This window comes from Cololabis saira, chromosome 7 (assembly GCF_033807715.1).
Source record: "Cololabis saira isolate AMF1-May2022 chromosome 7, fColSai1.1, whole genome shotgun sequence".
NCBI classification, from domain to species: domain Eukaryota; kingdom Metazoa; phylum Chordata; class Actinopteri; order Beloniformes; family Belonidae; genus Cololabis; species Cololabis saira.
This window is the reverse complement of record NC_084593.1, coordinates 31,016,514-31,160,692: the sequence shown is the minus strand read 5'-3', so window position 1 is coordinate 31,160,692 and position 144,179 is coordinate 31,016,514. Positions and strand designations below refer to the sequence as shown.

At 39.8% G+C, this 144,179-nt stretch overlaps 5 protein-coding genes across 9 annotated transcripts; 3 read left to right on the top strand and 2 right to left on the bottom strand.

The window, feature by feature from the left end:
• Nucleotides 1–22,604: 22,604 nt before the first annotated feature.
• Nucleotides 22,605–33,608, bottom strand: scyl1 (SCY1-like, kinase-like 1). Its single transcript, XM_061725588.1, has 18 exons — nt 33,431–33,608; nt 31,880–32,020; nt 29,181–29,303; nt 28,849–29,075; nt 28,679–28,769; nt 28,199–28,354; nt 27,794–27,952; nt 27,540–27,647; nt 27,048–27,161; nt 26,803–26,958; nt 26,471–26,659; nt 26,262–26,337; nt 25,446–25,643; nt 25,145–25,293; nt 24,932–25,015; nt 24,471–24,776; nt 23,939–24,017; nt 22,605–23,699 (listed from the first exon to the last, which is right to left on the bottom strand). Exons 1-18 carry the CDS (start codon nt 33,536–33,538, stop codon nt 23,575–23,577), a joined length of 2,589 nt encoding a protein of 862 aa, XP_061581572.1. The 5' UTR covers nt 33,539–33,608; the 3' UTR covers nt 22,605–23,574.
• A 12,246-nt stretch (nt 33,609–45,854) lies between these two features.
• On the bottom strand, nt 45,855–49,203 carry si:ch211-276i12.9 (uncharacterized protein LOC103908774 homolog). Its single transcript, XM_061725587.1, has one exon. It carries the CDS (start codon nt 48,719–48,721, stop codon nt 48,287–48,289), a length of 435 nt encoding a protein of 144 aa, XP_061581571.1. The 5' UTR covers nt 48,722–49,203; the 3' UTR covers nt 45,855–48,286.
• Nucleotides 49,204–51,689: 2,486 nt separating this feature from the next.
• si:ch211-276i12.4 (filaggrin) lies at nt 51,690–65,946 on the top strand. Of its 4 annotated transcripts, none has more exons than XM_061725585.1 (8): nt 51,690–52,187; nt 52,350–52,852; nt 53,444–53,883; nt 55,500–55,528; nt 56,597–56,725; nt 58,088–58,154; nt 58,244–58,351; nt 63,288–65,946. In XM_061725585.1, exons 1-8 carry the CDS (start codon nt 52,075–52,077, stop codon nt 63,915–63,917), a joined length of 2,019 nt encoding a protein of 672 aa, XP_061581569.1. In that variant the 5' UTR covers nt 51,690–52,074; the 3' UTR covers nt 63,918–65,946. The 4 variants fall into 4 exon arrangements, with proteins under 4 accessions (XP_061581569.1, XP_061581568.1, XP_061581567.1 ...); XM_061725584.1 differs by having other exon boundaries at nt 52,350–53,883; nt 63,288–63,396; nt 64,734–65,946; XM_061725583.1 differs by having other exon boundaries at nt 52,350–53,883; nt 63,288–63,459; nt 64,734–65,946.
• Nucleotides 65,947–67,844: 1,898 nt separating this feature from the next.
• On the top strand, nt 67,845–73,897 carry rom1b (retinal outer segment membrane protein 1b). 2 transcript variants are annotated; one of them, XM_061725580.1, is made up of 7 exons: nt 67,845–68,126; nt 68,217–68,354; nt 68,485–68,640; nt 69,850–70,092; nt 70,711–70,898; nt 71,434–71,680; nt 72,996–73,897. In XM_061725580.1, the coding sequence occupies exons 3-7, from the start codon at nt 68,491–68,493 to the stop codon at nt 73,236–73,238; spliced, it is 1,071 nt and encodes a 356-aa protein (XP_061581564.1). In that variant the 5' UTR covers nt 67,845–68,126; nt 68,217–68,354; nt 68,485–68,490; the 3' UTR covers nt 73,239–73,897. The 2 variants fall into 2 exon arrangements, with proteins under 2 accessions (XP_061581564.1, XP_061581563.1); XM_061725579.1 differs by having other exon boundaries at nt 67,845–68,354.
• Nucleotides 73,898–76,619: 2,722 nt separating this feature from the next.
• On the top strand, nt 76,620–135,489 carry ccdc88b (coiled-coil domain containing 88B). Its single transcript, XM_061725578.1, has 28 exons — nt 76,620–76,837; nt 78,417–78,565; nt 81,242–81,350; nt 91,085–91,154; nt 91,340–91,398; nt 92,474–92,557; nt 93,318–93,458; nt 95,502–95,644; nt 96,609–96,690; nt 98,409–98,567; nt 100,839–100,985; nt 101,233–101,410; nt 102,110–102,225; nt 102,472–102,540; nt 104,952–105,650; nt 108,075–108,254; nt 111,316–111,656; nt 111,833–111,992; nt 112,818–113,192; nt 117,587–117,748; nt 117,912–118,189; nt 118,441–118,584; nt 120,965–121,151; nt 126,414–126,559; nt 129,634–129,741; nt 132,188–132,339; nt 134,641–134,988; nt 135,288–135,489. The coding sequence occupies exons 1-28, from the start codon at nt 76,778–76,780 to the stop codon at nt 135,356–135,358; spliced, it is 4,917 nt and encodes a 1,638-aa protein (XP_061581562.1). The 5' UTR covers nt 76,620–76,777; the 3' UTR covers nt 135,359–135,489.
• Nucleotides 135,490–144,179: the final 8,690 nt, after the last annotated feature.

Here is a 144,179-nt window from a genome sequence, read left to right as displayed (position 1 = left end):
CCTCTGAACAACTAATGTAAAGAAAAAGACAGAGTATTAGTGGCTTTATTTTACCACAGTCCTTATTTTTTCTCTACTGCATTAAAGCTAGTACGTCAACTGTGCTAATGAAAGCCCAAAGAAGGTACACTGCTGAGGATTACTGCCTTACTGACTGCTGGTCAATGAAAGTAAAAGACAATTAGTGAAACTTACCACCATTCCGAACCAGGCAAAACAATAGAAGAAGATACAATGAAGAATAAACAGGTCTCTGGCGACTTTGATTGAAAAGGTCAGAGTCAGCTTCAGCTTTGAGTACCTGTTAACCATCCTGGAACACAAACAAGCATACGTTACGACCACAGAGTGCAAGCTGACTCATAAGGTGACATATTTTAGAAAATCATTTATTCTGAAAAAATGAATAAAAAACGAAAATGTGAATCGGCTGATCGTCAGTGGCTTTTACTGGTCCCAGTGTTAACTGCCAACTGAACTTATTTGGACCAAATGACAATATAACAGTAACAATATAATATCAAAATCACAGTATTATATAAAAATCTCAATATTTCAAAATACGCTAATAACAATACATTCAGTAAATATTTCAATGTAAAATCAATAGGCTAATATCACAATCAGAATCACAATTAACATAAAATAGGTGGTTATAAATAAACGTAGGCTATTAAAAATGATAAATTCTATATTTATATTATCTACAACTCTTATTATTATCTATATAAAACAATTATATTATTCCCTTATGATTTTAGTCACAACAATTACATCAATAATATGATCTCTCCCATTTATCCTCTTTGTTTACATGTGACGTATTACAGCGTGCGCGCTGCCTGGTTGCCTTGGCAACGGTAAATTATAGCGCTGCTGATCAGCTGGCGGAAAATTAATAACCGTTAGGAGAAAATCAATAAAATAACAAAACACTCTTAAATTATATCGTACTCATATGTATCAGTTGAGTCAGGCAAACGTTACATCCGACTCCGATTGACATTGTAACATTAATTTGACCAGCAGGCTGGTGCCAACCCGTCCCGGTTTAAACCAAACTAGCGCAAATACCGGTAACAAAATACACGTTATAATGCGACAGTACACTAAATAAAAAGCTAACAATATTGACAAACTGTAGTAATGCTTATGTAATATTCACCCACCTGAAAGAATAAATAAAAACGTTGATCGTCAGAGCTTTTACTGGTCCCAGTGTTAACTGCCAACTGAAGAATTCAGCGCAGCCACAGCTTTTATACCCCCAGGTGGTCTCCTGCCTTTTATACTCAAAAACAAATAAGAAAGGGGCACCGTTATTCTTGGTTGTGACAGCCAATCACGTTCCTGCATCTATCCAAGAATTAACCAAGAGGTAACAGCTCCGACCAATCAGGGCTCGGTCAATTTCTGGCTGTCCCGGCGACATCCAGAAATTGACCAATCAGGAACGAGTACAGGCTCTGAAGGCCTGAAGATTGTTCAGAAAAACCAGCCTGAAGATTGTTCAGAAAAACCAGCCTGAAGATTGTTCAGAAAAACACGCCTGAAGATTATTCAGAAAAACCAGCCTGAAGATTGTTCAGAAAAACCAGCCTGAAGATTGTTCCGACTACAGCAAATCCTCCCCCTACACATTTTCCGGACGTTTCAGAAGTAAATGCAAATACATTTTTATAGGAAGACCTGTGCCATAGCTCTGTAAAGTACATGCCATTAACGGTGATGTTACTCGTAAAGGTGGTTTTGGGACGGATGCTAAATCCTGTGAATGTAAAGTTATGTACGGATAAACAATACAATGCAGTGCAAAAAGAGAACAAAGCATCATCAACTTTTTATGAACAAACCTTGGCGAATTATAATGATTGAAAATCGGATATAGGTGTAAATCGGATGAGCATCATTTGGCTTTGTAGATCAATCTAACAAAACATAAAGGAGTTTTCCTCCAAATTGGCAATAAATCTGTACAATCCATTGTTATAAACCATAGATATTTTCAATCCCTGTTTTTAATATTAAAAACAATAGCATTAATTAGTAAATACAGTGTATATGGTAGAATGTGAATAAACTACAACTCTCCATCCCCTGGAGGAATCATGATGGTACTTGCAGGCATTCATTCACTGTTTAGCATGAGATAATCCACACTACAGTCTTACATTTGTATTTGCTAATAAACAGGAGTAAATCGGATGAGCATCATTTGGCTTTGTAGATCAATCTAACAAAACATAAAGGAGTTTTCCTCCAAATTGGCAATAAATCTGTACAATCCATTGTTATAAACCATAGATATTTTCAATCCCTGTTTTTAATATTACACATTTTACACATTACACAGTTACACATCTATGTGTCTGTGTGACTGATGTTCCAAGTATTGCATTTCATTGATACACTTTTTTTTTTATTTTTGAATCTAGTGGAGCCGCGTTTTAGGAGACGGGCAGATGGAAGCCTGAACTTAACTGACACCATAGAAGCATCAGAGCACCAACAGGTAGATAAACTAAGCAAGAACAAGGTCTTGACTGTTTAAAAAATATATTAAAAATTCAAAATATCTAATTACAAAATAATAACACTGAAAAAAGTTGTGTTTTAATAGTATGTATGGGATTGTATTTTTCAGATCTTTCAGTGTAAACCTGCAGTCCAGCTCAGTGGCCTGACTGTAACAGGGTGGTGGAGGCGTCTTCCTGAAGCTCAGTGACTGTAACAGGGTGGTGGAGGCGTCTTCTTTAAGCTCAGTGACTGTAACAGGGTGGTGGAGGCGTCTTCCTGAAGCTCAGTGACTGTAACAGGGTGGTGGAGGCGTCTTCCTGAAGCTCAGTGACTGTAACAGGGTGGTGGAGGCGTCTTCCTGAAGTTCAGTGACTGTAACAGGGTGGTGGAGGCGTCTTCCTGAAGCTCAGTGACTGTAACAGGGTGGTGGAGGCGTCTTCATGAAGCTCAGTGACTGTAACAGGGTGGTGGAGGCGTCTTCCTGACACTCTCTACCCAAATGCTGTGCACCGTGATGGGAAAAAGGTGTCCCAGTTCACAGTGGTGGCTCGTTTGTACAAGCACATCCGAGAGTGTCTGATAACAAACGGTAGAGTGATGAGTGAGACCACCATCCAGCTCCCCGAAGTAAACGCTGCCACACTCACACAATGGTGAGGACCTCAGCATACTATACAGTTTAGTACAGAACGATTTGAACAATGACAGAATCTGTACAATTTTGCACCAAAACAATGGATTTACAATGAAAACAAAGGTGTTATCTTTCACCTTTATTGCTGCTGACAGCTTTACAGAGATTTCACTTTACCTCACATTTACCTGAATTTCTGAGGTAATTACAGCCTTGAAAGTAGTGAAGTACTAATCTTCTTATATGTTTATTTTACACCGGTACAACAGGCACAGCAGGGGACAGGAAAAAAGAATTCTGCTCCGGGTAATCCCAGCTCCAGATCCACTCATGGCTGGACCAGAAAAACTACCTTCAGCGTTACAGAAAGGCCCCTCCCTGTTTTCAGCCAGTTTACTTCCGCCTCATCAATTCATATTGCCACCTAATACTGCTGGGGAAGCACAACTGAAAGGGAGGCCACAACCCCAAGCCATCTTCCCAACTCCACAGCCCCATCCACAGCTGCACTTCCTGTCACAACTGCCACCTGGCTACGTTGTCCCGTCAGGGGCTGCATCCTCACAGGTGACGGCTGCACCTGGATGCTCACAATACATACTTTTATACCTTTATCATCACCGTCCACCCAGACACAAGCACACAATGAAAGCAGACGAAGGAAACAGGTAGAAGAGCACACAGCCCAAGGAAAAAGGAAATACACAAAAAAGACAGATGTGGTTATTTGCAGCAAGTGCAAAAAAAGCCGAAAAACGCCATCACACAGGCAGTATTTCGGCAACTGGTCCTGTGGAGAAACAGAGACACAATCGTATGATGAATGGAGGGCTGTATTGGAGAAAAAGTACTAAAGAAAAAGCAAAAAAAAATAAGGACCCTCCTGCTTCTTAAAAGTTCATCCGTATTGGCCCGAATATAAGACGACCCTGATTATAAGACGACCCCCTCTTTTTCAAGACTCTAGTTTGAAAAGAGACTTTTTGAACACCAAATTCAATTTTTATACAGAAAATAATTACAGTACATCTGAAACAAATGATTATAACAATATATTGGAGAGAAAAAGCATGTTACTTTGCCCCATTCATCATCATCTTGAAGTTTGCATCATAACTTCTCCTCTGCTGCCGGTTAACCTGGCCGATCTTCGACCCACTTTTTTCCAGATTGTCGCTACGTTTCTCAATTTTCTATTATGTCTTATCTTATTTTCTTCTCTTTTCTTTCTTACTGCTATTTTTTATTTTTCTTCTTCGTGACAGGGGTTCCCTTTGGCCTGGGGAGTTAAGTTCAGCATTCGCTTTAAAGATATCTGGCTCCATCTAGCGTTGTGAATGGGTATAATGTCTAGACCAAGAATGTAAGACGACCCCCATTTTTTCAGTCTTATTTCAATGCAAAAAACGCTGTCTTATATTCAGGCCAATACGGTAGTTGTGTTTAGTTTAGTAGGTGGTAACATTTTTGCTGTTTTATGTTTTTGCGTTTGGGTTTAGAAGCTTTTTTTTTTTTTAAACCTTCATCCTTTTGGGAATATTGTTATTGTTATGGGTGTTTTTCTTTTTTTTAATTTCTAAATATTAGTCATTACATGCCTTTTTACATCTTATTGTAAAAGTGTATGTAAGTGTATTAGTATTGTAAATATAAATGAGTAATTACGTGCCTTTCTACAAGAGCCTTCTGCTCCGCTGCCCCCCACATCTGGAACTCCCTCCCTGAACCTCCACATCTGGAACTCCCTCCCTGAACCTCCACATCTGGAACTCCCTCCCTGAACCTCCACATCTGGAACTCCCTCCCTGAACCTCCACATCTGGAACTCCCTCCCTGAACCTCCACATCCGGAACTCCCTCCCTGAACCTCCACATCTGGAACTCCCCGAACACCTACGTCCACCCCAGTCTGTGGACACTATCCGAATGACCTTAGCAGATATTTGCATAGAGCACCAAGTTTGCATTGCTGCTTTGGAGAGTCAAAGACTCCAGTTGTATTGAGGTAATTTTGAAACCCAGAATGAAAGAGAACAAGTGGATTAAAAGCATGATTGTGTGTTCTTTTAAATGTGATATATGCCATAGGCATGAAATTACTGTTGGGTATGTATGTGTATCTGTGCATATGTGTGAAAAAGCTGAAAGTGCAAGCTCATTCACACAAGGGAACCACATTGTTCAGTCACAAGTGGCAACCCTGACCAAAAGGAAAACAAACAAACAAAATGATATCTCAGAGCACTTCACTTAGACACATTTCCCCAAAAGTTAACCATAAGATTTTCTTAATTTTAAGATACATGTGCGTATAAAACTGCTCTTTGGTTTGACTAACATGTTTCAAAGATCAATTCTTTAACTCTTTTGAGCTTAAAGTTACATAATCTTGTTCATGGTCTGAGTAAGGAACATTCAAAGTTGAAACTTTAGAAGGACCATCCTCTGAGTTTTCAATATCAGTATTAAAAGTTAGATGGAGTACCACCGGACATCAAACCAAAAACAATGTCTTTTAACACTACATTAATTTTGATAAGTCATCTCCCTAACACTAAAAACTAATAATCTTATACTGTAGCAGGTTTCACCACCATAGGTATGTTAAGCAACTTCATTTTCACTCCAAAAAAATTGACAAGCTCAAATAATTGTAGATGCATTCATCTGAATGTTTTCAGTCTGAATGTGTTCATCAGCAGACTTCCGCCGGCGCAAAGTCCCCCCCTCTCCGGTGAACATTCAGAGAACGGACATAGAGATAGTGGACTCGTACAAGTACCTGGGTGTCACTGTTCACCTGAACAAAATACTGGCCTGGACCATAAACACATAGGCACTCTACAAGAAAGGCCAATGCAGACTCCACCTGCTGCGCAGACTGAGGACCTTTGGAGTGAGGGACGTCCTCCTGAGGACCTTTGGAGTGAGGGACGTCCTCCTGAGGACATTAAGAGTGAGGGACGTCCTGCTGAGGACCTTTGGAGTGAGTGACGGACTCCTGAGGACCTTTGGAGTGAGTGACGGACTCCTGAGGACCTTTGGAGTGAGGGACGTCCTCCTGAGGACATTAAGAGTGAGGGACGGCCTCCTGAGGACATTAAGAGTGAAGGACGTCCTGCTGAGGACCTTCTATGACTGTGTGGTGGCGTCGGCCATCTTTTACGGTGTGGTCTGCTGGAGCAGCAGCATCACAGCAGCAGAGAGGAAGAGAATGGACAAAGTCTGTCCTGGGCTGCAGTCTCCATCCTGTGGAGGTGGTGGGGGAAACTGTCCTCCATCATGGACAATGTCTCCCACCCCCTTCATGAGACTGTCAGAGCCCTGGAGAGCTCCATCAGTGACCTGCTTCGTCACCTGAGATGCATCACTGAGAGGCATCGCAGGTCCTTCCTCCCCGCTGCCATCAGACTCCACAACCAGGCCTGCTGGACAATACTAACATGTGCAATATCTGTCTACCTCATAAACATCCTACCTTTTTTTTTTTAACTGTTTTTCTTTATTTCCTGTACTGCACTACTTTTATTTTTCATTCCAATGTAGATACTGTTTATATTTCGTAATTATATATTTTTTTACTTTTTTACCCCTCCCTGCGTGTGTGTGTGTGTTAAGTGTACTGCTGCTGCACAAAGTGAATTTCCCCATTGAGGGAGAAATAAAAGATAATCTTATCTTATCTGAATACAGATAGATATCAATTGTTCTCTGGATTTATTTCTTTTTATGATTATGAGAAAAGATATTTGCATATTGTAAATGACACATGAAACCATAAAGTGCAGTAAAAAAACAAACAAAAAAAGCCAATAAAATGGTACAAAAATAATAATTTAATGATTACATAACACAGACGTTATCAGCCCTGTCCCTGAGAAGTAGACAGCTTTATTTACTGTAGGACTCTATCCCTCTCTTGTGGCTAACTGAAATAGTACATCTATTTATTTGCTTTTTTTCTGTAGAGTGACGGGGTCTCTAGGCTATTTCAGCTGATATTGGGTGACATAAAAGGTGAAAAGTTCAACACATCATGGGCAAGTTACCCGATGTCACATGGCTGACACAGGGAGACCATTAATGCACACTCAAACTGACCTTTAATTCTAAATAGTCATGAATAAATACAACAATACATGTACATACAATATATGTACGCATCAAATATAAGAATAATAGTAATAACAAAAGATAAAATACTACTAATAGATAAACACACATACTTATGATGTAACAAATGAAATATTACAATATATGATCAAATATCCAACAATAACAATAAGTAACAATAATAACAAAGAATCCAAAATATAAGAATAATAAATAAATCAATATAAAATAACAATTTATAATAAAACATACAATTTTCAAATTGATACAGACACCAGCATAACAGGTTTGAAAAAATAAATACATTTGCACAACTTTAAAAGAAAAATTATGATTTTCATTTGGCAAATAATTGGTGTTAACGGGCAAGAAGGATAAGTTTGAGAACGGAAACTGAACGTGCATTAAACAGCTCTCATCCAAAGAGGTCTTTGTAACTAAAGCGATTTCCTTGTGCATTTGTGTAGGAGCATGTATGTACCTTCCTCAAGTCTGGGTATTCTGATGACTCCCAGGAGGGCAGGATTAAAAGGAATGAGGTGTGCCATTTTTAACAAGCGAAGAATAATAGTGACGGAGAAGACCAAGAGGAGAACAACACCCGTTGGTTCCATCTAAACACACAAGAAACTGTAAAACACTTGACAAAGTAACGTAAACGAGGATCAGAAGAACTCCCTCTTATTGCAGGGTGTCACTTGTCTTCCAGGAATCCCATTATTCCAAACGCCACAATCTTCAGCAGGGCCTGACTGACCAAGGTGACCATGAGTATGTCGAAGGCATACTTTATAACCCTCTCCACAGACTGAAAACACACACACGCACAGGGTTATTACAACGCCCCACAGAGCTGAAGCTACTTCAATACTGACACAGTTCAAATCTTGAAGTGCCAACAATAACTTTGTGTGTTTATGTATGTGCACTATTTTATTCAAATGTGACCGAGACCTTTATCTACCTAAACTACAGAGGGTAACATGACCTTCTTTTTCTCTTTCACAATCATCATTCATTGTATTTTAATAAGAAATCTTGCACCCGTTAGCATTGTTGAAGTTACTGCTTGACACTGTTAATACAAACGTAACACAATCTGCATCTGCATCCTTTCAGTGGGCATATGCCATTCATTTCTCAAAAAATGCTTTTATCGTGAAATATATGCAGGAAACCGTTGGGGGCAACGCTCACTAACTTGCAAAGTTCAAGTTAGCTCTTCAAATTGCAATAATGTAGCAGAAAGTAGCAGACTCTGAGCCATCGGAAAAGAAAAAGATAACAGACTTTGCGGGCGGTCCAGGACCCCAAAAATGTTGAGATCCACTGCTCCAGGATACTTACCATCCTCTCAGGCTGACTGGTCTCCTGAATCTTCTTCTTCTATTTCTCTTGGCACTTCAGCTCCTTGGTTCATGATTAGCCGACATTCTTGGAAAGTATGTATTATCATGACAATGTAAAAAGCATAGAATACTTTGCACATTATGCAGAAGGAGAAGAAATACAAGATCGTCCATGATCTGTTGTCTCTCCTGGGCTGAAAAGAGAGCACACAGATGAATAAAGACTATTTTAATACACTGTGTCCTCTTGCACAGTTAACGTTTATGCATTTTATGCACTCATTGCATCTCAACAAGCAATTTCAACCTTAGCACTGGTTTAAGTAAATGTTTCTATTTTCCTTCAGCAATAACAGGAAAACATTGAGAGAGGGAGTCACTTTTGAGCTAAAGCAAGTGAAAGAGGGGAGGCTACAACCGTAAATTTACATTTTATATTCCACTTGCTTCTACAGATCACCAAATTCTGCTTAAAATGAGCAAACCTCAAGAAAACGACCTGATTTCTGCAATGCCCATTATGTCAGTTTGTGATTCAGCTTGTTTGTGGTTCTTGAGCAGTGATGTAATTATAAATCAGGCCTATTTCAAGTAAACATACCTGCTGGTCCACCCCAACAGAAGTGACGGCATCGTCCACAATGTTATCCCAGCCATTCCCGCTGTAGTATGTAAACAGGGATAGCATTGCCTGAATGAAACAGAAAAATATACCGTAACTGTTCAGTCAACATCATTTTTCTTAAACTTTTCCTTCTGGAATTATTCTGTGTTCTGATTTCAAAGATGAGGTCACAATATAGGGAAGCGTATTGCATTCACTTGGAAAATAAAAGCATTGTTTTTTTCGCTCTAATTTTTTCTGTTTTTCGCGGTATTTAATATTTTTTTGCCCTGTTATTCAGGATATTTTTTTCTGCCCTGCTTTTAGGAATAATTTTTCTGTTTTTCAAGGTCATTTTTTTGCCCGTACACTGCCAAAGGCGATCCCGTCTCCTCAGCTGTATACTGTGCAGACCCAATATTTTCAGCAGTCTCCTGATCATCTCTTGGCCACCACAAAACCAGCCTGAATGCATTTCAGATGCATCATCTTGAATCCATGGAGCATGCCATATCTGTTCAACTGCTCCTGGAGAAACATTGCTATGTAGAGGAGATCTGAATGGGCTTTTCATACTCCTCAGGTGTCTGCATAATGTCGACAAACTAATGGTAATACCCTCTATAATATATTCTTAACCATAGGGCCGCGGCCCACACTTGGGCCGCGAGCGCCATCTAGTGGGCCGCCAAAAAATTTTCAGTTTTGTACGTGTGGGCCGCGAGGGCCGCGGGACTGCATAGCAACTCCCAACCAAATGAGGAGAAGAAGACACTCAGCTAGCTGTACGTGTAATAGTAAGAGAAATGGTGTGTATTTACAGAGAAAATCCTTCATTTTGCACAGAGTACGTTTAGATCCACCAGGATTAGGGATCGATTAATTGGGTCTGCGCCCAGAGCAAGCGAGCGCGGCGTGATCATTTATCCCGGCGCGTCCCCGCGGCCGGGGAGGTCGGCTGAGGCTGCCGCTCGGGCGGCGGCTCCGTCGTTACTGCTGAAGGATGGTAGATGTAGATGCGTGGGCTGTCGTGTCTGCTGGACTGGACTGTTCGGGCTTTCGAAAAAGCATCGGAAAGTAACTGCTGCAGCGCGACCAGAGAGCTGCGGTGCGGGCTGTTCCCCGTCGCAGCTGATCAGGCTCGGATGAAACCCGACACACTGGGTCCTGACAACTTATTAATGTAAATAACTTAAAGTAAAATCAAACTAAGTTTTGTCCTCGCTCTATTTTTAAATATGCAACCCGGAATGGACAAATTCATCCTGTTCAGTCTTCCCACTGGGACAAAACCAGTGTCTCATACGTTCAGAGACTGCAGCGTTCAAAGTGCGAAAGTGAAACGCCACTGAAACAAAACACAAAGTTTTTCATCAAACATATTCACTCAAGTCTGAACTGAAGTCACAGAAAAATAAACTGACCATCTTAAAACATCCTGCCCATGTTTGGGTCCAGATACAGCTGTGAAGCAGCTTTCTCCACAGTGAACATAATTAAAACTAAATATCGTTCCAGGCTCATCAATGAGCACCTTCACATGCATATGAGAACCTCCAGCCCAGATTTAAAGTCCTGACAGAAGAAATTAGAGCTCAGTTCTCTCACTGAACGACAGAAAGTGGGGGCATAAGATTATAAGAGGGGAAGAAAGAAAAACTGCAAAACTGTTAAATTGTTAAGATGTGTTTATATTCATTTAGTATAAAAATGTGTTGAGACAATTAACAAAGAAAAGGAGAAATTCAAACTGCTGGTAGAGAAATAAAATAAGATAGCATTTGAAAAATAAAATAAAATCTACTTTATTTTAAGAGAAAAAAATATGTTTAATTCAAGTTAAAAATGTTAATTGGCAAATATGTACTTTTTTTAATATAACAGTCAGATGCAGATGTTGATACAACTATGAGGCTACTTGAATATACACACACACACACACACACACACACACACACACACACATATATATATATATATATTATGATGTTCTGGACCTTCGCTTGAGTAAATTTTCTCTAAATGGACCTCTTAAAGTTTTAGTTGAATACCCCTGCTATACAGTGTTTATATTTAATGGGCCCCGGGCCACTCTGTACTGAAAAAATTGGGCCCCAAGGTCAGAAAGGTTAAGAACCCCTGCTCTATATGGCTTAAAGACAGAACTATCTCCCAGTGTCTTAAACCCAGATAAAAGTACAACTTGATTAAACTAAACAAGTTGTACATGTTTGCTTCCATTAAATCAAGCTCTCAATAAAGGAATAAATGTGATTGTTTCAGATACTTTCAAAACTGGGGCGGGGTTACACCGAAAAACAGGATGGAAAAAATTACCACAAAAAATAGAAAAAAATTCAAGCGAAAAACAGAGCTTTTTTATTTTTTCCAAGTGAATGTAATACGCCTCCATACCAATATGACCGTGTCTAGCAACGATATGGATCCGACTTAGTTTTTTTCTCCTTCTCACACATCTTGACTAGTGTAGTAAAGTAGTTTGAGTGTTTCGGTCTCTACCTGTAGTATGTTGTCAAAGTTGTGCACCTTGTTCTCCCAGCGATAGTTTGCTGATAGGCAGTCTGACTTGTTGACAATGTTTGTTAAGTCCTTCCCAACACAATGATAGAACGTCCCACTGAACAACTAATGTTAAAGAAAAAGACAGAGTATTAGTGGCTTTATTTTACCACAGTCCTTATTTTTTCTCTACTGCATTAAAACTAGCACGTCTACTGTGCTAATGAAAGCCCAAAGAAGGTACACTGCTGAGGATTACTGCCTTACTGACTGGTCAATGAAGGTAAAAGACAATTAGTGAAACTTACCTGCATTCCGAACAAGGCATGAATATAGAAGAAGTAAAAATGAATAATAAAGATGCCTCTGGCGTATTTGATTGATTCGGTCAGAGTCAGCTTCAGCTTCGAGTACCTGTTAACCATCCTGGAACACAAACAAGCATAAGTTACGACCACAGAGTGCAAGCTGACTCATAAGGTGACATATTTTAGAAAATCATTTATTCTGAAAGAATAAATAAAAAACGGAAATGTGAGTTGGCTGATCGTCAGTGGCTTTTACTGGTCCCAGTGTTAACTACCAACTGAACTTATTTGGACCAATACAAATGACAATATAACAGTAACAATATAATATCAAAATCACAGTATTATATAAAAATCTCAATATTTCAAAATACGCTAATAACAATACATTCAGTAAATATTTCAATGTAAAATCAATAAGCTAATAGAATCACAATAAACATAAAATAGGTGGTTATAAATAAACGTAGGCTATTAAAAATGATCAATTCTATATTTATATTATCTACAATTCTTATTATCTATATAAAAAAATATATGATTCCCTTATGCCTTTAGTCACACAACAATTACATCAATAATATGATCTCTCCCATTTATCCTCTTTGTTTACATGTCTAAGAGAACCAAGATCACATGTGGGGTTCCTCAAGGGTCTATTCTTGGACCGCTTCTATTCAACATCTATATGCTACCCCTAGCTCAGATTATGGAACATCACAACATTTCCTACCATACTTATGCGGATGACACACAGCTCTATATTTCAGTGTCACCACATGACTACAGGCCCCTGATCTCATTGTGTAACTGTATTCACCAAATCAATGAGTGGATGTGCCTGAATTTTCTCCAGCTAAATGCAGAAAAGACAGAGGTGATCATTTTTGGCCCTAAAAATGAAAGGGAAAAGATCAGCGCTCACCTTGGCTCCATGTCATTGACAGCTACGAATCAAGCCAGAAATCTGGGTGTAATTATTGACTCAGACCTGAACTTCAACAGCCATCTAAAGTTTATCACTAAATCTGCCTATTACCACCTAAAAACATTGCTAGAATTAAGGGGATTCTGTCTAAACAAGACATGGAAAAACTTATTCATGCATTCATTTTCAGTAGGTTGGATTATTGCAATGGCATCTTTACAGGCCTTAACAAGAAATCAACCAGGCAGCTGCAGCTGATCCAGAACGCTGCCGCCAGAGTCCTTACAAACACCAGGAAACTGGACCACATTACACCGGTCATGAAATCACTACACTGGCTTCCAGTGAGTCAAAGGATAGAGTTTAAAATCTTACTGCTGGTCTACAAAGACCTGAATGGTCTTGGACCAAAATACATGCTTGATCTGTTAGTTCCTATGAAGCTCCCAGACCCCTGAGGTTCATCTGGATCTGGTTTGTTGTGTGTCCCAAGAACCAGAACCAAGCAAGGTGAGGCAGCGTTCAGTTATTCTGCTCCTCACCGGTGGAACAAACTTCCTGTAGACCTGAGGTCTGCTCACACTGTAGATCCTTTAAATCAGGCCTAAAAACATTACTGTTTACTGAAGCCACTCTTAAATTAAACTAAATACTTCTTTTCTTATTCTCATTTCTTTGTTATTTACTGTCTAATTATGTCTTGCCGCTTTTAATGTCAATGTAAAGCACTTTGAATTACCTTGTGTTGAATTGCGCTAAATAAACTTGCCTTACATGTGACGTATTACAGCGTGCGTGCTGCCTGGTTGCCTTGGCAACGGTAAACTACAGCGCTGCTGATCAGCTGCGCTGGTTAATAACCGGAGAAAATCGGAGAAAATCAATAAAACACAGAAAATGTAAACAACAAAACACTCTTATAAATTATATCGTACTCATATGTATCAGTTGAGTCAGGCAAACGTTACATCCGACTCCGATTGACATTGTAACATTAATTTGACCAGCAGGCTGGTACCAACCCGTCCCGGTTTAAACCAAACTAGCGCAAATACCGCTAACAAAATACACGTTATAATGCGACAGTACACTCAATAAAAAGATAACAATATTGACAAACGGTAGTAATGCTTATGTAATATTCACCCACCTGAAAGAATAAATAAAAACGTTGATCGTCAGAGCTTTTACTGGTCCCAGTGTTAACTGCCAACTGAAGAATTCAGCGCAGCCACAGCTTTTATACCCCCAGGTCTCGTGCCTTTTATACTCAAAAAATAATAAGAAAGGGGCACGGTTATTCTTGGTTGTGACAGCCAATCACGTTCCTGCATCTATCCAAGAATTAGAAACAGAGTGGCGACAACTTTTGTTCTTGCCGCCAGAGCGGTCACGTGGTTCATGGAGGCCCCGCCAGTTCAAAACAAAGCTGCTGTCATTAGTCTATGGTCTAAAGCAGGGATCAGCAACCCGCGGCTCTAGAGCCGCATGCGGCTCTTTAGCGCCGCCCTAGTGGCTCCTGGAGCTTTTTCAAAAATGTTTGAGCCTTTTTTTTACTTTTTTTCTTCTTTTTTTTCTCTTTTTTTCCTTTTGTTCTCTTTTTTTCCTTTTTTTCTCTTTTTTTCTTCTTTTTTCCTTCCCTTTTTAATCTCGATATTTCGACTTTTTTCTTGACATTTCGACTTTTTTCTCGAAATTGTATTTCATCATTAATCTCGATATTTTGACTTTTTTCTCAACATTTCGACTTTTTTCTCGACATTTCGACTTTTTTCTCAACATTTCGACTTTTTTCTCGACATTTCCACTTTATTCTGGAAATTTTGACTTTTTTCTCGTCATTTCGATTTTTTTCTCGAGATGGTGCTTCAACATTAATCTCAACATTTCGATTTTTTTTCGACATTTCGCCTTTTGCCATTTGCCTTCATTCGACGGCTTATACAAGACTTTTCATTTTTTGCGGCTCCAGACATATTTGTTTTTTGTGTTTTTGGTCCATATGGTTCTTTCAACATGTTGGGTTGCCGACCCCTGGTCTAAAGTGTATAGTTTCCCAACCCTGGTCCTCGAGCCCCCCCCTGTCCTGCATGTTTTAGATGTTTCCCTGCTTCAGCCCACCGTGATAAAAGTACCTGTGTCATCAACAGAGTTGTGCAGACCTTGGTGACAAGCTAATTAGGACCATTAATTAGAATCAGGTGTGTTGGTGCAGGGAAACATCTAAAACATGCAGGACAGGGGGGGCTCGAGGACCAGGGTTGGGAAACACTGGTCTATGGGACAGACAGCAGTGAGCTTGTTTTTGAACGGTAAATATTAAAATAATCCGTACACAGGTACATTTACAGCTGATAATGAATCACTGTGAATACATCAATGTCAGTTACGTGAATTGAATGGCTGGATGAACTAAAAGCGTAATTAGACAGGCTTTTCTGTGTTATTTTGGGGGAGAGGGAAAACTTCGCTTCATTGCAGATAAATTAGCAATTGGACTGTAATCTGGTGCAATGCATCTCTTGTGTAGCTACATGAGATTAATGTAAGCGATTTATTAATACTCCCTTACATTGGACAATGATAAATGAGATGTATTTAAATGATGAATGTGACAATAAGAGCAAGTGTCTGTCTGTGAGAACAAGTAAAATAATTAAAAGACAATGTATGAAGGCTCTTAAATCACAGAAAAATATGTTTGGCATTATGGAAGAACAATTTTATTTAACAGAGACTGTATTCCAGCATTAGGACAGCAGAACAAAGCTGGGGCTACGAAATGTCTTACATTTTTTTAAAGTGGAACACAAGCTCCTTTTACACACTTACAGAGAATATGAGCATATATTTTATTAGAATACTCTGAAAAGTGCCTGATGCCATTTCCTGCTAAGGGGCAGGACGGACCCTAAAACCTTTAATATTTAATCAGTGTAGTGTTTGACCCACTCTGACTTCTCCAAACGGGGAACAATTTGAAAAAAAGAGGCGTATCTGGTGTAAAAGTTGGCTTTATTACAATATCCTAGCAATATCATCTGTGCACATCAACCAAACCTGTGGGAAACAGAAAGAAGAGTGAGGAAAAAGTAATCTAGCATCCGAGCATTCACTATCTTAATGTCTATATATTCATCAATAGCAACAAAATAAAAGTGTCAATTAAATATACACACCACTACAAAGTATTCATCTACACTGTGTGCACAATTTATTAGGCAAGTTGTATTTTTGAGGTTTCATTTTATTATTTAACAACTGCAGTGCTCTCAGTCAATCCGAAATGTTAATAATAATCAAGGTGAGGTTTTACTCGCTTTTTTCTTTTATTACATTTATTGTTTGTAGAACAGTGCTCATACCATGGTATGATGATGACTAGTTGTGTTAGTAGAGCAGTAAAATAAATTATATTTCTATTTGCAGATCAAGGATGAGATGGAGCAGGATCCTCGTCTTCCCAAGGAGTATCTGTGGAAACTGACTTTAATAATCTGTTGATTTTTGTCTGTTAAAATACATTGAATTGAATTGAAATGACTAGAAATATTGGGCTGGAGAACCTGGGACCTGTGAGGGAGAAACACACATTCAAATACATCCACTGTACTCTGATAAAAGAAAAGCAAGACAAGCAGATGATGACATGTGCTTTTAAATCAAAAAGTGACTCAGCAAAGGGCAGTCACTTTGTTCCCATTCCTGGAGGTGGAGAAGGCATCGCTTTAGGAACAGCAAACCCTGCAAGAAGAAAACATGACTCACATGCACAACTAAGAAAAGGAACAGCCACAAAATTATTTTGCTGCTTATGTATACCCCACTTGTGGAGTCTATTGACAGCAGAAACTTCACAAGGCTCTTTCAGGATTACCTTTAAAATAATTAAACTCAACTGACGTGCAGTGGCCGCACGTCAGTGGCCGCTCGACGTGCGGCCAGTGAAATCAATGGGATCCAACGGGATCAACGCCACTTATGCAACTCCAGAGGGCTCCATAACCCGGAAGTGCGGGCTGGGAAGACTGAATCTGCAATAGGTAGCAGCTTGGTTTGAAGAAATCAACTGTGGGAGCAATTATTGGAAAATGGAAGACATACAAGACCACTGATAATCTCCCTGGATCTGGGGCTCCACGCAAGATCTCCCCCGTGGGGTAAAAATGATCACAAGAACGGTGAGTGAAAATCCCAGAACCAGATGGGGGACCTAGTGAATGACCTGCAGAGAGCTGGGACCAAAGTAACAAAGGTACCATCAGTAACTCACTACGCCGCCAGGGACTCAGATCCTGCAGTGCCAGACGTGTCCAGGCCCGTCAGAAGTTTACTAGAGAGCATTTGGATGATGCAGAAGAGGATTGGGAGAATGTTATATGGTCAGATGAAACCAAAATAGAACTTTTTGGTAGAAACACAACTTGTCGTATTTGGAGGAGAAAGAAATCAATAACAGAAAAAAGGAGACTGTTTTTTTTTTAAACAATTCTTGTAAATATTTGAACAAATCAACTTGGTACTGCAGAGAAGTCTCAATGGCTTGAGTGCCTGACAGACTTGACGATGAACGCCAAAACCTGCAACGATGACATCTACCATCCTAATAAGTTGCAGACAGAAATAAGATAACCACGTTAACTTTGTGGTCTTGTGATTTCTCTGATTTGAGCTGAATCATTTTCATTTTGTGCTGAGTTTGAATGGAGGAAAATACAAAGTACCGGTAAGTGTGACAGAAAGAAGGATCCTTACTCTAGAAAGCACAGGAACATGTCAGATCTGTTCCAGTTGTCACTAAGTAACTCTTCGAATGACCAAAGACACCATGGGCCACAGTCTTCATGACCATGTCCAGGATGAAATAGACCAAGATGCAAGAATCCACTACCTGGTCAGGTTGATAGTTACACATTTCTACATTTACACACATGGCAAAAGAAGAATATGTATTTTATATATAAAAGTTTATAATAATAATAATAATAATGCTGGTCACAACTGTGGATTTGCATATTCCAGTGATGATGCAGACTTTACTAACCTCCAGGATGAGGTGGTTCTTCACACAAGGGTTGTAGCAGAGTTCGAACAAAGTTCTCACCAAAAGAACCACCACTGACATCCACCCCAGGCATGTGGAAGATGTATGTTGAGGTCAAAACACATTCAGGCTGCAGAAATCATTATTACAGACTAGAGCCTTACATACGAGATGTACTTAAAGCACATTTGATTTTCTTCTTAAAATCACAAATGATTTCCCTAAAGACTAATGGATAGAAAATTGTATCCAAAACCCCGTTAATACGAATCATTGGGCTAACCAGTTGTCAGCCAAATATATAACAGTGGGAAAGGATATTGGCTACAGACCATCTTTAGGCACCACAAACAAAGCCAGTTGGTCTGTTTTAACCCAAAAAAAGCTCGAGCAGGCAGGTCCAGGTAGGGCAGCCCCCCTTCTCTGGGGGGCCCCGGGGGGGACACGTCCGGCTCCATCAGGAGTCCACTCCATCCTTTGCATCTCAAAATCAGTCATGTTTAACCAAAAACTGTGTGGAGTTGGACAGAAAATAAGGGGAAAGTTAGTAAGGTCCATAGATAGATGGACATAGCATCGCCACTATAGGGGAAGAAAGAAAACCTTTCATTTTATTTCAGGACAGTAAAAGCCTTGCAGTGCATGAAAATGTGTGTAGGGTACAGAAATAATTTTAAATATTTGGAATAAAGCAGTAATTCAAACTTTTTATGATTCCACAATTACAAGGCTCCTATGGGCTGTCCTCAAAGAGGGTCATGCTGAAAATCACATTTTGTCACAATTAGCTCTCAATAATGCTTAAAAAAGTTGTATTCATTTTTTGAAAGTAATTTTTTAGCACATTTTAAACAATATTTGTTAACCTAGAAATAAACTAAATAGTTAAATGTAAATAGTAGTCTAAATGTTGCAACTTAATGTTAAATGTAAATATAAATCTTAACTTTAAATATAAATGTTTCAGGTGGAACTTAATATTTAGCCTAAAGCAGTGATTCTTAACCATAGGGCCGCGGCCATGGATGTATTATAGAGGCCGCGGCCCACACTTGGGCCGCGAGCGCCATCTAGTGGGCCGCCAAAAAAAATTCAGTTTTGCACATGTGGGCCGCGAGGGCCGCGGGACTGCATAGCAACTCCCGACCAAATGAGGAGAAGACACTCAGCTAGCTGTACGTGTAATAGTAAGAGAAATGGAGTGTAGTTACAGAGTAAATTCTTCATTTTGCACAGAGTAGGTTTAGATCCGCCAGGATCAGGGATCGACTACTTGGGTCTGCGCCCAGAGCGAGCGAGCGCGGCGTGATCATTTATCCTGACGCGTACCCGCGGCCGGGGAGGTCGGTGCCTCTCGGGCTTGCGGGCTCCGTCGTTACTGCTGAAGGATTGTACATGTAGATGCGTGGGCTGACGTGTCTGCTGGGCTGGACTGTTGTTCGGGCTTTCTCAAAAGCATCGGAAAGACTCGACTGCTCCGCAGCCAGAGAGCTGCGGGCCCCTGCCCGTCTGAGCTGATCAGGCTCGGATGAAACCTGACGCGCTGAGTCCTCTGACAACTGATTAATGTAATATCTTAAATAAAGTACAATCAAACTAAGTTTTGTTCCCGCTCTATTTTTAAATATGCACACTTGTATGCTGGTGTGTGTGTTGTTGTAAGGCGGCGCTCCGTGTGTGTTGATGGGGCCTTTCCACACGGCGCGCTGTGTGTGTTTACAGAAATGACACACAAAACTGAGGGTGCGTCTTTCCACAGGCGCCCGTATGGTAAAAATATGGTAATTAGCTTGAGTGTATACAGAGATGAGAAGCGTAACAGGTGGAAAGGAAAACTCAACCCGGAATGGACAGATTCATCCTAGTTCTGGGACAAAACCAGTGTCTCATACGTTCAGAGACCGTGGCGTTCAAAGTGCGAAAGTGAAACGCCACTGAAACAAAACACAAAGTTTTTCATCAAACATATCCACTCAAGTCTGAACTGAAGTCACAGAAAATAAACTGATAATCTTAAAACATCCTGCCCATATTTTGGTCCACATACAGCTGTGAAGCAGCTTTCTCCACAATGAACATAATTAAAACTAAATATCGTTCCAGGCTCACCAATGTTTATATTCATTTATTATAAAAAATGTGTTGAGACAATTAACAAAGAAAAGGGGAAATTCAAACTGCTGGTAGAGAAATAAAATAAGATAGCATTTGAAAAATAAAATAAAATGTATTTTATTTTTAAGAGAAAAAAATTCAAGTAATTCAAGTTAAATGGCAAATATGTACTTTTTTTATATAACAGTCAGATGCAGATGTTGAAACAACTATGAGGCTACTTGAATATATATATATTCCGGTATATATATATATATATATATATATATATATATATATATATATATATATATATATATATATATATATATATATATATATATATAATGATGTTCTGGACCTTCGCTTGAGTACATTTTCTCTAAATGGACCTCTTAAAGTTTTAGTTGAAGACCCCTGCTATACAGTGTTAATATTTAATGGGCCCCGGGCCACTCTGTACTGAAAAAATTGGGCCCCAAGGTCAGAAAGGTTAAGAACCCCTGGCCTAAAGTATATGCAAATTCACACGGAATTTAGTAACCGGATCAAAAAACAAATTGAAACCAACTTACAGGGAAAATTAACATATGAACCTATAGGCCTAGAGTATATAGGCCTACTTGTAACTACTTGTAACTAGGCAAAAATCTGTTTAGTTTCGACCCAAACATTTAGATTTAGGACTAAGATTTAAAATTTTGCGTTTATGTGTAACATTTAGTAATAAAATTCAACTATTTAATATATTTCTAAGTAAACAAATATTGTTGTGAATCTACAAAAAAAATGACTTTCAAAAATTCCCGTTTTTATAAACGTCTTTTGAAGTTAAACGTGATAAAAATCTTGTCAGCGCTTTACAAACTGAGCCCCATAGGTTCCAACAGTTCAATGTGGTGTTGTTTTTTCAAATTAAAAACCCAAAAGAATGACTATTTCTCAACAAATGTAGAAACTTTTTAAGCAAGCCACAAACTTAAAACATTTCTGTTTAGTAAAGCCTATAGTTAGTGTTTAGTAAACCTCTAGCTGGTGTTGGTAAATCTCTAGGTAGTGTAAACTTTAGTGTGTCAGAGTCGCTCCTGTGGTTTCTTGTGCTGGCCCCCCCTTCTCCTCCCTTTTCTCTCTTTTGTCCATGTTGCAGCATCCTTTGCCGGACACCGGAACCTGCAGGTGGTCGTGGGTGGCTTGTAGCTTGCATTACGGAGCACAAGTCTTTCCCCGACCCTGCACCCCAACCTGGGACTTGCTGATTGGGCCGGAGCTTCGGGAGCTGCGTGCTGGCCTGCGGTCCCCACCCCTGGTCATCCCGTTGCTGCTTCCACCTGCCTGCTGTGCTGTTGCCGTCCCTGACCCACCAGTCTGGCCCTCGGCAGGAGGGTCCCCCCTGATGAGCCTGGTCCTGCTCAAGGTTTCTTCCCTCCTAAAGGGGAGTTTTTCCTTGCCACTGTTTGGCTTAAGGTTTTTCTCCCACTAGGGGAGTTTTTACCTGCCATTGTTTATGTAATAACTGCTCGGGGGTCATGTTCTGGGTATGGGTCTCTGTAAAGCGTCTAGAGACAACTCTGTTGTATTAGACGCTATATAAATAAAATTGAATTGAAAAAAAATTGAATTTAAAGCGTTTAACTGTTCCGTATTTGAGGACACTGCATTAATTCTTGTAACAAAAGCTCCACATCCACATGCTGACAGGTAAATTGATTGTTACAGCCTCATGAAAAAAACCCATTTATATTAACAGGTATTAAAATAAACTTACATCCGACACAAAGTCATAGCTACGTCAAAAACTGTTGATGGTAATAAACGTTGCTTCACAAGATATATATATTATTGAAACACTTACCAGAGAAAAACACTTCTGTTCTGTTCGGGCATGAAGGTTTATTTCCATTTGATTTGTTTAAGGACTGTTTATTTGTATTCTTTTCTGATGTTTTGTGTAATTGTTTTTCTTTTTTATTTAATATGCTCAAAATAAAGATTTCAATCAATCAATCAAATCAATCTTCTGTTTAACTGAAACGCAGTAGGCTACTATATTCACACTTAAAATAAATGAAAGCAAAAAACCAATCGGAAATATAACTAAGTATGAAGTATTTCGCCTCTGTCCAAACTGTAGAACAGAAAAGCTGAATCTGAACGTTGCATCTCTAGTTTGAAAATAAACTGTAGCAGTAGTATCTAATGGCCCGTCACGTGCCCTACGTGATACAGGAGTAGAACATTTTAGGTCTATAATTGTATTTTTTGTGGTTGTGAGGCAGTCTTTATTGCACGAGGCTAATCTGAACACATTCTTCAAAGAAATTGGTCGTATACATACTGCTTTGTAAATGTTTGAGAAATGTATTTATCAAACCGCCACTTTGCCACGTTTTTTCTTGTTCCTACTCTAATTAGAATAATGATTCTGTGTGATATCAGGAACGTTGCGCTTATATATAAAGCTGCTTAACAGCAAAAACAAAAACAAAAAAAAACATGATTTAATTAATTTAATTATTTAAAAAAAACAAATCAACTAGTTAGTTGATTTGTTTTTTTTAGGAATACTCACCCATACAACACTCACCATTGACTTAAATGATTATGGGTAAACCTCAACCTCTTGCGATTACCCTTTTCAGTAACCCCAGTTAGATTACACAATGAAAAAATAATCATAAAAAAAACAAGCCCTGCCAGACAAGATAAAACTCAAAACAGCACTACACCTTCTCAGAGACAGAAAAATGATGAAAAAACAACATGTGATTCTGCCTTGAAACCAGGCTCCCATCTCAAATTTAACAGCTTTCCGTGAATAAGCTGCTCCTGTTTCCCAAGTCCACTGTCTTCCATGTAAAGCTCCATAGCCAGTGAAGCCAGAGAACCTCTCAAGCAGTCATTTCAGTGAAGTACAGTGTTATATGTGCAAAATCAAGACAACACATTTATAACTTTTGCCATAAAGCCTTTTGCTTTGCCACAAGTACACAAGTGCATGCATGGGCATACTGAAAGTCTGAAATCTGAGACAAGGTGAACCGAAAGTCATATCCACATTGTTTACATACTTTATGTACTGAAAAAACATTCAGCATAGTAAATGATTCAGAGATTCTATTAGATATATTTATCCTCTTAAAAAAAAAAAAACTAAGTTCTTTTAAGACTAGATGCATTATGTATATACATTTACTGTACAACTTCAACTTGGAGCAATTCATTTAAAAAAAATGGGAACATTTAATTTAAATTTTCTCTGCTGTGCGGTGCTTCAAGTCTGTGGAGTTCCTGTCACTTTTCTGTGTATGCCTTCATCGTTACCAGTTCTTTAATGAAGACAGACCGACAACCACTTTTCTTCGCTGCTGTCACTTCTTTCTGAATGTCTGCTTGTGGAATGTGGAAGCTCCATCCACTGCTGTGCTCCGGTCCGTGTGGTCCTTTCCTCCCTGTTCCACCTGAATCAGTCCAGCTTGCGTGCACCCAGTTTCAGAGGTCCTTTAGCAGCTTTACGTTCTGCTCGTTTTGCCTCCAACTCTTTCCTCCTCTCTTCGCGTTTCTTTTTGGATAGCTCTGCCTTGCTGAGACCTGCACAACAACATTTGGAAATGCATTTCAATGTTTTTAGGAGCATGAAAATCAATGATCACTTTTGAAGGAAATACAGAAGCGATCATAATTAAATTTGGGTCCATCAAACTTTTGAGGCACCTGAAGACTTACAGGAGGCTCAAAATGGTGATGTGATGAATGGACAACACGCTGAAATCACATAATAAATGATAGGACTTTTGGGTTTTCTGTGGAGCATATTTTGCAGGACTTACTCTGGCTTCCCTCTACAGACTCCCAGCTCTCCTCAGTCCCCCAGTCTCCCGTTGCCTCTGCACCCCAACCCTCTCCAACCTGTCATGGACGGAACAATAAAAAACCAGAACTAAGCAGGCTTTCATTCCTCAACTTGATCTTGGCTAATTCAAGCCAGTGTTCTGGTTTTAATGAGCTAAACTGAGATGTATTAACAAGACTGGAAAACCTATCAGTGTATGAACTAATTTTATGAAACAGATCAAAAATATTTCTCCATGACCTTCATGTTCTACACCTGATCAAAAAAATGTCCCCTTAAGAAAATGTTATACGCCTTTATCCTGTATTTATAAAAAATAATATTGAACACAATTTTAGGATTCAAGATTTTTTTATCTTAATGAATAATTTGGTTGTATTTTTTATTTTCTTCAGCTTTAAAAAAATATGTGCTATATTTGAATCACTTTCCAAATTCACTGCTCTTGATATTAATATTACACGCGACCAAAGCTAGTTTCTCTGTTATTTTCCTACCGTTGTACTCACCGTTGTGGCAGCAGTGTTTCTCTGGGACACACTTGCGAACAGATCATTCTGACTCTTCCCCATGTTGCTGCTTTCCCAGTTGTAATCGCTGGCTAATCGCACCCCTTCGGGCAGGGGCAGCGTTGCATTTGCCGTGGATGTATCCGTCTCCTCCTCCCCCCACTCATTGCCCCAGCCTTCCTCGCCCGCAGAGCTCTGACCTTGACCGTCCTTCTCATTGGACCAGCTGTCGTCAGCATCCCAGCCCGAGCTGCTCCAGTCAGAGCTCTGTTTCTTCACTGCTGTGGATGTGGACGACCGGCCCATCTGCAGATTGAAGAGTAAAAACTGCCATGAAGACTAAGTGGACTGTGGCATTATCCACACATAATAGAAGGAGTTATAGTATTGTTTTATCATTATTTCCCAAATTAGTGTGAAAGATAGAATGATATCATGAATTCCAAACAAAGTGCTTATACCCCTCTGTCACTGGTCTTCTTTTTGGAGGGCGCATTTCCAGACCAGTCAGTGTTCCAGTCATCGGTCTGAGCTTTTTCCGGCTCCTTCAGAAAATAAGTAAGCAATATATAAGCTCTGAAATTAATATTATGTTGGATCAAACTCTCACAAATATTTATATATCTAAAAGCAAACATGTTTTATTGAACAATCTAAACAAATAAGAATTCTACCTCCAAACTTCCCCAATCCTCCTCCTCATCCCAGCGGTCTCCATTTGGCTCCTCATCATTGTCTGTGACTTCCAGGGTGTGAGATTGTTTGCTACGACTAGAGGCAGCATGGTGCGTGAGAGAGGGCTGTTCAGTTCTGTCTTCTGAACCTGAATATAAAAGGAAATACATAATATTTATGGCAGAAAACCATAGTCTGGTGCAATACTACTTGACACCTGAATTATAATTTCCAACAGAAGTAGTCCAAATGGGCACTTTTTGTCCAAATCTTCTTGTGAATAAAATGTTATAACATTACCAGGAGTAGGTGTGTCTTCAGGGGCACTAGTTGCTTCTGTGCTGTTTGCAGGTTCACTGTTCTCCGTCACAGCACCCCCTTCTGTCCCCGGGGCATTGCGGATCAGTTTGGAAGTTAGAGAGGACATACCAGTTACAGCCCAGCCAGCCCAGCTGGAGGAGGCACCTGCAGGCTGAGCACTCGACCCAACATCCTTCTCTGCAGAACAGATGGGACAGAGGCTTTTTAACATCAGGGTTCACGTACTATATAAACTGGAGATATGTGTATGTATCATGACATACAGTGTCATAATAAAGCATACAGTGTTAAAGTAATGCCAATCTGTCTTTATGTAAGCATATAATTGTCCACGTCTCAACTGTTATACGGCCCTGTACTGGTGATTGGAGCTGCAACCTTCAGGAGGGAGTTGGCACCAGTGTATAAGGACTTAAAATAAACAAATGGAGAATATAAAGAAAATAAAATAAAAAAATAATATGCAGCTTAAATCTCACACATACACCGCCTTTGCACAAGTGGGGCTTCTACATAACATTTGCAATGCAGCAGCTTCACACACGCCTTAACATGTCTGTGCTTCAGAAGTCTTGAAACTACTGTAAAATAAATTACACTTTATTTTAATAATCTTGAAAGAATACCGATATTGTTTCCAGTATCATTCAACTTCCAACTAGTGGAAACTAGGGGAAAATAAATAAATAAATAACTCTGTCAAGAAGGAGAATTAACACATTACATAAAGTGGAAATAAAAAATTACAGAAATAGTTTTATTAACCACATTCTTTCTTGGGTTAAGTGAACATACCAATCTCAGACAACTTGTTTGGATCTTCTGAAACAGCCTCCAATTTGGAGAGGAAACTTTTGATGGCCTTGAATGCCTGAAGGAGAGAAAAAAAAAAAAAAGGAAGTCCTAGTCAGAAGGAAATAAATTACTTAAAGTAACCGGATAATGTAATGAGTTTACTTCCTTTTCATGTAAAAGATTAGTTTTTTGTTCCAGCAGTTGTATACCTGATCTCTGACATTCTTATCAGGGTCAACGGTCACGGCACAAAGGGTGGGTAGGATCCGGGCTGCAATCTCGACTACGCTGTAATAGTTGTGTGTAGCGGCGAAGCCCAGCACGCCAGCAGAGCGCGATGCAGGGAACGGATCTTTAGTGGCTCGAGAGAAGGCAGAAATAAGAACACGCTGTCGAGTCTGAAAAGAGGGATGATCAAATTATGTATTTAGCATTCATTTGGTTTTAGTGGGGGTTTTTTTATTACTATTGTTAATATTATTATTGTTAATGTTCTTATTGTTATCATTCACAGTAAAATATAATTCTGAGTGCATTTTACCCCAGGGTTAAGATATGAGGCAATCTTCCCCAGACAGACGGTGGTGTTGCACCGTATGGGGCCCTGCTCATCCCTGGCCTGCAGACGGGCGAAGTGACGCATCAGATCTTGGTTCAAGTTCGACTCATTCAGTTTGGGAGCCAACAGCAGCATAGACTGTAGGGAGGAGAATCAACAACATATACATTATGAGTGGAGTAACAACACTTTCTGGTTTGTGGTTTTAATCAAAGTCTGCAAACTACCTTCACAGTCTGTTCTCTGATGGCAGGATTGGTGTCTGTGAATCCATGAACAACATGAGGGAAAATCTGGGAATTAACTGCTGCCTCATTGAGATACTGTATGAACTGCTCCATCTGGGAAAAACAGACCATGACTAAATTACTTCACAATACACACAAGTTCATCCTGTAGAATCAATTTAATATTGTTATGATAGTTACATAACTATTTAATCATACGTTTAACTAACATTTATCTTTCTTGGTTATAAATCAGACTGCATATATTTAGACAGAAAAATTATAAACTCAATAACAAATAATCAGTATGTGTTTGGGGCACATAGTATAAAAGACATTCTTTATAAAGATATAAAAACACTTAACACACAAATTCAGACATGTTTTTATATATTTTTTGGAATTAACACTTTTGCCTTTGAATGTTTACGAGATCTAATTTGAGTCCTACATGTGGATTAAAAGCAACCTCAGCAAGAACAGATGAAATACCTGCTGCAGAAGTCGTATCCTCATAGCTCGGTCTGTGGAGGAAAACATCTTCACAATGACTGGGATAATCTTTTGTTGGTACTCCTCTGCAGACAGATATTTTCCCACCTGGTAGACAAAGAGATGAAGATGGTATTAAAATGTTATTGATGTGGATTTACTCTGGAAATGATCTCATTGGTCCAAAGATTCTCTGGACTTCCATCTAAAGTTTAATATGGTACAAAGTTACTGAAAGACGTATAATATATAACCTTAAAAAGCGGTGTGAGGACAACAGCCCCTGCATTGCCAAACTCGAAGGCAGTGAGCAGCTGAGGGAGGACTTTATGTTTACAGAAATCTTCAGGGAAAGAGTCCAGATTGTCACTCAGATCCTGGAAAAACTGCTGCTTCTCAGCGGGCTCCTTGATCTGCAGGGGTAACATTTTTACAACATTGAATTGTATTGTTTCCATATTATCTTTTGTGCATTAGGTCCACAATACGTTTAGATTTTCAGATACAAACAAGAAAAAGCAACAAGGTTTAACTATAACATAGTTTTAGCTGCAAATGTTAGCTTTTGCTTAAGCAAACATAGCCATGAACACCCAACATTGTAATATAACCGCTTTTCTTTCTGTATAGGCAGAGCTAAAAAACGAAGGTTTGCAAACCTGGATCTCTTCCAAGAAAAGGTTGCTCTCCACAAAGCTGTTGCTGAGAAATCCACCAGGTGCTCTACAGTTTTGGAGGAACCGGGCTGGATTTGGCCGAGCCCGAGGATTGGCCCCTACCAGCTCGCAGTAGTGGGGGACCAGTGTCTTGGGGATCTGTGGACACAAAAAGGAAACAAACAGGTGAAATTATAAGTTATCAGTAAATGGAATGACTTGCTTATAAGCAACCTAAACAAGAATATAAGGGCTTTGTTAATGCTCTGAGCCAACAGATTTTTCTGTGCATGAGATAAATTACATTTTCATTATAATTCTTCTTCTTCCCTCTCTTTCTTTCTTTGTGCTAATGTTGAAAGAATAATTTCATCTGACAACAGAGAAAGACATCATTCATTTCACACAAGCACCATCTCGGAAGTACATCACTGTAGCACTGATAACTGATAAATAAACAAGAGAACTGCTAGGAACATGTACCTTTCCCAAAGAACGGAGGGAGGAAGTGCGGGGCAGTGGCCCATTAAACACCTCCCAAATCAGGCAGCCTAATCGCCACACCTCCCCCGCCCTGCAACATAAATAAAAACACCTCAATACAAATGCTTTCCAGGGACACTGCACATTTCTTAAAAACACTCTTCTCTCACCATTTCTCTCCACCGCTGTTGGGCATCTCTGGTGGGTCATATTTCTCCATGTCTGGATAAACAGCCTTTGGGGAAGGGACGGCGATCCCGCTGGGGTCACCCTGCTCAGGAGCCACATGGTCGAGGGCCCCTAGCTTCCACTCTCCAGCACGATCCACAAACACAGCCCATATACCCAAATTGTTGTGAAGCAGGTGGCAGTCATTGACAAGGAAACTCAGAGCTTTCTGTGAATGCAAGTCAAAGAGTAAGGATGATGAAATACTGCTTGGAGAGGACAACCAACAGAAAACAGCTGTGAAGCACAGTTTCAGAAGCTGTCCCCTTCTTACCACTATTTGGTGCAGTCCCCAGGAGCCCTCCAGTTCCCCTGCTCCACCCCGCTCTGCTTGGGCCTTCAGGTGGACTGCCAGTGGCGTCACTTGCTCAGTAACCAGATACAGGCTCTTGTCTGTCTGTAACAACCCCAAGTAATAACAACTATTTACATTTTGCCAAATTTGTAGGATGAATCCTGAGATGTATCAGGCTCTGCTCACATTTGGCCCAATTTTATATATATATATATATATATATATATATATATATATATATATATATATATATATATATATATAGAGAGAGAGAGAGAGATAATATATGCACTTATATTATAGTGACTGATTTCCTCAATTTTAAATGACACATTTTTGTGAAACTTCTCAAATTAAAGCTGAATTTGATTACATGCTGATTCTTTTATTTCAAATCCACAATTATAGGGAGTCAAACCAAAAATCTTTTTTTTTTTTAAAAAGACCAACAAACTCCTTCAACTGAAATTAATACACAGCAAAAGAGCCGTCTTGGGATGCCCATGGTTGTTTTGTTTTTTTTCTCCCCAAATCAAAGTAATCTATACAGAATACATTAATATTGCACACTGCAGCAGTATTTCAACTGTCAGAAAATGTAATTTAAAAAAATAAAAACTTCTGTGAAAAATCAACAGCCATTGCTTTAATATATGAAACCAATTAGTAATATGTGAAAGCACTTCAGAGTAAGCATGAGTTTAGGAGATACAACTGTGATAGTCATTGGCAGAGTCAAATAAAATAATAAAACCAACACACACAGATGAGGTTAATGCACAATGATCTATTGGAAATCGACTCGCATTTCTGTAGTACAAGGCAAGGCAAGTTTATTTATATAGCACAATTCAACAACAGGGTGATTCACAGTGCTTTACAAAGACAACAAAAAGCATGTTTTAAAGTTTAAAACAAAAAACAATAATAATAATAATAATAATAAGACAAATAAATATAATTTACAGGATTTAAATTAATCACATAAAAATAATTAACAAATGAGGAGCAAGAAATAAAGGTTTCAGTGCATTGTGGGAGATTACTGAAATGCAACAGTAAATAAAAAAGTTTTCAACCTTGATTTAAAGCAATTGAGTTTCAGTAGCCGTCATGCATTCTGGGAGTTTTTTCCCCACAGATGAGAATAATAAAAGCCTCGCTGTGTTGGGTTCCAACTCTGGATACAGAAAGTAGGCGTGACCTCGACGACCTGAGGGTTCTGGTTGGTTCATAATAGACCAGGAGATCAGAGATGTGTTTTGTCATTTGTGCTAACTCTAAAAAGGAAGTAAAACAGAAGACTGCTTTGCTGAACAAATGCTCCATAAGTGAAAGTTTTACTTATATTTAACCATGAACAGTATGAAACAACAACTTTGGTCTCATCAACTTTTTGTCATTTGTTCATATTATGCATCAATCCAAGTGTGTTGGTTATGCAACACAACCCAAGACGGAGGAAAAATAATATTAATTCAGGCAATATCAGCAAGTAATCATAATCAGGAATAGATAAAAAGCAATATTGATGAAAAGCCCATGGCAACAGTGATAGACAGAGGATCTTCTCTTATTTAACAAATGCATTGGAAAAATAAATGTTTAAAAACAAAGAAGGACAGAAAAGTATCTGACTGTTCCTCCCTCTGAAATGCAAAGTAACAGCATGTAAATGGCGAGTGCTCAAACCTAAGATGGAAACCTGTCCTCAAACCTTCATATGAAATTACTTTAAGAAAAATCACTCATCATTAGATGTTACAGCAACACGAGCAAGAGATTACTTTGTGACACCCGACAATACAGAGTTTCATGCATGGATGCTATCAATATTTAACATGGCAAAAAAGATATCTAATGTTGATCTTATCTAGAGCTGGTACCAACTTTTTCAGCCTGAGGCAGCTAGGTGATGTGAGGATGTAACAAGCACCCTCGTCAAAAGTAATATACACCTCTTTGGAAGTGCTAATTCTAAACCGATTTTAAAGCACTATACGCTGCCTTCAAGATGACAACTTTTCCTGGGAATATCTTACACGTTTAACCATAACAAAGCTAAATCACGTGCAGCAAACATAAATAAAAAAGGCTGCAGAAGAAGAAGGTTATGATACTTCACTTTCATCGCTTGCAGTCCTGGACTGGTCCAAATCAAAACATTTCAGGAAAAATGAATGAAAAATGAAAATTGTGCCACCAACAGCAGTTGCACAACTTAAGACATGTTTGCAATGAAGAATAGCAATGTCACTATATGATGCAAGTTTTTGGGGGAGTGTACTGCACATTCAGGAATTACTGCATACTTACAACGGAAACAACGTTAATGAGACACCTTATGTTCATACCATCTGCAATTCCTATTATCCATACTGTAAATCTGGCATGACATTGAAATAAAAAAATAAATACACTAAACAAGTAAGTAAAACATTTTTAAAAATCTACAGGCACTTCACTAGCTCTAATAGAAAAAAATAGTAAACCCTTTTCACACTCACCTCTCTCTGACATGAGCATGCATAAGAAAGGCAGATGATACACAAATGAAGATATGATATGTTTCGGCTAGAGAATGGCTTGCTAGCTTTCAAACATTAACATAATTGTATTGTTTGAGTGTTCAATACGTGCAAATTTACCCAGATGAAAAAAAAAAAGGAAAAGCTTACCTCCAGTCCATCGACATAAGCCAGAATGTTAGGGTGACGCAGGGTCTTCATTCGTTTGAATGCAGCTTTGGCCAGCTGGGTCTGCTGGTCTGTTCCCTGAGCCATCTCGTACACGAACACAGACACCGGCTCTCCGGTGGTCTAAATAAAACAACCAGAGGTGCAATTAATCACATCTAATCAGTACTGGAGTTGAGGGATGGCATCCCCCCTGAAATAAAAATAAAACTGCCATCCCCCCTTTCCATCCCTTATGTCATTTCATCAATGAATGTGGTTTTACTGCTATTTCAACATTTAGAGTCATCACCAGAAAAATAACTTGCTATTTGACAATTTCCACCTGTTTCAAGTAAATTTTCACTTGAAATAAGTAGGAAAATCTGCCAGTGGGATTTATCTTCTTATTACAAGCAAAAAAATCTTGTTCCACTGGCAGATTTTTCTACTTAATTTAAGTGAAAATCTACTTGAAACAGGTGAAAATTATTGTTTTTTCCAGTGATGAGTCTTGTTTTAAGTGTAATGAGATTTTCTTTAGTAAAATGAGACATTTTAACTAGAAATAAGACAAATATTCTTGTTAAGATTTTTTGTAAAGAGTTTTTGCAGTGATCCATTTTACTTATCCTGTGAAGGACATATGCATATTGATAAGTTCAGAAAATGAGCCTGGTCCTGCTCAAGGTTTCTTCCCTCCTAAAGGGGAGTTTTTCCTTGCCACTGTTTGGCTTAAGGCTTTTCTCCCACTAGGGGAGTTTTTACCTGCCATTGTTTATATAATAATTGCTCGGGGTTTATGTTTATGTTTATGTTCATGTTCTGGATCTCTGGAAAGCGTCTAGAGACAACATCTGTTGTATTAGACGCTATATAAATAAAATTGAATTGAAAAATTGAATTGAATTGAGAAAACTGTTTTTTATTGTTGTGTTTTGATGTATTTGATGTAAGCCCAGTGGATATTTAAAGCTTACAGAAGGCTGCATTTAACTGCTGCTATGTCATTCCTGCAGTATTTCTGCAGCTGTTTTGGTCACTGCTATTATTTGTAATATATTATATTATTTGTAATCAGCACAAATTATCTGTCCCCATATGATAAAATCCACCATCCCCCCTGATTTTCTTTGAGATGTTGATCATCATAACCGATGAGAGCTCCACCGTGGAGAGGACGGTGACGGACATCGGGCAGCTTCTTCTTCTGATTCCCAGAGATAATCATCATGACAGCAGCTTATTATTGATGTTGTCAGCCATGCGAAAAACCAAAGTTAATTGTCTTTCAACCAAGTCAAATAAGAGTTGATAGCTCGGCTAAAACGGGGTGACGTGGCGAGAAATACGTGTCTGTGAGTCAACACTGAGCCCGGCTCAGCCTGCCAGCAAACACTAACCTGACGAGCACAGCTCAGAGAACTAAAGGCTGGTACTGACACATATTGGGGGGAAAAGAGCAGCAAGAATATGTGTTTGTAAGACCAGAGGCCAAACCATCCTAGTCTGGAAACAGGCCCCCGTAAACAAGCAGCTATTGTCGCTTTTTACCTTTCGTTTCCCTCGATGCAAAGTCCATATTCCAGACTTTTCCTGGCTCTCGGGGAGAATTTCATAAGCAAAGTCTTTTACGGGATCCCTGGCGAAAAAGGACCACATTTCCCCTGAACAGCACTCCTCATCAAATGCACACACACAACAGGAGGCTAGCTGCGCTAGTCACTAGCAAACAGCACGGCGGACTAATGGCTCCGCGGGAACTTGGCTTTTGCACAATGGTTCCCAGAGCCGGACGCGTTAAGCCTGAATTATGGTTCTGCGTTAAATCGACGCAGTGCCTACGCCGTAAGGTACGCGGCGACGCGCTACGTACGCTGCGCGTTGCCGCGTACTCTACGCCGTAACTCTGCGTTGGTGTAACGCGGAACCATAAATCAGCCTCATGTCTTGAAATATGGGAATAAAACAAACTTGAAAAAATACAATCGGGTTAGATTCATTCCAGTCTCTCATGGTCTGAACAGAGGTGTCAAAAGTATTCACATTCATTACTCAGGTAGAAGTATAGATACTAGAGTTTAGAAATACTCCTGTAGAAGTTGAAGTATCAACTCAAGTTTTTTACTCAAGTAAAAGTATAAAAGTACTGGTTTCAAAACTACTTAAAGTATAAAAGTAAAAGTAATGTAAGGGGGGGGAAAGCCATTAAGGACAAAAGCCATTGAAAATGAATGCATCTTAGTATAATACAAATATATTAAAGAACCATACATGTGTACTATTGAGCATTAACATGTGTTTCAGAGAGCAGGAGATATGATGACTAGTTGCCTATAAGTATTGTAATGGTGCAAAAAGTCAAACTTCAGAGGCATGTTATCATTTATCCTAACCTTTATTGGAATGTACATCCAAGTTTAGTTGCAGGAATCTGAGGGAACTGATGTAAGAACAAAACTGGACAAGAACATCTGAAACAACCACAACCAAATTCACTCTATCTGGATGGAGCAATTTAACTTCTTCTGCGTCTTTGAGTGCCCAGAAAAGCACTATATAAATAAAATGTATTATTATTATTATTATTATTAACTGGATAGTTTTTTTTAAAGGCCAAAATGAAATAGAGTAACGAGGCTGTTTTTAAAATGTAAGGAGTAAAAAGTACAGATAATTGCGTGAAAATGTAAGGAGTAAAAGTAAAAAGTCGTCTGAAAAATAATTATTCCAGTGAAGTATAGATAACCAAAATTTCTCCTTAAAGCGACACTACGTAACTTTTCCACCTTAATATCATATTTCCAGAGTCATTGTGATGGTACATCAACTTCCAACAGGTTTAATGACACCTCTGTCATGGTCTGAGGGGGTCTGTATCACCTTCACTGGCACTATGTAACTTTGAGGAGCATGGTAGGAACCCTGCCACACTAAAAGACTACAAATCGTTACGACTTTGACTGCTTTACGGCATACGTCACTTCCCCCTCCTTCCCGATTCGCAGTCGAGACGAAAATGGGCGGGGCGTGGAGCGCAGAGCTCCGCAGAAGCTGTTGCTGTTGCGGCTGCAGCAGCTCCACACAACAGACGTGGGGAAAAGATCCTAATGGTTTAACTTTTCAACGGTTTCCTGCTCGGAGGCAGAACCACGCAGGCCAAGTATCTGAGATAACAAAGTAAAAGAGTAAAAGAGTCGTCGGCTCGCTTTGGATCGCGGCTGTAACGACCAAACGGCTTCCACACAGTAAAGCCTGAATTATGGTTCTGCGTTAAATCGACGCAGACCTACGGCGTAGGGTACGTGGCGACGCGCAACGTACGGTGGGTGTCGCCGCGTACCCTACGCGTCAAATTTAACGCAGAACCATAAACAGCCTTCAACCACAAACACTCACACAGACCGGGGCGGATCAAAACATGGGTTTTATTCCCCACTTCGCCAGCTAAACGCAGTTGCTGGCCAGCTCTCTGCGGTGCAATTAACCCCAATCTTCAGATAAAACTAGTTTGTTGAGGAAAAAAATATTAACTCTTATTTGTAGCTGCAGAGGAAAAAAATAATCTCACGAGGAAAACAAAAATATTGTTCACGCCTCGGACCTCTTCAGCATAATATAGCAGTCAAAAAAAAAGAAAAGAGAAGTAAGAGGAATACAAAACATGTACTGTATGTTGTACTATTATACAAATTTATTGAAACACATGGCTCTTCAGTAGAGATTTCATATGAACCCAAACGTTAATAATCATTATTTTCTCCATATCCCGCTCCCTGGCTTCCTTGTTTAAGGTATCCCGGTAAATTCCAGTTCCTTTCCAGCAGTTTAACATCTTTTTTTTTGCGTTCAATCTGTTCACTTGTTGAAACAGAAAAGCGTCCCGTGTTCTATCATCAAAACAAATGCAGCGACGGGACAGGAGTTTTATGGCAGTACGCGCTGGTGCTCATGGGAAACGTAGTGTTCTTTCTGGTAAAACACTACCGCTTTTGTCCAAAAGATGCCGCCAAACTCAGAAAAGCTGAAAGTTACGTTGTGCTGCTTTAAGTAAGGTAACAAAGTATTTGTACTTCGTTACTTGACACCTCTGGGTCTGAACTACATAAGTCACAACATTAGCCTTTCATCAATTCAATTCTTTAATAATTCACCCCACAGGATATTATATCTTGCAGCAGGAGAATTAATCCTGCCTCCCACAACATGTCAATTCCTCTTTGGAACAAAACATCACTCTGCGAAAAACATGCTCTCGCTCTGTTCTTAGGCGCATCATAATCATTCTCATGTTATTTATCTCAGGGAATATACACCCCAACCCGGGCCCAGTTAGTACTATGCATGCTGTCCCTATCCTGACCTTTAATGATTTCTGTGACCGCACATGTATGGGCTTCATGCATATTAACATTCGCAGCCTGCTACCCAAACTCGATCTGTTGAAATCCTGGGTTCACACGGTTACACCTGATGTTCTTGCTATCTCTGAGTCTTGGCTTAAGAAAAACATCGCTAATTCTGACATTTTAATACCAGGTTATATTATTTTTCGCCAGGACCGAGCTACTAAAGGAGGTGGGGTCGCTCTCTATGTTAAAGAGCATCTGCAATGCACTGTTTCTCTGTCAAAATCTGTTCCTAAGCTACTTGAACTGTTAGTATTGAAGATCAAATTGTGCAATAACTTCTCTCTCTCAGTTGCTGTCTGCTACAGACCACCCTCTGCCCCACTTTGTTCTCTAACTGTTCTTAGTGAACTTTTGGCCCCTCACATCTCTTCTGAGTTCATTTTACTAGGGGACCTGAACTGGGACATGACAAACCCCCCAGATCTGGTCGTTCAGCAGTTTGACGCCCTAAACCTCTACCAAATTATTTCTGAGCCCACCAGATTCAATCTAAAATCTCCCTCTTCTGCTACGCTGATTGATGTTATCCTCACGAACACCCCCTCTAATTATAAATCTGGTGTCTTCAGTCAAGACCTGAGTGACCACTGTGCTATTGCCTGCACACGCTCCAGTTCCTCAGTCAAGCGCCCACCTGTGATCGTATCCAAACGTTCCCTGAAGAACTTCGACCCAGAAGCCTTTCTCCATGACTCTGCTGCAGTGAGCTGGGATAAAATGAATTCTCTCCCTACTGTTGAGATGGCCTGGTCCTCTTTCAAATCAACATTCAGTCAGATTGTTAATAAACACGCCCCTCTTATAAAATTACGGATTAAGAATCGTTTCAGCCCCTGGTTTTCCCGTGATCTTGCTGCCTTAATCCGCCAGAAGAACACTTTATGGCGAAATGCCCGCTCTTCCCAGTCTCCAGCCGATTGGCTCGCCTTTCGGCAATGCAGAAATAAATGCACTCAGGCCGTCAGAAAAGCCAAAGTCACTCATTTTATAGATAAATTTGCATCCTGTGGCTCTGATGCCAAGAAGTTTTGGAAAACGGTTAAATCCATGGAAAATAAGCTCACTTCTCCCCACCTTCCTAATGCTTTGACCTTTGACAACACTGTTGTTACTGACAAGTCTCTTATGGCTTCCCTCTTCAATCAGCACTTTGTTAATTCAGCTCATGTTTTATCTACTAAACCCTCCACTGCTGCTCACTCTCCTCCTCCTCCACCCTCACCCACATCCACCAGCTCTGGCACTTTCTCCTTCAGACCCATCTTGACTTCTGAAGTCTTAGAGAATCTCTCCAAGCTAGACTCCAATAAGTCAGCTGGTTCTGATGGGCTCGACCCCAGATTCTTAAAAGCAGCTGCTCCTGCCATTACGGTTCCCATCACACGGCTCTTCAACATGTCTCTGGATCAGTCCACCTTTCCCATAGACTGGAAATCTGCTCTCGTTTTCCCCCTCTTCAAAGGGGGCTCCAGCTCTGACCCCAACTGCTATAGGCCTATCTCCATCCTGCCGTGCCTGGCCAAGGTCTTCGAGAAACTGGTTCACAAACAACTCAGCGACTTCCTAACCTCCAACAACATCTTGTCCTCCTCACAGTCTGGATTTAGGCCAGGTCATGGATGCACCACTGCTACACTGAAGGTCCTGGATGACATTGTCTCCTCTCTGGACTCCAAGCAGACCTGCATCGCTGCCTTCATTGATCTCTCCAAGGCCTTTGACTCCGTCACCCACCCCATACTTCTGCAGAGGCTCTCCAACATTGGTCTTTCACCCCACTCCTGCAACTGGTTCTCCAGCTATCTACACCACAGAGTCCAGCAAGTCAAATCCGAAAATTTCATATCAGCCCCTCTCACCATCACCAAAGGGGTTCCTCAGGGTTCCATTTTAGGCCCAACACTATTCTCCATCTACATCAATGACATAACCAGGTTTGCCGGCAACTCAAGAATCCATCTATATGCCGATGACACCATCCTTTACTCTGAGGGCCCGTCCCTCCAGTCCGCTGCAGCCACACTACAACACAGCCTCACTTCCGTTGAACAGCACTTCCACAGTCTCCAGCTCCGCCTCAACACCAAAAAAACAAAATGCATTGTCTTTGTCCGGAAACACACTCCCACCACTGTTCCTAAATTGTTCTGCGCTGACGGCTCTGAACTAGAGTTCGTATCCACCTACAAATACCTTGGCCTCTGGTTGGACTCGTCCCTCTCTTTCTCCACCCACATCAAACACCTACAGTCCAAAGTCAAAGCTCGTCTGAGCTTTCTTTACCGGAACAAGACCTCCTTCACCCGTGCAGCCAAACACTCACTTGTCAAAATGACCATTCTGCCCATTTTCGATTACGGTGACACCATTTACAGAATCGCACCTCACTCTACTCTGAGTAAACTGGACCCACTCCATCATTCCGCCATCCGTTTTGCAACTGGGGCTCCTTTCACCACTCACCACTGCGACCTCTATAACCTGGTAGACTGGACCTCCCTTCACACCAGACGGCTCCATCACTGGTTTCTGCTCATCTTTAAATCTATCCTCGGCATTACTCCTCCCTACCTCTCCTCTCTTCTGCACCTCTCACAACCTGCCCGCACTCTAAGGTCCAGTGCCTTCATCAATCTCTCCATTCCCAAAGTCCGCACCACCTTTGGGCGCAATGCCTTCCGGTTCGCTGCAGCCTATGACTGGAACACCCTACAAAAAACCCTTAAACTTTCTGTTCTCACTTCCATCTCCACCTTCAAACTACATCTTCTATTAAGTACAACCGACTCCTGCACTTGTCTTTAGTCCTCCTTCAGGCATACTGACTGTTTTACTTGATTATTTGTTTTATCTTTTGTATTATGTTTTAATGTCTTTTTGTGTATTTATATAACCTTGTTTTTTCATCTTAGCTCCCTCCCCTTACCCCCATAGGCTGCATTTGTAAATAAGAAATTTGTTCTTAATCTGCTTGCCTGGTTAAATAAAGGTTAAATAAATAAAAAATTATTTGGGCATGAAAGATGTAATTTCGGAGCATTAACAATAAACTAAGAAGCTGGGAAGCCAAGAGACTCAGGGGATAAGTTAGTCTGATTATTTTAGAATTGACACAGGTTGAATGGATTTATTCAAAAGCTTCAAGAGAAAACAGAAATATTATTTATTCTTATTTAACCTTTATTTACCCAGGCAAGCAATTTAAGAACAAATTCTTATTTACAAATGCAGCCTGAACAAGGAGCATAAGCACTTTGAGGGGAGAGGGAAAGGGGAGTGCTAGAAATAAAAAAAACAACGTTATGTAAAATTGCATAATAACAGTACAATAAATATGTACAATAAATATAAATAGCCTACAATGACATTGAAAAACATTAAGACAATGGGATGTGGCAAGTCGGCCTTAAACTAGAATCAGATTTTGATATTTATTGGTATGCAAGTATTTAAACCGAGTGAGACAAGTTGGGAGGAGTGTGTAATCTGTGTTAAGCAAGTAATGCAATAAAGATTTTTAGGAAAAGTATATTTAGAATATGTAGTTATTGAAATTTGGTCATAAGGAAATGCCCAGATTGTTTACATTTGTAATCCATGTAAGAGTCTCACATTAGTAGAGTTACTGGATAAAATCAACTTCACATTTGCAAGGAAAATACAAAAAATAACCCTTTACAGCGCACGGTTATTACAAAAAAAGGTAAAAAGTTAATAGAGGTCCTTAAATATTCTCCAATAGCCCTCTAGAGTTGAAATTTTAAAATTTTAAGTATTTTATTACCTTATAAAGGGTTAAAAAAATATTGGTGAAAATCACTAGGACCTATACTTATTTTATTTGATACTTATTCTGAAAGTAATAACTATCAAATGAAATGGAGGTTATTTATAAGGCGATACATCCATTATCTCTGGGATGATCTTACTCTGGAAGAAGAGTACCATGGATGAAAGATCAGCACATTCCACAAACAGTCTCAAATGCAAGAAGGTGTGGGCATAAATGACCTGTAAATCAGTATCAGAAGTCAGAAACAATGGTGGTGTACTGACAGCATTGGCTTGGGATACGAATTGCAGAAATTGCACTGGCACTGCACTGGAGCCTGCAGGAGCTGCTGGCTAGCAGCTGCCATTCTTAGGCAACTTCTGTGAGAAAGTAGCAACACAATTGTTTGCCACAGGTTGAGTAGCTGTTCAAGTTTACTCGCACTGTCCTGGGTGTAGTCAGTCACAGTCACGGCATGGATGTCAAAAGGATCAGAGTGCATCGCAGTTGGTGTCCTCAAAACATCCCTTTGGAGTTTCATCTTCCTGTGAGCAACTCCTCACACTTAGTCTGGTCACAGGTTGCCTCTGAACAATATTGTGAAATCAGATTACAGACAACACATCATTACAGTTGGCCAAGTTTAAAAAAAAAAAAAAAAAAAAACACGCAAAAAAAAGTTTATGTGAAATGGTATCTACATGCTTTATTCATGCAAGACCAGTCAAACGTGGCATCCAAAACTTAAAATTTAATTTTGACAGCATGACTTCTATAAAGGGTCATTTAATGTGGGATTTTATAAGAACTACGTTTGAATAGATAGTGAATTAGCTCATCTCTCAGGGTACAAGTTACCCAAGAAAAACATTTTACTTTATGATTTATAGCATAGTAAGTATTGAGTTACATGTGCAGCATAATGCCAACAACCCTATTGTGGTTTGAAGTTGAGGAAATTAATTCTGAGGTCGTTTTTCCTCATCTAATCCAGTGTGCAATTTACCTCAGTTGCCCATCTGTGTTCCAGTGTCACCTCAACATCCCTTGAACTATGCTGTTATGGGATGCACTTCCAGCAACATGATTAATTACAATTTTTCTTTTTCATCAACAAATACACCTTTGCCCCTCCAAACATGAATCTGTTAATATAAAGAACTGAAAATAATTCTGATCTTAAAGAACCAAATTTGTGGTCACAACTCATCCATCCTCTCTGGACCTTGAGACTTAGGAAGACATGGAAATTGAATCATCTGAACTCCTTGGATTTACCCATGTTGGTCAATTCTGTTAACGCAGAAGAGCCAGCACCCATTTTATCACTAACAGGAAGTTGCAGGTAAAATTATTTTCAGAAGTTTCAGCAAGACTGAATTCACATTGATAGTGTATCCCCAACCATGTCACTTTGTCAGTAAACACCATGAAAAGCCTATACAATATTTCCCCACATGTTGCAGTCTGATCAGCAAATAAAATAATTTTCATGATCAATATGTAAACTGTTAAGTGAAACTTTCACACTCAAGTACAAATTAATGAACCTTGTTGGTCTGGGGGGGGGGGGGGGGGGGGGGTAATGTTCCTATACTCCTGAAAGTCTGGTGAGCCTGGACAGGTGCTCAAATAAATGTAAGCATTTTATGCAATGCAATTACAAAACTGACAGCAACTCAGCATTGACTCACAAAGACCCTTTTATTTGCATTTAGTTCAACATTGATACTACATGCACAAAAACACTCACAGCAATGAAACATGGCTCATCTGTAACACTTCAAACTGAAATGTTCAATACAATTGTAAACAAGTAAACTCCAGACAACTGGTTGTTTGCATTTTATTAAACACATTACAGAAGTCTTTAAACACTTAGATCAAATCCCCAACACTTTTCCTAGGTAATTAATAGTTTTAAGCATGTATTTGCTCTCACTGGTCAGTTTTTAGACTGTACCATTTTAGATTTTTGACCTTCAAAGCCTAAGCACTTCCTGAATGTTAACATATTTGTAGGATGCAAAACTGTAAAAATGAAAACTTAGAAGTTTTTGGCCCAACTATATTTTTTTCAGCTAACTAAACAAAAAAGGTTGAGGTGTTTGTCTCATTTCAAATCTCAAAATCGTGCATTTCAGCTCAGGACAAGTTCTACAAAACTAGAGAAGGGGTTTCCAATGCATATCTGCAGGGGTTCCATCACAACCACATTGCATCAATGTGCTGTCAACATCTGGTCGAGATTTTCTCCCCTCAAGCCGAGTGTTTTGCTCAATGTAGTACAGTATAGTTTTTTTATTATACATTTATTGGGCTTTTAACACTGTGATCCAGAGTATCTTCCTCACAGCTAAAGAGGGGTCTTTCAATTAATATATCTGTATAAATTAAATGGGAGGGCTTGTTTAAATATAACAACCATTGTTAAATAAAACAAATGGGTACACGGCCTAGTATGAGCGGGCACTGGGGAGCACACAGACAGTGTGCTCTACTGAAAATTTGTTACCAAGTTAAAATTAAACAAACATAACACTGGACTGACTGGAGTCGTTCCTCCCATACTGCTGAACATGTCCGTCTGTTTACCAGTGAGCTCTGTTAGTGCAGTTAGTCAAACTGTATTTATTAAACAAAAACAGCTACGAATAACCAGTATACTGCGTACATGTGTCTGTCGTTTAAGTTTAGTGTTACTTTAGACTCATTTTTACAATTAGGAGTCATGTACACGACATATCCTGAACCCCTTGTACTTGTCAATACGATTTTCATTCTTTATGATTGAAATCTTTATTGTCCCCTTTGGGGAAAATCAGTAAATCACTTAAGTACTCATTTGTCAATATGATTTTCATTCTTTATTACATAAGTACTAATTTTTCATTCATTTTATTTTTATGTTCATTTATTCATTTTCTTCCTTTCCCTTTATACAATCACGGTTTGATGTACTGGTGTTTACATCAGAGTTTGTCATTGTTCTTGTTAAATAAATTACACAACATATTGCTCGTCTTGGAAACATGACTGTTTAAATTATGATAAATTGGTGTACTGGCAAGTTTGTGTCTTATATATACACACACACAGTATTTGAGTATATATTTTGTTATTTATTTTATCAAGTAAGTAGACTTTCTTGTTGCAATTGTCTTATGGAAGTTCAAAATTGTGATTTTGCCTGCACAAACCAAGGTCTCTTCAAGCGCCATCATCTGAGGCACAGAATCATGCATTTAATGTTTAAAATAAACACATTTTACTGAACTAGCATTTATCATATATAGGCATATTGGAGAATACAACTCACTGTTGAGTTTTGATCTATTTGAAAGGTAACTTATCTAGCAAAAAAAAAATTTGTTCAGACTGCTGAATTTTAAATGTATATAAAAATCCACATTTGAAGTTCTCAAAGTGAATTTTTAAGTTAATTGTCTAAGTTATGTAGTTTGTCAAAACTCAAAAATCTATTGTAGCCAGTTACCTTGAATTTGAGTTTTCATAGCCCTTTACTTCTTATGGTGCAGTCATTAGATTAATATTCCCCCAATAGGACACAAAAGCAAGACACCGCAGGGAGTTGAACCCCATCCTGACCGAAATCAGGAGTGCCACCACCAGAGTCTTTTGCTTTTTGTAATCACTATACACGGGTAAAAGCAAAACCTGGAGGAACAAGAGTTTTTGTTCCTCCAGGAAAAGAAAACCCTCAACACCTGGCTGCTACATTGTCACCCTCATGGAATCTCTCCAACACGATGCTGAAACTAGAAGACAGAGCGGTTTCCCCAGCCCCCAGCATTTCCCACAATGACGTTCACTTGTACGAGACCACGATATTCAGGTTTATCCATAGAGGCACAATACCAGCATCTCTGGTGAAACTTGGGTTTCTTTGCAATGCAGCGGGAATTGGAGGTCAAATAAACCATGAACGTTCTCGGCAAGTTCACAGCTGTAATGAAAGAAGACAAGATAATTTAACCCAACCCCCACCCTCCCCACCAATGAACCCTCCACGATACCAGGGTGTCGATATGGTCATCTTTTACCGCGGTTGATGTCGAAGCATTTACCGCCGCTATTCTTCCTCAGTGACGCTCAACTCGGCTGGGTATTAAAGATTGATCCCTAGAGACTGTTGTACTCAAGTCATCCCATGATTAAGATGTTTAAGTTGTCGGGGTCAGTAGAAAGTTAAGCTCAATGAGAAATCTGAAAGGGAGAGAGACAAAGAATTGTTGCACCCCCTCCCCACCCCAGCTATACACCACAACGTTGACTTAATGAACATATTGTGTAATGCAAATTAAATGTTATGCAGAGCTGAAGTGCATGCAACATGTTGAATTACATTAAAGCCATAATGTTTAGGACAACCAAGGGAACTGAAATTACTTAACTTGACACCCACGAGACTGAAGTGATGCAGTATTAGAAACAAGCTTGCTGCTCTTGATCTTAAATGGATTCTCAGTGTCCCACCACATTCCAGAAGACTAATTTTTGGCCATTTGACCTGAGAAACCAAGGGGAAAGAAGAGGCACACACAAACAGCAGGGCTTCTGCGAAGGACGCCAGGCGTTCAGAATTAAGCACAAGCGCGGGGATTGGTACTTCATTCAGGATGTCACACATTCACTGATGGCTTCCACATATGGCTTTGCATTCAGAGGCAGGCGAGACCGAAGAGGACAGACGAGAATGATCTGAAACAAAGAATGGTCTATACAACACACCCACCACACAATACTCAAAACGTTTTGAATTCTACTCATCTTATGGTCTTAAGATGCAAAGCAGTGGGGCCCTAAGGCCAAAGAGAAATGTGCTAGTAAAGCATTGTTACTGATGATTTTAGGTTAACATAAAGCCAGTTCCAAGATGTTGTCTACATAATTGCACAAGTTTTAATGACAAGCCAACTTCTTACTACATGCTCCGGGTTAAGAGGGCTTCAGTTGTGCTTGAACCAGGCTTGTACTGTGACTTCTGTGAAGAGAAGTGTAGGGACAAACCCAACCAAAAAACACCACAAATACTCAAGCAACACAGTTGCGCTGCATTTAAGGCCAAATATAAGCTGTACCACGCACAGCTTTCCTCAGCTACATCAATTTGGAAGTTATGCACAGTTGCGCATACGAGTGAAAGTTACAAACCTGCTACTTGCACAGTTGCGCAAGAGCCAGCAGCTGAGGGCTAATTATATGCTAGAATGCTTCAAAAACAACCTGACCCTTCTCTGTTCAATCTGCATGATCGTTGAGCTCAAAGCACAAGTTTCCTGTTGTCCAAGGTACTCTGCATTCTTCCTTTGGACTTTTCTGTGAAATCAAAGAGGTAGGAAAGAAAAAACACCCCTGTGCCCCTCCCCACAGTATCATAGAACTGACTTGTTATCCTTACCGAAATGCTTTACTGCAGATCAAGTCAAAAATCAATGAAGCTCCATCAAATCTCATCACAGAATTTAAGAAACCACTATAGTGCCATTATCAGCTTTCAAATACAAGCAAGTGGCTTTCATTGCAAAAAATGATCAGGACACCAAGTCCATTTGAGATGAGTGGCCCACTTGGGCAGATATCATTTGGCTTATCAACATCAATATTTGATGGAATCAACTTATCTGCCTTCAATTTCCACTTTGAAAAGGATGTCATTCAAGCCCAGGTCACATCCGTGCTCTACAAAGCTCCAAGCTTTAGTCACACCTGAAAAAGCACAAGAAAAGCTCCCCACAAAAGCCCCAAGGAAAGAACAAATGCATACCAAAACTAATCACAACAAGCTATGCATTTATTGTGCAAAAATTAAAATCCTTTACAGATAGTTCACTCATTGTATTATCAATACAAGGCACAGTAACTAATTGCAAAGGAATTGCAGTGGAGGCATCTAGCCAAACAATGAATGTTTAGGTAATGTAAACACATTTAGTGACCTTACGTGATGCTTGATGTGCAAGGAAACTTGTACACACAATGAGTTAGGAGAGCTCTTGATGATCTTGTGTATTGAAAGCACACAGGACACAGCACACTGAAAAAATGCAAAGGAAAAAAGCCTCTCCCACAATATAAAGCAATAAATGGCTATACAAAACATTTGTAAATTGTAAGGAATACCGAGGGACTATGAATACAATTTATGAAAGCCATTTTAAAGGAGTAACGATTAAATACCACAGGCCTGAGCATGGAGGGATTCCTTCCTGAACAGTAGAAGTGGACTTGAATGTAGATGGTGGGCCTTATACAAACATCTGCAAGAGTCAGAAGTACACAACCACCTTCCACAAAGCAACTTTAAGACAGTTACATCTAGTAAAGAAACTTGTTACCACACTCCCTCGGTAAAATGAGCTTCTCTACACCAGCAGACTATTTTTGTGGTTGCTACGCTGCATGGCAAAGTGTCCACTTGAATCTTGTTGGGGTGCGCCTGGATGTTTCCTATTCAACCCTTTGGGCAATGTGGAGCTGTGAAGTCTAGGAAGACACTGATTAAAGCCCCACAACCCGCCCTCCCACCAGGCCCCACAAAGGTTTACATGTTGAAAAATGGCATATCATTCTCTTAAATACAAAATACCTTCCTATAGTTTGTTAAACCACGGTAGGTGCACACGATCCCAATCCATAGCACTATTGTACGCAAGATGGATTCAACTTGTATTGAGGGGCTAGCTCTGGGGGGTCTTTCCATGTTCAGCTTTAGGGGTGGGCCTGTGGAAAGAAAAACTCCAGACATATTTTTAAATACCCCCCCTCCCCCTTAACCCAGAAAAATAGAACCAATACTACTTGAATGAATTTCATTTTGATGCAAAAACAAAAGGCAATGACTTTCATGTACAGGATAGTTACACCCACATGTACATATCATGCGTTAACTCACTGCATGGGTTAAGAGGTAGATGTAGCTGATCTGTACTTATCAGGCGCAGCTGAAGTACCGAAGGGTTGGAGAATACACATCAATTGGGGCCACAGACGACCATCCACTTTCACACTCCAATGCAGTAAACGACCTCTGGGGAAGACCTATCAAACAGAGAATCGCCTCTCCTTCCAGTTGGGGGGGCTACTTCTTATCGCAGGGGCAGCAGTCCAACTCAAAGGTTCCTCTCGCCAGCACACAACCAAGGCATTCACCACAGCAGACCAACAAAATCATGTAGCGCATGTCGAGATGCGATCGCGGTACAAAACGTTCTACACAGCTTGCCTGAAAAGAGGAAGAGAAAAATGTGGGAGTAATTGCAATTGATTAAAAAAAGAAAAAAAAGTTTAAATACCAAATTCCTGAAGTGTGTCACAGAGATACCTCAACCTGATATACAAACCAGAGCCCCGCTTTACAATGTGAAGCTAGACGACTGCACACCCAGTCCCACCCTCAGCATCGGCTGGCTTGCTCTGGAACCTGGTGAGCGAAGGCCTCTCTGCTACACTGCCCTGTGCCTCTGGCTCCCTCTGGTGTACCCTCGCCGACAGATGCTGCTCTCTGCTCCCTGGGACCCTCTGCTCCTGCTCCTGCCACCGCCACACCACGCCCTGTGGTCCTCTCCTGCCTGGCTCCACCCTGGTCCTGTCCGCTTGTCCCACAAGGCCTTGCTCCAGCGGTCCTGCGATCTTCAGCTAATAACTAAGTCCATTCTTCCTCACAACAGCAGAGTCCATTCCTCCCTCGATAACTCAGTCCATATCACCCCTCCCCAAAGGATGCAAAAAAAGGAGAAAAAAAAAAACCCTCCAAAGACTTATTCTATAACTTAAGCCTTTCAAAAAAAAAAAAAAAAAAAACCTTCACTGGAAACTACGCCCAGATATAATTAACGATCTGATCATTTGAGATTTGCTTCCCTCAAATTGCTTCAAGATGAAAGACTAATTTCTTTGTTTAAAAAAAAGAAAAAGAAAAAAAATTATAATTTTGGCACTCAATTAAAATGCTAAGGGGGGTAAAGACGATAGGGGCAACTAATCAGAACGGCTCACTCAGTTGCAAATGATTGCATAAGGACAAAAGATACGAGGTCACTGACCACTAAAAAAAAAAATATATATTATATATATATATAAATATTTTACACCCACACACATACTGTAGCAAACTCACCAGCCACTTTACATTTTACCCCTCGCTAGAGCCAAGATGGATCCCATTCTGCTTTCAGAACTGCGTCCATTCCTCGTGGCATTGAGTCAGGATGTGGAAACATTGCTCAGGTTTTGTTCCTTGTGTCTAGTTTTGGCCTGATTGTCCTGCTCCTGAGCCCTGTGCGGGCTCCTGCAGCTGTAGCCCATCTGCTTCAGGGTGCGCCGGGTCGTGCGCTCAGATATGGTATTCTGCGTACCTTGGTTGTAACGAACTGTGATCTGCGTGACTGTCGCTTTCCTATCCTCCTGGACCAGCCTGTCCATTCTCTTCTGACCCCTGACACCGACTAGGCACTTGCGTCCACACAACTGGCGCTCGCTAGATATCTTTCCCTTCTCAGACCACTCCCTGTAGACCCTAGAAATAGTTGTGCGTGAAAAGCCGAGTAGTTTCGCAGTTTCCGAGACACTCAGACCAATCCGCCTGGCGCCAACAATCATGCCCCTTTCTAAGTCACTTAAGTCCCCCTTCTTTCCCATTCTGATGAGTAGTTTTTAACTGTAAGTCGTCATGACAGAGACTGGTTAGTCATTTGTATGAAGCAGGTCTGCACCCACTAGTGGCCGGTGAGCGTAATTTAACTTATCGACTACAGCATTCAGGCCTACAATGAAGAGAAAAAAATAAATAAATTCAATGGTTTGAATCCATAATAACTTGCACTGACATCTGTTCGCTTAATCGTAACAAATTATCAAATATTTTTCAACGAAGGGAAAAAGCTACACCTCGCACTTCGAGGTTGACGGTCAAATGCCTCCCACACAAAGGCTGACTTCTTCAAACACGTACAATAAAACTAAAAAGAACTTCAGACCTTAAAAAAAAAATAAGCTCAACATTATATATGATTGCTACGAGTCTAAGCTTAACAGCTCAAAAATCAAGAAAACAAGATCAACTCAACCATCATCGCCACAAATCAATCGGCTTCGTAGCAGCATAGCTTGAACTGCAATGGCGTCGCTACTTTTTATACCATGTCAGTGATTCGACCCTCGGAAGCAAATATTCATCCGACAAAAAAATAGTCCCGTGCACTAAACAAAGGCAATTACAATAAAGCCTAGACATGTGTATTTGGGATCGAAACAAAAACATAATGATAGAAAACCTCCATAGATCCTTAAACAAAGTATGACACATGATTCACACCAGATCCCATTCAAAACCCCAAACAAAGAGTTATAATGGTTATCATAACTGTTAAGAAGTCATAATTTGGTATAACATCCAAACACGAAAGCAATTGAGACATGTTATATCAAAATTTAAATGTACAAGTTGTTTTAAACTGTAGATGGCATCTATAATAGGGTAGATTTGAACAGAAATTCAAATCAAAACAGCTGACGTCAGAGTAACAGCTCCGCGGAATAATCTTTGCTCGAGTGTAACAAGGTCCAGCAAACCGGATCGAACCGGAATTTGCCCTGGTTGAGGAGTCGGATCTACTTCCCTATTACTGCAATGATATGCAGTTTGTCATTAAAGAATTGTTGAAAACAGCCAACTCATCCTCTTTAACTAAAATGTCCTGTATATTAATGCGGGGTTTCTGCTGTAGTGGATGATACACTAGATACTGTAAAATCTGATATTGCTCCACACGTTTGGTGTCCCTGTTTTGTGGCCTAGGATCAAAGTCTCAGCCTCACTTACAATATAACATTACTGTTGATGTTAAGCGATACGATAGCAATGTATTAGTAAATACTGAGGGATATAACAATGAAAACTAGAAATATCCAGAAACATCCACTGCCAGAAAGAGTGTGGCTATGACATGGTGGAAAATTACCAGGCCAAAACTGAAACTAGTTTTATTTTCCAGCAGGGGGCGTAGTGAGAATACGTGCTGTGTGTCACGTAAATGTATTTTCCCCTGCTCTCTCTTTCCATCATTTTGCAGATCTTTTAGCTATTGATCATTATAAACCATAACAAGTCTGGGCAACTTCCCTTATGCAACTATGTTTATTATGGTAGCTTACAATTGATTAGAAACAGTGGGGAGGTTGGGAGTTGTCCTCTGGCTCATCCTGCCCCATTTCAACAACGATACTTCAACAAAGGAATAAAATTGATCTCTGTTATCTGATAAGCAGGGCGTAGTCTCAGCCATCCATACTGAAAAAACCAGTCCTTATGATAATCAAACCTGATGAAGTCTTTAAGTTGGCTTAAGGCCCTGCTGTGATTCACTCGGAAATCACAGACATTTTGTTGATTGATCCACATTTTGTTGGATTTGAAGGCTGTAGTAGGATAACTTTAACTGTAAAATGCAGCCATTCTGTATGTGATAATGTAATTTTATATGGCAGTTCCGATCATTTTAACTATAGCCTATGCTGTTATTGATATAACAATGCAATAGATTGATTTGATTTGATTGAATTGTTTATTTCGAACACATAAAAAAATATAAGATTTTAAAACAAATTCAAAACATACAGAAAAAAAAAGCAACAACAACAAAAACGTAATACAAACAGGGGGAAAAAAAAAACAGTGTCCGAAAAGGAGCAGGTTGAAGTAAAACTTATTTAACCCTGCCCCTTTGTTACCTTTATTATAAATTAAACATAAATATTAATAATAAATAGCTGCAATTACCTAATAGGCTACCAATTTTCCCATTAGTTGTGCCTTTGCACCTAACCAGCTAACAAACACCATATTGCCCATAAATCCTCCTCAACCAAATAACTTCCCAGAACTTCCTTTTTGTACCGTTTTTTAAATTGATTTATATTTGTACATTGCTTCAACCCATCACCCAACCCATTCCATAAATCCACTCCAACAACTGAGATACACATGCTTTTCCTTTTAGAATGAAAACATTGTTTTTTTAAATTAAATTATTAGATAATAAAATAAGTAAAATAAGTAAAGTTATAAGTAAAATATGTGATAACTCAAAGTACTCCCTTGTTCATTCACAAAAATAAAAATGGTATGACATCATTCTTCATGACTGAAACATTTACAGATCTGCATGTGGTTATGTTGCCTGTGAATGCAACTAAGCAGACATCAGCTTCACGGTCATAGGAAACCTTTTATAATCAATAGGCTACATTAGAACAGGTCCATTGATTTGAACAGTTGACATGTGGGTTTTTGAATATTTATAACAATAAATAAAAGCAAAATAACCTAAAACATCACATGAGATGACGTGATAGGAGTAAGGAATGGAAACACAAAGCATTAAGGGCAAACCTTATTCTTCAGGGTTGATTACGCCCAGTATAGATCCTCTTCCCTGGGGGTTGGGGCAGTTGCCCCCTCTTTCAGAACGATCTCTCTCTCTTTCAGCTGGTTCAATAAGCTCCCAGCTGTTTAATCAGGCATGAATCAAAGTCAAACCATCATCCAGGAATTCATACATTTCTGTTCATGAGCTGCGATGTTCATTATTCTGCAGTTGGACGCTGAGGAGACATACTTATAGATGGATGCACAATCAAACAACAGTCAACGAGGCAACAATCTGTATACTTTGAGAAATACTTGGAGAATTACATATTTTTGAGGAGACTACTGCCAGCAAACATTTTGAGGACTGAAATCCTAATGAGCTTGATTAGGATTCACATTTTTTTCCTATAATATCTCACCATTTTTGAGAGGCCAGAATGGAAGGAAACAGCAGTGTCATGGTCTTTCCACCAGATATAACAACGTAAGTTGTAGTTTAGTGAAAAAAAGAAGTTAGAAAAGATTGATTCAAAGGTCTTAGAACAGCACACTATTGATACCATTGATACCTCTTCCAACAACAACGACATTGGCAGTCTGGGAACGAGGGAAGAAACAGTTAATGGAACAGTTTTTTAAACCTGTTCATGGTGCTTTTCCACTGGATGAGATGAAGCCACAGAAAAAACACCACCATCATCACTTTGACCACCAACAAAGCACTCATTCAAACAGGTAGGACGGTTTCTCCTACTAAAAAGGATTGTGTATAGATTGGAAAGTAAGCCATGTGCATATTCTGAATGATAAATGTAGATGAAATGAGACAAGATTATGCTTGATCTAATGTATTAAGGTTACACGTGTGAATGTTTACATTTGTTTCATTTAATGTAGGTACACAAAACTCGACGACACTGACAGAAATACAGATGATAGCCAAGGGCACCGTCGCCTCCATCAACAGAATCAGTACCTCAGTGACGGTTCTCACCACGGTGCCCATTATCCTCATCAGTTTCACCAAGGTGAAGATGATGGAAAACTTTACAACAACCACACTCCTATAACTCTCTCCAGGGCGTCTTCCTCCTCCCTCTCCTCCACGTCTTCATCTTCCTCCTCCTGGTTCACGGAGGAGAGTGCAAGTGATGCCTTCTCTCTTCGTCATGCTGAGCGACCGCCACATTCCTTGTCCTGCTCCAATATCCCAGATGTGCGCAGGGTTTTCAGGGAGGATGACGGCAGTGGACCCGTTGTCTTTGCTTCTGTCAAGCACAACAAAAAAGGAAATGTTGACAGGATACATGATGGTTCACAACTTAGCCGAAAGTCTGAGTTTTCTGCCCTTAAAAGGGGTCACAGCCGGAGTGATGAAGCCCTTCTTCAGTGCATTGAAGGTGAAAGTCAATCTGAAGAATCACACAATAACTTGTACAAAACAACTAGTTTGAACAGAAGCCTGGCTTTTAGTGAGGAGAACATCCTTTTAGGGGTGCCCAGGGGTCCCAAAAGAGCAGTTTCTTCTACCCAGCTACCCAGCAAAGGGATACTCAAAAATAAGGAGAATCACAGTGACGTCCGTAAGGCTAAGTCAATGGAGGTGCTCTCTCCAAGAGTGGCCAAGGGAGAAGGTCAGAGCGGGCAGAAAGGCAAAGGGTCCGCTCTAGCTGAGCTAGAGCAGGCTCGGACAAATTTTGTGGAGGGAAAGTTACAATTCTCAGCTTTTTTAGATGAGATTACAAAACAGGTCATGAGTCCATCCGCTCTCACCATCTTGGGTGTGAACGATACATCTCCAGAGAAGACCTCTTCCTTGGGGTCGATAGCTGATCCAGTCAAGCCACAGCTTCCACCCAAAAAGCACAGAGGGGGCAGAGGTGGTGAGATGAAGCAGGCTCCGACGCAGCCCAGCAAACACATGAAAGCCTGCATCAGCTCTGGAAAACACTCGGACTGCTCCGATACTGAAAAACTGATCTCATACGCAGCTAGGAACCACCAGGGAAGCCCGCCGCCTGGTCAGTACTCCCACTCCACCGGCCACAGTCGTAAAGAAAGGAGGCCTTCACCCATCGGAGGCACCATGTTAGGGGACAGATACGGCAGATACGGCTCCCACCTTACAGATGGAACCAGCACCAGCCCCGAGCCCAGCCAACCCAAACAAAGGCACCACCGCAAACACAACCAACACCCGCACAGCCAGCACTTCCCTCAACAGATGCATCTAGAACCTGAGATCCAAGGGCCAAGCAACTCCCCTCCAGCCTCAGTCCAGGGTGCAGGAACAGGCTTTGGATCTGAGTCCTCATCCACAAAATCGGACTCATCCAGGACCAGAGAAACGCCCTCCACATCTGCCAGTCACAGCTCTGAGCAGAGCGGCAGACAGCATTCCCAGTATATGGGGGTCTCTAAACAGCACAGGGTAAGTTTACATTTCTACACCTTCCTAATAAAAAATTATCATATCAAACAGAAAAGACAGAAGCAGTGTCGTGAAATACAACAAAAATACCTCAAATTGGGCTATTTTAGTATGGAAGCACTTATTAAAACACAATTTATTTTGAAAATATATAATAATAATCCAAGTTTTCATTTATAGGAGTTTATTTTAAATAATAAGCTTGTTCTCGTCACAGGCTCATGGGAAAGGACTCATTGTAAGTGGCAGATATTAACAGAATGTAATGTATGGTAGCCAACTATCATATTTACATCCTCACTTTACAAACAATATATAACAAATTGATGGTGAAACAAGGCTCCAGCTGAAATGATCTGAGTAATGACACTAATGGATTGCTAACTAAAACAAACTGTGTTAAAATACGCAGTTAGGTAATTCAAAATCAGGTATTACTTTCATCAATTTTATAAATGTAACATGTAGTAAAACATAATACAATCAAATAGGTGATTTATTTTGTTAAACATAGGGTAAAAGTAGTCACTGATTAATCTCTGGAGTATGTAGCACTGCAGTGAGGTAATGACATTCCTGCATAGAAAGAAGGGAATGGACACAGGGTTGCTCCTCTTTTGCAGAGGCAGGGTAGCTGAGTCACAGGCTGTGTGGGATGTTTCATACACTCCGCAGTGAGAGCTGAGTCATTGTTTGGCAATGCAGCAGATCCTGTGATTTTAGGGGAAATTGCTTTCAAAACCACCTGATGAACCCCTTTTTCTTTTGTTTTGTTTGTCCTTAAGGCTTTGGCCTTCTTGTTCTCCAAACTATGTGCACTGTATTAGAAAAAGAATCAATCCAGTGAGACAAATGTGAAATAGTAGCTCACACTAAAAATGTCAGCTTGTGCTGTCTGGATAAGAGCTGGCATCAGGTTGCTCTTATATAAGAATCTGCTCACACTCGCCCTCATATGTATTAATGAACCCCATTATGTTACATAAGGTTACCTTTTTCCATTCACGCTGGCTTCAGCGGGTTATTTTGGTTTCGTAAAGTCGCATACATGCTCACATGGAAAGGGGGGAAATCATGGTAATGTTTAGCACCACAGAACAAATTGATTTCAGTAGACTGGTCTGGCATAAATCAATAGCTAATGGATTTGCAGCTTGTCCTGGATACACAATGTGCTGGGTCAGGCACACCATGTATCGTGTGCCTTTATTTCTCCTGGTATCTTCATTATTTTTCTATCCTTTAAATAAAGCTTTGTTCTGTGCCTCATCTCCATACAGATTAACAGACTACATCCTTTGATTTGTTTTGTTTTCTAAATGGCTATAAAACATCAGTTTTATTGGCAGATTCTTATTAGGACAATATTTAGACATTAATGTGTTCGTCTCTGCTTGGAATCTTCTCAAATCCTCTGGAATTCAAATGACGCATTACTGATTGTTGGATTGAGGTGCTGATGATAGTCCATTACTGCATTAGAGAGTCACTGTGCTTAGTCATCATGTAATGTTAGTGTCATTAGAGTACAAAATTAAATGGTATGTGCACAGTTCAGTTAACCACAGTATATTTCCTGCTACTACCTTGACAATGTTGTCTTGTTCTTATTCTAGGACATTTTGTATGATGCTGGACACCTTCAGTAAGTATCTTTTGACCCCTGTCTCTCTTTTTAGTAGTTTTTCCTGCTCAAACAAGCCTCCTGTCTCCTTACACACTTGTTCAAATAGGATGAGATGTTGTCATGGAAATTATTTATGTAACTAGTTCCATGTTGTCAGTACTGTGAACACGTGAGTGGGAAAGAGCCGTGATGGAGCGAAAACCAATATTTAAGAACTGTTTCATAATATTTCCATAACTATGAACATGCATTTTTCACATTAACATGTTGGCCCAAAATCATTGTATAGGCATAAATCACTTTTTTTTTTAAATAGTGTTGCATGTGGATTGATGCAAATGCTTGCAGCCAACAGTATGTATATTGATGGATAGATTATAATAAAAAAACTGATGTTTAACTTTGATAAAACATCTGTTTTATATTTTCTCTTGTTTTGAGTCTTTTCTAAGGTTAACCTCCTTTGAAGAAGAACTATTACCATTTAATGAAGCAGAGAGTGCCATGGGCTTAAGCAGAAATGTTCCTGATGTTCTGTTATATTGCCTTGCTCCATCTTAATTCTTTTATTTAGGGTTCAGTTGCTCATATCAAATTTTATTTTACTTTATAAAAACCTTTGCGTTAAGTCAAATAGTCAAATACAGTAATATCTAATGTACAAGATTATGGAAGAGGTCCATTTTATCGATTACCAATCTCCGTAGAGAAAGCTGTAATCCTTAGATTAATGAAACAAAAACTGCCACTGGCATTCTGAATTAAAAAAGCCCTTGTACATGAACACTGCTATACAAATAAACTTGTTTAGCCTTGCCTATATAGTCAGTGTTCATGCAAATGGAAAAGTTTATTTTCATGATAGAGGCATTCAATTTAGGCAATGGGTTTAAAACACGATGACCTATAAAACAAATGGAGTGCAGTGTTCTATTTTTAAAAAAAAATCTAATTGTAACATTATTTTTCTGTGTTTGTTTGTTTTTTGCCGACAAGTACCAAAACAATAAATATCTCTGGTGATGAGTTAGGCTATGACCCCATCATCCAGTGGTGATCATTCATCGTCCCTAACTCTGTGTTCAGGGCGCTGCAGGAGGAGAATGCTGATCTTCACCAGAACTTGCTCCAGACGGTAGTTTGCATTGAGAGCTTGGAGGCAGAACTGCACAGGACCAGGGAGGAGCTCAGCCATGTCAAGGAGAAGTACAAAAGGTTTGTTGCCTTTAACAGCACAGATGGCTCTTGTTTCTACACTATTCCTTGTGTGCAGAATGTGGATAAAAACTTGAGTCTTCAATATAAATCACTTCAATATGTAACATAATTTGACATTAGTTTTTGGATAGCAAGTCCTGATATGAGAGAGAGTTGCTGCAATCTGTGCACATATTCATCAGGTCAACCTATGGCTCCCTACAGGTCAGCTTGTATGGATCATTTCATTAATGGGCCATTCAGGATCAGTACACTGATACAAATATTGTGCTTGATCTACTTAAAAACAATAAGTCAACTTTTTGCATGAGGTTATTATGTAGATCAAGAAAGACTAGTCCTTGTATAAACTACTTAATTTTATGTATGTAAATAATACATTTTGCAAGTACAGTCAACTTAATTGGTAATAAGTTTACTTTATTTATCAAAATTAAGTTGACTGTAAAAAGAAAAAAAAGAAAAAAGGGGGAAAAAAGAAAAAAGAAGAAAAAAGAGAAAAAAAGGAAAAAAATAAAAAAAGGAAAAAAGAGAAAAAAAGGAAAAAAGAAAAAAAATTTAAAAAAAGAAAAAAAAATTAAGCTGACTTTACTTGTATATTAATTTTGTATATACTAAAAATTGAGTAGTTTATACAAAGACTAGTCGCCTTAATTTTTTTTAAAGTAGATCAAGCAAGATATTTTTTACAGTGGTGTTCTACTTAATAAAGCATGTTTCATCTAAACGTTGGTCAATCTGCCCAGTAGATTTAAAATTGTTAAAGGAAAAGTAAATACAACAAGATCATTGCTTGTTTGTGTGTAAATGAAAAGATTGCCTGGGATTACATAAATACTGCTTGTTAAGGAAAAAATGCACTATGTCGGTATTTTTTTGAACAAATGCAGATTAAGTTCAAAACTATATGTATTCATGTAAAGCAACAAACTTCATTTTTAATTGTTAATATCACAGATTTAAGTAGCCTGTTATATTTACACGCGCTTAGATGTATTTTTTTCAGTGCATGAGCGATACCTTTGTTCATGTGACTCATTTTGCCCAACCAGCTAACTGAGACATGTTGAGGCAAGCTTCCTAGCCTTATCTGGCCTGGCCTAAAACTCTTATAGAGCAACTGCTCTTGCTCATCAGGCGCATACCTAACATTCCTCAACAGGCCCAGCAGATGGAGAGAATGGTCGCCTGTCTCTGGGCTCCAGCAGGGTGTCAGCTGACGCAGATTCACTGGGAGAGCTTTGTTAAACACTTGTGTCCACAAAACAGCTGTCATTAATGATCCTTAAAGATAACACGATGCATTAAGAGTGGTTTAAGAATGCCTTTCTTTTTTTCTTCTTCATGTATTTAATTTAGTCTTCTGCAGACACACAGTGGAACCAAACAAGCCAATAACCTACTGGGGGAGCACCTGCACATAGCGGTGAGAAAATGGAAACGAGGATGGGGGATGTGATGATCAAAAGATTATTGTTTTCATAAATGTAATTTTTTGTTCGTGTGTGCCTGCAGTCGGAGAGCTTGAGCAGCGAAAGGAAGTACCTAATAGATCGGGTGTCCCAGCTGAACTCGGAGCTGGAGGACGCCAACAGAACCATCGCCGCCCTGGAGAACATTAATGTGAGCACACCGCCATCTAGTGGACACCAATGCACATTTTCACATGCAGAAAAAAAGGAATATGTGACCTAAAATAGTCCTCACGGTGTACATTTTAGAATAAAATGGACAAAATTAACCAAGAGAGTTTGTTTTATATCTTAGAACAATTGGAGAGATCTCATAATACATCTGCAATTTTGCAGTGTCCTTGACAATAAATAATAGTCAAGTCAAGTCAAATTTATTTATAAAGCACATTTCACATTATGAGCATGGACTCATTGTGCTCAAAAATACATAAACAAACAAACAAACAAACAAAATTACAAAACAAAAAAGTTTAAAATGAATAATAATAGTGCAATGTTTCCCCTTAGATACAATACTAATTTAAATCACTTATTTATTTACTTAAATTTCTCAGTGTAATCCCGTTTCCATTTACCTAACACTGCGTACTTCACAAAGATATGTTTACTTTACTCTGACAATTCTCAAATATGAAATACACTACTCAAAACACCAGATTTGCACATTGACATTTAGAGAAATTCAGAGAAACGGAATATAGTCAGCCCAAATTTAAATAATATAGGCTGTGTAACTGTGTATCAGTGCAGTAAAATATGCAAACCTGTAATAAAATGAGACCGGTGTGGAGATTGAGAACTTTTAAGGGCAAATGTTATGCTTCAGGGGACTTTCCATTCCTTCAGGGGCTACCTTTGCGTTGTAAATGCATGCACATCGATTGCAGTTACAACACTTAGAAGTCCACACTAAAGCTATCCTCCCCCACAGATCTCCCTGAAGTTCCTATTGGCTGTTAGAGTAAGGGTCTAGTCTTTTATTTACTAAGCAGCTGCCTGCAGCAACACCATTTTTGACCAGTCAGCTGACCAATCAGAGCACACTGGACCTTTCATGAGGGAGGCTGTAAAGGCACTGGGATTGTGTTTCAAACAAAGATCAAATGAGCTGCTGCAGCAAAATACAATATGTGAAAAAAAACCCAAACACAAACCAAAATAGAAAATACGCAAAAACATGCATTTTAGAATAGTTATCAACTCAGTAACCTGTATTTCACTTTAAAGTGACAAACATTTATTTTGTTATACATTTATTGTTAAGAATTTAACTTTTGTGCATCAAAAACGACACAAATGCAACTACAGTATGTCAAGATTGAAGTTTGGAGTCCAAGAGAGTGGTTCTTTCCCAGAGAAGAAATTGCTCTTAAAAAGCCTGTTTGTTCCAAGCATTTGTCTTGTTTTTCAGTAATGTGACCATGAAACATATTTGCATAATATTTTCCTAAAAGATGAGAACAACACATCTGGGTACTGGACCTTCGCACAATGTCCCTCCCCTTTTCTTTTGGGTAACAACTAATCAAATGTGACTGGCAGTAAATCCAACTTTTGATGATTTAATTTACTATTATAAAGTTGTTAAATAGGACTCCAGTGCTGCATTGTAGCTATTTGGTTCCTAATTCAGGCACCAAGGAGGATTGTCCATTCACTCTGCCTATCAAAGTGGATGAATGATGCCAAGTGGTCAGAGGTAGATGGTCTCCGAATCTATTATTACCTTATTGAATCTCCAGGTGATGTCCTTTCATTTAGGCACATTTGACAACTACGACTTTCAAAATCAGAGCCAATTACCTATTTCTTTTGTTGTTGTTTTTTTGTAATAATTAACTTGTAACTTGTGTGATGAAGTTATTACCATGTAATGCATCAACCGTCTGTTGATTGCCAACTGGCCTGGTTCCATGGTTTCATATTTTCATCTTCTCTATGGTTTGTTCCAGGCCACATATCTCTCCTTTTGTTGTCTTCCTTTCTTTGAGAAAGTTAACAAAAATGCAGATGAGGATATATTTATTGATCCATTCATTTATTTATTCACTCCTTATGCATCATTTGATGAGACAAAGCGGCTTTATGGCATGGTGCTGCTCATGTTTCCACTATGCCAGGGATGTGATGTATCACTATTTCTCATCTATTTGTGGTTTGGCACATCCTGAGCAAAAAAGTAAATAGCTGTCTGGTAATCTACCATTTTATGAAGAATAACTGCCCAATCAAAGCAGACCAATAGTTTCAGGACAGGACCGCAAAGAGAAGGGGGAAAAAATGTATCGCTGAGGAGGCAGTGAAAAGTTTTTTCTGTTGTTGTTTTTCTTTCTTTCTTTTTCTTTTTTAATTTTATTTGAGAGGGACCATGTGCAATTAAACACATACATGTAAACATTTGATGCATTGCACCAGAGTTAGCCTTAGGCTAGCCTTAGGCCAGAGTTAGCCTTAGGCATCAAACATCAACCATCAAGGTTAGAGGGTATGGCAGCATGCACAGCATACAGCAATACACCCATACACATACACACCTTCTCAGCCCCATTGGGAGGTGAAAGTGACTGGAGGAAAAAGTAATGTTATTCACTAGCAAGTTAGTGGGTGCATTGTTGTGATAGTTTTAAATGTTTTTTTATATTAGCTTTAAAGGCACCAAGCAAGTCACAGGTTTTTATGTTGTCTGGGATTGTGTTCCATTGTGCGACAGCTTTAACAGAAAAGGCTGCCTGTCCAAATGCTGAATAGTGAAAGAGTTCAGTGCAGCTGTGTACAGAAGCTATTCTAGTGGACCTTACAGAGCCAGAGCTAGGGTCTACGATCTTGAGTTTTTAAAAAAAAAAGACACCTACTCCCCAAGCATTTCCCGGTCCCGGTCGTGGAACACTGGACCTGCTCTATACCCTCCGCAGGGTGCTTGAGGGTTCATGGGAATTTGCCCAAACAGTCTACATGTGCTTTGTGGATCTGGAGAAGGCATTTGACCGTGTCCCTCGTGCCATTCTGTGGGGGGTGCTGAGTGAGTATGGAGTCCGGGGCCCTCTACTAAGGGCTGTCCGGTCTCTGTATGATCGGAGCAGGACTCTGGTTCGCATTGCCGGCAGTAAGTCAGACTTGTTCCCGGTGCATGTTGGACTCCGGCAGCGCTACCCTTTGTCACCGGTCCTGTTCATAATTTTTATGGACAGGATTTCTAGGCGTAGCCAGGGGCTGGAGGGGTTCCGGTTTGGGAACCACAGGATTTCATCTCTGCTTTTTGCAGATGGTGTTGTCCTGTTGGCTTTATCGGACCGGGACCTTCAGCATGTGCTGGGGCGGTTTGAGGCCGAGTGCGATGCGGCAGGGATGAGAATCAGCACCTCCAAAACCGAGGCCATGGTTCTCCATCGGGAAAGGGTAGCGTGCCTTCTCCGGGTGGGTGGAGAAGTCCTGCCTCAGGTGGAGGAGTTCAAGAATCTCGAGGTCTTGTTCACGAGTGAGGGAACGATGGAGCGGGAGATTGACAGACGGATCGTTGCAGCGTCGCAGTTATGCGGTCGATGTACCGGACCGTCGTGGTGAAGAAGGAGCTGAGTCGAAAGGCGAAGCTCTCGATTTACCGGTCAATCTACGCCCCTACCCTCACCTATGGTCATGAACTTTGGGTAGTGACCGAAAGGACAAGATCGCGGATACAAGCGGCGGAGATGAGTTTCCTCCGCAGGGTGGCTGGACGCTCCCTTAGAGATAGGGTGAGCAGTTCGGTCACCCGGGAGGAGCTCGGAGTCGAGCCGCTACTCCTCCACATTGAGAGGAGTCAGCTGAGGTGGCTTGGGCATCTGTACCGGATCCTCCCTAGGGAGGTGTTCCAGGCATGTCCCTCCGGGAGGAGACCCTGGGGAAGACCCAGGACACGCTGGAGAGACTATGTCTCTCGGCTGGCCTGGGAACGCCTCGGACTCCCCTCGGAAGAGCTGGAGGAAGTGTCTGGGGTGAATGAAGTCTGGGCATCTCTGTTGAGACTGCTGCCCCCGCGACCCGGGAATGGATAAGCAGCGGACGATGGATGGTGGATGGATGGACCTACTCCCCACACAAACTCCCTCCCCCCTGTGCTCTGCCTCACATGAAGCTCCCGCCTCCGACACCCCCCCTCTGGTACGGGAGCCAGCAGGACCAAAAACAAGCGGCGCCTTTGCTGAAGCGCCGCTTTGGCAAATGCTTTCGCTCAATATGTCCTTCGTGTTGCCGTACTTTGGGAGGCGGGGAGTAGGGTGAGGACTGTCCAATCACTCACATTCAAGCAGATTGACCAATAGTTCGGGCCGAATGGCGCCTATTGGTTGACTTCTTTGCAGGATTACAGCAGATAGAAGAAATATTTTCTTTTGGTTCTTTTTGCTAATCATATTTCATAGGTAACACTATTGGGCCATAACAACCTTATAAATGATTTTGATAAAAATGTACAATATGTAAAATCGTAGACCCTAGCTTTAAGTAAACATAATATGATTTATTTGAAGTTGGTAATTTAGTACTTGAACATCAAGCAGCAAAAGTAGGAACGCCATTCATACATGATGCATACTCAAAAAAAAAGTGTGGGGAGAAAAGTGTGTGACTTGAGTCAGTGTCAGTCAGTCTTGTCAATTGTAAACAAATTTGGGTGCAAGAGAATAAATGTTCTTTGAGGACAAAGAATGTGCACGTCAAGGCTCCTATTGTATTACCACGTAGTATTTTGCAAGTTCAAGAGAGCTGACATATTGGGTGGGAAGGTATTTTTAGAATTACAGCTTATGTTGATCCGCAGATAAAACACTGACATGGAGAAGCAGTTAGCAGTAAAAAAAGCATGATGTAACACAAGGCTATCTGCTAAGCAGTCATGTCCAAATCAACGTCCATGTCATGAGACATTTGTCGACTGTGGGGGAGGAGATGTTTGTCTGCGACTGCAGTCACAGCAAGTGACTGATGTTTCAGAGATAAGCATATGTTTTAAAGTAAATGCACCATAGAAACCACAAAAATTGTCAAAAAAAAAGGAGATTGTTTTAAGAGTTCAGACTTGATGTGTGTGTTTTATGTCTCTCCCTCAGGTACCATGCTTGATAAAGGAGCTACTGGGGAAGCAATTTGACTCAGCTGAGGCCGTACAGAAGTTTCTCACAACTTCCTCTGCAACTAGTCATTTCCAGCAAACAGATGGTCAGTCCCACTCTCCCAATGCAGAGGAAGTGGCGCATGATTGGCTGACCAAATCTGAGGCAGGTGCGCAGAGGGCCACAGCATTCATGCCATTTAAACAGGGTCTGCCAGCAAATAAAAATGAGGCCAGTCTCTCAGGCCAGCATGAGTCGAGCCCACCTTTCTCTGTGGCAGACATCAGTGCTGCTATCTATAAGAAGATGGCAGCCAGTTATGCTGCCAGACCACAACCTGTTTACCCCGAAAGCCAGCAGCAGTTGTCCCTGGGCACTAACCACGCAGACACCCCTCCTGACCCCCAGCATGCCCATGTGGGTGGCAGCAGTTGGGGAGGGAGGGATGGGTTAAAGGTGCTGCTTTTGGAGCAAGATACTGGAGATGTGAATGCCATGTCAGCCCAGCAGATCCTGGATGATTTTATGCAGCATCTGCAGACACACAAGGAGGCCGTTGGAGGGAAAGAGCAGCAGAGTGGGCAGGAGTGGGGCAGTGGGGTGGAGCAAGCAGGAAAAGCAGACTGAAATGGCCACCTGAGGACATATGTATTTTGTCATGTGTTTCATGAATACTTGTCAGCTGAAATCAATGTTTAAGATACTCTGGCTGAAAAAACTGGCGTTTTCTTCTTTTCTATCCAGGGCATTATTGTAGTTATCCATGTAAAAAGAATAGAACTGAAAAGCATTGTGTTGAAACCTGAAACCTGCCAAAATGAGTTCAGAGTGAATCATTTTCACACGGAAAAAAGACAAACATGCCCACTGAAAGAAAAACTTTGCATCAGTAGTTGCACCAATGAATCAAGTACAATGATATTTTTATTAAGGATTACAATGTATGCTTATATGTATTTATTATGAAAGTGGTGTTTCCCCCAAAACAGTATCATGAAATACCTGTGACATAGGTTAGAGAGTAACTATTGGGTCTCAAATTATATATTTTTTTGTTTAATAGGAAAAGGATGAAAAACAAACAAACAAACAAACAAACAAACAAACAAACAAACAAACAAACAAACAAAAAAATAATAATATTAGGTAGAGGTTAACTCTGTATTATTAGCAGCTGCTTTGGACCCCCAGGATGCATTAAAAAACCAAAACATAAAATTAAAGAATGTACTAAAAACTAAAAAAGTATGGTTTAATAGCAGACTGACGAATGAAACAAATACCTTTTAACAGTTTGCTTACCTCTTGAAATAAGGCAGCTTTATTACAAGAGGCTCTTGTAACATTAAAATCTAAAAACGACTTTTCCAGCATTTCAACCAGGGATACTGACCTTATGCCCATGTTCATAGAAATAACTTTGTGTTCATGTTTCCACTGCAGATATGAGAAAATAAACTTCCATCCATCCATCCATCCATCCATCCATCCATCCATCCATCCATCCATCCATCCATCCATCCATCCATCCATCCATCCATCCATCCATCCATCCATCCATCCATCCATCCATCCATCCATCCATCCATCCATCCATCCATCCATCCATCCATCCATCAGGTCAGGCAGGGTTACACCCTGGACAGGTCACCAGTCTATTGCAGGACCAGACAACCACACGCTCACACTCAACTCTTAGGGTCATTTTTGAACTGCAAATTAACCCAACATGCATGTTTTTGGATTGTGGAAGGAAAATTGGTACCCAATATCCCTCAAATAATATTAGCTATAATAATAAATTATTTTATCTAATCAGATCATTTTAAAATGTTCTCCTATATTCCATGCAATGAATATTTGATTTCATTGAGCGTTCAAAATCTTGTGTAAATATGTAACAATTTTGTATTTATGTGTATACAGTATGTCATTCATAAAACACCCTAACCCTTTCTTTCTGAAGGAATTTGCAGTAGAAGTTTTGTGCTGATGTAGTTTTGTAAAATATGAAGTTCGAATACAAAGTTGTAGGCAAAGTGGTTTTAGGTATTCCGATAATGTGTAATAAAACAGCAGAAATCAAAATAATGTTATTTTAGCCTATGTTACCTATAGTGTCTCTCTGGAGTTGGTCATTGTCATCCCTGTAGTCTGTGCTAGTTCAGCTCTTCTAACAGTAAAGATAATTATGTGCCATATTTCCAAATATGCAAACATCCTTTAATGTTATACTTGTGATTTTAGAACTGCTCATCTTATATGTTGGTGAACCAAAGACAATTTTCCATGTACAATAAAGAATTATTCTATTCTATTCTATTCTATTCTATTCTATTCTATTCTATTCTATTCTATTCTATTCTATTCTATTCTATTCTATTCTGTTCTGTTCTGTTCTATTCTGTTCTATTCTATTTTATTCTATTCTATTCTTTGCAGATAGTTAATTCACCCATTCATTTGTTTGTTATCTGTGACTTCTCCCTCCTTTTTGGTTTGTCAGCTTCACACACTTCGGCCCGATGCAACAAATGTGTACTTTATTTTCCAAGTCTCATGTGATGCTCATGTCACATCACGATTTTTAAAATGATTGAAAAGCTAAGTGAGAAAAGTGGTAAATGATGCAAACTTAATAAATAAAATCCCAATGTTTCACCTCTAGAGTGGTTTGTATTTAATGTTTCTATTACTTTTTTCCATATCTTTTTTCCAAAGCAGATTTGGTGTTTTTTGATGCAGAAAACACTCCAGTTTTCAAATGTTTGGAACTGCTTGTTCCAGCTCAGGGTCGCGGGGTCTGCTGGAGCCTATTCCAGCTCTTTTTGGGTGAAAGGCAAGGGTACATCTTGCATAGGTCGTCAATCCATCACAATCTAAGCATTATAAAGTTAAAGTCAAAACTTCAAGTGACCTTTGGAAAAATAATGTGTTCATTTTAAATGTGATACTCATAGCGAGTTTAAAACAACTTGAGACAGGCATTTCCATCTCCTTTTCTTTTCACAACACGGGAACATTTGGAAACTACTAATACCAACAGATGTAGTTGGGAAGGTAATTTGTTTTCCACACTGGCTGGATACAAGAGATCAACTACTTAAAGGTTTGGGGAATCCACTGACATGCTTTTGTAGCATTGTGTTACACAACAAGGGGCAATTTTGATTTGTGAGGGTTAAATCGGCTTCTCACGTCACTTTCATTGACCTTAGCTAAACTCTGAGCCAGATAAAGCAGCAGAACCTTTTGACCTTTTATGTATTTTCTTTGCATTGCCATTTTTACGTTTACCTAGCAGATGCAGCAATAAATGTAACTTAATGAGAGCAGTTTTCAGTAGTTTTTGAACCCTTACAGCCCACAGAATCATTTCTTTTTTCATTAGGGCCTGAACATCTCCTACACTTACAGATATTTTTTACATATTCTCCGATACGTTAGATGGTAATATGTACAGCAAAGGATGAAATCACAAAACCTTATTCTGAAACGGTTGAAGTTTATCTTTTTTAAAAGCTGATGAGCAAATTGTTATGATGTAATCTACCAACTTATTTGTTTTCAGGAACATTGTGATGGTTTTGTCATTCTCTGAGGCTGGCTGGTCATTGTTGAGCTACATGTGTGCAAACTCCGCCACGTCAGGTCTAAAGGGGTTTGTTTATGGCAGATCGAACACATATCTCTGTCTGTTACACTGCTTAAAAACATCATTGTAAATGTGATGATGTGGTATTCAGTAGAATGTGATATATTTGTGGAAGAACATTCATGGCTCGTAAAGCTGAAGGTGTAAGTGTTTTTAAAGCTGTTAACAAGAGAAGGGCTTCAGACTAACGGCAGGTCTGATTCAAGCTGTCATAACTGCTTATAATAACAGCTTAATCCTATTGATCCAACACCGCCAGCCTCTCTTACTGGTGCATTGTATTTATAATCCGCTACAAGTATAACTCCTGTCTTACTTTCACTCTGCATGAACAAGCCTCCATCTATCCATTCCCAACACATTACCTCAGTTCTGTCTTTTTCTGTTGCAAAATCTGAGAGCTGCATTACGTATAATAATCACGTGCAGTGCTGTCACAATTCTGGGTTAAGATGAAAAATGAAGATGCAATGATAAATAGCTGTGTTTTTGAGTCATTGTAGTGCTAAAACTCACATAACTGCAGGTTTCAATTTGAACATTACACAAAGTAGTTTGGTCAGAGGTGGGTTAAGGTGTGTCTAATTGAGTATTTGGTTGGGTTGAGGTTGAAATAAAAGATAAATAAAAGTAACCAGTAGCATTTTGCTCTGTACGAATTGATCTCCACATTTTCAAATTTGATTATATTCCCTGCAACAATGTGTTTCCTGTTCCTCGGGCGTCTATAGTGCCCACCCTGTGCTGATAGGTCTCAGGTAAGACCACCTGTCATAACTGTCTATCAGGCCCGCCCATATTATGTGTCTATCAGAAGAAGTTTGCTGATCAGACATTGGCCTGCTTTCCAATTGGCCCCTGGACTTTAATAGGATCCCAGGTACTCTGTTGAGGGATTACGGTTCCAAACTTACGACTTCGGCCAGTCTCTTTGTCCTCCAACCATGGACACAGCCGTTTAGGGGGTCGCGCAGACCCACAGGGGCGCCATCAAAAGATTACATCACATCCAGAGGAAGAAATCATTGGTTTCAACTTGAAGGGGAAGACGGCTGTTGTTTGACTGGCTGCTTGACGGGAAGACTGTCATCTCTGGGAAAAGGATTATCTCTTCCTTCCATACTTTATAAATCACATTTTTTCTCACATTTCCACTGGCACTATACTCCACTGATTTGGATGTAAAGACTCTTTTTGGCACAATTTCAGCAACTATTTTCAAAGAATTTGGATTATCCTCTGAGGTCGATTGTGTCCTTTTACCTTCTCAGGGATCTGTCTACTTATCCCATCCACCTGGAACAACTTAGATGAGCTCAACCTGCTTATAACTCACCTGAGTGCAAGGCCTGCACCCACCACTGTTTATTCCAACGGCCTCATTTGTGTGACGCCGAAATCATTCTCTTGTGAGCTGTTTGGTTTGTCTCATTACAAGTAGCTGACTTCCTCTGGATAGACTCCACTTTTCAGCCGAATTCATCCAAGTTTCATGTCTTACGCCTCTCTCTTCTCTTTGTGCTGATCGTTGCATGACAGAGAGCCATGACGCTGCTTAAGATGAAGTTCAACCAGCAGAGGCGGGTGCGCCTGGCCCAGGGCCTGTGGCTGCTGTCCTGGCTGGCGGTGATGTGCGGGGCCTTTATCTTTTGTCTTGGCGTTTACATCAAAGTAGAGCTGCTTCGAAGGTCCGAGGTACAGAGAAAAATATATCCACTTGGATGCAAACATGTACTTCAATGAAATGTCAACTAGAAGGCCGAGGGGGGCACTCTAGTGTAAAGACAATCAATGCATTTTTTCAAAGTTAAACAAGTATACGATTATATTCTCAGACTTTGGCCTTTCAACACAGTCGTTTACTGAGTATACTTTGCTGTTGTGTGTTTGTTCCTTTTATTCAAACTTTGTTTGATCAACAAATGCAAAGAGGATAAAATACAAGCATAAACATGCACGCTAATGAGATTAAATCGTGAGGGTGCAGCATGCAAGCCTTTTCCCTTCTTAATCATTAACACTTAGTGTTTATTGATTTCTGTCATTTTATTGGCACCACGATCAGCAAGCAAAGATTAATAAGAGTCTATTAGAGTGTTTATTTTTGTTTGAACCATCTTATACAGTACCTGCTGGCCTTAAGTATTGAGCACTGACTGATGTGGACAGATTGGAATAATTGACTCCCACTTGGTTACAAATGAAAATGGGGGGGGGATATTAGCAAATTATTTCAAATATTTACTGATGTCCAATGAAAGAATTAGATTGTTTAACCCATCACCCAGTTTCTGGGGTGATGCGATGTTTGCTGGTGTGAAGCATTGGCAGGTTTTCCACTGTGAGCATAAAAATGGCATCAGGAAGCTGAAGGATTTTAAACAGAGATTCACAAGAGCGTAATCCTCCTCTCTACTGGGTGGACGAACAATGCCGGTTATACGGGTCCACATGGGGTGTGGAGTCTGTTTTTTGTCCAGAGCAAGAAGCAGTGATTATTTCTCATAAAACCCTGCTTGGCTCTGTAGATATTAAAGGAAGGTGTTAGACGGAGCAGTGCTGCCTCTAAGTGTTCAACAGTAATCTTAAAACAATAGGGCAAAGGCAAAGGTGCTTTGTGGCAGGGAGGCTTTTGAGAACTCACTTAATGATATCAGTCCATAATTAACTTCCTCTGTAACTGGGGCAGTGAATTACATCTATCATCTCATTATCATAAGGGTGTTGCATCCAGCATATCAGTGTCTAATCGAATCTCTCGCCTGCCAAGTGGTTTTTAGAAAAGATAACGCTAAATTAATGCTCTTTTATTACCTGCTAAAGTGCGTGGAGGAAATTGCAAGATGACCAGCAGTTGGTAGGATGTCTACTGTTATCTCTGACTGTGCTCCCTGTTTTCTCGAGGTGATGGACAACACAGAGATCCATGTGGTCCCCAACATCTTGATAATGGTGGGCCTTGCCTCCATCGGCACCAACTGGGTTGCCACCCGGGTGTGTCAGGACTCCCTGGACGCGAGCCGCTTCCCTCGCTGGAAAGTCCTCCTGCTGGCCTGGTTCGCCGTAGCCGCCCTGCTATGCTGCCTGCTGCTCATAGTGGTGGTGCTCAGCTATGCTCTGCAGGGACGTCTGGAGGAGTCCCTGAAGGTAAGGGGTCACAAGTCTGGGTCAGTTCGCTGCCTGAATGGAGGACTGTAGCTCCCAAGTGGTTTGGCAAAGAAAAGGGTTCATTCTGCCATCTTTGAAGAGCCAGTCAATAAAGTAAATTTTTCAAACAACTCTCAGCTTTTTCTCCAAACTCATCCAAAATGAAGACTTCTTCAAATATTTAAGAAAATTTGTCAGTCAATTAATTAACACTTTGTATACATTTTACAAAAAAAAACCCCAAATCATCAATTTCCTATACAAGGTTCCTCCTGTTGATCGCTGTTGTGGTGGTGCTGGAGTGGATCCCAGCTGCCATATGCTGAGAGGCTCGCTGCGCCCTGGACAGATTGCCAGTCTGTCACAAGACCACACTGAGAAGGAAAACAAAAAAAAACAAGACATGCATACTCTATGTTGGTCAGTTTATAATCATCAGTCATCCTTTTACATCCTAAGACCCCAGCTGAGATTCAAACATCTTGCTTTGAGCTGACAGTGGCAACGACCAATGTGTGCTCACGTGAACATTGTGTAGTCCATAAAACATTAAATCCTTCCAGTAATTCATTGTCAATAATTCCACATGAACACAGATTTTTCCCTCTTTACCGTCAGGTGGGACTGAGGAATGGTATCCGGTTCTACAAGGACACAGACGTGCCCGGCCGCTGTTTTCAGAAAGAGACCATCGATCGTCTCCAGATGGAGTTTACCTGTTGTGGAAACAACAACTTTAAGGACTGGTTCGAGGTTCAGTGGATCAGTGGCAGATTTCTGGACTTCACTGCCAAGGAAGTCAAAGAGTGGGTGAAAGACAGTAAAAAAGCACATTATGAGATGTACCGAGTTTAAATTGTAAGAGAGGAAACTAAGCTGATGATGGGTAAAGAGGAGAGACAGCAGGTGAGGTCTGAAGGAGCGACAGATGAATGTATTTCACATCCACAAAGGTCAAAAACTATGTTACAGATAGGGAGGAAGAATGATGGGATGTGTCAAGGAAGAAGTGTACTAAAATAGATCTGGCCTTTACTTTTCAAGACAGTGACTGAAATTGATAGAAAGGTTACAGTTGCTGAGAAAAGCTGGTCAAAGATGAAATAAGTTAAAGGGCATGAGCAAAGTGAGCGGCGGTGACATGATGACCCTTATATCGATGCAGCGCATCACAAAGTCAGGCCTTTAACTGCCTTTAACATCTTCTGTGTGTTACCTCCTCTAAGATGGATTCACTATTTAACTTCTGCTCTCCCTTTTCTTTCTACTCCTCCCCCCATCTGTCTGTCTTTTTCATCTGTGTCTTGACACACTGTTTGCCCTCCTGTCCTTTGTCTGCAGTCGTATCCGGAGTAATGTGGATGGCCGCTACCTGTTGGATGGTGTACCTTTCAGCTGCTGTAACCCCGCCTCACCTCGGCCCTGCCTGCAGTACCACCTGACAGATAACCATGCCCACTACAACTATGAGTACCAGGCCGAGGAGCTCAACCTGCACAACCGCGGCTGCAGACAGGCTCTCACCGACTACTACATGGGTTTGATGAATTCAACTGGTCCCGGTGTGCTGTCAGTCATTTTAATTCAGGTGGGAAACCTGGAGGGCGAGTGACATATTTTCAATAATGTATCAGGCTAAACTTTGAACTATTTGATTCTGCTCTGACAACAATTAATTTCAGGATTTGCTTACGGTTTATGGTGTGTGGATATCAGCCAGTTCTGGCAGTGAAATGGCAAATTAAGCCATATTTTCACTTATTATGGCCAATATCTGATTTATGTGCCTTAATTTGGGCAAAAATACAGACCCTGTTTAGATTTAGCATCCAGAATTGAGCCAATATTTTGATTTTGGAGCTCAGTGCTGTTCCTGGACATGTTAGTATTTACTCTTTTCAGTCATATTTAGCTCCCAACTGGGCTAAACCATTCTGGCAATCTAGTCATGGTCAGACACACTATATATATATATATATATATATATATATATATATATATATATATATATATATATATATATATATATATATATATATATATATATATATATATATATATATATATATATATATATATATATATATATATATATATATATATATATATATATATATATAAAATAGCAGAAATAGTTCAATTAATCTCCACTGCTTCCTTCAGCTAGCTTTAAGTGCTTAGTGATGGAAAAAAAAGTATACAGAGAACAGAATTGGTGCTCGTCTACTGATGCATCTGCTGCTTATGACAACAGAGGGAACAGCATATCAACGCCTGGCTTATAATTAAACATGCATTGTCACCTCTATTCAAAGTCATAGTATTGATGGCACATTCTTTTCACAACACCTCAGGCTGCATCAGGACGCTCAAACACGTTTGACAGAGCATGCTCTCTGCCCCTGGCTAACCACACGATCTATATCTCTAAATTTAACAGCTCAGAGTAGTGGTTCTCTACTCCACTTTGGCAGAAACAGATGGCTGCCATGTTTCCAAGGCATCAGGCTTAGCTGAACAGTGTCTGTTTTTTAACCTAAGGCCTTGTTCTGTCCCAAACCCCGCGTAGCATCATTCTGTACACCTCTGACAAAAACTAAAACAGAGGATAAAATATGTTATGCAGCATTGACTGTGTCCCAAATCCATCCATCCATAATCTATACCTGCTTATTAATATTTAGGGTCAAAGAGATCTGCTGGAGCCTATTCCAGCTGTCTTTGACCACAAGGCAGGGGAACATCCTGGACATGTCATTAGCCACAATCTAAGATTCCCAAACTTTTATTGTAATAATTAAATTGTTAAATGATGATCGCCTCCTACATGTCATATATATTGCAAAAGCACAATGACGTTTTCTGTTTTGGTTCTGTCTTCATAATATCCTCTTTCTGTCCAGATGTCAGTGATTCTGAGCATGCGGTACCTGCAGACTGCTGTGGAGGCAGCCATGGAGCTGGAGAACCCAGAGGAGGAGGAGAGTGAGGGCTATATCCTGGAGAAGGGCGTGAAGGAAACCTTTGAAGATGTCAAAGTCAAGGTCCTCACCCTGCTAGCGTTTGGGCAGGTTGAACCCGCTGAAGGGGAGGATGGCGATGAAGACGAAGAGACAGAGAAGGCTGGCTCTCCAACACCGAGCTAAAGCAAGAAATTATTTCAATATGAGCTGTGGAGAAAGGGAAACTGGGGAGGGAGATTTTTTTTTTTTTTTTTTTCCAATGTGTCGTGTGACGTGGTTGGTCTCAGGTAGGGACACCTGTTTTGACACGGTAGGCTTGATTTACGCTCACCCAGTGCAGCAGCCTCAGCTTCCCTTGTGGTCGCCCAACCAGGGCAACATATAGGGGTCCTATCGGGCTCTGCACGGACACCGAAACAACCATCTCCTCTGTGAAGAACCTCGTGAACCACCAGAATCTGCTCAGGAGATGTGTAGTACTTATTGTTTTGTCTAGAAGAGAGTACTTCCAGTTTTAACAGGTGTAGCTTAAACAAATAAACACACTGTTTTGATTTGAACAGTTTTGGCTCAAATTTTGTAAAGTTGCAATCAAGCTAAAGTTTATGCCATGTGCACTGTATTGTTCACCTCACAGCTGTAGAATTTGTACTGAACTGCAATGAAATGCTTCAGAACCTGTTACACTGGCAAAAGCACACAAATCTTATATTAAAATAGAAGTTTTTGACTGCTTTGTAGTGTCGGCTTCCTTTTGTACAAGTGATACAACAGAGGCGGGTGTAAACTGACAGTGACTTATCTCAGTTTAGCAAGGAAAGTTGGATTAAGTACGAGTGTTGTGTGTGTGTGTGTGTGTGTGTGTGTGTGTGTGTGTGTGTGTGTGTGTGTGTGTGTGTGTGTGTGTGTGTGTGTGTGTGTGTGTGTGTGTGTGTGTGTGGTGCCCTATATGAAGCTGTCATCGTGTCTCTTCTGGCAGCTCTGAAACAATCTCATAATCCTGGTGTAGTTAATCCCAGAACTGCTGCACCAGCTTTATCAGCAGCATACAGGAACGCACTACTTCATGCAGCGACAGCAACAGCACACTGATGCAACGTCTGGGAAGTTATTCCATAAAGCTGAACAGTTTTTAAATGCTTTTGATCTGCAAATAACATATCATGGTGATCTGTCCTAGCTACAGGTGTACCCAATGTGTTTCGTCTTAAATAAAATATCTATGACAGAATCATTTCAATGAATGTCTTATTTGATCCCTGACGAACAGGAAAAACATCACAGTGGTGGCCCAATGATGTTTTCTCTCGTGGTTAAACACACACAAGTAGCAAGTAGTATAAAGAAATAAGGCTGAAAGTTTAGTTCCAGGCTCACAACTTTAAAAAAATATGAATTGCTATGATTTTACTATAACACATGCTTTTAAAGTGCATGTATCAGGTTTTATTTTTTTGTGTTACTCCTTCACTGATCTCTTTGAATATGTATCTTTATGTCAAAGCCGGACGCACAGCAAAAGACAAGTCCTGTTTCTTCTTTCTCAAAGAAATAATGAGTTTCATGGCCTTTGGTTGATGCAGCAAAAATAGCTTCCCAAATCTCCCAGGCTGTTTGAGAAGAATCAACAAGTTCCCATAACGTGTTAAAATCAGGCCAGGCAGGTCAACTGCGAGTCTTTTGCTGACTTATGGAACAGGTGGACACTTTGACTCCCTGCATAAAGATAATGGGTTTACAGAATGGTGAAGACCTGTTCGTGCATATCGTTTGTAGAAACTGTCAGAAACTGATAACTAATCAACCGTTCACCAGAAAAGATCCAGTTAATTCATTCTCAAGCACAGCAGCCCATACCTGAAACCTGTGTCTATTCATGATGCAGCTCAGGCTTTCCCATCTCCTACACCAGATGACCCCGGTCAAAAATAGATTTAACAAATCTATCTTTGACTATCTCTTGTTCGACTGTGAATTTTACTCAGTGGTCATTGTGCTTCATCCTTCTTTCCACTGATCGAGTGTCACGTTTATATAACACCTTAAATAGAGCTCCAATATTGGAGAGTAATAACCTTTTTTTGAGTTTACATTCAATCTTTCTAAGGTCTTCCTTTTTTTATTCTCACATTTATTTCTACATGCACATTTCAGATATTTTTCAGATTTTTCATCTGACTGATGTTTGTTTGTTTTGTCATTTTTGAGTTGAAAGAGTAAGTTACATTTTCATGCTCACTTAACCTGAGGAAATGGAGCTGCCTAATAATTGTACGGCATTATCACACACATTACTACAATCTTACTCATTATACCATGAATATCACTGATCACATAGAGCTCAGCCAGCATTTCCATTTGGGCCCCATCTGGATTAAAAGTGCTCTACTTGGGTAAAGAGGGGGCTTAGGCTTGAAAAGGGCAAGCAGCATGGGTCTCATACAGTTTAGTGCAATGGACTACAAACGGGAACCCTATATATTAGGTCAATAAGGGATACAAGTGGACTAAATGAGTATGGGCTAAGAAGAGCGTAAACTGTGTGGTCCGAATAGTTTTAGTAACATAGAGCCTTCATTAGAAAATGAGCCAGTAAGGTTGCACCTAAAAACCACATAGATCTCATTTCGAGTGGTCCATTTACAAGTATGGTCTCTTGCCTTGGACCCATTTATTTGGCAACATATAAATCCTGGCTGTAAATGAGCATTAAACGTGGTTTGAAGTTGGAAATAAGGAAAAGGTAAGAATATTTGTGTGAGCTCCTCCTAAGAACTGCATTTCACTCTGATGATTGTTTAACTACTATGACACAATTTAAGACCTCTGGGGCCACAAACATTGGATCCTCGTTTTCACAGGATATCTATCTATCTATCTATCTATCTATCTATCTATCTATCTATCTATCTATCTATCTATCTATCTATCTATCTATCTATCTATCTATCTATCTATCTATCTATCTATCTATCTATCTATCTATCTATCTATCTATCTATCTATCTATCTATCTATCTATCTATCTATCTATCTATCTATCTATCTATCTATCTATCTATCTATCTATCTATCTATCTATCTATCTATCTATCTATCTATCTATCTGTGTGTGTGTACGTAAAAAAACGAATACCGTCAATAAAATGAAAGTCATTCCCTTTACAACCACCAGAGGTCACTGTTGCACAGGGTTTGAATCTAACCTGATTAAATGTTTTAGCAGAAAAAACTCAAACTTTGAGTTGATAAACTAAACCCCTTCTCACTGTTTTCAGCAACACGTGTGATCAATAACTTGTGCAGACAACAACAAGCATAATATATTTGTTTAACATCCTATTTCTTTTTTTCTAAAAAACATAATACTACTAAGTGAAAATGAAATAAATCTTCTGCACTGCCTCATTAAATAGAAACGTTTTTTAATGTTTATAGTCTTAAAGCATTTGGATAGTATGTTAGATGACGTGTAGAGGGTGTGTTTAAAAAAGCACAAGATGAGCGTTTTGAAAAAATTCCGGTGCGGTTTTGCAATGAAACTGACAGAGTCAGAGAGGAAGAGAGCGAGGTGGAGGGAGGGGAAGGGCCGCAACAAATGTCAAACTACTTCACTTGACGAAAGATGGATTCTCGCTCTTTGATTCATCACAAATATAGAGCTGATCATATTTTGTAATTAGCTGTCTACTGCAGTGGTTCACAGCCCTCGTGTCACAACAATGGACTCTGACATTAAGGAGATAATAGAGGAATTCATGGGAAGTGCGCTGGCGCAGTGGGTATGTCATTTATCATTTGTCACGTTGAGTTACACAAAAAGATCGCCATTTGTAGAGGCAGAGTGAGTGGAAAAAAACAGCAGGAAGAAGTAGAAAAGTGCAGACATCGGCCTTGGCTGGTGTCCAGGTATGCATTAAAAAGAGGAGAAACAAAATCACACAGGGCTGTTATTTTCACGTGTGACATATTTTACGGCACTCTGGTTTACAATTCGAACCACACAGATAGAGTTAAAAAATTGAACTCGAATAAATTGCAGAAATGGTCCTGATAATGCCTTCTTGCTATTGTGGACGGAAAAACAACCATTCTACTTCTCCTTTTGGCAGCTTCCCTTGCTTCCTAATGACTTGCTTTGTTTCTGTTAGTCTTGACACTTCCGTGTCCTTGGGGCTGAATATGTGAAGAACACAAACCTATCTTATCCACTTCACATCAAGAGTTGTTGCACCTGTAACTGAGAATTTCCAGTTGCCTCAAATAAAACTAAGCAGATTTTTATTGTTATGCTCAGTATTCATTTTTTTTCTTTTTTTAATATCTTTTTATTTCACAATAATTTTCACAATTCACATTTTCACATGCATGATTTCTATTATACCCACATTCCTACCCTCCCCATAATTACCCTAGGGGAAAAACAAAACAAAACATACATTAAGGGAGAACAAAATTAAATAAATATTTAAAAAAATACAAAAAAAATAAAAAAATATATAATGGCAGCAACAGCGATATCAAACTCTATATATATATATATACCCATATATACATACAAACATACATACATATAAGGCACAAGTTTGAAAATAAAGATACTCATTGGTCCCCTTTGGAAAATTTATCCAGTTTGGGAACCAAAATTCTTGAAAAATATGAGCACGGTTGTATTTTTCTAAAGTTAATTTTTCCAATGGTAAAAAAACTGAAATTTGATTTAAAAAAAAACTTGAAAGTTGGAGGGGAATCATTTTTCCATTTTTTTTTTTTAAATATTGTATAACTTAATGAACTTTTTGATGACCTTCTCGTCGATTGTTGCCCCCTTTCATTTAGGGAGCCTTCAGTTGGCAGTGGTTTACAGTTCATTCATGTTGTTGGATACCGGCGGCCACTTCTCTTACACCATGTGGCACATGGTGTCGAGCCACTCAGCCTCACCCCATCAGCTGAACTAGCTCAACAGTGTAGTTTTAGAAGGTGCAGGTGGGAAAAACTCATTATATTGCAGTTTGCATTGGCACAACTTGTCATAGCAGAGAGAAAGAGAGAGGGGGGGGAGTGGTAAAGAGAGAGAGAGAGACCTTGGCTGCATTCCTGCTTGGCTGCCTTTCACTGTGAAATGCTTCCCAGTGTGAGAGCACAGATCCCACCTGTTCAGACAGGTGCAGCGACTCAAGTGGCTTCCTGTGTGGAAATGTTTGCATTTCCCCATCTCCTTTGTCGCCCCGTTCTCTTGTTTATTTTCTGCTGCTGTCTCCTTGTTTTTGTCCACCTCTCACTTCGCACTTTCAACCAAAAAAACGAGCACACGCACATACACATACACAGAAAACACTCTCTTCTGGTCTCTCGCAGGTGCAGCTTTTTGAGAACATGGTGGAGAGTGAGGACAATGTCCAGCTGAACAATCAGTACATGGAGGTGAACTCAGTTTCCCAGAGTGCCCGAGACCGCTACATGAGGCTTACCGATGGGATTTTCCTCAACGAGGTCATGAGGATCATGTAAGATTAATAAAGATTTTCATCTTCCATTGTCTTGCAGCCCTGCAAAAGCTGCAGAGAAAGTGACCACTGGGGGGGAGGAACAGCAAACAGCAAACCATCCATGGATGTTTTTAAAATGGACAGCAGATTTAAAGAACGCACCCCACTCGAATCAAAGACATTTTCTTTAATGGGCTCTCTCGCCTCATAAATTTGAAACTGTTGTAATGTCTCCAATACCACAATATAATTTAAGAGGTGTTTGGAAACACGAAACCCCAGATAACTTTGAATCGATGATAAAATGAGTGAAAGCCGACCTTGTTTACAGCTGAAGATGTGCTTTGAGGTATTATAGCAGTCATATATAAATGGCGGTCAGTGGGAAATGTTATTTTAGGGCCAAAGCTAATGACACCAGTCATCCACCATGAACTTTATTGCAGGCGAAAAGGAGAACATGCTATGTAAAGCTATAGCAGAGATATAAGTCTCCACTGGCTTCCTCACCAGAGAAAGCAGTCATCTTCCCTCTGTATGTGTCATAATCTGAGTTGGTTTGTTCTCTTTTTTGGAAAGGGTATGTAAGTGCATGTTTGTCCCTGCCTTGCAGACCAGAGTGCATGAATTTAGTGATTTTCTTTCACTGAACAATTCAGCCGAAACGCCTCCTGTAAGAGAGGGCAAATGTTTCACTGCTTTCCTGAGACGGAGGGATCTGTTTCGAGGCTCAAAGGGCTCTGTATTAGGCTGTGCTTTCTGTTTTGGCTGTTTGTTTTTGGACTGAAACCCTAATGCTCTGAGGCACCATGATGGCGTGGTGGTTAGTATTGCCATCTCCCAGCCAGAAGGTTCCTCATTCAAATCTTGTATGGGGCTTTTCTATGTAGAGGTTCTTCCTGTGTCTGCATGGATCATTTTATTTTGGGGGTATTCTAGCTTTCTACTGCATACCATAAAAAAACATGTATATGAAGCCAATTGTTGATTCTACATAGTAGTTGATCAGTAGTTGTGATCATGCATGGTGGACTTATGGCAACTTATCCAGGGCCTGCCCGCTTGGTGCCCGATGGAAGATGGGATAGGACCCCACTTCCCCTACAGCCCTGACAATATAGAAAATGCAGCACTTAGTCATTTTTCTAAAGTTGTATATTGGAACCAACAGCTGGTCCTCAATGATAAAGACTACAAAAACAACAAAAAAAGTTAAATTGTACATTTAGCAACAAATGTTATCTTGGTAACAAACAAGCAAACTTCAACCTTATACCGTATTTTCTGGACTATAAGCCGCTACTTTTTTCATAGGTTTTCAACCATGCGGCTTATACAAAGGTGCGGCTATTCTGTGGATTTTTCTTCCACCGCTCGGGCGCTCTAACCGGAATTAGAATAAAAACTAAAACAAAATAAATGCAAAGAAGAATACGCTACTTCTTCTTTAGCAGATAGAAGTAGGTAGAAGCAGATTTCAAACAGATAAATAGATAAATAAATACTGGTTATTTTCTCTTGGTTCTGTCCAGTTTTAATCAGCAAAGTTGCTGCCGTGTTAAAAGACACTGTTAGGAAAGGATCTATTTAGGTACAAACATGTACATCATTTACAGTTCAAAATGGTTCTGTACATGTAGTAAATGTCTAATCTAACAACATAAATATTTGCGGCTTGCATATCTTTTTTTTTAAATAGAGCGGATGCGGCTTATATACAGGTGCGGCTTGTATATCTTTTTTTAACTGTTTTTTTACAAATAGAGCGGATGCGGCTTATATACAGGTGCTGCTTATAGTCCAGAAAATACGGTATATTCTCCTATATTCATGTTTGCTTGGTTCGGTTTAGCTATTATCTATGAAGATAATGATCTTAAAGACTGTGGGACAAGTCTATAATACTGTGACTGACCACTGAGAAAATCACATCAGTTACTGGAGGCCTAGTGTAGTACAGCTACAGTGGTTCATACATCGATTATCAAATAAAGGCGGACCATGTATTAGGTCACATGGATCACTGTCTGGATCACTGAACAAACAAATTGATTGGTATTATTTCTTATTCAAAAATACCTCTAATAAATGACCCCCCCCCCAACTTACGTTGTCATGCTAAATCGCCAAAACCTGATGTGGAACTCAGTAAATCCTTATATCCTCTTTTTCTTTGTGCCACGGCACAGTCTCCCAGAGTTTCAAGCGTGGCAGCAGAATCTTAATGTTCTTTCCCTGCACAATGTGATGTAACATTCATCACATTCCCTTTCATAACCTCACATTGTTCAGCAGCTTGTATGAAAGAATGACATGGATATGTGACCCACAAACTTCCTGTTGATCATGAAATGGGCTTCTGCCCACATGCCATCTTGTTAGTCATTTTATACAGAATTTCATACCTTTTATGTTTGAATCTCAGCATGACAAAATCTTGAGTCTATGATCAGATGGGATGAGATGTTAGTATTTGCTGAGCAGCCTCGTAATAACCTGAGCCGTGTTGTTTAGGCAAATAATTGCATGTGGGTTCTTGCTGCCTTCTCAAGCTCATTAAGATTGTATTCACCCTCTTCATAAATGAACTGTTGCATAAGAAAGAGACATGGTGCTGGGCTGTTTGATCAAGCTGCAGCAGACGACACACCACAATGTATGTTTGTTTATTTCTCTCTGTGTGTGTTTGCATAGAGATCCAAACCCCAAGGTGGAGCGTCTGTACAACGGCGACAGAGATGACCACATGCTGAGAGTCCAGAACTTCTCTATTTTAAATCGACACCTCCGAGCCTTCTACCAGGTAGGGGAGGGTCCGAGGGAGAAAAGGGGGATATTGAAGCGTTTGATTGAATCTTCGGGGGGGAAATCAAAGAAGATTCCCTGTGAGTCAGCAGAGCAGAGGGGACTTCTCATGAGTTTCCACTTACAAATGATGAATGGAAACCATTGGACGAGCAATCATCTTAGACTGCAAATTTGAATAGCCTTAGATAAAAAAAAAAAAAAAGTGACCAATGCCAAAAACCTTTAACTACATTTTACAGCATTTTTAGATTATACTTTATGTTATCGTTTACACATAATTGGGACAATGGTATGGAAAACAAAGATCCATTTCACACTTGCACATTTTTCTTTTTGTCAAAGAATGTTGAGTATGAATGAGGGTCACTCACGAGTATCCTGGTATCATCTCATTTATAAATGCCACCGTACCACAAAGAAAAAAGCAAATGGCTACATGCATTGTGAAAGATGTCAGCCGTGGTGGTAAACCTCAAGAGAATCATCATTTAGCTTTGTTCCTCTCACTCGTACAGAGCTTATGTCTTACAGCCAATCGTTTGATTTTATAGCTGGCAGCTTCACTGTCCTGCTTAACCCTCAGTGCTCTCATCATCCTGTTTCCAGCTGCAGCCGCCAGCTGTTTTCATCTGAAAAGGCCTTTGATAAATTGACTACAGTGTCTGCCCAGCTTCAAATGGCAGGCAGACAAAGCTTGAGACTAGGTTGTGAATACATTGGAGTACTCAGCATCTCAGTTTACCACACATTTCCCTCTGGAGTTGGTGGTAGTCCAAACATATCTGGGTGTGAAGTATTATTTATCTTACAGTCATGGTTAAGGCTCCAGAGGCTCGACCTGAATGGCCGAATGTTAAAGTTCCCTACTTTGTCATGCATCAAAATCCTCACTGTCGGTGTGCTGCAATGTTGCAAGAAAATGTATGGTTTTAACTTTGTTATTGTTTTCTTTCACATCATGAGTTTCTGATAGGTGTCCAGTGTGAACGCTGAGAGATTTTTCAGTGTTTCACTCCGGTGAATAAACTTGATGACAGCCCTGTGATACTCTGCAGTTTCTTTCCTCATTTTGTGATGGATGATGGCCAGCGCTATTGCAAAAGTTGTGGCTGTGGGAAAAAAAAACTCACATTGTCTGCGAAATGACATCAAATGTAAATAAGGCTTGCTTAAAAAACCCACTGCTGACTGTGTCCTGAGTACATAACGGCGAGCCTGTTGTTATAAGCGTTGTCCTCATGTGGCGAGTCTGTGACTGTCACATGTTGATGTTGGTAAGTCTCCACGGTACTGGAGTCACGAGCCAACGGTGGTTTGTATGTTTACTTTGACTTTCCTTTAATTTCTGACAGTATAAACCCCAAACATTTAATTTATTTGTCTCATTAGCTTGATTTAAAACATCAGTTTCTATGGGGTTTTTTTTAGCTCTGTAACACATTTTAAACCGAGCTGGGAAAAGGCAGTTGTTTTTGGACTAGTAATGAGCTAAACATGCAAATTGTAAAATGTACATCATAATTAAGCAATCTAGGAAATCTGGAGTTAATTCAGTTCATGAAAGGATCCAGCTCATGAAGGGCGAGAGCATACGTTTGAGCTGGACACAAACACCGGTGATCTTAAATCTGTAAGACAGGACTGCATCGGGAGCTGTTGTTCATCTACATGTGATGTAACCACATGGAGAAGGGATTACTTCGGAAGATTTTTGTCAAGCACTACAATATGGAGCAGCATTTACAAATGCCACTTCAAACTTTAATGTGCAAAAACAAAACAAAAAACACACAACTATTTTAACCTCATCCAGAGGAAATGTGCACATTTCTGGGCTCAGAGGTTTGTGGGATGGTTCATCACACACTGGAAACCTTTATCTGGGATCAGTAGTCTGAATTTGGTTTTGGGAGAAATTAGGGCATTGCTCTTTGAATTAAAAGACAAAAAATGAGCATTCAAACTGTTATCGACAACAGGCTCAAACGCCACTCTCTTGGTATGAGTTTGTGTGAGCGCTCATGGCAAAGGTCACTTCTACGTATGTGACGGCTGCACAAATGTACAATATATATTGAGATAAGAGCAACACTCCTTGTGTAGACCACATCTCTTACAGAAAAGTCTTGCATTTTCATTGAGGCAGATCCTGTACTCGTTATAAAATCACAGCTCTGGAAGATTTTTAAATGAAAAATGTGACAACAGCAGAATGATGCACACAGGACAACCTAATGAAACCCCTTCCCTGTTTGTATTCTCAGGGCCAGAACATTACTGATGTTTGGAGTAGCATCTCAACTTGGTAAAAGCTTTACCATTATAAGTAGTGTTTTTATGTTTTTTTTAGTGGGTTTCAGAGTTAAAAAAAGTGATAATAAATATTATGATATGCAATAAGATTGATGAGAAAAAACATTAAATATTTTGGGTTCAAACTGTCTGCAAACACATGTCATTGTAAATGTTTAAATTGATGATTGGGTAGGACTGCGTTTGTCTAAGCTTTTTGTTACCTTAGAAACAGGCCAGTCTCAGGTTAGCAACAACTTTTTATGCATTTTCATCCTTTTAGATAGCAGCTGTTGTTGTAAATCCAATCCTCAGAGAGCTTTGCCATGACTGGAACGGATACTATAAACAAATCCAAAAGTCCACCATGATCGTCAAATGCTTTCTCATCTTTAGTGGCTGGTCTACTTGAATGTAGACTATATAAATACTGGGACTGGAACTGCTTGTTTTGCAGCTTCGTGGTCCTCAAGTGACAATTGGTGTCAGACTAATCAATTATAATAATCTGACTCTTGTTGTCTCTGCATGATATATTCTGAAGGAGACATACCCCTTCATTTAAGTTTTAGCATAGTTTTAGTTATTGTTTTTTTATACTGTAATTTTGATAGAACATATGATATTTAAACAATCATGTCGCAGAAGTGTGTTCATCAAACAAACCACCTGTTACCACGGACGGCCTTTATTGGAAGAGTTTTGGATTATTTTGGTTTTGGAGCACAGAAGGCCGTGAGAATGTGAAAATGGGGACTGTCAGACGGATGTTTGTTGTTTGATATCTGTTGCAGAGAGACGAGTGTAAACATTCACCTCTTTATGAAAAAAAAGAAAAAAATCAAGTGCAGTTTGGTGAGTCAGGCATTTGTTTATGACAACTGACAACAAACATTTATAGGGCTGATTACAAATGTGTTAACAAATCTATACTTACTCTCTTGCAAAGTGTTAAAGATGAGGGGATTTTCAACTCTTCTTGAAAACTCCCTCATCTTTGTGTCTTCGTTGTCTTGTTTGTTTTTACTCAAGCAGCTTCCAGCTGTTTTCATTCATAACTTGAAGTTGCTAGGTTGCTTGCCTGGTATTTAGTTAACATTACATAATGTCAATGGATATTCTTGCGAACGGAACATAATTGTTGGGAAATATGCTCTGATGTGGGGTCCATCTGCTGTTTTGATTAGACTTTTCTAGCAAAAAATAAATAAATCCATAAACGCTGTTATGGTAGGGTGCAATATAGGAGGGAGAGGCAGTTGACTGGCTTTAAGGCGATAAAAACAAGACATGAAGCTCTACTATGAGTCATAGCTAATAAATATTTTGCCTCAGGATCCTGAATTTTAAAATGTATGTATTTGATGACAGAGCTTTTGCATTAAATAGAAGATGACAAGAGACAATTTCCATTTGTCTCTGCTTATTATACAGGCTAATAGGGTGACAAAAACTGTAGGAGTTGCAAGCGATCTTTTTTTTATTTTCAGCTATAGCTGTGGCTAAAGGTTACAGAATAATACAAAAAAAATCTCAATAGTTCTCAGAATGATTTCACAATTTACATGGTAGGAGGACGGCGCATTTGAGGAAATGACACAATTGTTTCCGTGGAGACGACACAAGTCTACAGGGTTTTACATCCTAATATGCAGTGAGTCAAAAATGCCCCCTGAAAGTTCGGTGACTCAGAAGACGCTGGCAGTAACTGGGCTGCTTGCACTTGAATTTCACCAGGTGCGCTCCGAATTGGCCTCACTGTTGCTCTGGACCTTGAGTTCCTCATTGGTGACAGTTTTACTTCTCATTCATGCTGTTTAGCAGTGTACTTGCTAAGTCAGTGTGTCAGTGTGTGTGTGTGTACCTCTAACACACGAGTGTGGTGAGCTTAAACCACAGAAACGGCTTGCAGCAAACCGTGGATTCATTTTCTCTGCTGCAATCTTAGCTTCTCTCATATAGCAACCGAGTTACTTGTAGATAATCAAGTGTGGAGACAGAGAACTTCTATAGGCTGCACTTGTCTTTATTGAAAAATGCAATTTTAGAATAGTGAATCACTTATGGTTGTTTGTGTATTTTGCTACTTTGTCCTGACTAACTATATTTGTCCTGTATTGTACTGTTTTGAATCCTCTTTTTTTCTCACCTAAAATCTGCACAACTCTGAGACTTTATACAAATTGTACATTGTATTTATCCATCCATCCATTATCTATACCCGCTTTATCCTTTGCAGGGTCACGGGGGTCTGTATTTTGTATTTAGTGTTAGATTATTTTAAATTAATAATGTAGAAAGTATAGTTAATTTCTATCTTTTACTACATTGATACCCAAAAAAGTGTATTTTCACAAGAATGATTCACAGAGTGACCTTGACAAGCACCTGCTGGCGACTATTCCCGAAACCTGTGATGACACACGTCCAGCAACCTGCAGACTGCGTAGGCGGGATGGTCATCAGTGATCAAGGCAGGAACAGGGACCACTGGACTGGAGGAAACAGATTAAAGTAGAGAGATGTGGAAAGTTGGTTGCAGTTACATGCTTTTTGCTGATGGACAATTTCAGTTTCATGACAGATGTCAAGGCTGTCAGCTAGATAGTGGTTGGGTCTTTGGGTCTGGAGTCAGGCTGCTTTAGTCTCCAGGTAGGCCCAGTGACTGACAGAAAATCCTTTACATCAGTTCAAAGCTATGTATTCATATCTGAATTAGGCTGGCGAGTGACTAGTCGGTGGACTTGTCACTGGCAGAGACCGGGCAGGCAGCAGCATCCTCTCCTCCTTAGCCATGGTGAGCCACCACAAAGATCTCTTGAGCAGAGAGTGCAACCCTGCGATCAAAGGCTGTGTGGGAAGAGGGACAGTACTTGATTACATACAAACACACGTTAGGAAGAAACAAGCAGTTCGGTAGACCTGTACCTTGATCTAGATATGACTGCTTAGTTCGACTGCCCAAGTGATTGCTGCCACAACACAAGAGGAAGGGAAAGGAAAGGCAAGTTTATTTGTATAGCACAATTCAAGTTCAAGTTAATTCAAAGTGCTTTACATCAACATTAAAAGCAGCACAATTAAACAGTAAATAACAAATAAAATGAAATAAAATGATAAAAAATAGGTAAAATGATAAAAAGCACAAGTTGTTAAAAAGTAAGGGCAGTAAAGTACAGCAAGTAAGTATTTAATTTAAGAGTATGCTTCAGTAAACAGTAATGTTTTTAGGGCTGATTTAAAGGAGCTGACAGTGTGAGCAGACCTCAGGTCTACAGGAAGTTTGTTCCACCGGTGAGGAGCAGAATAACTGAACGCTGCCTCACCTTGCTTGGTTCTGGTTCTTGGGAACCACAACAAACCAGATCCAGATGAACCTCAGGGGTCTGGGAGCTTCATAGGAACTAACAGATCCACCATGTGTTTTGGTCCAAGATCATTCAGGTCTTTGTAGACCAGCAGGAAGATTTTAAACTCTATCCTTTGACTCACTGGAAGCCAGTGTAGTGATTTCATGACCGGTGTAATGTGGTCCAGTTTCCTGGTGTTTGTAAGGACTCTGGCAGCAGCGTTCTGGATCAGCTGCAGTTGCCTGATAGATTTCTTGTTAAGGCCTGTAAAGATGCCATTGCAATAATCCAACCTACTGAAAATGAATGCATGAATAAGTTTTTCCATGTCTTGTTTAGACAGAAACCCCTTAATTCTAGCAATGGGGGGAGTGTAGTCCGACTTGGTTGGGGAGTCTTCAGAACAACACTGGGGCGACAGGGTGTCTGCTTCAGTCTTCTTTGACCCAGTTTGGTTTGTCAAAAGTGAAGTTACTGTGTCTGGAAAAACAGCACCCCGCAGGCCTGACGAGTGTTTAGTTGCTTGGCTGGGTGGATGTAGGCCACATTTGTGAGATCTGTCCAGAGAGTGAAGGGGATCTCCATCCCCTTAAGCTAGTGTCTCCTCTCCTCCAACGCTAGCTTGATCACCAGGAGCTCTCTTGTCGCCTTGATACAGTTGTGTTCGACTTGTGGCTGACATTGGGGTGCAGGAAAGTTACTTACTGTTGGAGGAAAAGTTTGAAAACAAGTAAATCTGTCTCAATGATATGATAAGAGGCTGGGATCTGGATGTTGAAGGATGAGTGCTGAGATTAAATGCTCATTTCACTCTGTGAAAGCCTGCTCTGCCTGACCTTAGAGATTAGGATGATGATGAGCCAACCTCAGATTGTCTCTCAGGTTGAGACGTGCAGTGTAATTAGGCTCAAGGGTGTCGTAAAAGTGGTATTGTGGATTGGACCTCCAACATCTCCAATTTTTCCAAGGGACATTGTTCCAGATATGTTGTGGCTTGTTCAGATGTGACTTTTTACACCAAAACTGTGCTGGCATTTTTATTTCACTGAGAAGAGGCTTATCTTGGCATCTCCTTCAAACAAGCCACATGTATTCAGTCTTGTAATTATACTCTCAGTAACTTTAACGTCTTTGGAGGATTTTGTTTTTTCTGCAGTGGGTTGGGAAGAGGGGGCGGACTAATATTGAGGGTTTTTGAAATATCCTGAGCGGTGCATAGTCTTACTTTGGTGTGAATTTGTTGGGGCATTGATTTATGGGAAGATTTCCATCTCACTTTTCCACTTGTGAGTACTTTTTCCTGGTATATAGAATGACTGAGTTTAAATGCGGGCGGAGACGGCCTTATAACCCATCTAAAATTAAAAGGGCAGAAACAATTTATTCTCAAAGATCATTGCCGTTGAAGCCTCTACTTTTATAAAGGCGGCTGCTGATGATCAAATTAATCAAGTAGAATTGATTAGCACCACATGAGTGCTACTTATCCTCTTTGTTCCCGTGGAAGTATTAAGTATTAATCTTTCACGCACTGCTCCTGTATTTGAACATGTTTTCCAACAAAACCACAGCGCATGATTTTTCATGGGTTATCTTCATGTGAAACTGTATTTCCTTAATTTTTAGACAAAGGCTCAGATGATTTTTATGTCCTATTTTATTTTCTCTAAAATCACCAGAGGGTGTTTTTTTGTCTTTTAAATGACTATGGCTGACTTTGAATGCTCATATTGTTTTTATATAGCTGAGCATTTGTTTGTGTTGCCTGAGCAGACTAGTTTGTTGAATGGATCCAAGGTGGTTTCAGAGCCCGTGCCCATAAATTAATGAATGACAGCCAAACAGAGTGAGATTGGCAGACAGGCAGAAAGGCGGGGTGTCTGGTGAGTTTACGAGGGCCTACTGGGGTGCTAGAAAATCTGAGGGTTCATGGACTGACTTTTCAGGAGAGAAAAGGGAAAAAGAAACAACTATGGTAGTATAAGAAGTATAAGCATTTTTTGGGTGGTTTTATTGTTTCATATTTGGTAGACCTCAAAGCCTGCAGTGTTGTTTATTGGCTAAAATCTTAATTAGCAGCAAAGCCTGTCAATGAATCGTAATAGACCAGAAGCAGAACTACGAGGACATACAAGTTAACATACTGTTAATTACCGAAGCAAGAAAGTCACTTGCTCTATTTGAGTAAACGTACTTAGCTTACTTTCCACCATTGATTAAGTGTTACTGCCCTTGAAAGCAGCCAGATAATTGCAATGTACATCATTCATATTGTTTTTTTCACTTACCCTGACAGGGTATATTACTATATCAAATGATGATGTATAATTATAGTGCAGCGGAGATTTGAGCAAATACAGGCCTGGACTGTATGTGTATCTTGGCTGTACTGCTCGACAGAGAGTGGTTCATGCAAGGACTTTTGCATGCCAACATAAACAACCCCTGCTATATAATTTTAAGTCTGTCTAATCTGCTGAAGAAATACTTGGCATCAAGAACCTTGAGCTGCTCGATGACCAAGCCAGAGCTGCGGAGGCTATTATCTTGCGTGCCCTGAAGGAGCAGAAATGTGAGGTTGGCTGCACATGCCAGTTGCTAAAAGTCCCTGCTCCTTTTGTAAACTGCCTTCCCTGCTGTACAGTTTATAAATTACAGAAACAGAGTTGTAACTGTAGCTTACTGCTACACTTAGATGATTTTGCACTGATGGATCACAGATTAATAACACAGACATCACTGTAACATCGGTCTGGATTTTTCCTAGTAATATTTCAAATTAACAGGTTTTTCAGGGTTTAAGGCCAGTAAGTAACAAAAGCATGACCCATTTTACTTGTGAAGGAGTAGCAGATGTGAATGTAAGAGGAGCAGTTCTTGCTGACGCCCAGAGACGCCAGGTTTCTGGATGAGAAATGCCCGAGGTATCTGCAGTCCAGCTTTACTCTGTATCACTTAAAAGTGCCAGAAGATTTGAGCTCAAAGCACATACGTATTAGAATTTGCTGAAACAAGGTGACCCCAGTGTTATTGTGCCTTCTGCTGGTCCTGAATCACCCCATTTACTTTGAACCACATTATTAATGGTTTCTTCTGCAGCAGCATTGCATGAAAGACATCCACAGTCAAGGGTTGTATTCTTTCAGGATTAAATGGATGCTGGATGAGCAGTTTAATAGCTTTCATAAATTGTTTGCTTTATAAGGTTTTCATTTTAGTCAAGAATATGACAAAAAAGGGTACTCTGTAATGATATATATGTATGTACGTGTGTATGTATGTATGTATGTATATATATATATATATATATATATATATATATATATATATATATATATATATATATATATATATATATATATATATATATATATATATGTGTGTGTGTGTGTATATATTTGTTTATTTATTAATTTTTTAAGGCCTTAAAAGCATGAAATGAATAATAACCTCAATTAGTGACAAAGATTTTAATTGCGAAATTAATTTAATAATTAATGATGGTTTTAAAATAGGTATTTACATGTTATTAAACCAATATTAATATAACTGCTACATGATCCACATTGATCCTGCAATAATCATGATACTGTACTGGTAGCCTCCAGAGTGCAGCTTGCTGCTGAGAGTAATTCTTGGTTTGTTGTCAGTAATGGGTCTTGGTTTGTATGACGTCCATCGTGATATTTATGCCTCTGTAAATGTGTCTGGATTGCTCTCCCGTCACCCACATCACACCCATGTGACACTACAGTCACAGAGGTGACGACAGATATATTTTACAGATTTTATTGAATGTGTAATCTATCAGCTCAATTTCCTTCGTCTATATAAAATCGAGAGAATGGTGTAATGAAATCTGGAGATAGTGAAATATTTAAAAACATATTTTTACAAAGCTTCTTTGACCTAGAGGGACAAATGAATACACTCACGCGTTATCTTTTCATTGTTTATACTATAAACTGCTGCAGGCTGGTGGAAAGTTCTGCTGTGGTTGTTTATCTGCCCTCATTGTGGGCAGACAGGACGGGAACAAGCTAGAGAATTATTTGTGTTTAATTTTTCTGTTCTTCCTTTTCTGCAGGAGGATTTGCAGCAGTTGATACTGATGCCTGTTCCAAATGTTGCCATACTCGGGCAGGACCCCCTAACAGGTACAAGATAATACCATGATCCCACTTGTGCCATGTATAACAACCACGAGGAACTTGTTGTATACACATGCCCCACGTTTTCAGCAAACTGTAAAGCACATTAAGGTGATAATGATAAGGAGAGCGGTGACAGGGCTGGAAATGATGCTGATAATGATGATGGTGACAATTATTTCTGTCCGCAGAGGCAGCTGTGGAGGAGCTCAGACGACTGCTGCTGCTCTTACTGGGATGTGCAGTGCAGGTGATCAGAGACACACACACACACACACACACACACACACACACACACACACACACACACACACACACACACACACACACACACACACACACACACACACACACACACACACACACACACACACACACATAAAGGTTGATAATTACATCATTGTTGCCTGCACATACTATGCGCTATGCATATACTATACTATACAACCTAGATCCTGAAGTTTTCAGATATTTAAAATTTTTTCCAGATTTCTCTACAATAATAAAGACAGAAAAAGCAGTTTTTTCTTAATTAATGAAAAATATAATACTGAAATATCATTAACATAATATGGAGATGCTTCATTCAGTTAATGTTTAGAGTATTTTTGCCTCAAGCCATCTTGTCAAACAAGGTGTTTGCAATACTGGCTTCAGGTCTATCCAATAGGGTCTATCCAGGTCTTTCTGTGGTCTATCCAGAGTCCTCCACAAATGCTGTTACTACCTGTGTGCATACCTTCTTATTTCAAGAGGATTATACCTCTCATGGTCGGAGGGTCATTTGGAGCCCTTTGTAAAATTCCCAGGGGATTGGTATGCATTATTTAGTGAGGAAAGGCTTTTTACTGTACTGTAAAAGCCTGATTAGCAGACTGGAGTCAGACTGGAGTGGTGATGGTAGAAGACTCTGGTAATTTATTAAAGAACAAAAATAAAAAAATAAGGAATGAGATTCTCTAAAAGTCTGTTTTTGTTTTTGTCATATCAGATAATTGTTGCTTTCAGACAACGAGACATAATCCATTCTTAAGCTGAATTATAAACTTAAAAACATTCAAAACCACCTTTGTATTTTCTGGTTTTGCCATGGGGGACGTGTGGTCACTCTGTCTATTAAATAAATGACTAAGAATCACCCTGCTTAAAAGTAAAAAAGGATTTGTCAGGAAGGTGAATATAATTTAGTCCCACGGGAATCCTTCTAACAAACTCCTTGACTTTGTGTCTTAGTCCACTAAAGTGTCAGAGTTTTAACTTGTCACTTCTTCAAAGATAGATAGCTCACACACACATCTAACACCTTTTCTTCTTGGGATGTGCAGTGCGAGATGAAGGAAGTGTTCATTCAGCAGATTCAGTCTCTGGACATTGAGACCCAGGCCGCCATCGCTGGCTGTATCCAGCAGGTAAATGTCAAATTAATCAAACCCTTCCTTCCTCCCAGTAAATTACCAAACAAATAAATAAAGCTTTCACTGCAGAGTCACTCAAATATGTTTTAGCACAGAGTTTTCTTGACTGTCTCATCTGCAGGCCCAGAAGGAAACTATTGTTCCTTCTGCTGGTATTTCTAGTAAGTGTGAAAATGAGCTGCTTGTTATTCTGCTGGGAGCCTCGTCAGGACCTCTGGGTGGCCACTTGTGAAGGATCCTCCATCCTTCATGTCCACCTCTCCACATCCACCTCTGTCACATCATTGTCTTCCCTTCATCTCTTTTCTGCCGCTCTCCGCTGTCCTCTCCAAGCCCTGAGTGGCAAAGAAGAGGGTGCCGGGGTGTACTCTTTTGAAAATCCCCCCCGCCATGAATAATTGCAAGCGTTACATGAACGGCATGTTGCCCACCAGGTGTTTTTATCCCGGGTTTCTCATGATAATAAATGACAGAGGTGCAAAGCGCTCCTCCTTTTGTGGATGGATATAACCCCTGCTTCATGTTCATGTGACATCCATCTGTGGATATTTCAAACGTGTCAACATGATCATTAGTTGTGCATGCTTTAGTCAGACATTTTTGGATACATTTCCCAGACAGAATGTGACATTTTTTATTTATTTTTTGTATGATTGATATTCATATAGCCTGGTTTCCTCATCCCAAATATCCCTCTTGTGACCGACTCACGTTGATATTACTATAGAAAGCTGAGAAACTGTCCCTGCTGCAGGTTACTCAGGATCCTCGCATGGTGCTGTCGCTTCAGTGGGAGGAGCTGGTGGAGAATGAAGGTGCAGACCTACCGCTGGTGTTCAGCTCCATGGCCAAACAAATCCAAAGCCTTCTGGCACAAAGAGACACACACCTGGAGGTATGCAAGCACACACCTTAGCGAATAATCAGTTGCTTTCTGGCTCAGATCCAGAGGATAACATTTAGGTTTGGCTACAGTTATTGCATATAACTGGGAATTACCTTGTATTGTGAGATTAATCAGAATAAGTATATGTATATGCAGAACACGGTGATCTGCTGGGGTGACCCTGAAAGAGGGAAATAAATTGCTTGTATTTCCTTCAGTGCAAAATAGTCAACCTGGGTTCTGCCCAATCACACTGCGTCGTTACCGTAAGGTTTGCAGTCTTGAAACTTTAGTTGGAGTTGAAAGAATGCAACCTCAACATCAAGGACAGCACAATTCTCTGCATAGCCGATGACTATAAGAAACAGTCTTAAAAAAGCATTTTAAGAGAACTGACCATCCACTTTGCATACCGAAATCTGTCCAAGGACAAACTAAAACTTCAACTTGCAATATAAGTTCAGTTCTGCAGCTTTCGTCAATGCAAAGTTGTCTATTAAGTCCTTTTGTTTAAGCCACGGTGACCTCACTTCGTCCTCCCTTATTGTCTATTTTTATAGGCCTCTTCTCAAATCTGCTATTGTTTTTGGTGACCATTGTTTTGCAGTTTCTGCCTTGTCGTCTGCTGTGGAAATGTTGCAGGGCAATTTCAGACATGTCAGTAATTACCATAATCCAGCATTCCACACTGTCTCATTGTTGAATTTCAAATTAACCATTAATCCTCATTAAAATGTAATTCATTATGCAACAAATATACAAATCAATGAATGATCTTGTGTTTGGAAAAGTGTGATATTACACACAGTGGCAATTAGAAGTTTACATACAGTTTAGAAAAAGATACATAAACATTTCTTTTCCCTCCAAGTCTGAAAGTAAAGTTTAGGTACTCTTTTCTGTGTTGGATGGGTTAAAATGTACTTTATTTATTTGTAAAATGCCAGACTAGTGAAACAGATTTTTCTAAGTTGTTTCTATTTCTAATACTTTTCAAAGTCAGATGTTTACATACAAGAAGTTAACTGTGGCCTCAAACAACTTGGTGAATTTCATGTGATGATGTTTTGGTACTACAAACATCATCACATATACAGTAGGTGCCAAAACAGCATTCGAAAATAATCAGAAACCTACCCAGACATATTTGAAAAGAATTGTGGACCTTCACAAGGTTGGTTTATTTTTTTAAGTATAATTTCCAGAAGCCCCAAAATCCCATATTCATCTGTTTATACAGTAACGTATAAACTCTCTGGGACTGGTGCGCTTCACTACAATAGACAGTATTGTTGCTTTGGCTCGGGCATTGATGGCTCTACCAAATACACAATGACCCCAAACGTACCTATAAATCAGCTGTATAAGGACAACAAAGTGTCCATCATAAAGTCCAAACCTCAGTCCCAGAGAAGATTTGTAGAAGAATTTGTTGAAGATGTTTTTGGACCACCAAAAACATTAGAGCCAAGAAGTTTGAAGACAGTTCTACCAAATACTGCAAACTTTTGATTTTGAAGAAAGTAATAAAAACGTCTCTCTCTCTCTCTCTCTCTCTCTCTCTCTCTCTCTCTCTCTATCTCTCTCTCTCTCTCTCTCTCTCTTTCTCTCATTATTTTTTCAAATAAAGGAATGCAATTGACCTACTGCAAGAAATGTTTCTTCAATTTTAATTGAAAGGATGCAGAAAAAGTTCTCTGAGATGACATTGTTTTTGCACCAAAGGCAGTATCCTAATTTCTCATTGTTAAATGAGCACTAAGACTGTTGACAATTCTTTTTGTGGGCTGCTCACTGGGGTCCTAATGAAGCTGCGTGTGTTGTATATATGGAAGTTTTGCCTGTGGTATGAACCATTTAAAGATGCCCACACAGTTTCTTACTTTGTAGAAGAAAGTTTCTGAAATTATTCTCCAAAGAGCCAAACAGGAATGAACACATTCAGAATTAGTTGCGTTTAAAGGCTTTTGTGCTTTTGCCACATTTCTTTTTTTATTCCTCCTCCTGTGTCATTTATCACATCCACCATTCATCGTTGTCCCTCCTTCCCAGAGGGTAGCGGAGCTGTGTCGGGAGCGAGAAGACCGGGGAGATTCAACCAACCTGCTGGGTCGTCACAACGAGGAGCCGCCCCAGGGTCTGGCGCTCCAGCTGGCAGATAGCAAGGCCAAACTCCGCCGCTTCAAACAACAACTGTGAGTGCCTGTGAATGAATACACACATCTTTGTTACCTCATTAGGACCTTTTTTTTTTTTGCTATGATCACTGATCTCACTAGGGCCATTTGCTCGGAGGGTAATTGTTCTTCAAACATTGGTTTAAAGAATTATAACTGTGGCAACACAAAAAAGATAGAAATAAAAGAAGAAAGCGAAAAACAAGAGAGAGTAAATATCAGAATAATTAACCTTGCACGAAGAGAGCCGGTAGCGATGAACCGATCACATAAATTGTGTTAAGTCTCCAGTTTTTCATATTACCTCAAATCTTTCCACTTCCAGTCTGGATGAAAAGGTTTTTGTTCGATCATGATACATGCAGAGGTGTATAATCCAGGTGCCATAAAGTAAAAATCCTGTCCAGCAGTTGTTCCAACCAATCACTAAACCAGCTCCTCTGCAGGTAGGTGGTCGTTAGTGAAAACCCCTGTTCTAAATGTACAGGCTCATCCAGAAACATGGCAGAGTCTTTACTTTATGGGACCTTGATTATACACTTCTTGAATGTGCTTTAATGTTTTTTTTTTTTTTTTTTCAAAAATAGTTTTGAATCAATCTTAAATTAAGACCAATTTTGAAATGGGGTCAGTCTCAAAGCACCATTAGTCAAATATTTTTCTTTACATTAAGCGGATATTTGCTCATTAAAACACATACCTGTGGATCAGCCAGTACATTTAAACCTAGCATCTTCCTGCAGAGGAGCTGCTTTAGTGACCGGTTGGAACAACTGCTGGACAGGATTTTTACTTTATGGCACCTGGATTATACACCTCTGGATATATGTTTGCGTTACTTCATACCAGCCCTCAACTTTACTTTGTATGTCTATTTCTAGAAAACAGAAGCTACTTTAATTTTATTCTCTTTAGCCGCGTTATTATAGCCATGACACACACATAATTTGAAAAAAAGTGCTGACAGTTGTGTGTTTTTAAGGGACGATAAAGGTGACCAGATATTGGATTACAAACAGGAGGTTCAGACTATGGAGGATCAACTCAAGAGGCTTCAAAAAGAGGTATACACAGTGGAGGTTGGGATTTTTATGTTGCCTTTTATCTGTTTTATTGTATTTTATTTGTTTACATAGTATATTTGACATTTTTACGTATGAATGCCAGGAAGGAGGACCATTTACTCAAAACATCTTTCATACCCTTTCAGTATTGTCTTAGTTTATGTATGTTGCAGCACTTAAGACTTCACACACTGAAGCCAAATGAGAACCACTGCAGTTGAACATCTTTCCCACCTAAACGCGGAGCTTTACGACTGCAGGCTGGGTCACAGCCTTGGGCTGTTGATCAGAGTGAGCTCTCAAGGCTGCAGCGACAAACATACTCTTTCATTGTTATGTACTGTTATCCTCCATTCTAGTATTGCTAAACCTCTTTTATATGAAGTGTTTTTGGAGAGTACATGAAAATCAGAAGCAGTGGCGTTTTAGGGACAGTATAGGCTCTCTTAATTCAAATAAATACATTTTTTTATTTATTTCAGTAATTTAAGTTAGGGGTATTTAAATTAAACATTGTTACACGATGAAAGTCGTCGCCTTTCTAAGTGCAAGAGTGTGATTCATCGCAAACTCGTAACCTGCTTCTCTTTTGTTTAGGCATTAATGACGGCGTACGTTTGCTTTCTATGTATGGAATTCTCATTTACTTCTGCCGACTTTGTTTCAAGGCGAGGCGTCGTCGTTCATTTTCTACTCTCATGCATGTCGTTTTACGTTCCTGTCCAGAGACGCGGTGTCTTCCTTGGTCTGCGTGTAAACTGCAGCTGCGGCTCATGAAGGCCAGCTACCATCTATCAGTTAGAAAACAGTAAAAAAGTGTTGTGTACACTTTAAAAAAACAAAACAAACGAGTGGTCAGTGAGTTTTGAAAAGCACAACATTAATTATGTCCACTTGTTTCATTTTTACATCCTTTCAAATTTGAGAAATAGCAGTCTCTGAACAACCAACAGGTTTGCCACACTTAATCTTGAATTACCTTCTTGAAAGAGTCTTATGACGCTCTTTATTGTTTCAACTGATACCTCTCTTGTCGAGGCCATTTTTCCTGTCAGGCAGCCAGGTGCGACAGCTTGTTAAGGTTTGCCAGCTCTCGCTTTTAACTGCCGACTAATTTGCATATTTAGACCTGAAATGCAAATTACAAGGCAATTTAATATTTTTTTCCACATGACTCCACATGACTCCATCAATTTTTTTCTCTAGTTGATCTAAAAAATTTGCATTAATTACAATAATTTTATTTTCTTTTCCTCTTTTTAAGGTACATTTTACAAAATCAGAATGTTCAGCTCTTATAAAAAGCAGTTTATTTATTCATTTTGTTGTTGTTGTTTTTTAACAGAATAAAGCGGGTAAGAGCATCCTTCAAGATTGGTGACTCTATATGATTTACCAGGGGTTTTATTTACTCTAAAAGATGATTTGCTGTAAATAAATGGAAATACTACAAGATATAATATTCTTTATGTCGTATCCTGGCCAAGACATTACAGAACTGTATTTACACACCCACGTTTTCTTATTTTGTATCAGTCAACATTTCCTCTCCTGCCCTTCCCAGATGGGTTCACAACCTTTCTTTTTTTACCTCATTCCCTTTTGTGTACGAACGTGTGATTGTGTGTGTGTGTGTGTGTGTGTGTGTGTGTGTGTGTGTGTGTGTGTGTGTGTGTGTGTGTGTGTGTGTGTGTGTGTGTGTGTGTGTGTGCCGGCAGAACCGCTCTCTGCAGGGTGAGGTAAGAGGCATGCGTGCACTGCGGGATGAGTTGGACTGCGCCCGGGAGCGAGCTGCGCGGACCGAGCAGCTCCAGACTGAGCTTCAGAGCTGTAAAAACAGGCTGCGCAGCCTGGAGCTCACTCGCACTCAGCTTAAGGTACACAGATACAAACGCACACACACTCATGTGCAAACCGCAAACACAGAAAGGGAATATTTATTCAGACTGGAGAGAAACCAACATGCGCGGCTCCATCCATATCATCACGCAGATTGTTTTTGTTGTTTTTTGTTATATATGAAAAGATGGAGAGGAGGAAGAGGAGGGATAAACTCAGTCTGTTTCTACTTCTATTAATATGACAGCAGAAACTTCATTCAAAAAAACAAACCCTGATATGAATATTAGCAGTGAAGGTCATATCAAAAGGATCTCTTTTAAAAGCTACCGTATCACTGTGTTGCTATTAATTTTTTTTTTTTTTGAAAAGAGAAACCACTTAATCTTAAGAGCCTTATCAGTTTTACTCTCACTCCCTGAGCGTTTCAATCAGTGGGTGTATGAACAGAGATGAAGTTCAGAGACGTAGAATAAGATTATATTGTATGATGTCATGACGGATTTACAGCTCAGAGCTGTTTCGACTGACGACGAGCAAGACTAAGGCTGCAATTACAGAACATTTGCACCCAAATGAGATTTATTTTGAAGCTGTTTAACCGTTCTGAGACAGAAAATGTGCACATGTTCTTGTAAAACATCCCACCGTGTCCTCGCTGTCACCTTCTCAGACCCACTTGATTCATTTCCTTTAATGCTACATCCCCCGTTGAGAGTTCAATGTAGCAATCTCCATGAGTCTTTTTTCCTAGAAATTCCCAGTGAACTCGTATGCGGTCGTTAAAATAGCTCCACGTGTAAAAATCAATCAAATGCCAATCAAAGATCCTTTTGTAAGAGTAATCAGTTTGAATCTGTATTGTGATCCTTATTTCTCTCAGATGTAACAACATTATCATCACCAAGTTATTTGCAAAGTGCTGCTCTCACTGATCATGCAGTTAAGTGGCTAAAATACCAACACAGACAGAGATATCAAAGATGTCAGTTTGGATCTGCAAGCTTGTTTGCAAGTTTTCTGATCCCTTGTTACCTCCTTCTACTTTATTATAGAAATCTTAACTACATAAATGTGTGTATACTGTATATCAAGGAACAAAAGTATCCCCCACAACGTTTTCTGATATATTTCTCTTTAAAGTCCTTGTTTTTAATATTCAAGTTGTACTGGCAGTAGTGCAACACATCCTTTTTTATGACTGTGAACGATACATTTATATCTACAGACGGTGTTTGTTGTCCTCCTGGTAGTTCACGGTGATGCACTACTGTGTTTCTGTAAATGGCAAAAAAAGAAAACCCTATTATTTTATCAAGATGGCTTTTCACATCACTAAACCTACAAACTGCAGTTGGTTAAAAAATAAAAGATAAAATAACTTAAAGTTAAGTTATAGGCTGAAATAGAAACAATCAAAATTCCATAAGACTAATGAAGAATATAATGCTTTTAAATCATCACTGAATAAAGGTTTTAACGTTGAGAGCTGACCTTTCTTATCTTAGACTACCTGACTCGCCACCTTATCATGGATTGGAAGAGAGAAGACAGACGTGGTGATCGATTCAAAATATACGTACAATTGTGGCTGACATAATATCCATTACCTATACCCGCTTCCTCTTATTCAGGGTCACGGGGGTCTGCTGGAGCCTGTCCTAGTTATCTTATGGCCACACATGCTCACATTCATACCTACGTGTAATTGAGAATCATCGGCAAACCTAACATGCAGGTTGTTGGTCTGTGGGAGGAAACTGGAGTACCAGCTGAAAACCCATGCAGGCACAGGGATAACATGCAAACACAGGAAGCCAGCTGAGATTCGAAACAGGAACAGAAACCACAAAGTCATATTGACCTGAAGATTGTGTTAGATGTACCCTGCATCTCAGCCACTCAGCCACTCAGCTGGGATTAGCTCCCTACAACCCCCAACAAGAGGAAACATGGAAAAGAAAACATTACCATTTTGCAGTAGTCTTAGGGGTCTTAAAAGGTAACAAATGGACTACAGAGGTTGTGGACCACTAAGCACCCCTCTGAACACAATAACATTTTGTAGCTTCAAATATGCCCCACAGCTTATGTCATTTTCAGTATTGACGGTTGTGGCGGGTGACGTCAAGCTGCAGAGTTGATCTTGTTTCCCAAAGAAGGCCAGAAATTCAAAAATTAACATTCTCTCCATAAAATGTTCGCTCCAAATTTCCACCTTCTTAATTTCAGTATGATTTCTCCACGCTGCGTTATCATAAAACTTAATAAACCTTAATTTTTTTGTTTTTGTTTGGCGTCTCCTGCAGGAGCAGCAGCAGCTTTGTGCAGCACTGCAGGAGACTAAAACTCTTCTTGAGCAACAGCTGGCAGACGCTCGGGCACGCTGCTCCTCTCTGCGGGAACTGGAGAGGGACAATCTTCTGCTGCATCAGAGAATCATAGATGTGGATGCGGTGAGTGGAGCTGGGAGGCAGGTTTTTGTATTTGTATTCATATTTGTGTTTCTCTAACAGGTGCACTTGTATTTCTCTCATGGTATGTGTTATTTTGTGACATGCTTTATGTGTGTACCTGCAGTTTATTATTTAAGCACTGTCTTAAGAAAAAACATTTTAATGCAAAATATCTGTGCAGGAAATCGGTTCCTCTTCTTTTTGCAGTGACAAAAGTAGTCCAGATTATGTGTATTTGTGTTTGCAGGAGCGGGAAACTGAGAGGCAGCGCGTTGATCAGCTGCTGGAGTTGAACATGAGCCTTGAGGCGGACCTGAGGCACACATGCGCCAGCAGGGGAAGCGTTCCCGCTTCAGTTGTGGAGATTCACCAGCATTTCCTCCAGTCACATCTGGACTCCGATGAGGAGCTGAGCGATCTGCTCGGTCAGAGCACCTCTGTTTCTGCACCCTGTCATTTGAGACGTTTTAATTAACTGATAAGAGAAAATATGTTGATACCCCACAGGGTATCAATCAGCCCTAATCGAGGGAATCTTTGTCACACGTGAAGCTTGATGTGGACCCAAATACAGAGCACAAGGTCAGGACGCAGTCAGGTGTAGAAAACAATAGGATTTAATAAACAACCAAACGTGCTGAAGGGCAAGAGAGCAAACATAAATCCAAAAACCAAGCATGGGGAACCAGGAGAAACACAGGAATGGCATTAAAGCTGTGGCCGAGAAAAAAGGAAAGGAAGAAAAGGAGTTTATATACTGAGGAGAGTAATGACTAATGTGGCGCAGATGTGGCAATCAGTGAGAGAACTCAAGTGTGAAACACTGGAAGAAAACTAAAAAGAAGTAACTGTTCCGCTATAAAGGGATATAAAGCTAAGATATAAAATATGGATAACCATAAAATAGTAAAACTAATGCAAAGAAACAAAAAAACTTGACAAAATCTGTGTAAAACCAAGAGATAGGCTCCACGTTAAGATAAAGCATCAAAGAACATGACAAATTCCATGATTGTTTTCACAAATCAATATTTCAGTTTCCTACATTCATCTTTAAAAATGTCTTCTCAATCTACTTCATTCTTCCATCCCTTATTCTTTATTTCTTCTTCTTTCTGACTCAGATCCGAAGCCGCTGAGCGTGGAAGTGGGCGAGGCGTCGACGCTGAGGCTGCTGGGAGCAGAGCAGGAGAACGCAGAGCTGAGGAGACGACTGGAGGAGCTGCAGGCCCAGCAGGAGGTCAGGGTTCAGAGTTCAAAGGTTGCTTTTCATGAAAATACACTAAAATATTTCATCCCTCCACCTGTTAAAGGTTTAGATGGACCACCAGTTTTGGTATATAAGAACTGCCACTGTGAATGTGAAGCATGTTAACAGTGTATGCCTTTCTCATCAGCTTATCTGAGCTGTGATAGTCACACATAAAACAGAAAAAGTAGGATGCAACAAATGTAGGCGTTGATTATCCATCTCTCCTCACTGCAGGCTGATTGTCCAGATACAAAGGACGAGCTGACATGCCTGGAGATGGAGCATCAGAACACACTCAGGGAGGTGAGCAACCTGGAACGTGAAGGTTAACGGTTACTGCACATCTAAAGTGAACGGATGTCAATGTGACATGTTTCAGTGATAAAAAGATTTTGGGAACAGCAAAGCGTACAGAAGTTGTAATGTCAGTTTGCAAAACTTAATGTGAGTATTTAAAGAACATTTTCAGGGAGTAAAACAATGGGATATTTGCATGAAGTGATAAAATGTCAGTGGCGCATTTATTTTACAACCGGTTCATCTTGTGTGGAGATGATAAAATGCTAAATGGCTTACACATTTTTAGCACTTTCCAGCTGTATTCCTACAGCTCTACACTGCAGACATTCATGCACCGCTTGTCGGTGGAGCAGCCATGCATCAGCGCTGCCCTGACAACCAGAGATATATAACAATTAACTAGAATACACTTCTGTTCATGTTCGTTATAGTTGTAACTTTTCCTGGAACTTACATAAGTACTGTTTGAAAAACGTTAAGATCTTGTTAATGAATGTGTGGAAAGATGCAGAATAACAGTCGCATCCACAAGTGTAGATCCACATGGTAGATTTGAAACAAAACAATTGAGATGTGATTGAAGTGTATACTTTCAGCTTTGATTCAAGTGGCTTTACCAAATGATAAGTGGAGGAAATATAAATAATGGTTCTTGTATAAGAAATAAAAACAATATTAAATTGTAAGTGTAGACTTAAATCACAACTTGATTGCTTCATTTTCCGGTGTTGTTTCACAAAGCGAATTTAATGAATATTGAGTCACTGTCCAAATGCAAATTTTAGTTTTAAGTTTACAAGTCAAACAGAATAATATAAAATAAAACAACATACTGAGTTTATTGTTGAAATACTTATACCTGTATATACCTTTCATATTGCTATTTAATTGTTGTGGTCTAGAAAAACCTGTACCTTAGGCCAGTCAGATGTTTTAGTCAATGATCTCTCAAATAGATAAAATAAATAAGATGATTTTGTAACACAATTGTAGCAATATCACAGCTGTTCAAATCTTCTATTTTTGTGTGCATTCATGTATACTCTGCATGTACTGTAATTTATGATAGTTATGGCCCAGTGTATTCTTCTTCTTTTTATTTAATTCTTTAAAGCAGCGCCTTTGAATTTATTCTTTTTTTCCTCCTCTCTGGAGCATCCAACAGTTCAGATTGTAAAGTCAAAAACCGAACCCACATATTGGTCGGTATAACTGGCAAAGAAAGCAAAGCCCACAGGAACCAGCGGAGAGCACAAGACAAACCACTGGCGGTGAAACCCCAGTTAGCTGTTACGTACAGTAGCCTACGCAACATACTGTACCTCGACAAATAAACTTGCACATAAGGAAACGATGCACACAATTCATTTTAGTTTTCTAAAACAACAAAAACTGAACAAAAACAAGCAAACACCTGGCTAACACATGCATGCGAAGCACATTGCAGAGATATTATTATTTTAGATTTTTTTTTCTTTTAGCTACATTTACCCTGTAAAACTGTCAAAAGATTATTAATTAAAATGAAGAGGTAGCAGGTGATGGATGGATATAAATACTCTCAGGACCTTATACCCTTATCTTTTGCAGTATTGACGAGTATTTCTGATGCTGCTATTGGACCTTCACCAACGTTACTCAGAGGCAACCTGATGATCAAAACATCAAAAGGATTTTGAAATTCTACTTTCATAGAGAAAACTATACAGTGCTGCTTTGATGTTTAGTTTTTGGTGGTTACTTATGTAGGGGGAAGCTTTAGTATGCAAAATGCATCACATAGAGCAGAATAGAAAGCTTTTATTGTCATTGCACAGAATTACAGCAAAATGATGGTCCATCTCCAGAATGTGCTCATCTAAATACAGATAACAATATACACAATATATGAAGATAAGAAAATAACAAAATAGGCGGTTTTAAAAAAGAAATAACTATTTAAAGGCCTCAATGCCGTCCAATTTTGCATACAAAATATACTATAGATGCACACATATTTACAAACCATGCAACTGAGCAAGGTACTACATACGTGGACATGGTTGTGAAATTTGGAGATGAATGAAAAGTCCTAATTACAGTTGGTGATTGTTTATGGTTCTGCTGGGCCAAGGGAAGGAGCTGTTTGTCATCCTGGTTGTGCAGGCTTGGACTGACCTGTATCTCCTGCCAGAGGGCAGCAGGTCAAACAGCTGGAGGGCTGTATGTAATATTAACGAAGCAATCAGTCAAAGATACTTCAGGTCAAACTCTAATACTATGTTTTTATGTAATTCAATTTTCTTTTTTTATGGCATTTTAATGCATTTAGGGGAAATACGTTTTCTTTATCACTAGATGTATTACATGTAAGATAAAAGGAAAAACAATGCAAGATTCAGTGTTTTAAATTTCTCTCTAATTCCATTTTTCAGTTTCAAAACTTGAAGAATGAAAATGCCACTTTAAAGCGGCAACTGGAAGAGCTGGTAACTCCACGTCAACACCTAAATGACAAGACAAAAGAAGAAGCTGTCAAGAAAGAAGGCTCAGAGGGTGAGGAGAAGGTGATGAGAGGAGTCCAGGGCTCTGATTCCTGCAGGGGAGACGGGGAGGAAGTGGTCAAGCTTATGGAGAGGAGTCCCAAAAGAGGAGAAACCATTGGGACACAGCGGGAAGCAGGAGTGGGTGAGGAGCATCTCCGGGTTCAAGGTGGAAGAAATGAGCCATGTGAGAAGAAGACCCATACCAAAAGGAGAGGAGAGGCAGAGGGAGGTCAAAAAGAAAGGGAGATACAGAACAAAGACAGTGAACGGAAGCAGGAACAGACTTCTGTGACCGCTTCTTCAGAGATCCCCAAGCACTGCACAGAGAACTACAAAGACATTGAATCTATACACCAGGCTCTGTGTTCTCTGTCTGGTCCCGACATGGAGCTTCTGACAAAGCGGCTCCAGGAGGTCCAGGAGGAGGCTGACCACCAGGCCAAGCTGGCCCAGGACACGCGTTCAAAGCTGGGGGAGCAGAGCAGGAGAACATGGGAGGCTGAGCAGAAACTGGTCCTTGTGGAGGCTGAGCTGCAGCGTCTGAAGAAAGCAGCAGAGAGTCTGGTGGAGGCTCGCCGACAGATTGAGGTATGGATGGATGACAGATGGCCAATTAGAAAAGTAATAAAGTGCCACTAAATATTTTAAGGTCATGGGTGCTGGGCAGTACAGTTGATCTCATGATAAATGAATAAGCTAATAAAATGCCATTGAGTGTGATTAAACATAAGCAGCAGGTATTGATGCCGTCAGATGGGGGGCCAAAGAAAATTACACAGCAGTGGCAATGAAATGTCAAGGTTGATATGACAGCAATTTTTCAATACTTATGAGAACTATATTTAGGATATAATTGGCACTATCATAGAAATACCAGACGTATGGATTCACACTGGCATAAACTATACAGCATCAGCAGCATCAAGTGGAAAACTGACTGTGTTCAAAACGCTGTCATGTCCTCACAACTAACTGCTTAAGGTTATAATTTATTGAAAGTAAAAAGGTATTTTTGTCCTAAAACAGGGAGCTTGTGGTGCAAACATTTTAACATCCTAGAGGCCACAGCTGAAGGTTTTCACTTACTCAAGTGGTTGAACACTTCTACCTAAAGTGTTATCAATATTGGTATCTCGGTAGCAAGACTTTATTCAGGTATGCTGCCATCAGTCAGTCAACTTGATCCGACACCACGACTTCTGGTCGTGCAGCTCATGCTGGCCAGTATGTGAATATGACTCAAGAAACACAGTTATTTTCAATAAAACATCAATACCCAGTCATCTAAAAACTGAAAAACGTATATAACGCAAAGGTATTCACATTATCACGGTATAAACATGTATCCTTCTTCAAGACACCAGAAACTTAATTTATGGCAAGCGATTGATGAGGAGGACTGAGAAGCGAGGGGTGAGTGAGCTCTTCAGATCCAGACTGCAGCGACGAAAATGAGGAAATCAATATCAGGCCGCATGGAGTATCTCTCCATGCTGTCAAAGAGTGGGGTCAAAGGGGGGGGGAGGTGCAGGGATCAAAAGTGGGTTGAGTAGGCTTATATTTTGATCAAGCTGATTAAATGAAATTGAAACTAATATTTTTGAGATGTATCACACGAGAAAGCGAGGAAGCATCACTTCTCATCAAATAAAATAGGAAAAAGCATTACCATTTTGACTATTTTATTACACTTTGAAACAGTTCTATATTCTCTAAGATACATCTTGTACAGCAGATTAAAATGTCTGAATAGAAAATGAGATTAATACTAACATCAAACTATCTCTTAAATCCACTCATTTTATTGTCCAGCATTTTTAAGAGATAAAGTAAAAAAGCTTTGAGATGGTTATTGTCTTGAAAGACCCCCCTTCAGCCAAGCAAACCCCATGACTGCAGGGGTGTCAGTCTGCAGACTGCCGTTTATCATCAGCCCTGAATAGTTTATATGCTACAGTAACAGAAACTTAGATAATCAGATGTCAGAATTAGAATTAGAACACTTTAAAGAAATAATATATTTCTTTCCAGCTTTAGTTGCACCGTGTGTCTAACATTATACCTGCAAAACATACGGGTGTCATGATGTTATATTATTTTCAAAGCAAAGACTGCTAAAGGAAAGTCTCTCCCTCACATATATAATTTCCTGGAAAAGCATCTGAAATTGCTTATGACTTGCTATGAATTGCTTGCACTTCGGGGTGTTTACTAACTTCATGCCTTGTGGAAAGGTTGGTAGTTTATGATCAGGCTACTGAAGCAAATCAATCAGAGAAAAGTGGGCTTTAAGGGGGAAAGGGGGTTGTACACGAAACACATGTGTTTTATTGGGACTTAACTGAACAAGGCTGACGTCAGAGGCAGGCATGGAGTAACTGAGTAGTCAATACAGACAAGGAAGCAAAAAGAAAAAAGGAATGGTGAAAAAAGAAAAAAAAACAACAATAACAGGATGCGATTAAGTCTAGATAAGACTAAATCTAACAACCAGGCAAACACCAGTCATAGGAAAATAGAGAAGGAAAATATGGATTGCTGCAGAAAATGGAAAAAAAAACATGCTTATTAGGATTTTAACCCAGGAAATGTAGGTACTCAGGTGGGAGATTAATTATTTAAACAGAGGTGGTGAAGAATTGTTGCAGGAAATTAAACAAACCAAGGAAAGAAAAGAAGTAGAAGCTTACCAACCAAGAATTACATGATTATTTATACTGAATCCAAACCAAAAAAGCATGCACCTTTGTAGTTCTGTTCTTAAGGAGTTGTTCCTCAAGATTTTTAGTCGTATAACCTTAATTTAGAAAAAAAAACTGGGATGACATGGAAAATGAAAGATGCTTTTTTTTCACTTCCATTTTCCATATTATATTTAGGGTTACATTGAATTCACTTTCGGAAAACCCACAGGAAAAGAGACCTACAAATTATGATATTAGTAGATTCAGAGTCAGCGTGTTTGCTGGCTCAGTGGAGGCTACACATCGCCATGAATTTCTTTTTCCTCAGGCTCTTCAGTCTGAGGGTCTGGCCATGGAGGAGGAGCTGTGCCGCCTGCGCAGCCAAGCGGAGCTTCATCAGATGCAAACCACGGTCATCGCCACCCTGGAGGGGGAGCGGGCTACACTCGAGAGAGACAGAGACGTGCTACGCAGCACGGTGGACACTCTTCGTGCTGCCCAGCGCAAGGTCGGAGTCAGACTGTACATGCACAAACACACTCCACCAAACGCAGACACATTTCTACACATGTGGCACATGTCATTACATCAGGGAAATAGAACAAGAGTAAACATTAAATACCAACCAATGAAAGGAAGAATGCAGTTTGATTATTGTTAAATCTTTCCAAGCATCGTACTATAATATCTCTTGCCAGATTGAATTCCTTTCCACAGGTTTGGAAACGTATTACATTATCGTGAGAAGAAATTGTTTAGCAGGGGCTGGACTTGAATAAATGAAATGGATTAAAAAAACTAAACAAACAAAAAAAAAAATCATTAAAAGCCCAGTACAGCAACCTGTATTCATGTAAACAGCAATAATCATAAAAAAAAAACAAACAAACTCATCCACAGTCCGAGCAGAGATCCGGGTCAATGCTTTAGTGCATTCTCTAGGATATAGTTTATGGACAAACCAAAGCAAAAATCACCTTTTTCAGGCACTCAACTTCAGACGGTTTAAGTCATAGTGAATGCTATGTTTAATGTGCTATTTGCAGTAAAATTTCAAGACTTTGGAAAAATCGCAAGCTAAGGAAAAAAGAGCACCACTTAGTCAGCATTTCAGAAAATAGCATATGAGGGGTGTGAGGATACCTCCCCCTCAGGAAGAACTGGGAAAGAAATAAAAAGCTTCTTCTGATCCTGCAGTATTCCTTTGTGTCTCCCCATCTCTTTTTCAGAAACAGAACATCTCATCTTAATTGTAGTTCTTGCGCCTAAAGGTTCAATAACACAAATGTTATCGTACATATGCAGTTTACTTTGAATTCACCCAGGATTAGCTAATGAAATCTAGTTTTTGAAGAGTAATTAAAGGCAAGTTCAAACATGTTTTAAGTGTTTTCAACCTAAAACGACCTTGCTCTTCTCTGATGCGACCGAACTGCAGTATCAGGGTCTAAGAAACCCAGATCTGTAGATTTTAGACACTTGTTTGTCCTAGAAGTGCAGCAGAAGCTGAGCCTTAGGTCCCAGTAAATGTCTTTAATCATGACAGCATGCCAAACTCTCTGCCGGAAAATAGTGTTTCTTCTTTTAATTTCTGACCCACTAAACTCAGCAGTGCTCTTTAAATATCAGAGCAGACGCTGCTGTGCTGTCACTTTGCTTTATGAATGAAATTACTCCAGCTGTACATCAGAACAGTCAGCATCAAATAGAAAATTTGTCTCTTTTAATATTTGATGATTTTTTTCATAAAACAGAAAAAAAATCCAAGTTATTTTTGAGATAGACTTCACACCCTGACCACCAGAATGAGAATCAGAGAATCAGAACACGATTTGATTTGGTGAGTGCTAAATGAAACATGAAGTGCGGTCTACTTATTTAAGCTTTGGGGATGAATAAAACCCTGCTAAAGGATTGCAACTCTTCCATTTCTCCTTCATTCATACACAGGGGTTTCTTAAGCACTCTGTGAGGAAACTTAATCAAAAGAGATGAGTTGCTTCTAGAGGTCACACAGAAAATTTGATCTTGCTCTAAATCTAGATGAAGCTTTGGTTGTAAGCAAACCTAAAGTAGTTTTCAAATACTTGCTGAGGTGCAAAACTGTACAGTACTTGACTGGCACTTGAGTACTGAAAGGCAATCCCGTTCCTAAGATGCCAAAACCCCTCACACAGTTGTATTTTTCCTCTTTTTTTGTTGTTGTTTATCATCTTCATCACCATCAAAGACTTTTTTGCAAAAATCTGGTGAACTGTTTGCCAAGCTGCAAACAAAAAAGTGAACAGCTGCCTCAAATGTCACCGTTTTGGCTCAACAGTCTCGCCAGACAGAGCTGAGAGGAGTCCTGGGAGATAGGCCTTTTTAAAGGCATGGTAAGCGTTTCCGCGGGATTTCTAACCCAGAGTATTTTTTTAGTTGCATTGAGTGAATATCTGGTCACCACGCGCCTGCTGCTCGATGCCCATATCCTGCTACACCGTAATACAAAAACAAAAGAGAAAAGAAAAAAACATTCTGCATACACTGCTCTGACTCCATTAACTGAGATAAACAGAGTGTTTGCAGACTGCCCACAAAAACATAACAAACATCGCTTTAGCCCAGTAGGGTTTCAGCCATTTTTGAGGCACATCAAATTTTTAAGAATAAAACAACCCCCTGGCACACTACCGCCACATCTTGCACTTGTTGGTGTAAAATGAACAGTCATTAGGGTGCTATCTACTGCCACCCACTGACTGAAGTATTTAATTACTCTACCAGTCGCTCTGCTTTGGGCACGGGCCCTCAACAGGGTCAAATTATTTGCGGTAACTAAATCATGTTTTTTGGACTGAAATTGGATAATTTCCCACAAAAAACAAGACAATCTCCCACGGCAAACAAATGTGCAACAGCACAATGTCGGAAAATGTCAGAAAATTACTGTTGTTGTGATAGATTACTTCCGATGTGTAATAATCTATATTGTACGACAAACTGGATACTTTCACCTCCACTTTGCAGCTCTGCTACTCTTTATTTCCATTCCTAGGCAACAGTAACCATAGGCGTATATATGTTACATTCATTACATACGTTACATTCTACTCCGGTACTGGAGTTACAGGATATAAGCATAGCATTGAATATCATGGAATAACAACTTTCAGCCATTCACAGGGAATGAGGAGCAAGCTCTTTGGGTTTTGTTGATGTTTTGTTTAAAATTAAAGAAGATTTGAAATCATCCAGAAAACCCTTACGATTTCTTCAAATGGACCGAAGCTAAAATTTTCCAATTTTGAAATAGAAAAATTATGGTTTATGTTTTATAGTAGAGTCGTAAAGTTATGAATCTGTCAGTAAATTTTGATAGTAACACATGCATCTTGTTTTAAATATTTCTTTAAACCGAGAGGAGTTCACTCAAACGGCATTTTATATTTATATTTATTTATTTATTTGGTAAACACAGATAAATCAGACAGTGTTATGTGAACAGGCTTGTAGCTTGTAGTATCTCATCTAATCTGCCTGTTAGAAAAGAAAACTTAATCTGATATTCTTCCTTTTTGGTTTGCCAGAAGGACCAGTTAGAGCTTACCGTCCAGACTCTCAGAGCGGACCTGGAACGTCAGGCGCGCGGTCTGGAAACTTCCCGTCGTCGGGAAGAGCAGTTGGAGGCAGAGCTCCGTGAGGCAAACGTGGAGGGTGAATCTCTGGCCAGGGCAAGAGACCAGGCGCTGCTGGAGGCTTCACGGTTGGAGCAGGAGAAAGAGGTGTGCCAGTCGGAGCTGGACGACCGTCGGAAAGAGGGCCGCCAGAGAGAGAGGGAGGTAGCAAGACTCAGGCAGCAGCTGGAGAGCACGACCTTGGCCCTGGAGCACAGCAACCAGAGAGCTTGCACTCTGGATGCTGAACATAGGTACCACATTCCACTACACACGCTTTTAACCTCAATTACTCAATTAACTTTAGGCATCGGAGAGGTCCTTTTAGTTGTGCCTTGCATTTATCTGTTCATGGCAACTCCATCTTTAGACAACCTTTGCCTGACCTGTGTTTCTGCTCCTGCTGGTGTCTCTGTGTGTATGTGTGTAGACGCGTGTGTCAGCAGCTGTCTGAGTCCAAGGAGCTCTGCACTCGTCTGCAGGACCTGGAGAAAGAGCTCAGCACTCGATTAAGCAGCATGAAGGAGGGTAAACAGCAGCTGCAGGAGCAGCATGCAGAAACTCAGGCCAAGATCAGCTCACTTTCTCAGGTGTGCACATGCATGTATGTCTTGGTGTGGGTGCGTGTGCACCACTGCAGGGATGTGCTGGAGGTTAAATTCATCCAGATGAAGATCTTTAACCTATCAAGACTAAAGAAATAAAAGTTTAAAGACTTTTTTCCCCTCTGTGTTTAGTTATTTTATATGTTGCTCACAGTCATAAAAACGTAAGCCCCACTGGAGATTTTAAATATTTGCTTTTATCATATTAAAACATAAAACTGTTGTGTATGGTGCAGTTCAACTCTCTTATGATAAAAGGAAAAATGATTAATGCCTAGAAGAAGGCTTCTTTCTGTATCAAAAAGTACGATGTATATTTTATTGACGGATGAAATCATGGTATACAAGACACCAACCCATGTTCAGTCCCAACTCGTCACATACTGAGGCTTGGTCAGGAGCCCTTTGTGCATTAGCCAGCAGGTGCCCTGCTGACTAATGCCCTCATTCATGCCAACACAAACACGGTTCCCATTTCAAACATTTGATTTTGTTCCTTTATCATGTTGGAAGATGAATCACTAAAGCTTAGAAATTCGTAATATTAGCATAAACTGAGAATTATTGAACTTTGGATACGCTTGGTTGATTTTAGTGGAGTACAATATTTCCAGAAGGAGAGGATTAGAAGACTGAACATGCTGTGTAGTATCAGTATGTGCTGTTGAACACAGCCACTGCTCAACTGAACAAGTACAAAGACACAAATATCATGCTTTTTCTTATTAAGATCATCGCTTTGTTTGGTATTGTTTTTCCAGATTTACTCGATGAATACCCTCCCTCCCTCATTTCTTTTTGCCATGGCAGGATCTCTCTAACGAACAAGCTCGCTCCCAGAAACTGGCCGCCGAAGTGGAACATCTGAGCCAGAAGCTACAAAGATCTGAAGCTGAACTCAAGGCGGCGATGGATTCTCTCAACCGGTCACAGGAGAGAGTGGAGTCCCTCTCACAGTGCCTTAAGAAAAACGAATCTCTCCTCCTTTTAGAAAAGAGACAAGGAAGCTCAGAGGCAACGGCTCTGTCTGATTCAAATTCAGAATCGTCGCACACACAGGAGACACCCCCTCTGGATCAAAGCCCTGGAACTGGCAGTGGCGGTGGCCTTTCCGTGACCTACCCTCACACCCCACGAGAGACGGAGAGAGAGCCGAGCGAGAGGGGGATAGAGCTGGAGAAGGAGGTGTGTATCTGTGTCAGACTGTATTTCTGTGTGTGAGGTTGATCTATATTACACTGAAATTGTTGCTGTAGGGATGGTTGACGGCTATCAGCTCACACAAGGCCACTTCCCCAAGTGCAGTGCTTTATTTCCAGAACTCCTGTTTTATCTCTGCTCATCAGTTTTAAAATGTCACCTCGGCTGCTGTTAATCTTCCTTATCTCCTCTGCTGCTGTCCTGCTGCAGCTGATACTGTTTCTCTCAGCCTCAAAAACACACATTAATGGCAACATCAAGCTGTAAGGGGAAGCTGCATCATCGCCAAGGTCAGGAGTTTCCCTTGGTGCATTTCTAAGTCCGTTTGATTTTGCGTTAGCTCTATTACATTTTGAGATTAGGACACTTCCCCCTCCTACATGCTGACCTGCAGTTATGACTTCTGATATAGAAGTACTCTGATAGAACATCTTGAAAATACATTACTTCAAACCTCTTGCATTTGAAATCTCAAAAATAATAATATAAAACAGGATTGTCACTGCAATTTACTTAAAGTATTAAACTTCCCATGTGCTGCCTTTTCTGCCTTTTTAAAGGGTTCAAATGTATTTCTACGATTCAATGTTACAATATTTGTCATTGGAATTAGATGATACTTTTAATTGAGATTACATTTCAGTTTTCTGGGCCGCAGACTCTTCTTCAGATTAAATTTAAAGAAGTATTTTGGGGGAAATGTGACAGTTTTATCTTTAAAGCCTACCAAACTATTTTTTTTTTCAGAATAACTGGTTTAATCTTAGTTCACAATGTTTTATAAGCTCACTTAAGAAGCTTTATGTAAATGTTTAAACAGAAATGCAATAATGGGATTACAAGTGGAGGAGCAGAGACTGTAAATAGAAGACTAGGGACGTCAAAACTACACTTAATGAATATGACCTCTTTTGCCAGAGTGCAAAGTAAGTGCTGAGCCGAGAGCATAGCTCAGTCTAGAAACTTGATGTGATGTGGTTGAACATAACCCGAAATATGAACTCAAAAGGCAGTAGAAAGGAACAATTAAAACTAATTTAAACAAAACTAAAAGTGCTGCTTAAGCAGGGAATCCAGAAACAACAATCTAAACAAGACTGAGCTGGGAGGAAGTGGTAGACAAGACGGGAACAACATCAACTAAACACTGAGGATCTGGCAGAGAACGAAGAAAACCAAAGGTATAACTGCAGAGTAAGGTGATTATTAATATAAATGAATGAGTGGGAATGTCAAAGAATGTTTTATACATGTATACACATGTCAATATTAAAAACAAAACAAAGAAATGTAGAAATATATCATGATTTGAGTCCTGGATAGTATCCTTGGCAGTTGTTTTGGACCAATTGCGTTGTCAGTTTGCATTTGGCTAAGTCTGTCGCCCTTTAACACAGTAATAACTACACAAACTGCAACATTTTAAGTTTAACCCACAACTGCGCTTGAAGTTGAACGAGCGTGGTTCAGCCGATTCACAGTTAAACTGGGTAGAAACCAGGAAGTAAACTACACTGTCAACATTTACCCCACTGAGTCAGCAAGGCGAATAAAACTGATTTCACACAAAGAAATAATATTTATCCACTTAAAAAAATAAAAGCCCCATATAGAACACTGTTGCCATTTTAGTGTTCGAGAGAGCGCTGACATGATGATTTCATCTTCATCCTTTAATCAAGCACTTAGTTTGGGCCGTGCTTGAATCAAACTTATCAACATGACTCTTGTTAATGACATTAAGGGCCACTTCCAACTATTGACGGGAAACTTTAAGGGACACTTTTAAGTGTGTGTTTGCATTTGTTTCCGCGCTCTATAATGATTGTGGTGAATTGATAATACTCCATAATAATAGACGCTGCATTAAAACCGTGCATGACTTCAACTGAGTGTTCATATGAACAAAACTATTGTGTAGGGGGAGAAAAGGTATATTATTTGTGTGAAAGCAATGACTTGGACTTTTAAAACATGCTTGGGTCAAGTTTTATGGCAAACACACGAGGAAATCCCCACAGAAGTTGATGAGAGATGTTTGAGGGAACAATAGTTAAGATGAAGCTAACCTTAAGCTGCAGGTTAAACTGCAGGCGCTGATGATGGCGCAGCGAGATTTAAGAGGAAATTAGTTTCATCACGTAGGAGTTTAACACCAGGTCAGGTACAAGTCTAAGCTAACAGTGTGCAGCTAAGATTACAGTGCAATGTGCCTGCACAATCTTAGATTCACTATTGTTGTACACTTAAGGGGTCCTCAAAGATAATTAGCTCACAATCCACACAAAAGGGACTCCTCTTCAGAAGAAGGTGTTTGCTCTTGACCTGAAGTGTTGTTTGTAGTTCTGGGTGTCCTTTCATTGCTTCACTATCTCCCCATCTTATACATTTGCACACTATTTAGTTGTCAGTTGACACACAGCAGTAAGGAGATACATATCATGCTGTTGTTTCTGGACCTCGTCTCAGAGGAACCGTAAAGACCCAAGTGTTGACATGGAGCTTTACACATGACAGGAGCATTGCGGGTGTTTTTTTTGTTTTGTTTTTTTTTACGGTAAATCATGTAGCACTTTTTCATTAAAACCCCACAACAAAATATTTAAGTTGGCAAAGAGTAATATGGTACAAAATTAAAGTGATTTTAAACATGGACCCTGTTTCTCATGTTTGTTTGTGTCAGAACAAAAATCTTTAGATGCTGTTTCATCCTGGCCGAGAATACTTTAACAGCTAGACATTAGGCAATTTTCCATGTCCTCGTGAAAAAAATGTTTTGCCAGTGAGCAGATAATTATCTGACTGAAGGCAAATACAGAAATAAGCCGTCTGTCAACTCTGTTTTGACAACTGTATAATCTCCATTCGAGATACTTGCAGACTGACTTTATCAGCAACATATTCTGGTTTGTGAGTGTGTGTGTATATAGCTTTAAATGGCAGTAAATTAGATGAAATAGTCCATGGCAGTTTACAGATTGCAAGAATAAGATAAAGAGGAGCACATCATGTAATTTTACTCATCATATGGACAGTGGAGCTGTCGTTCAGGCCTGTCTGGGTGATTTATTTTTATTTTTCCAGAATGGAGGAAGAAAAACTCTCACTTTAGGATTACAGTCTTTATCAAACAACCAAATAGCCGAGATTTAGTTTATCAGCTGAGATTATTGCCATTTGTAGATACAGGGGGATCTTTGAGGAGTTTTGCATCAACAGATCCCAGGTTCAGCATCGAATATTTTTCTCCTCACTTGACAGAAATACAGTAGTAGTAGTCACATCAGGGAAGCCAGTAGTTTCCCACGTTCACGACTACGCCGTTGCATCCTTTTTTTTTGTCTTTGACTTGATTAAGCTCCTTATCTAATAATTTTGGTCCAAATAAACACATTTCACCATCAGACTGACATAACCACATGTCATCATCATTATAGGCTATGGTGCAATTACATGTTTCCTGAAAGTCAGCTTCAGCCTGTAAATAACACAGTGATTGTGGATGAATCTGATTTGATGAATATGTTGGTGGTTAGGTTCAGCTGGAAAGCTGACCCTGATGGAGATAGTACATTGATGTAAACGGCAGTACCATGGCCAATTTATCTATTAATCTTTGATTTATGATGGGAAAGATGAGCACTTTTTTTTTTGACGCAGCAAAGTTTCATGCTCACAACTTGTAATGCTCCTGTTCAATATTTAACTCATTTCAAATATGTATGTCGCTACCAATAATTTAGACCCAAAAAGATTATAAGAATCAATCCAAGGTTGAAAAATCCCAGTATCTCTCTTCAAGCGGAGAATCGTAGTGCAGAGTGACATTTCACTGCTGACATCAGAGGGCAGAAAGACGCTGTAAAAAGGAAGGAAGTGTTAAAGTTTGAGTGGGGAAAAAAAAGGAGCGATCCCCTAGATATGATTCGACCAGCAGTATGCTGGTATGAAGCACAAAAGGACTAAAAAACAAAACAAAAAACAACTTGTGAAGTGTTGCTTAAAAGTAATGTTAAAAAATACACCAGATTTAATTTTTTCAGCAGTTTCACAGAATAGTACCACCTCTCACTGATCACACTTACCAAAATAGTAAAAATATGTATATTTTGTTATTTACAGAAGGTTGGATGAATGATGAATTTCATCACTGTACTTATACATTGATGAAAATGTCAGACACCTCTTAAAGCACCACCTTACTGAAGGCGCTTTGAAAATGTCAGCTGCAGATTCGATTCCAAATTCAAATAATATGGATATTTTCAGAGGTGTGTGACGCCAAAGATAGCAGAGCCCCTGATGCGGCTGATATCATACATGGCTGTGTGTAACTCTTGTCAATATTGAAACTGAGGAAAACATTTCTCTCCCCTCAGAGGGTGGTGGCTGTCGCGGAACAGGAGGCTTTGCGGATGCGGTTGTCTCAGTCCCAAGAGGCGTGTGAACACCTAAAAGAGCAGCTGGAAGCTCTGCGTCGGCACTCCCTGAGCCTGCAGGATTCCTGCACCAGATTGCAAGCACTCAACACTCAGCTACAGGTGACATGACACGAAGATACCATGAGAATAGCTGCTTTCATTTCTGATCCATAAAAATACAGAATTACACAGAAAAAGTAAAGTCTGTGATGAAAGCTAAGTAATCTAATGACCCCTTTCTCATGTGTTTCATTCATAAATACACACACACACACACACACAGGTGGAGCAAGCATCACTGGGTTCCCAGCATGCAGCGGTGCTAACGCGCTGCAGTGAGAGCGAGGCCAGATGTGCGGCTCTGGAGGCCGAGTCAAAGGTGTGGGCGAGGGAGCGTGAGGAGTCGCTGGCCAGGATGGAGGCTTTGAGGTGGGACCACGAACGGATGACAGCGTTGCAGCAGCAGCAGGAAGTGGAGCTAGAAGAGTGGCTGGACAAACATTCACAACTACGGAGTAACAATCGCAATTTAGAGGCTCAACACAGGGAACTGGAGGGCAGGTAGAAACACTCAGTCCTGTCATTAAATAACTATGAAAACGTAAAATCTTCTCTATATTTTTTTTTCTCTCTCTCTCGAATCACTGAATGCACTTGTAGCTCTCCAAAAACAAATTGAAATTCACACAATAAAGACTGAAAGAATCATCACACCCGACCATCTTTTAAGATACACTGTTTTGCATTCATTGATTTTTATTTTGTATTTTTTTCCCCCTTTGGGGAGTGACTTTTATGTTTGTATTTTCAAGGTACAAACAACTCCTGGATGGTAAAATCCAGCTGGAGGAGAGAGAAAAAGAGATGAAGATGGAGAGGGAGAAGATGGAGACAGAGGCCCAGAGCAGGCTTGAGGGGGAACGGGAGCTGGAGAGGCTGAAAGAAGACAATGAGAGGTAAGTAACCCTGACAGCTTTTTCAGCATTACATTCATGAGATTTGATCACCCTCTCATGGCACTCATGTTCATCTGAATGCAGAGAGCAGCACTTGTAATGCCTCAATATGAAGCACAGTGAGCAATACAGGAATCGATTTGAATGCAAATGTATTATATATATAATGCATTGAGTGCATTTTTGTCTCTGATTGAAGACCTTTGGGTTATGTGCTGAAACTAGACTTTATTCCATAAAACATAAACACATGAGACTCAAGAGATGCAAGTGAAAGCAAAGAAATTAAAGCTTTACTTGTGTGTATATATATATGAAGAATCCTTTCCATGAACCTCTGCATTCAAAAATCCTGCATTCAAAAGGGGATTGTGAGGTTGTATAATGTGTGAATATTTTGTTCAGCCTTCTCTTGTGTGCAGCTGTGCTGCAGACCAGGGTTACTCAAATCTGTGGCTCGAAACGAGTGGTTCTGATTAAATTTCTCCTTACGCTGATGGGTATATAATCATAATGATAATCATCATTAGATACTTGTGTACCATAATTATTTAATCAGTTATCATTCTGATGCAATTGATTACTGACTGACTATAATAGCAGGCTGTCATGATGGAGAGGGGGCTGGCCTCCTTTACTGGTTTACTGACAATATCAGACCAAAAATATATCATATTAGATGGAAATATTCACATTTATAAAGCTTAATGCTGTGAAGACTAATGTATTGTAGTAATTCCAGAGAAAATGCACTCAAGTCAATAATTTGCTTGCAGAGGACAACACTTAGCTGAGATGGATCAATGACACCTCAACCTCAATCACTCTTGAGGTGTAAATGACTCATAAGTAGTTTTAATTCCTGAACGTCACCACTACTAAGTTACATCTTTCAGGACCGCAAAAAAGACATGCATGTTGGGATTTGTTTAAGTCAGTTTTAGGCAGCATGACCTTTGTATTCATATGAATAATATGTATAGATAATAGTATCTGCCAAATCTGTGATATCTCACATGTGACGAGCCTGCCTGGACATTATAGCATGTTTCTGTCAGGATGAAGGTGATGTATGAGTGCAGGAGAACAGGGAGGCAGGAGTAACAAGGAATATCTTTTATTACAAAAAAAAGTAGGGAATAGAAGTAAAAGTCCTCAAGAAATTTGAGAAAAAAACAAAGTTGAAGAAGAGGAGCAGCACCATGAATCACAAGTGGAATCACAACAAATGGACTGGCAGGGGAAAGAGGAGAGACCGGGCAATCAATGGAGACATGGATTGATTAGATACAACAAGAATGTGAACAAGATTGAAGGAAACCTAAATTCAAATTTCCAGCAACGCAACATTTCAAGCCAAACAGATAAAATAGGAGGCCGGTGCAGAAGGATGTAGTTCCCTAATTGGCTACTTGACATTGTCTCAAAAATGAGTTGCTCCCCTTACCCCCTAATGTTAAAGTTTCCACCATTGCAGTGTTAGTTTATATGATATTGCTAATTTCTTCTGAAAGGACAGAAGAATGACCAGTGATTTATATAAGGACCTGGTAGCGCCTGGTCATTTTATTTTATTTTTTTCTACAGCTCGTTGTTTAACTGCTTTTCTACCAATATACAGTGGCATACTCTAACTGCTCTCATTGGGTTTGGATAAATAAATTAATAAAAACAACTTGTCGATAACTGCCTTATAAGCTCTCAACTTTTGAATTGTGGGGACACTGACACCAACTCTGATGACTTAGCTATTCCGGTTCTGAGGCATATAACTCTCACAGCTGTGGTGCCAGACAGTAAATGAATGAACCAGCGATTATTTACAGTGAATATGTCTCACTTTCTTCCTGACTGATCTGAAACATGGCTATTGTCGCACAGGGCTGCTTCTGTCCTCTCTGTATATGTGGTAAAAATGCGTATACATTTTAAGTTTTCTAGTAATAATGTCAGATGAAGCGTTCCAAACCAAAACGAATGAGCCCTCTAGTGTATCTCTCCGTTGCCTTGAACAGGCTGTGTGCTGCAAAATGCGCTGCAATTCCGGGCCCGAATTTCCCGCGCTGGGCTGCGGATGTGACGTCAAATGACGCTGCATGCGCGTTCTCCCCGTTCTCCCGTGCCGGCTTCGCTGTTGGCTGCAGGAACCCCGACGGCCGTCGTGGCGCTAATGAGTCTCATTTCTTATTCTTGCCTCAAGCTCCTTTAAAATAGAGGAAACATTCATTGGGGGGACAGAAACACAACTCAGGGACATTTCTCATCAAAGTTCCAGATCATTATCACATTGAATAATAATAATAATAACACAAGCTTCCCTGAGAGATCCCATTGACTCAAAGCACTTGACAGGACTCATCTAAGTGTGTTGGTGTTGCAGGCTGCAAGCCCAGCAGAAGGAGTGGTTGGCGTCGCAGGCCGAGCTACTGGCTCAGGGTTCAGTGCTGAGGGCAGAGCTTAGCACCTCCCAGCTAGAGAGGACTCGGCTGGAGGGGGAACTCAGTGCCCTGAGGGAAACCAACCAGAGTCTGGACCTCAGCAGCGCTCGCCTCACCAGCCAGTACCAGGTAATTAGAGCCAAATGAGCAAACTCATATCAAAATATGCAGCCACACACCTGTACAAACACATTTTTTTCAGCTGCTGGATGACCACTCTGGAGAAACTCAAATATATTACCCACTTGAAATGCAAATATATTTATCTGAAGTATTATTGAGCAATTAAGGGAGAATTTATTGCCGTTTTCTGAGGCTACTTTACATAGATCCGTCAGTGAGCAACGCAGATCATCACTGGGGTTCATTGGCTTGCTGATGTCTAATACATCATAAAAAGCCAGTTTCAGCATGACATATCATTCAAAAATGATGTATTAGTCCGAACAGAAAATGAATACCAACTAGCTCATAAGGAGTAGAGGTGTCTTTTTTCTCTCTGAACAGCTTTAGTCGTCTGTGTAATGCTGTCAAACAAGTGCTGAATATTGAAAATGTTTTTCAAGCAGATGTTTGATGCATGACAGGTGGAAAATGACTTTCAGTAAAAGATTTAAGAAGTCAACTGACAGATGTTTTACTTTCTTTGCTTCATTCGTCTGCTCACGAAAGCGCTGTTGAATAATCTGGTCCTGTGAGAAGGACTGCTTGAGGACATTTGCAGAATGAGCAGGTTTTGTAAATGAAGAGACAGAAAATTGCTGCAGGACTGCGCACGTGCAGCCAAGACACTTCGTCAGAAGATTAAGCCAAACTTTCCGACAACTTTTAGTTTTAGTTTCAGTGACATTAGCAAGTAAATGAGTATTTTCTTTTCATGTGGGAGAAGCGATGGGTCTGTACTTTGCACTGGTTCACTGTATGAGTGTAGAGCCTGCAAAATCTGACTGACAGCAGTTGATAAACCACAGAGTCAAAGAAGGTAACGCATCCTTTTAGTCCGTCAACCAAAGTCATTCTTAAGACACTTGGCAGTTTGCAAAACTGATAAAAACACATTTTTATTTTGTACGTGGAACTTCTTGGTACTCTGGCTTAATTAATCATGTGTTTTTCAGTGAGTCTGCTTGGAGAGCTCTGACCTCTTTATTTTTTATGAAATAGGTTTTTAACCAGTGTCAAGTGTTTATTCAGAGTTGGCTTGATGGATATCTTTGTGCCATGGCCTGTTCTCATTCAATATTGCTAAATATGAAACATCTTGAATCTATTCTAGTCAAGTCTATTCAGTGCACCCCATGTCTTTTTGCATTTTCTTTTTGTCGTACTTGTCCAACAGCGGGTTTCTCATGAAAGCAGAAGCTGACCCTGGAGCAACAGTTATCAAAGGGGCCTTGTAAAAGTTTTTTTCCCCTTTTAAACTGATTTATTTCAGTATGTTATGCCCGGTCCGGGGGTTCAATCAATTAGGTTTTCAGGGTTCAATGCTAAAATTTTAAATGTTATGGATACTATTGCTCCCACTAAGGTGAAGGTTATCCCTGGAAGGAAGAAGTCTCCATGGTAAAATTCCACACTGGTGAAAGATGGGAAAAGAGAGTGTCGGAAAGCTGAGTGCAGATGGAGAAAAACAAACCTCCAGGTTCATTATGACATCTATAAAGAGTAACTTCACTCTTATAATTTACAACTGAGGACTGTTAGGAAGTCCTACTTCTCTTACATCACTAAAAACAGTCATAATGCTCGGGCCTTATTTGCTACAGTTGACAGGCTAACAGGGGGTTTCTGTGTCAGTGGGAACTGAATTTCACTCCACTATGGCCTGCAATGATGTTGCCAAATTCTTCACAGACAAATCTTAGACAAGCAGTCGGTACATCAACAGCAGATTTAGGATGTGTCCACTGAAAACCAGTTTAAACACCATGACACAGTTTTAACCCATTAACAGCAAAGACCTGGAGGACATCTTACATCAGCTGAACTTCTTGCTGTTTAGATTTTTTCGAAAAGGTCTCAAATATTTTGGAGTCACACCTGTTACTAATCATGAACTTGTCCTTAATGTCAGATGTGTTTCCAGAACCACTAAAAACAGCTGTAATCAAACCTGTGCTGAAAAAGGTAAATCTGGACAAGACACAAATGAATAACTACAGGCTCATCTCAAATCTTCCATTTTTAAGTAAGATCATTGAAAAAGCAGTTTTTCAACAGCTAAATAACTAAAACAAAAAGCAACTGAAATGATGTTTTCTAGTCAGTCAGGTTTTAGACAGCACCACACTGAGACTGCGCTGACCAAAGTGTTTAATGACATATGTTTGAATACGGTCTTAGTTTTACTGGAGCTCAGTGCTGCATTTGATACAGTTGACTATAATATTTTAGTCAAATGACTGGAAAACTGTCTTTCCAGAACTGTACTAAACTGGTTCAATACATACTTAGAGGAAGTATTAGGAAGTATTTTGTGTCAATAAGTAACTTTACATTTGAGCAGACAAGAATCACATGTGGAGTTCCCCGAGGTTCCATCACGGGACCTCGTCTGTTTAACAAGTACATGCTCCCACTGGCACAGATAATGAAGAACAGCAAAATAAACTACCAGCTAAGCAGATAACATGCAGATATACAGTATACAACAATGTCACCAGGACACTCAGGCCCTGTACAGGCTCTTGGTAAATGCATTGAGGGGATTAATGACTGGATGTGCCACAACTTTCTCCAGTTAAACAAGGTTTAGTGATGGACTCAGACCTAAATTTGGAAAAACACATTAAGGCAATAACAAAGTCAGCCCACTATCACCTTAACAATATATCAATGATAAAAGATCCCAGCAGGACCTGGAAAAACTAGTCCATTCTTTGATCTTTAGTAGGTTTGATTTTTGTACCAGCATCTTTACAGGTCTACTTAAAAAGTCAGTTAGACTAATGCAGCCACATCAGTTCAGCTCTGAGATCTTTACACTGGCTACCTGTCTGTCAGAAGATACACTTTAACGTTCAGGGCCCGGTTTTTCAAAAGTAATCCGCTCGGATTTTGGATAAGGGATTGGATCAAATCATGAAAATGGGTTTTTCAAAAGACAAAACGGATTACGTAATCGGATTAGATCACGTAATCCAATCCTGGTTTTGATCTGGATCAAACCTTCAGTTTGGGTTTTTCAAAACTTTTTAGTAGGATTGGGATCACTTTGATCCAAAAAATCGGGATTAAACTGATCCCATCAGAAGGGTGGATTCAGCGTAGATTTCAGGCCCAAAATGTAATGAAACTTTAAAATTGTATCAAATAACACTATATTTGGATCATGCAGTATAGCCTACAAGATATCCTATTTATTCATAAGGTTTTAATTTGATTTGTTCATCCGTCAGGCTACAGTGATTAGGTAGGTTATAACGTATTCAGCCTTTCAGTATAGGCCTACAGCAAAGTAGAAAGAGTTTGGCCTCATAAAATAATCCCCCAAACAGCTGTCAATATTGACCACAAATAATATATATCATTCTGTCACTAATTATAATATTATAATTCATCACAATCAAAAATATTTTTGTTTTGTTTTTAGATGATTTTTTAGTGATGCATGCAATGATAAAACAGAATAACAAAGCAATGGCAATGGCATCACTGGTTTTTGAAATCCAAAACCAATCCAAATCAGAAATAGTGTCTAACTATTGCGTCCCTTGTTGCACGTCCTGTTTGCTCGTTCTGGCAGAATGCAGGAGGTTGGTCAGGGTCTCCAAGGGGCTTCATTTCAAATACAAATATTTATTTGTTTCAAATACAAATAAACTTTATTGACCCCACACTGGCTATTCTACTTGTTGCTCTTTACATATCTATAGTTCTACATTGTGTTTCCTACCCTATTTGAGCACTGGTTATCCAGATTTGGTGATCCTGAAAAGTTTCTATCCGGATCAGATTGATCCAATCCGATGTTGCTTTGAAAAACCGGCTCAAAAGTAAGCTGGATTACGTGATCCTGGATAGCAAAAAAAAGGGTTACTAAATCCGGATCAATTTGATCCGGATTAAACCTTTTGAAAAACCGGGCCCTGATGCTCGTCTATAAAGCTCTGAATGGTTTAGGACCAAAACACATCAGTGACCTTCCAGACCCCTCAGGTCATCGGGGTCCAGTTTTTATCAGTTCCCAGAGTCAGAACCAGACATGGAGAAGCTGCTTTCAGCTGCTATGCTCCATAGGTCTGGAACAAACTCCCAGAAAAAGTATCAGATCAGCTGAAACACTCAGTTTATTTAAGTTCAGGTTGAAGACTCACCTATTCTCAGCTGCCTTTGAGTAAAGCTTTAAATCTGCGCTGGTACTTTTCAAAATGTAATTATATTTTCACTACTGATTTTCATCTATTGTTCTTATTTCATAAAATTTTAAAGTGTGCTCTTTATTTATCTTTTAATGTTTTTGTAAAGCACTTTGAATCACCTTATTGTTGAAATGTGCTTTAGAAATAAACTTGCCTTGCCTGAAAAAAGACTAAACAACTATTACAATTCTGCAAAAATACCGCACATAAAGTCTAAACCTCTTTTTCTGTCAAAACAGTCTCAAGATGGGTTAATCTGGCAGAATTTACACAGATTAATGTGTTGATTGACAAGTGTTGATGGTAATTTATGAAAAGCAAAACTTTGTTAATAGACAAAATCAGACGTGTGTGTGTTTGGGAGACGTTTTGTTTCCCCTTGGCAGATCTCTTATCTGTCCTCTGAAGATACTGGGGTGCAATACTCTGACAGCAAAGGGTTTTTAAATGCCTTCTAACTGCACACATGGTCCCTGGAGATTTAAAAAAAAAAAATGCTGGTTTGTTTTCATTAGTTCCACAGTGATAGAAACTGTGTGTGGATGATTTCACAAATTTGTGTCTTATGTAATGCCAGCCATTTTTAGAGCTGAATTTGTGCAGTACAGCTGGATGTTTAGATTAATGGGCAGCTTGTTTCACATGCCATTTTTAATGGAGACATGAACATTCAGTTCTCTGCAGATGATCTACAGAATCATACAGCACTCAAATTATGTTTGATCAGGCAGTATGTATAGTTTTTATATCCATCCATCCATCCATCCATCCATTATCTATACCCGCTTTATACTTTGCAGGGTCACGGGGATAGTTTGTATAGTTAAATCAAAAACTGTGCTATCCTCTGTGGGTCAATTAGTCTTTGCTGTAAATCCTGCCAATCACCTTTAGGCAAAACAAATGAACAGAACCAAAAAATCCTCAGCTTAATCATGCTGAGACATACAGTACTATCTGTATTCCTGACACCGTAGAATCTGGTTTTCCTTAAATATTCATTTTGTGGCATTTCTGTTCTCCTGTCTAGCTGTTGACCCAGTTAAAGGGGAACATGGAGGAGGAGAACCGACACCTAGCGGAGCAGACCCAGAGTCTGCTGAAGGAGAACCGGGCTTTACTGGAGCAGAGCCTGGAGAGCCGTGACCAGCACTATTCACAGCAGAGGGAGTATCAGTGAGTACAAACGCACACAAACTTCTGCTCCACACACAAAGCAGATCATTTGTTGGAAATCATCACCAAAAAGAAGAGTGGACTGAAAAATAATCAGATTTCCTGATCTTAGAACACTGATGTTAACTTAATGCCATATGTGAGAGTAAATATTTCTGGGCAGTCAGCCGCTGCCTTTCTGACTGACTTGAAGGTTAATTCAAAGATTACACTGAGCTTCCAGAGCTACGTTCCCTTTAAAAGTCTAATTGACCAAATTTCTTAGAAAGTATATGTTTTCATCTGGCAATTTTCAGCTTATTTCTTGAATGTATCACTGTATTTCTGCTTATTGATGTGTCTATGTCAAATTTCATATACATTTCATATAATATGACCTTCTAGTGCTTCATATGCTTTTATGGCATATTTTAGATCCGCAGCTTGCAGGGTCTGTAAGTGTAATACTTGTTACACTGGTAAGCCTATTTAAAAGCTGTGTTATTTTGACTCGCGTTTCATGTGGAAAAGATATCAGAACAAAAAATCAGTCATCATGACCTTACCAGGGGTCTGTACCACAAAGGCAAATAAATGGATAAGTGATGTCTGCCGAGTCAAGCCAGGATTTCCAAAACCACATATATGTCTCTCTTTTAATCTGGCTAGATCATGAATAACTTACTCCAGAGAAGGTTATGTTTATTTCAGATGAAATAGTCTCTGAAATCCTTCACCGATTTAAAAAAAATAAAATAAATAAAGTTTTTATATAGATTTATATCCCCTGATTTTTTTCCCCATTTTTATCACCCAGTGCTCCTAAGTATCAGTCCTGGGCATTGCCATCCCCTGCCAACCCTGGAAGGCCCTGCACTGTCTCCTCGTTACTTGAGGAGTGAGCAGGCCGCTTCTTTTCACCAGACAGGGTGGGGCTTCCCTGGCGCGTGGAAGGATCAGGTTATTCTAGCAACATCCTCCCCAGATCCTCCCCACCCCATCTGGTGCCCCGGCTGGCCAGAGGGGGCATGTAGAGCCCAGGACTCTTTTCAGCACCAAGGCTATTACATAGCAGTTGTTGTTTTTTCTTTATAACCTTAATGGCTGAGAATTTACTTTTTTGTAAATTCTCAGATATTTCCCCAAAGAAGCTTTGTATAAAGAAACTGCAAGTAAAATGTATTGTGTTACTATGAGAACAATGAAGGAAGCATATGATAGCATACCTTTATGTATACTATGTCCTAATCTACTGACAAACATTTTCTAAACTGCAAAATTTCACACTCACTCACTCACTCACTCACTCACTCACTCACTCACTCACTCACTCACTCACTCACTCACTCACTCACTCACTCACTCACTCACTCACTCACTCACTCACTCACTCACTCACTCACTCACTCACTCACTCACTCACTCACTCACTCACTCACTCACTCACTCACTCACTCACTCACTCACTCACCCACCAGTCAATCACTCACTCACTCACTCACCCACCAGTCAATCACTCACTCACTCACTCACCCACCAGTCAATCACTCACTCACTCACTCACCCACCAGTCAATCACATCCCAGACAGGGCACCAGTCAATCACAGTATCAGAGGAGTTTTAATCATTGAAATACAAAAATAAATCTTTTATTTCATTTTTTTATTTCTTTATGAGACAGGGTAAAAAAAAAATGCTGTTTATGGGAATCAAGCAGAAAGTTTGAGAGCTTGCCATTAACAGTGAACTGTGATACACGAAAGAGATCATGCAACACTTCTTCCTTTGATGTAATGATTTTAAGGCTTTTTCTTTGTTTATTTGAATTGCAGGAGTATTGATTTTTTTTATGCGATTTTCATATTTTTTTACACTGTTCCTTTCATACAACCTTCTCTTATGAATGAAGTGGAAGCTAAGTTTTTTTTTATTGGGACATTAAAAAATAAATGAAGTCTTCTCTTCCTTGCCAGGTTTTAAAGTTGGGTAAAAATCAATCTCAGAAAAACAATAACATGTGACATTTTATACAGTGATATGATTCATCTGTAGAATAACCAAACCAAAAAAATCACTATTCAAGTGGTGTAAAAGGATTTTTTGCAGCAAAAACTTTAAATAATCATTTTCTCAATCACATTATATCAGTGTGGTGGAAGAGTATTGCCGCATTTTTGATTTATTTCAGTATTTTAATATTATTTTAAAACACTGAACAGCACTAAATTTTGGCCCACAAAGGAGTTCATGGCTGATTCAATAATTGCATGGTGCCTAGGTGCAGTATTGTGGGTGCAAAACAGGCACAAATTATCATCCTTCCACCACCATGTTTGACAGTTAACACAGATTGTTTGTGCTGATATGCTGGACACAGCCACATTGTTCCAACGGCCTCGTGGTTTGTTTGGAAACAGCTTTCCTGGAAACAGCTTTCCTGGCAACAGCGTTGTCCTTTCAGTTCATCCCTGCCCTTGGACCTGAAGTGTCAGCCTCCTCTCTGACTCTGATTCTTCAGAGTTTTAACAATTCTAAATGTGAAAGGGCTCCATATGTCACAAGTCTGATGGAAGATCAACAGATTAACCTCACATTTTCTGAGTATCTCTGCCTGTCTCTCTGAGCCCAAATCTGGTCTTTGTGTTGCTTATGTGAACTTGCGCAATAGTTTTTATATGTGTATAGTATATATATACATACATACATACGTACATATGTATGTACATACAGTACATGCAGCAATCTAACATTGCTGTTCATCTTCTCAGCTTTGTTGAGTATAGTATTTTTATTTTACGAGCATCCAACCTGCCTATCAGCAACGCTCTGGTTTACATTTGTGTGAACCACCGTTTAAACTTCTGCTCACCAGCACCTCACTGACATCCACTGTTTTCTGATGTGATGGTTTAAAAAGATTCTAGTTCAAGCTCCGTAATTAACCATTAATTAACTTTTTTTTAAAATTGTGAACTTATAAAAAAAGAAAGAAAAACATTCAGACACATGCAGATGTTACATATGCACTTTCAGAATATTCAGACATTGCAATGTTCCTCCTTTAAGTTATGTTGTTTTCTATGGTTTCCTCCAGGGAGAAGCTGAGCGAGCTCCGTCGGGAGAAGCAGAAGTTGGTGGAGAAGATAATGGACCAGTATAGAGTCCTCGACCCCACCATGCAAAGTCCAGCCAGCAAAGCCAAGTACTCTAAAGATATTTATATTTACCTACGCAGTACCCCGAGACAACTAAACACCCGTATAAATCAGAGCAATATAAAATCTCTGCAGTGAGCGCTGGTTTTTACGTAGCGCGTTTGACACATAGAGGTTGATTTATTATTTGTTTTTTATTTGATATCATCACCCCCTTAAAATAATGGTCTAAGTAATATTTTTCTCAAGTTTTAAAAGCAACAACAAATATATGCTTTAGTTTCTTTTTCGTTTCTTTAAAACTTGAGAAAAATATGACTTTGGCCATTATTTTAAAAAGGTGATGATATGAAAGTGATCAGGAGTTGGTAGAAACAAACGTCAGAATTAAAGTAGGCTTGATTTCCAACAAAACCGGTTCAAGACTCGAGAACAACACAAATAAAAAAACTCACAAAAAGTAAATCACTTCTAACTTTACATTCACTTCTGCAAATGCAAATCAATCTACAATTTTCTGGACTAATTAAATAGACAAACTGTACCACAATACAATTTTAATGGCTCAGGTAATTAAACAAACTTTTCAAGTCATTTGTGCTAAAATTATTTTAGGAATCTCATGTTTTTTTTTCTTTTCAGTAAAGATCCTTCAAATGATGTTTGGCAGAACTCAATTAATCCTGATGAGAAAAGTTCATGTTTGAACATAACATTTTTAATTATCCTTCAAAAGTTGATACATTTGAACTAAATTTGAACCAAGTCTTCGAGTTTCAGTATTGTTTTTAATCTGTATAAATGATTTTACAGTTCTACTGATACTTTACAGCATCTATAATATTAGGTGCTTGTTGTCAGACATTTGGGAACTCTTTTTATTTTATTTTTGATTTGAAGACATAGTTTAAGGTGAATCTTTACAAGAAAGCATAACTCTTATCTTTAATATTTAGGCACATCCCAAAGGTAGAATATTAGAAGGGCTGAATGAAATTACATTTAATAAAACCCAGCTATGACCTCAGTATAAAACCATAAAAATTGAATTAACTTCTCTAATATGAGGATCAGAAAATATAATTTTCCTGCAGAATTTTGGTTTGTATTAAAAAGAGAATGAATGACAAAACAGTTGCCCACATTGTTTAAGGCAGAGCTGCTCAGCTCCCTCCAGTCATTTCAGGGGATGTAAGATGCTCACAGCCGGGTTAAAATACCTCTACCACCCACACAGAAATGATGTGATATCCTCTCCAAATCAGGAAGACGACACTTAAAAATAAAGTTTGGATACTAAAACATGTCAGCACAAAAAGTAGTTTGAGGGCGTGGTATTTAAAGCCCTGCTTGCTCATAGCTGTTTTGAACATGATGCTCTACTGTATAATTTAAAGACATTGAGGTGCAGACAAGCCAAATGACATTAGAAGTGATGTAGATGGACACTGAAGAGACGTTGAAGGGTCTTGGTTAAAAATGCAAAAGAAATTCAGCTTTATCTGTTCAAACATTCAAAGATTTGTTTAAATTTAGGATTGATTTCATTGTATTGTTTTGCATCTGAGAGCAGATTAGTCTTTCACTTGGAGAAAGTTAACCAGTTAACACACATTTTCTGATAATGCAGCCCCCTTCCCCCCATGTTCATTGTTCTTTTTATGGTAGAAACATTTTAATTACATTGATTTTGGCACGCTAAAGTCCCTTTGACATCATCCAAAAAAGTCCACTAACGCTCATTAACATCTGGCCTATGCTTTCATCACATAGCATACATGTGTCACTTCTGCGTCAGATGACTCTGCAGGAGCTGCAGACATCTGACAGCTGCAGCTCAGATCTAGCAGGATGAAAACATGACACTCAGGTGACACAGCTATTTTCCAGCACTATCATGGAGGCAATGAAAACGTATCACGCCCGTCTTTGTCATCTGAGTCACAGATTGCTGAAGCAGTGCTCACTCACGGTTCAGTTGGTGCTGAGAAAAACATCAAAAAGGAACCTCTATCACATTGTCATTGGACTTGGCCTTCTGTTGTCTAACTCTATTATTCCTGCTAATAAACATGACAAAAAGTTAACCTGCTTGAAAGAAAGAAAAAAAACTCTAATTTTGGTGATACAAAGAAAAAAAGGGCATAAATGGCATTTCAAACCTGACGACAAGAGTCTCCACCAAAGGAAAGGGCTTCTTTTGCAGTGGCACCAGAATTTGACAAATGTGCTCCAGCTCCTGATTATTATTTTTTTTAGAAAATTCAGCTTGTTTGTTTTCTGTGTGATCAGGCTGAAACAGAAATGGAGCAATAAGTAAGCAAATCACGCTCCAAAACACACGTCCACAAAGGCTCTTGTCACCACCGAGGAATGAACACAACATCCTGCCGTAGTTTCGGTAAAATCGAAGTATGTACAGAATGTGCATCTGTGTACATGTGGGACTATCAACCTGATTGTGATAGGTCATTGTCCCCTGTGTCCTCGCAGAAAATCTAACTGGATTGCAGACAGGATGAAGAAGCTAATCAAACCCCGGGGAGGAGGAAGAGAGGGACGCGCCCTCTTCACTGCCGCGGGCAGCATTGAAAACCTGGCCGACAGCACTGAATTTACATCAGAGACACACGCACCTAAGCCTGGTGAGATTGCAAACACACATACACACACACACACACACACACACACACACACACACACACACACACACACACACACACACACAAACACACAACATCGGCCGACTGGTTTTCACAAAGATATGCTCACAAGCTTCCCCCATCAAGCGAGGCTACAGGCATGCATACAAATCATCTCATGACTACCAAGTGTGGTCGGCATTGATACCCGCTCTTCTCCTTAGATCTCCTCCTGCAGAAAGCCAAGACTCACTGAGCCTGGCGTTCTCTTCTCACAACATGTTAAAAGAAAAAAAGATTTGAGAAGCTTCATTCTCTTTTAACGCAGTTTCTGACGGAAAGTCGAACAGAAATCCCTCCACAGACGTTTTCAAAGCCCCAACCTGCGTTTATGATGGTGTTTGTGTCTCCAAAACAGGAATATTGTTCCGCTTTAAATTTAATTTTCCATTATCCCCATAAAACCTGGAATTTGTAAACTCTGTAAAATGGCATCGAGTGCATCCATGACAGAGACACTTGCACAATAAGTGCAAGAGGCTAAATCTATCAACGGTGAAAAGCCAGCTAAGACATTTCCCTCCCACTCCACTGCTTTCAGTTTCAAATGTTATGGAGTGACATTTAGTCCTGAAATTAATCTGTTTCACTGCAAGTTAGCGAACTACATAGCCAGAAAGGTTATATTTGAATTAAGAATTTGATTCGCTGTTCTCTTTAGTTTAATTTTTTAATTTGCATTTTATCCATCATAAAACATTTAATGTGCCATTTTTGCATATTAAAAACAAAGGATGACTATGTTCTTGGAGCATCCAATCAGGGGAAAGGTTTTGATTTGGTGTCATGAATATTTCAACTTTAATTTCAAATAAAAGCTTGTGCAAGATTTAAAAAGTACAAAAAGGGAAGCGAATCCCTGCTCTCTGTGAGCAGTTCATTTATTGAAAATACCTCTTAGTCAGTGTGCAGCCTAAGAAAAAATAAAGCCGCTTTTGTTTCATTTTGTGACTTAAATTCACCAAGGTTAGAGCTGGTAATGTATTGGGACTTTCTGTAGCATTATAAAGCTTTATAAGCAGTACACAAACATATTTGCCCCAAAAAAGGCACTCAGAGACATATTTTACAACGTAATTAAAGATGCAGCTGCATTTATGATCCCTTTCTTTCAGATGTGTCATGTGTAATAGATTTTACATCCTTTTCACTTCAACTTAAATGTCTCTGTGTTTCTGTGCAGATGTGTGTGCTCGTGTCCTAGTCTGGATTTCTTTTGAAAATCCTGGTAATGTGTCATATATGTAAACATCCTACTCAGCTTTTAATTTGTGAAATACGATTAGTTTAATGATAATATGACATCTATTTATATTTATCATTGTATCATGTCATCTCTGCCTCTGTAAATAGTTAAAACTGAGGCAGAATTGCACAGTAAATCAAAAATCTTCAATATAGGTTTTGTAGGTCTTAAATGTTAGTGAAATGCATTGTGAAAACTAATTTGATTCACCTAATGATTATCTGTTCATTGCTACAGTATTAGAGTCATTGTACTGTGGGTCTGAGGAGGTCATTACACACTAATATAAATAAATGTTTTGGGTTGCATTATGGTTTGAGGATGCAGTGCCACCTCACATAACCAGTTTGAATCCCACTTGAGGCCTTTCTGTGTGACATTTGCATGTTTGCCCTGTGTGCACATAGATTTGGTAGTCCAGCTTTTTTCACAAGCCAAAAACATACAAGTTAGGTTGATAGGAATTATCTGCACAAGTGAGTGTAAGCTGGCACAATGCTCGTTGGTGGCATGTCAAGATAGTATCTGGCCTGTTGCTCAGTGACAGCTTTGATGAGATCAAAGACTCAGAGAACCTGAAAAGTATACAAAAATGGATGGATGGCAGAACGATATGCAGTTTCTGTATTTATTCTTTTGTAATTTTTGTGTTAGTAATGGTGCTCACCATTACTATGGTTCTCACTATGATGGTAAAACACTGGCTTCCTTTTGTCAGCATTCTTCATATTTCATATATATTTGTTAATCAGGTGGGTTGAGATAAGCTGTAAAGTATTTAGTTTTAGTTTATATCTATATAGTTTATATCTCATGGTTTGATGAGAGATGAGCTACCTGACAGTTAGGAGCAAACATTGCAAGTTTGACTGAATTTTGAATAAATTCAGATTGATTTGAAGGATTAAATTATTTACTAACCTGTAATATGGATTGTGAGTAATCATGGGATTTGACAATCAGTTTTCAGTTTTTAAATTCATTTCTTATGGTTTCAGACCCGCGCAGTGCTCCAGTCTCTCCTTCCCCCCTGAGGAAAGTACTGTCACAAACAGAGCCTGACATCTCTGCTCCCGGGACTCCAGTTCTGCGCTCCGGCTCCAGGGGTCGTCGTAAGCTGGGCTCCCGCCACGGCTGGGGACTTGGTTTGACCAGAGGAGGATCTGGAGTTTCTCAGTCCTTTAGTCCTGGTGACCAGAAGACGCATCCTCGTGAGCGGCTACGCTCTAGCCAGAACAGCGGCTCAGTGGTCTGGGAGGGAGCAGACAGCGAGATGAACGCAGCTCCTCAGGATGCTGAGCTGCCGCTGACTGGTCAGGAGAGTGTTGAGGAGGACGAAGCTAGAGGTGAGGAGGAGAACGTGGAATGAGGATGATGAGTGTCCACCTTTACAAGCCAAAACCTATTTGTAAAATAAGTAAAACATGTAAAATCATGTTTGAATGTTCATTTATTTAAAAAGATAATTATTACATTTTCCAGATTGGTTTTCTTTTATGTTTTGTTTCAATGGGAGTAATTCATTAAACATCATATTTGATAAAGGTTTGAACAGGAAGTAAAAATGTGGCCACAGAGAATTTTATTTAATTTTTTTATGAAAATAGCACATTTCTATTAGACCATGTGATCTTTGATCTTCCAGATACTCAACACTCCGGCGAGGACACCTTGATGGCCGGAGACGGCGCTGCTGACTCACTACAGTCAAACTGAAAACAAATGTTTCATTTTATGTACTTCCATCAAACCTTTTGGATGTATCCATGTGTCAAAATAAGATCCTTCTAGTATTTTTTAATAAATGACTTATAAATATATATACATATATAAATAAACTTCTGGAAACAAAGAATTTTCCAGCCCTCAAAAGTGCTCCTTTACCACCAATCAGCTGATAAGAGCTACAATAAGAGCACAATCTTCCATCAAGGCTCCTTCAGTCATGTTGCAGGTCTCCACCACGTTATTTGAAATTCATCCTGGTAATTCTTACATGATCCTGATAACAAACAAAGAAATGGCACCGCAAACAAATACTACTCCGCCAAGATTTAGTCAGGAGGTCTGTACTTTGACGTGGCAGATCTTGTATTTTTCCAGGTAAGGGTTATCAAGGTGCTTCATTTCCCTCAGAGTATTTGTCCAACATCTGTGTAGCAACAGTGAAATGCAAATGTTTTAGCATAAAACTCAAGTTAGTTACTATTGATTGATAGTTATCGCGGCGCTGCTTCTTAATTTCATCTTTGTTGGTACTGAGCTGGATAACAGAAGTCCAGCAAATGTTCCTTCAGACATTATCAACAACCGACACAGGGATGTGTGATTTCACGACAAAACCCACGCCACTCTTTACAACATTACACTTTCTCCTTTAGATGCTTTTAACCAAAGGGATTTAAAACTGACTCAGTCATACACCAATTGGTGAATCATATCATATTTCCCAAGAACTCTTCATCATCCAGGTTCTATAAGTAGAGATCAAACCACCAGTCTGGAGATGGCTGGACGGGTCGCTCTACTGCAGTGAGCTACATGGATAAAGCAAACTAAAGCAAGCAAAATCTCCAGGCTCTGTTCCGCCTGAAAGAACTCTGTTACAGCTTTGTGACAAATGTAATGACTAAAATTCAGCACCGGTGTGGAGCTCGTCTAAACAGTACGTGTGTGCAGGTCCTCATGTAATTTTAACCTTTTGCTTGAATGTTGTTGTTGTTAGTGGTATTTATATAAAATTATGTTTTTATAGACACCAGATCTTTGCCAAACATCTGGGGTTCATGAAGCAAATCCAAGAATAAATCAGGGAGTTAGACTTAAAAGGTTACACGTATTAATCTGGAACACACAGGTACAATAAGGGGATGACTGAAACATAAAACTGCCCCTGAGACATACTCTCCTCGTAATTCTCAACCTGAACCAGTTCATTTATGAAAACTGCACTTTACAAACACACACATATACATACAAATATCACTTGTTAAAGGGGACCTATTATGGCATCTAATCCCTATTTTAAACAGGCCTTGAATGTCTGAAAAACAAGCTTTTGATTGTTTTTGCTAAATAAATTAGAAATTCAGCCTCTGAGCCATGTCTTTATCCTCCCATTGTCTAACCTCATTATCTATGCGGGACTGAGTGGGTGGGGAGGCTATGATAATGAGGCACTGTGCTGATTGGCTGCCTGAATGACGCGATACACCGCTACGGAAAAATGGCGGAAGCTCCGGCTGGCGGAGTTACACCGTGTCCTAACTGCATGCGAGCGTCAGACTAGCTGAAACTCTCTTTTTACTCACCGCACTACCCGCCCGTGCGCTCCTAAAGTGGCAGCACCTCGCGACGCGCTGATTGGCTGGAATCCGCGCAGCTCAGCAACGTCAATGGATGAGACGAAGCGAGCACGACTCCCATTGGTCAGTCTCTCGCTAAGCAGAGACTGGTTATCACAATAAGGTAAATGTACTTTAGATAATAAGTTGTGAAACTTCCAGCTCCCTGGCGATCTCCCTCCAGCCAGCTGACACTTTATTGAGGTTTTTGCAGTGAAATGAGGAGGTATCATAGAGATAACTTCTCATTTCAACTAACTGGATCAGCCGTTCCTCATCCATGACTTTTTCCTACAGCGCTTTCAACCGGTTTTCAACGCGAGCGACAGGAAGAAAATAGAAGCAGGGAGTCCGACAAATGTTCAGTCCAATAGAAATCAAAGCAATGGAATTGATTTTGCCTACGCCGTAGGGTACGCGGCGACGCAAACCGTACCCTACGCCGTAGGCTCTGCGTTGGTGTAACACGGAACCATAAATCAGCCTTTACACCGTGTCATAACTGCATGCGATGCGAGCGAGCGTCAGCAACAAAATCAATTCCATCCATCTATTTGCTTTATTTTCTATTGGACTGCACGCAGCACGCCGTTTTGAGCTGAACATTTGTCCGACACCCTGCTTCTATTTTCTTCCTGCCGCTCGCGTTGAAAGCCGGTTGAAAGCGCTGTAGGAAACAGTCATGGTTGAGGAACGGCTGATCCAGTTAGTTGAAATGAGAAGTTATCTCTATGATTCCTCCTCATTTCACTACAAAAACCTCAATAAAGTGGCAGCTGCTGGAGGGAGATGGACAGAGAGCGTCCGATGTCACGCAGTGCGATAGTCGGACGCTCGCTGGGCGTGGTTTGCATTTTGGTTACGTAACGAAAATGCACCGAATCTGAACGTATCATCGAATCATCACACTGGATGGCTTATCCGGGCGGCTGTACAGACACTGCAGAATTTGGTTGCTTTCCTCCTTCTCTGTTGGCAGGCTGAAGGGAGACCACTTTATATATGTTAAAGCAAGAAAAAACATGTTTTTCATAATAGGTCCCCTTTAAGTCTTTTTTGTCTTACAGGTGCTCACACAGCAAAACAAAGTTTTAAACAAGTTTTTAACTTTGTTAATATACCCAACACTTGAATTAGCAGAGTATCACTCTCAAGTCTTACAATATTAAAGCAATGCAACGGGTTTATGGGTTTTGCTCTTGCAAAGATGGCAGAGCCAACTTATTTTGTATATACCGTATCTTTGCTGGCAGAAACCCTATATAATGGATAACCTTATAACACATATTTAACTATAATGAAAATGTAAAAATCAGCCTTCAATATTTTCCATATTATTCCAACTTTTCAGGTTTTGGGGTTGTATTTCTATTTAACCTTTTAGATATATTATCAAGGCCTTGTGTCCAATTTAAACATTCCTCCATAGTGAACCAGCAGCCCTGCAGAGCATACAGACATTTTTAATTACAGATGCCTGCAGAGGTTTTGGAAATATCAGAGTAGATGCCATGTACATCATATATAACACACATAGACTGTGAAGAGAAGTGGAACAGAGCTGGTGCAACTAAAAGCCTTCATATGCAAATTTTATTTCAGCATAACGGTTCAGTCCTTGAAGTGCTTCATCCTTTCTTTCATAAACCTTTACAGGATTAACTAAAAACCTTCTTGCCCTTTCGCCTGATCGCCTCTTTCTATAGTGGGTGCACTCCGAATCAAAATAGTGTGGCTTAAAAAAGACTCATCGTTTTATTTTGTCTTGTATTTTTTTTTGTATTCGTGCTTTGGGGTAAAAGAAGAGCAGTTGCAAAAGTTAAATGTTAAACACAAGCAGTGAAAGAGGAAAGTCACCCAAAAGCATTAAAACCTTTCCACATAAAATGTTAGATTTAAGATCTAGAAAATTAATAATTTAGTCTTCTACAGTCTGGTTTTATTCTGAAGATCAGTGGGAAGAAAAGGCCAGTTTTTAACAACCCAGATGTCCATAACTGGAGAAACATGACGAAATCCCAGAACATGACTGAAAATCTTATTTCATCTAAGGGTTTCTTCGTAAATCCAGTTATTGATCTGATTAGAAATCATCTCCACTAGTGCTTTAATGAGAATCCCCGATCGCCTTTCATTGTTGCACCAAATGGTGTCAGTGTGGAGCTGGCCAGGTTTCTGTCAACAGACAGACAGACGGACCGATGGAAAGGGAGGAAACAGAACGCAGCCTTCCAAATGAGCAGACCCAAGAGTTACTCATGAATCTGAAAGTGTCCTCTCAAAACAAACACCTTCTGTCCTCCCAGGTTAGGGTGAGGTTAGATGAGCATCTCAGGTTTTTTCTCTTTCCTTTTTCTTTTAGAGCTTTGTGCTCAGAAAACAACAGAGGATGATAGCAGGTCAAAACTACCTCTCCAACCAGCCTTCCCCAAACACACATCGCGAATTATGGTTTGCAAATGACAAATGGATCACTAATACAATTCATGAATTATGTAGTTGTCATGGTGACATTAATCAAAAAACAGGCCTCTTCTCTCGGCTCGGAAAATTGTGTTTGTGGAATTGAGATGCATAACAGGACCTGCACACCGAGCCGTCTGAGCGAGCACAGGGCAAAGTGAAGGCAAGATATTGGTTCTGCCAGTCACTCAGAGGCTTATTATGAGTGCAATGCAACAATCACACGCCCTCAGGCGCACAGACAGACAGCGCCCACAGACAAAAACTCAGGTTTGAAACCGTGAATTCTCATCAGTGGAGCCATGCTCGAATATTTGCTGGTTATTTTTCTCCATTTATTTACCACCACGCATTATCAAGGAAGTCTTAGATAGGGACAATTAAAGAAGAAGATTAATAGAAAGCAGGAATCTGACTCATCTGCCTCTCGGCCTGGTTTATTTAGCACAAAGAAGACAATTTTGAAGATAACCTCTGTTGACCAAGCAAACAGCAACATAAAATCTGAGGGAAAAAAGCCTTGGAACAAAAAAAGTGAATAAAGTCTTTACTGAAAAATAAAATGAATTAAAAACCGTGTCCATCTAAGAGTCGTAAAAGAATGAATGATAGATGGCTCCGAGTTGACATGTTTTACTGTATCTTAAGAGTCTATTCAGCTGTTCAGTTATTGAGCACCTGAGGGTTGTAATACTATCAGAGAAAGTCACTTTTTAAAAACTCCTTTTCAATGTTTTTGGCCCTCTTCCATTTGCAAAGGCCTCTTTCTCTCTAAAGAGGTTTCCATTTCCTTTTCTTTGAGAAATGAAGTTGTCTCGGCTCCGTTACCTCCATGTGTCCCTTCTCCTCACCCATCTCTGCCTGTTTACTTCTCTTCCTCACTTGAGCTATCAAATTTTAATCACTGTGTCTTACTAAAGAGTCTCCAGCGTCCAAAAGTCTCGCTTAAACCACTAAGTCCACCAGCTGAACATGGCAGGCATCCTAAATACCTAGAGGTGCATGCCGTTTTTATTTGTGAGCTTCTGAGATCAATCTTTGCAACAGAACCTGTACACAGTAAGAGCGTCTTCCAGGCTTGTGCCTGTGGTCTGGCTGATTTACACAGCACATACCACTGAGACTTCCCTCTGGCTTAATGAAAATTTGTAATTCTTGGACTGTTTGGCATTTTTTCCAAGCTGACACTCCCAATTAAGCATGTACAAAAAGAAATCAGCAAGGTGATGCAGACTGAGAGGTGGTGGTGTAACCCAATTAATAATATTTTGCTCCTGGCAACAGAAATCGGGAGGGCTACTGCTGAGAAGGAACTCATTGCAACCCACAGTGTGGATGGAGAAATAACAAGTAAGTGGAGTGTGTGTGCACGCACTCTGCGGATGACCCTGCGACCCTGTGTCCTCACAAAACTGTCAGAATCTCTGTGCTTTCACCGGGCTTTTACTCAATGAGGTTAACCCAAAGGTGAGTCTGTTCATTTATAATTTCCCTCTGTCTGCCTCCATCCGTCTCTTCATCCCCTCCTCTTAACGTCTCACTCTGCTTCTCCTTCTCTCTCTATCGGCTTCATTTAGGATCCTTTCTCCTCTCCGAAGTTTATCCCTGCTCCTCCCCTCCTCTCAGTCCTCCTGCCTCATGCACTCCCTTTCTCTCCTCTAGTGTATTAAGGGACTTTGACGCTCTCAGTAAAAGCTGATTTATTCTCTGGGTGGTATCGATCGGTTTCTGCATTAAAGATTATAATTCATTACCCCGTCCCCTTTTAATACATTAAACACTCAAAATAAAAATAAAACACACCCACCTACCTAGATGCACACGCACGCACACACCAGACTTTTGCCGTCCCAAGGGTGCAGGAAAACACTCTTGTCGAGACGTCCCTTCTGTCGTCCTGGATCCCAGAGCTCCACCTGTCTGTGTTTGTGTGTGTGGGCAGCTGTTACTCATCTTGTGGGGACGAATCTTTTTGTACGGTCATATTATGGTGACAAAAACCTTTTCATCACAGTGTGAATAATAACATTTCAAGATAACGATGATGATTTGAGTAGAGGTAGCTGTAATGAAGAAACAGAAGTTATGATTGATGATAGAGAAAGTGTGTGGAGGTTTAATCTGAGTCAGTGTCATGGAAATGTGACGGACTCTGAGAGTTACTCAAGGGAACACACTCGTCTCTTCACAAACACACCCGTGTAGTTGGGTAAACATGGACGCACCGACCACAGGCATACGCATTTTCACAAACAGCACAAAGTGATGTCAGAGGTTTATACGGTGACAACTAGATTTTTTTAATGGTTTTGTGGCACTAGTGTCTTGCATTATCCAAAATAGGCAGACAGTGTTGAGGACATGCAGCAAACGGCCACGTGCCGGGACTCAAACCTCCGCCAGCTGGAGGAAGACTCAAGCTTGCACATTTGGACCAGCGTTCAACCACCACTGGAGCCGGCTGGCACCCTGATCAGCAAGGAGTGATCCATTCATTGATCTGCAGTAAACCAGCCAGTCTTGTGTATTCAGAGAATGTATTAGTGGACTAACTGTCCTTCTGGTTTCACTTTGCAGAGCATTTTCTCTTCTTTTTCATATTTTAGATGTAAGAATCTTGCTTAATTTAACAGAAAAACAAAACAATTTATCCCTGAAAGGAAACGAACCAAAACTGAATACATTTTCATCACTTTAAGATGAATAATTCAAATAATTTTAATGATCCTCTGACTTTACGTACATACAAATAATTCAAGATTTATTTGGCTTATGGACATGAAAACTGGTGCACACATTTGCCTCAGGTTCAGTTGTGATCATGAGAAACATACAGAACAATTTTATTTATGTAACTAAATGTTCTAAAGTTTATTTAACAATGTAGGATGAAAAAAATTACACAAGAACAAATAAGACTATGAAATCAGAAACAAAATGTTTCTGTGGGTCAGGGAAGTGAATTCAATGGCCTCACAGTCTGAGGGAAAGCCCGTCTGTGTACTTATTTTAACAAATTATGTTTCAAGAGTCACTGTTTCTAATCAAAAATAAAGGTGAAAGAGGGCATAAAGCCGGAAAATGCTGAGAAAATTAGAAAAAAAATGTATTACATACCAAAACAAGAGGAGAGTAAAATCGTTTGGTCCTGACAATCATATGTATAAAATCATAAGAATGAGCCTGTAACTCAGGCTCTCTGGTGATTGACCCTCTTGTCTCCCTCAAACAGTTTGTCAGACTTTTCCAGTGATGTCAACACCGATCATAACTGTCCTTGAGGCAAAATATCTACTTTGAATTCAGGAACACCACGACTTGATTACAAATAATTAATTTCTTAAATTACACAACAATGCAGTCTTTTTAATTAATAATAATAATATAATAAAGTATTTCATTAGAGATATTGAAACTTGTGGACGGTCAGTTTGGAGACCTCACAAGTAGTATTTCTCTACAGACTCCTGATGTTAGAACTTCTCAACACCTTTGGAAATACTGTTTTGATCTAATAAACAAATATTTTCACGATAAAACAGACACAAATAAAGATAATTTCCTGCATATGCGCCATCATCATTTGACTCCTCTGCTTTTTAAGTCACCAAGAAGATATAGATTCTATCTTCCAGATAGGTCAAGTTAAGGATTTGTGTACTGCCTACGTACGCTCCCCTGTTCATCAATAATCTTCCCTCTGTAGGATAGTCAGGGTTTAAGAAGCACCATGTGTCCCTTATTGATCTTACCCCAAATGGCTGCACCAATTCCCTGCACAAAACAAGATTGCCCTTCCCTACCATCTTGACTGATTGATTTTGGAGCTTGGTTGTGAGGACTTGAGCAGCAATCCCTCTGCGTTAGCCTCCTTGCACTGCCACTCTGATGGGCAGTTTTTTCCTTTGCCATCCTTACTGCTCAGTTTCTTTGCTTTCTCCTTCCATTAACGGACTCTTCTACCTCTAAGCTCAAACATCTCTCCATCAGACTCTTGCCTCCCCTCCTCCTCCTCCTCCTCCACCAGCCTCTGTGCCTCCAACTCCCCGCTCTTTCTCCCTTTTTGCTCTGACAGGCTTTCAGACAGTAAATCAGAGACATTGATCCAGCACAGCGCCCAAGTGTCCTGGATTCTGCTAAAGAGCCATTTTCATTTCACAAGCAGTTTACTGGCCTCGCCACCCCCACCCCGTAAACATCGCTCTCCTCCCTCTTCTCTCGCTCCCTCCATCATGGCTTCATCCATACACATCACTCATCTCACCTAACTGCTGGACCATCATCCTCTTTGAGTGCTGGCCGCTGCTGCCCACCCTTAATTTTCTTACAAGAGAAACACCTTTATACTGACGCACACACCATCCCCGCATTTGTATACTGCACCACGCGTCTTCAACAACCACCAAGGTCCACAGCTCAGCAGTGACTTGACCTGGCGTCAGGAGGTCTGACTCAAGCAATATCAGGAGTAATTTAACCTCTCTGTGATTAGTTTAACATCAGCACGGTGATTAATTGTTTGGGTACGTTGTTGACTGGATTTGCTCTTCTTAAACTTGAACTCCTACGACTTCTACGAGACAGTTTTTCAATCTAAATTTTACAGCTAGGAAAAACTGTGCAGACATAGGTGCCCAGGGCTGCTGTTGTGTTCAAAGATTTATAAACACCCTACTCTCCAAAGATCAGATGTCTGACATCCATCACTAGACTCTGGAGGAGTAGCTACA

Coding starts and splice junctions, on each gene's coding strand:
- scyl1 (XM_061725588.1), bottom strand. CDS start 33,538: ATGTGGTCCTTTTTCGCCAGGGATCCCGTAAAAGACTTTGCTTATGAA. Junction 29,076..29,180: donor GGGGACTGCACCAAATAGTG/GTAAGAAGGGGA, acceptor TTGCATTCACAG/AAAGCTCTGAGTTTCCTTGT. Junction 27,953..28,198: donor TTTTCTTGGAAGAGATCCAG/GTTTGCAAACCT, acceptor TTACCCCTGCAG/ATCAAGGAGCCCGCTGAGAA.
- si:ch211-276i12.9 (XM_061725587.1), bottom strand. CDS start 48,721: ATGGGAAAGAAGGGGGACTTAAGTGACTTAGAAAGGGGCATGATTGTT.
- si:ch211-276i12.4 (XM_061725582.1), top strand. CDS start 52,075: ATGGAACAGTTTTTTAAACCTGTTCATGGTGCTTTTCCACTGGATGAG. Junction 55,529..56,596: donor TATGATGCTGGACACCTTCA/GTAAGTATCTTT, acceptor CTCTGTGTTCAG/GGCGCTGCAGGAGGAGAATG. Junction 58,352..63,287: donor CCGCCCTGGAGAACATTAAT/GTGAGCACACCG, acceptor TCTCTCCCTCAG/GTACCATGCTTGATAAAGGA.
- rom1b (XM_061725580.1), top strand. CDS start 68,491: ATGACGCTGCTTAAGATGAAGTTCAACCAGCAGAGGCGGGTGCGCCTG. Junction 68,641..69,849: donor AGCTGCTTCGAAGGTCCGAG/GTACAGAGAAAA, acceptor TGTTTTCTCGAG/GTGATGGACAACACAGAGAT. Junction 70,899..71,433: donor ACTGCCAAGGAAGTCAAAGA/GTGGGTGAAAGA, acceptor CTTTGTCTGCAG/TCGTATCCGGAGTAATGTGG.
- ccdc88b (XM_061725578.1), top strand. CDS start 76,778: ATGGACTCTGACATTAAGGAGATAATAGAGGAATTCATGGGAAGTGCG. Junction 92,558..93,317: donor TCGCTGGCTGTATCCAGCAG/GTAAATGTCAAA, acceptor TCCCTGCTGCAG/GTTACTCAGGATCCTCGCAT. Junction 101,411..102,109: donor GGAGCTGAGCGATCTGCTCG/GTCAGAGCACCT, acceptor TTTCTGACTCAG/ATCCGAAGCCGCTGAGCGTG.